The sequence below is a fragment of the Chiloscyllium punctatum genome, chromosome 7 (genome assembly GCF_047496795.1).
Source record: "Chiloscyllium punctatum isolate Juve2018m chromosome 7, sChiPun1.3, whole genome shotgun sequence".
In the NCBI taxonomy this organism is placed as follows: Eukaryota; Metazoa; Chordata; class Chondrichthyes; order Orectolobiformes; family Hemiscylliidae; genus Chiloscyllium; species Chiloscyllium punctatum.
The window spans coordinates 36450543-36594721 of NC_092745.1; the positions used below are offsets into that span (position 1 = coordinate 36450543).

General features: G+C 44.0%; 2 protein-coding genes across 6 annotated transcripts in view; both read right to left on the reverse strand.

Annotated features, from left to right (window-relative positions):
* Positions 1-284: 284 nt before the first annotated feature.
* LOC140479342 (regulator of G-protein signaling protein-like) lies at positions 285-81307 on the reverse strand. Its single transcript, XM_072573251.1, has 18 exons — positions 81284-81307; positions 76419-76492; positions 70583-70654; positions 69062-69191; positions 67258-67404; positions 60867-60974; positions 59815-59976; positions 55438-56408; positions 49159-49221; positions 44992-45226; positions 37013-37120; positions 24545-24650; positions 23554-23747; positions 20999-21128; positions 17484-17577; positions 13850-13979; positions 2811-2991; positions 285-447 (listed from the first exon to the last, which is right to left on the reverse strand). The coding sequence occupies exons 1-18, from the start codon at positions 81294-81296 to the stop codon at positions 285-287; spliced, it is 3081 nt and encodes a 1026-aa protein (XP_072429352.1). The 5' UTR covers positions 81297-81307.
* Positions 81308-93983: 12676 nt separating this feature from the next.
* cep350 (centrosomal protein 350) overlaps positions 93984-144179 on the reverse strand; it is a 166295-nt gene continuing 116099 nt past the window's right edge. For 4 of the 5 annotated variants that reach the window (XM_072573397.1, XM_072573394.1, XM_072573396.1 and 1 more), the window contains exons 27-39: positions 143359-143549; positions 130646-130768; positions 123747-123943; positions 122430-122638; positions 119262-119409; positions 117395-117555; positions 116502-116647; positions 111192-111271; positions 108001-110384; positions 106469-106855; positions 104539-104685; positions 99670-99792; positions 93984-97243 (exon numbers count right to left, since the gene is read on the reverse strand). In XM_072573397.1, the coding sequence (XP_072429498.1) occupies positions 97079-97243; positions 99670-99792; positions 104539-104685; positions 106469-106855; positions 108001-110384; positions 111192-111271; positions 116502-116647; positions 117395-117555; positions 119262-119409; positions 122430-122638; positions 123747-123943; positions 130646-130768; positions 143359-143549 (4461 nt within the window). In that variant the 3' untranslated portion in view covers positions 93984-97078. The remainder of the gene's footprint in view (positions 97244-99669; positions 99793-104538; positions 104686-106468; positions 106856-108000; positions 110385-111191; positions 111272-116501; positions 116648-117394; positions 117556-119261; positions 119410-122429; positions 122639-123746; positions 123944-130645; positions 130769-143358; positions 143550-144179) is intronic. The other variant, XM_072573399.1, reaches the window with a different exon arrangement.

Sequence of the window (144179 nt, forward strand, 5' to 3'; positions counted from 1 at the left end):
AGTCCACACCAACCCAACCCCATTATTCTATACCCGTGACCTAACCTACACATCCTTGAATACTTTGGGGCAATTTAGCATGGCCAATCAACCTGACCTGCACATCTTTGGACTGTGGGTGCACTCAGAGCAAACTCATGCAGACACGGGGAGAATGTGCCAACTCTACACAGTCGCCCGAGGCTGGAATCGAAGCCGGGTCCCTGGCGCTGTGAGACAGCTATGTTAACCACTGAGTCACCATGCCACCCTAAGTTAATAAGCTGAGACAGCAGCAAGGCCCTTCAGCCCAGGCTGACGGTGCTAACCCTGAGCCTCGGCAGCGTGTCCGCGTGCAGAAAGAGTCTGATGATCATTTCCACTTTTGCCCTGAGCAACGCTTCGTAAATCTCATCGTGCAGTCCCACTCGAGCCATGACGATTGCAGCTTCCGCCCGTTTCACATAGCTGGGAAAGCAGAGACACGGAACAGAGTAACCAGCACTGAAACAAATCATTTTCAAGCACAGCTTCATTCTGTGAGCTAACCCCATGCTGTCCCTATCCTGGGAGTGTTTGATGGGGACAGTGCAGAGGGAGCTTTACTCTGTGTTTAACCCCAGATTGTCCCTGTCCTACGAGTGTTTGATAGGTACCGTACAGAGAGAGCTTTACTCTGTGTCTAACTCCCTGTCTCCATCAAAAACCCCCATGACAATGTAGAGGAACTTTACCCTGTGGTGACCTGTAGAGGTCCATGTTGGGACTACACCTATTCATGTTGTACATTAACAGTCTAGACAAAGGAACTGAGGCACTTGTTCCTCAGTTTCCAGATGACACATGGAAGGACAGATGGTGTTGAAGAAGGCGGGGAAGGACTTGGATAGGTTCAGAGAATGGGCAAAGAAGTGGCAGATGAAATATAGTGCGGGAACGTGTGAGGTTATGCAATTTGGTAGGAAGAGTAGAGGCAGAGATTGGTTTATAAACTGGGAAAGGTTTTGGATATCTGACATACAAACGATTCAAGGTTAAATATAGGTTCGGTTGGTGTTTAGGAAGGTAAACTCAATGTTAGTATTCACTGCAATACAGCTAGAACACAGGGGCAGAGATGTACTGCTGAAGCTGTATATTGCTCTGGTTGGACCATATTTAGAATATGGTGAATGGTTTTGGGCCCTATATCTAAGGTAGGATGGGCTGTCATTGGAGGGACCCTAGAAAAGGTTTACAGGAATGATCCCAGGGATGAAAAGCTTGTCATATGAGGAGTGGTTGAGGACTCTGGGTCTGCACTCAATGGAGTTTAGAAGGAAGAGGGGGGATCTGATTGAAACTGACCGAATGCTGAGAGACCTGGATAGGGTGGGCGTAGAGAAAGTGTTTCCACTAGTAGGAGAGACTCAGACCCAAGGGCACAGCCTCAGAATGAAGGGACAACCTTTACAGCTGAGATGAGGAGAAATGCCTTCAATGGTTAATCTGTGGAGCTCATTGCTGGACAGGGCTGTGGAGGCCAAATCATTGAGTGTATTTAAGTCAGAACTAATTATGTTCTTGATTAGTAAGGGGATCAAAGTTACAGGGAGAACGGAGTTGAGAAACAAATTAGCCACAATCAAATGGCAGACCAGACTTAATGGGCTCATTCTGCTCCTGTAACTTATGGTCGTATGGGTAAGTGTAGAGAAAGCTTTACTGTGTATCTAATCTTGTGCTGTGCCTGTCCTGGAAGTATTTGAGGGAAGCAGTGTTAGAAGTCTGTCATCTCAGCTCCAGGACAACTCTGCAGGAGTTCCTCAGGGTAGTGTCCTAGGCCCAACCATCTTCAACTGCTTCATCAATGACCTTCCCTCCATCATGGTAGAAGTGAGGATGTTCACCAATGATTGTACAATGTTCAGCAATATTCACAACACCACAGACACTGAAGCCGTCCGCATTCTCATGCAACAAAATCTGAACAATATCCAGGTTCAGGCTGACAAGTGGCAAGTAACATTCGCACAACACAAGTGTTAGGCAATGAGCATGTCCAATAAAAGATAATCTAATCAACACCCCTTGATATTCAATGCTGTTACCATCACTAAATGACCCACTACTAACTTCCTGGGGATTACCATTGACCAGACACTCAATTGGGCTCACCACATAAATGCATTGGCTGCAAGAGAAAGTGAGTGGCTAGGAATACTGTGGCAAGTGACTCACCTCCTGACTCCCCAAAGCCTGTCCACAAAGCACAAGCCAGGAGTATGACGGAATCCTCCCCAGTTGCCTGAATGAGTGCAGCTCCAACAACACTCAAGAAGCTCAACACCATCCAGACAAATCAGCCACTTGATTGGCACCACATCCACAAACATCCACTCCCTCTACCATCAATGCTCAGTAGCAGCAGTACATACTATTTGCACGATACACTGCAGAAACTCACCAAAGATCTGTAGACAGCACTTTCCAAACTCACAATCACTTCCAAGGACAAGGGTAGCAGATACATGGGAACACCACCCCCCTTGCGAGTCTCCCTCCAAGCAACTCATCATCCTGAGATGGAAATTCATCACTATTTCTTCACTATTGCTGGGCCAAATTCTCTGTCTAAGGGAATTGTGGGTTTACCTACAGCACATGGACTGCAGAGATTCAAGATGGCAGCTCACCCCACCTTGTCAAGGGCAACGAGGGACAGGCAGTAAATTATTCAGCACCGTGCACAAACATGCACCAATATTAAGCATTCATCCCTCCACCTTCACCCAGTGGTCATCATCACCAGGCAAGAAGTTATCCAGATGCCCACTCTTGCGCCCACTTACTGCTCGATCTCCATGAAGAAGTGCAAATCATTGACCAGGTAGTTGACGATGAGCTGTCGATTGAACATCATTCGCCTTTTCAAGTGGGGGGTGTCAGAATCGTCCATATAATCGACTCCTCGGAGAACGAAGGAGCTGCCCTGGGATGGCACCCTGGTCACGGTACGAGATGTCAAGCTGTCTGGAAACAGCAGAGCGAGAAAGGTGTTAGCAGGATGGAGGGGATCAGCTCATTTAAGGTTACACTCACCTTCACATTCCCCATGCAAGGTCTCCATCCTTTCTCTCCTTGGGGAGTTTGCCCTCTTCCCTGAACTGACTTTGCTTGATAGTTGAGGGCAGTGTTCAGGAGGGGCACTAAGGAGACAGTGCCTAGGGACTTCAGAAATGTGGAGGGGCTGGAGAATCTAGGACAGGGCTCCTCAAAGTGGTGGGGGAATCAAAGGGAGCTTTGATAGACGTGGTCAAAATCTTGGGGGGGGTTTCAACAGAGTCAATGCCAGTAGGAGGATCAGTACACAGACAGGAACACAGATTTTAAATTACTGCCCAAAACCAGAGGGGAGAATTTCTTTGATGCAATGAAGCTGGCTGAAGTGGGCAGTGACAGTTGTGGAATCATACAAAGTTAAAAATCACACAACAGCAGGTATAAGCACTTGCTTTCAGAGTGCTGCTCCTTCATCAGGTGATTGTGGAGAATAAGACACAGAATTTACAGCAAAAGTTTACAGTGTGATGTAACTGAAATTATATATTGAAAAAGACCACGATTGTTTGTTAAGTCTTTCATCTTTTAGAATGACCATATTGGTTTCAGTTCTTTCATATGTAAATTGCAAAACTTTTTTTAAAAAGTTACATTCTCAAGTGCACTTTTAACAATTGGTATGTCAGCTCAGATAAGGTATTGAAGGTGTTAACTCCCTGTGACGCTGTCTGTGCCACAATGGTCAGACTGATTTTCATCTAAAAAATAGATTTACAGAATCTTACATGGATTCATGTAGTTTTTGAGCAAAGTAAAATGGAATTCTGCAAATACAAAGTCACCCCACAAACTTATATGTGTGTTTCTGTGTGTGTCTGTTTGTTTGTGAGTTGGGGGGGAGGGGGTGCGGTTATGAGTGTCTGTGAGAGGGTATGTCTATATATGTGAGTCTGACTGTGAAGGGATTTAAGTCTGTGAGAGGGTGTGTTTGGGTATGAGTGTGTGTGTGTGTCCGTCTGTCTGTGTGATCATCTGTGTGTGTGTGTGTGTGTGTGTGTGTGTGTGTGTGTGTGTGTGTGTAGTGCAATGGGGTCACCTGTAGGGTGACATGAACCCAAGGTCCCGGTTGAGACCATCCCCGTGGGCACCAAGCTTGGCTATCAGCCTCTGCTCGGCCACTTTTTATTGTTGCCTGTCCCGAAGCCTTGGAGGACGGTCACCCAAAGGTCCAAATGTCCCAGAGTGCTGAAGTGTTCTCCAAGTGGGAGGGGGCACTCCTGTTTGTTGATTGTTCTGTAGTGTCCATTCATCCAGACACATGGAACAGCCATGGGGAACAAATTTGCACCCCAGTATGCCAACATTTTCATGCACAGGTCCGAACGAGACTTCTTCTCTACACAAGACCTCCAACCAACGCGATACACCAGGTACATTGATGACATTTTCTTCCTCTGGACCCATGGCGAGGAGGCACTGAAGCAACTACACAGTGATATCAACAAATTTCATCCCACCGTCAAACTCACCATGGACTACTCCCTAGTATCTGTCTCATTCTTGGACACATACATCTCCATCAAGGATGGGCACCTCAGCACCACTCTCTACTGCAAACCCACAGACAACCTCACAATGTTACACTTCTCCAGCTTCCACCCAAAACATATTAAAACAGCCACCCCTTATGGAAAAGCCCTATGCATACACAGGATCTGTTCAGATGTGAAGGAACGTGATGGGCACCTGGAAGTACTCAGGGATGCCTTCATACGAACGGGGTGCAATGCTCAACTCATCGACCACCAGTTCCAGCCTGCCACAGCGAGGAACCATAATGACCTCCTCAGGAGACAGACACATGCTGCAACCGACAGGGTACCCTTCGTGGTCCATGACTTCCCAGGAGCTGAAATACTACGCCATGTTCTTCATGATCTGCAACACGTTATCAAGGAAGATGAGCATCTCGCCAAGACCATCCCCACACCTCCACTGCTCACCTTTAAACAACTGCCAAACCTCAAACAGATCATTGTTCGTAGCAAACTGCTCAGCTTTCAGGAGAACTCCATACAACCCTGTCACAGTAGGCGCTGCAAGACGTGTCAGAGTGTCAACACGGACACCATCACTACGCATGGGGACACCTCCCACCATGTACATGGCAGGTATTCATGCGGCCCAACTAACGTTATCTATCTCATATGCTGCAGGCAAGGAACCCCTGAGGCATGGTACATTGGTGAGACCAAACAGGGACTACAGCAACGGATGAATGGGCACCGCAGACAGGAGTGTTCCCTCCCAGTTGGGGAACACTTCAGCGGTCCGGGACATTCGACCTCAGACCTTCGGTTGACCATCCTCCAAGGCGGATTTCGGGACAGACAACAACAAAATGTGGCCAAGCAGAGGCTGATAGCCAAGTTCGGTACCCATGGAGACAGCCTCAACTAGAACCTTGGGTTCATGCCACACTACAGGTGACTCCATTGCACTAAATATACATACACACACACACACACACACATACACACACACACACAGGCGGATGGACACACACTCAGACAGACACACACACACACACACACACACACTCAGACCCTCTCTCATACACTCACACATACACACTCACACACACCCTCTCACAGACTTAAACCCCTTTACAATCACACACTCAAACACAAACACACACCCACATGCACAAATACAAATAAGTTTGTGAATTTGTACTTGCAGAATTCCATTTTACTTTGCTCAAAAACTACATGAATCCATGTAAGATTCTGTAAATCCATTTTTTAGATGAGAATCAGTCTGACCATTGTGGCACAGACACCCTCACAGGGAGTTACAACCTTCAATACCTTACCCGGGCCAACGTGACACCGATTGTTAAAGTGCACTTGAGAATGTAATTTTAAAAGAAGTTTTGCGATTTACATATGAAAGAACTGAAACCAACGTGGTCATTCTAAAAGATGAGAGATTTAACAAACAATCGTGGTCTTTTTCAAAATAAAAATCCAGTTACATCACACTGTAAACACATTCTGTGTTTTACAATCTTATTCTCCACAATCACCTGAAGGAGCAGTGCTCCGAAAGCTAGTGCTTCCAAATAAACAGATTCTGGGTAATCCAAGATGGAGGACGGGAAAAATTTCTGGCTGTAAGAGCTGCTCCTTTTTTGAGGTATTTTAGGTGCTGAAGGTGATTTCCTCGAATTCCAGGAGCAGCAATTACTGTTTTATATAGTGTTGCATTGTTTTGGAACTTTGGGGGGAAAAAAAAGTCAAAACAACAGCAGTTTTAAAAGGGAGAGGAACAGACAAAGGAAGCACATGGTGAGGTCAGTGCAGGAGAGAGAGAAAGAAAGAAACTGTCACTGCCTTTCTTGTTTAAATTGATATTATCGCTGGAAATCGGAGTGCATCTGGGAAAATTAACAAACAGTGAAATTCACAACTGATCTTGGAGGAACTGTTGGGTGAAGTTCACAGCACAGAATCAGATAAGTGTATTGTTATCTTAAGTGTGTCCAACAGAAAGTCTGCAGTAGTGAGTAGAGTGGAATTTTTCTTGATTATATGTTTTTGGAGATATGTCTCTTGATTAAACTTAAAATATAAGTCATAACTAGTAATTTAACCTGGGGCAGTGTTTGTAGAGGAATAAGACAGTATTAATTTCTGGGTCTGTAGATTGTGAAGAAGCAAAAATGATCTTTGCTAGAGTGATATGCACTTCTTGTCAGATGTGGGAGTTTAAAGAGAGTTTAAGGGTTATTGCTGATTATATCTGCCATAAATCTTATCAGATCGAATGGATCAGTTGGAGAGACAGTTAGAAGCAATCAGGAATTTGCAACAGCATGTGATGGGTGGCAGTTATAGGAAGGGGGAAAGTCCCAGATACAGTCACATAGATGGATTAACTCCAGGAAAGGTAAGAGAGGTAGGCAGGAGTCTTTTGAGGCTTCGTGCATGGGAAATCATGTCTCACAAACTTGAATGAGTTTTTTGAAGAAGTAACAAAGAGGATTGATGAGGACAGAGTGGAAGATGTGATCCATATGGACTTCAGAAAGGCGTTCAACAAGGTTCCCCATGGGAGACTGATTAGCAAGGTTAGATCTCATGGAATACAGGGAGAACTAGCCAATTGGATATGGAACTGGCTCAAAGGTAGAAGACAGAGGGTGGTGGACGGTTGTTTTTCAGACTGGAGGCCTGTGACTAGTGGAGTGCCATAAGGATCGGTGCTAGGTGCTACTTTTTGTCATTTACATAAATGATTTGGATGCAAGCATAACAGGTACAGTTAATAAGTTTGCAGATGACACCAAAATTGGAGGTGTAGTGGACAGCGAAGAGGGTTACCTCAGATTACAACAGGATCTGGACCAGATGGGCCAATGGGCTGAGAAGAGGCAGATGGAGTTTAATTCAGATAAATGCGAGGTGCTGCATTTTGGGAAAGCAAATCAAAGCAGGACTTCTACACTTAATGGTAAGGTCCTAGGGAGTGTTGCTGAACAAAGAGACCTTGGAGTGCAGGTTCATAGCTCCTTGAAAGTGAAGTCACAGGTAGATAGGATAGTGAAGGCGGCTTTTGGTATGCTTTCCTTTATTGGTCAGAGTATTGAGTACAGGAGTTGGGAGGTCATATTGCAGCTGTACAGGACATTGGTTAGGCCACTGCATGCAATTCTGGTCTGCTTCCTATCGGAAAGATGTTGTGAAACTTGAAAGAGTTCAGAAAATATTTACAAGGATGTTCCCAGGGTTGGAGGATTTGAGCTACAGGGAGAGGCTGAACAGGCTGGGGCTGTCTTCCCTGGAGTGTCGGAGGCTGAGGGGTGACCTTATAGAGGTTTACAAAATTATGAGGGGCATGGATAGGGTAAATAGACAAAGTCTTTTCCCTGGGGTCAGGGAGTCCAGAACTAGAGGGCATAGGTTTAGGGTGAGGGGGGGAAAGATATAAAAGAGACCTAAGGGACAACAGAGGGTAGTACATGTTTGGAGTTAGCTGCCACAGGAAGTGGTGGAGGCTGGTAAAATTGCAACATTTAAAGAGGCATTTGGATGGGTATATGAATACGAAGGGTTTAGAAGGATATGGGCCAGGAGCTGGCAGGTGGGACTAGATTGGATTGGGATATCTGGTCGACATGGACAGGTTGGACCGAAGGGTCTGTTTCCATGCTGTACACCTCTATGACTCTTTGACTCTGTTGGATTATAACCTGGTATTGTGTGATTTTTAACTTTGTACCCCCCAATCCAACACCGGCATCTCCAAATCGTGGAATCATACTGCATGGAGACAGACCCTTCAGCCCAACCTATTCACGCTGAACTGGTCCCATTTTCCTGTATTTGGCCTAAATCCCTTTAAACCTTGCCTCTTCATGTATATGTCCAAATGTCTCTTAAATGTTTAATTGTACTTGCCTCTACCACTTCCTCTGGCAGCTAATTCCACATATGCACCACCTTATGTGGGAAAATGTTGCCCCTCAGGTCCCTTTTAAATCTTTCCCTTCTCATCTTAAATCTAGGCCCTCCAGTTTTGGACTCTCCCACCCTGGGGCAAAGGATCTTGGCAACTCACTTTTTCCATTCCCCTCATTGACTTTATAAATCTCTAACAGGTCACCCTTCATCCTCCGTTGCTCCAGGGAAAAATGTCCCAGCTTATCCAGCCTCTCCTTATAACTCAAACCCTCCAGTCCCAGTACCATCCCTGTAAATCCTTCCAGTTTAATGACATCCTTCCGAAAGCAGGGTGACCAGAATTTGATGGTGACTACCTGAAGCTGCTTCAATAGTCACTGTCATTCCCAACAGCCTACATTAGGCGTAAACTAAGGATGTGTGGTTTTGTAACAACCCGTCCAGTGATCTCCAGGACAACAGTCCACTGCAACAGTGGGGCAGCCTTTCAAAATTCAGGTAAACCTGACAAAGCAAAGAGTGAAGTCTTGCTTCCAACAGTTGGTGACACAAATCCTGGGCATCAGAAGATGGGCATGCATTGAGGTGATGGGTCAAAGGGCTTCGTTCCATGTTATCAAGACATAAGGAATCTGCGAGGGGATATGGATAGGTTGAAGGAGGGGACGAAACGAAAACATGGCAGATGGACTTGTGGTGGGGCAGGCCGCTCAAAATAGTGAACTTGTGACGGAAAATGAGGACTTTATCATGGAGTTACAGAAGATGGACAATGATTAAAGCATGCTGGGAAATGGAATCCAGCCTTGACTAAAGTGACTGTGTGAATAAACATACTGCAGAATCCAGTCAGGCTGCAGCCACCAATAGACAGTTTGCTACTATCTTGGCAGCTGCAGACCCTACAAGGCAGCATGGCGGCTCAGTGGTTAGCACTGCTACCTCACAGTGCCAGGGACCCGGGTTCGATTCCCACTTTGGGTGACTGTCTGTGTGGAGTTTGCATATTCTGCCCGTGTCTGTGTGGGTTTACTCCGGGTGTTCCAGTTTCCTCCCACAATCCAAAGATGTGCGGGTCAGGTGAATTGGAAATGCTAAATCTCCCATAATATTAGGTGCATTAGTCAGGGATAAATATGGCGAATGGGTATGGGAGGGGTACTCTTCAGAGGGTCAGTGCGGACTTGTTGGGCTGAAGGGCCTATTTCCATACTGTAGGAAATCTTTAAAAAAAAAATCTAATCTACACACCCCAAATTTGGGCTTGAATGGAGGCAATGGACATCGTCCTCAGGGCAATCGGAAACATTGAGGTGTGCACCAGACATGGAGGCGCCTCACGTCCCTATTTGGAGGAGGCTATGTGCACCCAACACCTCCAGGAATGGAGGCCTAAGACAACCCTGCCATCAACATACCAATTCCTGTTTGGGTCCGATTGATCAGGGTGATCAAGCCTGTTTGATCCATTGGAGTACACTCAAGACCCTCCCAAAAGGGTGTGAAGACTTTGCAGTATAAGGATCATTACAACACCATCCTCAGGCGGGGTAACTCAATTGGTAACTGGAGAGCAGTAACTCAAGAATAACCACCTTGAAGAATGGACACCCTTGAAGCTGAAAATACTATTAGTTTGAATACTTTAGATGGGTCAGTTTTTGTCTAATGTGTGTAGGAGGGCTTCCTGACACAGTACGTAGACAGGCCAACAAGGGACAATGCCATATTGGATTTGGTACTGGGGAATGAACTCGGTCAGGGGCTAGATTTGGAGATAGGTGAGCACTTGATGACAGTGACCACAATCCAGTTATGTTGACTTTAATAATGGAAAGGGATAGGTATATACTGCAGAGCAAGAGTTATAACTGGGAGAAAGACAATTATGATGCAATGAGGCAAGATTTATGATGTATAGGGTGGGGAAGGAAACTGCAATTGAAATGTGGAGCTTATTCAAGGAATAGCTACTGCCTGTCCTTGATAAAAATGTACCTGTCAGGCAGGGGAGAAGTGGTTGAGTGAAGGAGCCGAGTTTACTAAAGAAGTTGAATCTCTTGTCAAGAGGAAGAAGGCGGCTTATGTCAGAGTGAGATGTGAAGGCTCAGTTAGGGCGCTTGAAAGTTAGAGTTAGCCAGGAAAGTCCTAAAGGAAAACTAAGACGGGCAAGGAGGGGACATGAGAATTCATTGGTGGATATGATCAAGGAAAACCCGAAAGCTTTCTATAGATATATCAGGAATAAAAGAATGACGCTTCTAAGATTAGGATCAGTCAAGGACAGTATTGGAAAGTTGTGCATGGAGTCCAATGAGATAGGAGAAGTGCTAAATGAATATTTTTTGTCGGTATTCACACTAGAAAAAGACAATGTGGTTGAGGAGAATACTATGATACAGGCTACTAGACTAGACTAGATGGGGTTGAGGTTCACAACGACGAGATGTCAGCAATTCTGGGAAGTGTGAAAAATAGATAAGTCCCCTGGGGTGGATGGGATTTATCCCAGGATTCTCTGGGAAGCCAGGGAGGAGATTGCAGAACCTTTTGGCTTTGATCTTTATGTCGTCATTGTCTATAGGAATAGTGCTATAAGATTGGAGGACAGCAAAAGTTGTCCTCTTGTTCAAGAATTGGAGGAGAGACAACCCTAGTAATTGGAGATCAGTGACCCTTACTTCAGATGTGGGTAAAGTGTTGGAAACCTTTACAAGAGATGGGATTTATAATCATCTAGAAAGGAATAAGTTGATTAGGGACAGTCAACACGGTAGGTCGAGCCTCAAAACCTTATTGAGTTCTTTGAGGTGACTAAACAGCTGGATGAGGGTAAAGTGGTTGATGTGGTGTATGTGGATTTCAGTAAAGTATTTGATAAGGTTTCCTGTGGTAGTCTATTGCATAAAATACATAGGCATAGGATTGAGGGTGATTTAGCGGTTTGGATCACAAGTTGGCTAGCTGAAAGAAGACTGAAAGGTGGTAGTTGATTGGAAATGTTCATCCTGGAATTCAGTTAGTAGCGGTGTGCCGCAAGGATCTGTTTTGGGTCCATTGCTGATTGTCATTTTTATAAATGATCTTGGATGAGGGCGTAGAAGAATGGGTTAATAAATTTGGAGTTGTGGATCGTTCTGAAGGATGCTGCAGGGACATAGATAAGCTGCAGAGCTGGGCTGAGAGGTGGAAAGCGGAGTTTAATGTGGAAACCTGTGGCGTGATTCACTTTGGAAGGAGGATCAGGAATATAAAGTACTGGGCTAATGGGAAGACTCTTGGTAGTGTAGATGAGCAGAGAGATCTCAGTGTCCATGTGCATAGATCTCTGAAAGTTGCCACCCAGGTTGATAGGATTGTTAAGGAGGAGTTACGATGTGTTAGCTTTTATTGGTAGAGGGATTAAGTTTCGGAGCTGCAAGGGCACGTGGCAGCTGTACAAAACTCTGGTGCGGCCGCACTTGGGGTACTGCATACAGTTCTGGTCACCGCATTATAGGAAGGATGTGGAAACTTTGGAAAGGGTTCCGAGACGATCTACTAGAATGTTGCCTGGTATGGAGAGAAGGTCTTGTGACTTGAGGCTGTTTTCGTTAGAAAGAAGAAGGTTGAGAGGTGACTTAATTGAGACATAGAAGGTAATCAGAGTGTTAGATCGGATGGTCAGTGAGAGTCTTTTTCCTCGGATGGTGACGGTGAGCATGAGGGGATATAGCTTTAAATTGAGGGGTGATAGATATAGGACAGATGTCAGAGGTAGTTTCTTTACTCAGAGAGTAGTAGGGGGGGTGGAATGCCCTGCCTATAACTGTAATAGACTCGCCAACTTTAGGGACATTTAAATGGCCATTGGATAAACATATGGATGAAAATGGAATAGTGTAAGATAAATAGGCTTCAGATTGGTTCCACAGGTCGGTGCAATATTGAGGGCCGAAGGGCCTGTACTGTGCTGTGATGTTCTATATTATTGGAAGACGACCAGATGACATCGTCAAGTGAAACAAGACCAAATTCTAGTGTGGTGGTATAGGATCATCCAGAATTAACTTAAAGCACAAGATAGCATTTGTAGTGTAAATTGTTAGTTTATAGTATATTTTGTGATGATTGTATTAATTGTGTTAAATAAATATCATTGCTTTACTATTATTAAAAGTCAACTCAGTTCTTTTGCTCGATATGAGAGTTGAAACACACTGTGTGGCAGGCGCAGCAGAGTTTAGTGGAGAAAAGTGAGAGGTCAAACTCACCCTCCCGTACCTCCAATGGCAGTACATCCTATTACTTAAATGGAGAGAGACTCCAAAAAAGAAGGTGCAGTGCAGAGGGATCTGGCTACTCTTATGCATCAAACACAAAGTTAGCGTACATGCAGCAAGTAGTTGGGAACACATAAAAATTTGGCCTTCATAACTAGGGGGTTGGAGTTTAAACACAAGGATCAAACCAAACAGGGTGTTGGGGAGGTTGTACCTGAAGTTTTAGTCCCAATATCTAAAGAAGGATGTACTGCCATTGGAGGTTGTTCAGAAGAGACTGACTGGCTGATTCCACACATGACTTATCAAGAATGGTGAGTCAGGTAAGGTCTTTATTCTTTGGAGTTTAGAAAAAGGAGGGGTGCTCCTCATGAAATATGTGAAATTCTGACACAGCTTGACAGGATAGGTGTTGGGAAGGTATTTCCACTGGTGCGTGAATCTAACTGAGATGTGATGGAATTCTCTACCTCAGAGAGTTGTGGAGGCTAGATCACTGATAGGTCATGGAGAGGAGATAGATGGATTTCTGAAATAGCCAAGGAGTTGAGGGCTGTAAGAGAATTTGAGGACAGATTACCCAAGCTGGCTCAGTGGTTAGCACTGCTCCCTCACAGGGCCAGGGACCCAGTTCAATTCCAGCCTCAGACGACTGTCTGTGTGGAATTTGACATTCTCCCCCTGTCTGCGTGGGTTTCCTCCAGGTGCTCCGATTTCCTCCCACAATCCAAAAGACATGAAGGTTATGTGGACTGGCCGTACTAAATTGACCAGGGTTTGTGTAGGTTAGGTGGATTAGCCATGGGAAATGCAGGGTTACAGGGATAAGGTACGGGAGGGAGAGTTTGGATGGGATGCTCTGTGGAGAATTGGTGTGGACCTGTTGGGCCAAATGGCCTGTAACTGCACTGTGGGGATCCTATGATAAATTCTATGGTTCTGTTAAATAGCGGGGTAGGCTTCTAATGGCCCACTCCTATTCCTCTTTTGTACGGTCTGCCAATGTTAGTGTGGCAAAGAGCAGCTTCTCCCACCCTCTTGGGTTCCGGTGTGAACCGCTGTCCCTGCTTGAAGGCCTAGGCCCTCTCTTTGTAGCCTTACTGTGCTCATTGTTGTAGACCTCATCGCGCAGGAAGTGGATGAAGCGAAGGCGGAGCTGGGGAATCCGCATCATCCGCCGGAAGGTGACAATTGACCCGATGAGAGCCTCCAGCTCCTTCCACGAACGGTTCTGAAAAGCACATAGGGTGAGAGAGAGAGAGAGACAGACAGAGAGAAAGCTCGGGGCAGGACTTTCAGTCACACGCCATAGCTGCGCGACTGCAAAAACATACTCCCCCACTGTCCCCTGAAGTGCCAGCTCACGATGTCACCAACTCCTGTGATCAACATCACCCCCACCCACCATTACCACCACCTTTCCCACAAGGAGAAACATCCTTTCCCTGACCACTAAAGGTATGTTGTTCCTTATATACAGAGTCATAGAGACGGACAGCACGGAAACAGAGCCTTCGGTCCAACTCTTCCATGCCGACCAGATATTCTAAATTAACCTAGTCCCATTTTCCAGCACTTGGCTCATACCACTCCGCACCCTTCCTATTCATACACCTATCCAGATGCCTTTTAAATGTTATAATCATACTAGCCTCCACCATTTCCTCTGGCAGCTCATTCCATGCATACACTATCCCCTGTCTGAAAAAAACTGTCCCTTTTAAATCTTTCCCCCTTCACCCTAAACCTGTGCCCTCTAGCTCTGAATTCCCACACCCCAGGGAAAAGACCTTGTCTATTTATCCTATCCATGCCCCTCATGATTTTATAAACCTCTAAAAGGTTATCCCTCAGCCTCTGTCTCTCCAGGGAAAACAGTCCCAGCCTATTCAACCTCTCCCTTTAGCTCAAACCCTCCAACCCCGGCAACATCCTTCTTCTCCTCCTGTTCCACTAGGGGGCAGCACATTCGCACATGAATACAGGAAATAAGGGCAGAAGTAAAACCATTTGGCCCATCGACCCTGTTCTGCTCTTCAGTTTGGTTACGACTCACCTTCTGTGTTCAGCACCACATTCCTGCCTGCTCTCCATGTCCTGTCATTCCTTTAAATTCCCAAAGTCTAACCACCAATATTGTTCTCCCCAGGATAGAATTCCATGGACTATCAACCCTCTGAATGAAAGCATTTCCCCTCATCTCCTTCGTGGAGGAAGGATGTTCCTGCCGTAGAGAGGAGTGCAGCGAAGGTTTTTGCCAAACTGATTCCTGGGATTTCAAGACTGAGGAGAGATTGAGTCAAGTGAGGATTGTATTTAGTGGAGTTTAGAAAAATGAAGGAGAAACCTATCAAAGTCTAACAGGAATAGACAAAGTAAAAATAGGAAGGATGTTGCCAATGGTGGGGGAGTCCAAACTAGGGTAAAGGATAAAGGGTAAACATTTTAGGACTGACATAAGGAGAACTGTCTTCTCCCAGAGAGTGGTGAGCCTGTGGAATTCTCTGTCACAGAAAGTGGTTGTGTTTTCAAGGAGGAGGTAGATATAGCTCTTGTGGCTGAAGGAAATGGGAGGGGGGTGGATGGGATTACAGTATTGAGCTCCATGATCAGCCACGATCATATTGAATGGCACAGCAGCTCAAGGGGCTGAATGGCCTACTCCTATCTTCTATATTTATGTTTCGAAATGTCAGTTTTCCTGCTTCTCAGATGCTGCCTGACCTGCTGTGCTTTTCCAGCAACACACTCTTGGCTCAAGGGTTGTCAGAGCAACCACCTTTCAGGCATGATGTCAAACCATGACCCCGTTCTCAGTCCCCAAACGTCTGACTCCATATCCTGAAAATGGTATCTCCATCCAGTGGACACTCCTGCCCAACAGTGGGGAGGGGTGGGGGGGCGCCCACTCTCTCAAACCCCTCCAGAATCCCATCGCAATGGGATCGCCTCTCCTTTAGTCCCAATCAGCTCAATCTCACTTCTTTGGGCAATGCCCACCACCCAACCCTAATCCCGGGAATTATCTCTGTATCACCATTCGCAACCTTCAAGGCCTTTATTGGTAACAAGGCTCATTCTTCCTGACACACCTAACACCACTATTGTGATAAGCAGCCTGGGCACAGCAAGGTCCCGCAAACAGCAATGACAGTCATGGCCAGGTAACCTATTTCAGCAGTGTTATTGTGGAGGTGAACGCTGGCTTGAACACTGGGGAGAACTCTTCGAGCTAATGCCTCCTTCTGATTCTACTGTACTTGACGTTCAAGTATCTTAGTCTTCATCATACTTAAGTCAGCTACCTTTTCCCAACTCCCCCCATCCCCCCACCCCACATTCAATTTCGAGGCTCCCAGCCTCTTTCTTGATGAAGGACTATTGCCCGAAATGTCAGTTTTCCTGCTTCTCAGATGCTGCCTGACCTGCTGTGCTTTTCCAGCAACACACTCTTGGCTCAAGGGTTGTCAGAGCAACCACCTTTCAGGTGGGACGTCAAACCATGACCCCGTTCTACTGTGAAATGGTCCCATTCTACGAATGTGAAAGAGGATATTACTGAGAAGAGAGGAGTTGTCAAAACCTTTTGTCTTGCCTTATTCTGGACCCCATGCAAGAATACCAAATTTCAAACAATTTATACTCCAACAGTACAAGAGGCAGATTGGTTCACAAATTGACTCTCATTGGACAAGTGTTGACAAAGAAAGCAACAGGCAGTTATAGGCTTCCCATGCTCCTGGGTTATTTGAATAAGGGGCAAGGCTTGAACATATTTATGGGTGGAGGAGTGGCTCAGTGGTTAGCACTGCTTCCTCACAGCACCAGAGCCCAGATTTGATTCCACCCTCGAGCAACTATCTGTGTGGAATGTGTGCATTCTCCTGGTGACTTCCCATTCTCCCCACCTCCGGGTCCTCCAGTTTCCTCCCACAGTCCAAAGATGTGCAGGTTAGAGGATTGGCCATGCTAAATTGCCATAGTGTCCAGGGACGTGCAGGCTAGGTGCATTAGCCATGGGAGATACAGGGTTACAGGAATGGGGCGAGTCTGGGTGGGATGCTCCTCAGAGTCTCGGTGTGAACTCAATGGTGCAAATGATGTGCTTCCACCCTGTAGGGAGTCTATGATATTCCTTTTGGTGGCAGAGGATGGGTCTCAGCATACAAAGGGACGTCACTTCTACTAAATGTCGATCAACCACTTTATGAGCGCGACTGATTCTCTTAAGTTGGATGTTGCTTAGTTCACAAACAGCCTGGAGTTCTCCCCAGTGCTTTGGCTCATACGTCTCTCCTCAACTGACATCATGAAGACAAATGAACCAGTCACCAACACATTGCTGAATAAAAACCAAAAAAGAAGCTGCGGATGCTGTAAATCTGAAACAAAAACAGAAATTTCTGGAAAAGCTCAGCAGGGCTGCGGAGAGAAATCAGCGTTAATGTTTCGGGTCTAGTGACCCTTCCTCGCCACGCCCTAAATGTTAATTCTGATTTCTCTTCACAGGTGCTGCCAGATTTGCTGAGCTCTTCCAGCAATTTCTGCTCTTGGCACCAACACCTGACTGTAGATGGGAGCTTCCTGTGCATAATCTAGCTGTTGCCTTTCTTGCAGTACAACATTCCAAAAAAGCATGTCACTGGCTTGAAAAGAGCTCTGGGATTTTCACCGGCAACGGAAGGCGCGACAGCAATGCAGGTCACAGGGAGGGGGTTTACTCTGGGCAACTCACCTTCCGGCTTATCGTCTGGATTGACCTCAGGATCGTCATAGAAGGTGAATACTCGAGAGGCTGCTTGGGGTATGTTTTCAGGTATAGGTCAAACCTGTACCAAGGAGGAGAGGATGTGAGAATAAGGTACTTTGTGCCAGGCCACCCAGAAATAACCTCACCCAAGGCTCTACCCTGAAGGGCAGGCACAGATAGATCCCTCACTGCTAGCCCTCTCCCTCATTGCATTGATTGACAGAGCCTGCAGGATATGTGGATGGTAGGATGCTGCCTTCAGTCCTGCTCTCTCTGGTCTCAAGGCCTATTTGACTTACTATTGAACGATCACTATGCTCACTGTCCCTGATATCGATTTCTGGCTTGAACATGCTCCACATCTTTCACAGCGTCTGGAGTAGAGAATTCCAAAGATTCACCCCTGCCTTTCTGCCTCTGAGTGAGGACACTCCTCCTCCCCTCAGTCCTAACTGGGTCACTCCTCAACCTGAGAAGTCATCCCCTGGTTCTAGATTCACTTGGCTTTGAAATATTGTAGCTACCCTGTCACACCCTAAGACTTTTGGAAGTTTCAGTAATGTCACCCTCAGTTCTCTAAACTACCTCTCCACCCAGACCCATTCTTAAGACACTTCCATGTCCGAACCCTCAATCTGCCCTCATGCCACTCTCCAACCTCATCTTGTCTCAGGAAATAGGCTAGAATTCTTCAGCTGCTGGAAAAGCGCAGCAGGTCAGGCAGCATCCAAGGAGCAGGAGAATCAACGTTTCGGGCATGAGCTCTTCTTTAGGAATTCCTGAAGAAGGGCTCATGCCCGAAACATCGATTCTCCTGCTCCTTGGATGCTGCCTGACCTGCTGCGCTTTTCCAGCAACACATTGTTAGCTCTGATCTCCAGGATCTGCAGTCTTCTTTCTCCTATAATTCTTCAGCTGTCAATTCAAATCAGGATAAGAACACTCAGCAGGTGATGGTGAGTGGATGATGGTGGCAAATTGATGATGGAGATTGGATGAAGGTGGCAAGTGGGTGAAGGAGATTGGATGATGATGTTGAGTAGATGATGGAGATTGGACGTTGGCAAGAAGATGGTGGAGCTTGGATGGTGGAGAGAGGATCGTGGAAATTTGATGATGATGAGAGGATGGTGGAGCTTGGATGACGGCGAGTGGTTGGTGGTGATTGGATGGTGGCGAGTGAATGGTGGTGATTGGATGGTGGCGAGTGAATGGTGGTGATTGGGGGAGGGACATAGAATGATGGCAAGTGGATGTTGGCAATTAGATGATGGCGCATGAGACAGTAAGTGGATGATGGTGAGCAGATGTTGGTCAGTGGAGGATCGTGACTGCATGATGGTGTATAGAGGGTGGTGAGAAGATGATGGTGATTGGATGATAGTCAGTTCAAGATAGTGAGTGGCTGTTAGAGCATGAGACAGTACTGTTGGTGAGTGGAGGATTTTATTTGGAGGGTGGTATTTGAAGAGTGGTGACTTGATGGATGGCGACTTGATGGATGGCGACTTGATGGATGGCGACTTGATGGATGGCGACTTGATGGATGGCGACTTGATGGATGGCGACTTGATTTCGGTAAGAGGATGTTGGTGAGTGAAGGATTGTGATTGGATTATGGTGAATGGAGGATGGTGATTGGATGATAGTGAGTTGATGTTGGTGAGTGAAAGATTGTGACTGGATTATGATGATTGGATGATGGCTCGTGGATGATAGTGAGTGGATGCATGTGATTGGAAGATGGCAATTGGATGAATCACCACAACGCTTGTGACAACAGCAACCACCTGCATTTTTAAAAAAATTCCGGGGCAGGATGAAGATGTTGCTGGCTAGGCAGGGTTTAATACCCATCCCTAATTGCCCAGAGAGCAGTTGAGAGTCAACCACTTAGTTATGGATCTGGAGTCACATGTAGGCCAGACCAGGTAACGATAGCAGTTTCCCTAAAGCACATTAGTAAACCAGATGGATTTTTCTGATGATTGGCAATTAATTTGTAGTAGTCATTAGACTCATAATTCCAGATATTTATTGAATTCAAATTCCATGATCTAACATGGTGGGATTCAAACCTGGGTCCTGGAACACTACCTGGGTCTCTGGATTAACAGTCTAGTGATAATACCACTATGCCATTTATAAAGCATGTTCCTGTAGTAAAATATCACAAGGCATCATGGAGGTGTTATCAATGAAAGGTTGACCCAAAGTGACAGTGGGAGATGTGAGTATAATTGACTAGAAGCTTGGTTCAGAAAGTCAGTTGTAAAAAGTGTCGTAAGGCCATGAGCCATGGAGACAATATGAAGGGTAACCCCAGATCTGAGCAGCTGAAGGCATAACTCCCATGTAATGATTAAATCTGGGATACATGGGTGGTTTGGTATTGCAGAGGCAGGGTATCAGTTGGCTTAGACTCAGAGTTGTACAGCATAGAAACAGACTCTTCAGTTCTGTTCCATCTTGTCCATGCTGACCAGTTATCCTAAATTAATCTAGTCCCATAAGCCAGCATTTGGCTCATATCTCTCTAAACCTTCCTATTCATAGACCAATCCAGATGTCTTTTAAATGTAATTGTACCAGCCTCCAGCACTTCCTCTATCAGCTCATTCCATACACACACCATCGTCTGCGTGAAAGAGTTGCCTATCTGGTCCATTTTACATCTTTCCGCTCCACTTTTCCCCTTTCCGTTCTGCTTCCCACCCCCCCCCCCCCCCCCCCCCCCCCGCCACCCCAAAAAACCTACATCTTCTAGCTCTGGACACCCCTACCCTGAACAAAAGACTTTGGCTATTCAGCTTGTCCATGCCCCTCATGGTTTTATAAACCTCTATAAGGTCACCCCTCAACCTCCGAAGCTCCAGACAAAACAGCCCCAGCCTATTCAGCCTCTCCCTATAGCTCAAACCCTCTAACCCCGGCAACACCCTTGTAAATCTTTTCTGTGTCTTTTCAAGTTTAACATCTTTCCTGTAGCAGGGAGACCAGAATTGAATGCAGTATTCCCGAAGTGGCCTTACCAATGTCCTGTACAGCAGCAACACGTCCTCCCAACTCCAATGCTCAATGCACTCATCAATAAAGGCAAATGTAATAAACGCCTTCTTTGTTGCCCTGTCTACCTGCGACTCCACTTTTAAGGTGCTATGAACATGCATTACAAGGTTTTTTTTTGTTTGGCAACATTTCCCCAGGACCTGAGCAGTGTAAATGTTGCAAATCAGGGCAGGGCTTTTATCTAAATTAAACTCCATCTGCTTCTCCTTGGCCCAAGGGCCAATCTGATCAAGGTTTCATTGTACTCTGAGGTAACCTTCATCACTGTCCGCTACACCTCCAATTTTGGGGTCATCTACAAACATTCTAACCATTCTTCCTACATTCATATCTAAATCATTTAATGCCTCTTTTTAGTACTGCAGTGACATATTCTGACTACAGAATGCCACAGCCTTTTTGCAAGCAAAGCTGAGAACAGCCATACTGACCAGTTCTGTTGCAAGCTGTTTTGAACATCGGACTGAGCTTGTAAAAGCATGTTCATGGTGACTTGCTCACCAGACTTAATCATAGCCATAATCTGCTTGATAATCGATGCTTCGCATTGGAGAAACTGTTCTGTGGACATAAGCAAGTAAGAGTTTTTTTTAAAATGCAAAATAACTGAGTGAACCGACACAATCACACCACATTTTTGCACTCTGCTCCCAGGACTGCCGCTGCTCAGTTCACCATCACAATTGGTTTCTCGCCCATTGGACACTCCCAAGCCAATGCCCTTAGAGAACCCAAACAGCACTGGCCGCAGCAAAGGGGATCAACTGTTTCCCATGGACTGAGTATGGAAACACAACACTAAAACCAACAGACAGACGGAAACATAGAAAAAGGATTAATACCAGGCCCCATCAGTAATAACACTGGAGAGGATGTGCATGTAACACAATATATAAGCTTCCCACCCCAAATCCCCTGATTAAATTATAGTCTATCACTCACTCCAGGAATCTGTTACCCTATATATACAAACCAACCCAAACCCCTCAATTAGATTCCAGTCTATAACTCCCTCACTATTATTTTATACGTAAACCATCCCAAACCTCTCAATTAGGGTCCAAATTGTAACCTACTCTTGGATCTGATATTTTATATATAAACTCCTCAATCCTTTGGATTAGATTCCAGCCTGTAGCTCACTCCCGGAAATCTGCTTTTCTATATATAAACCACCCTGAACACCTCAAATAGAATCCACTATGTAATTCACTCCCAGGTATATGTTATTCCATATAAATCCTTCCCCCAAACTCCTCGATTATATTCCAGTATGTAACATATTTTGGTATATCCCTTTCTCTATATATAAATTACTCCAAACCCCTCAATTAGATTCCAGCATGTAACTTACTCCCAAGATGTTAGCTTTTCTTTATATATACCACCCTGAACGCCTCACTCCCTGAAATATGTAATTCTATAGAAAACCTCCACTGAACCCTTCGATTAAATTCCAACCATCAAAGACGCCTATCACTCTATTTCCCACCCGGAAAGGTATCAGACCATAAGGCTGTGCCCCTTCTCCCATTTTACAAGCAGAAACTGAGGATCCAGTACAGTGCTGGTCTGAGGTAACGGTCAAGCTCCTACGGTATTGCTTGGAGTCAATGGACTGGTCCATGTTCAAGAACTCAGCAACCAACCAAAATGAGCATGCCACTGCCATCAGTAAGTGTGTACATGACTACATACCAAAGAAGTTAATCCGAGTGTTCCACAACTGGAAGCAGTGGATGAACCAGGGGATCCACTCCCGACTGAAGTTCAGGTGTGAAGTGTTCAAGTCAGGTGACCCTTACCTATTCAGAAAATCGAGGTACAATCTTTGTAAAGCCATCAGCAGCACCAAGAGGTGCGTTGATTGATGGAAAAGGAATGACTGGAAAATGGGAGGCTTTTAAAAGTGCAGTGTCAAGAGTCCAGGGACAGTATGTCCCTGTTAGGGTGAAGGGAAAAGTTGGCAGGTCTCTCTCTCGCTCTCTCTCCACTACCTCCCTCACCACCACCACTACCTCTCTCTCAGTTGTGGGCTTATCCTTTAAAAAAAATTCTAAGTCCATTAGTGCACAAATCCATTCACTCTACTGCTTGGCTTCAAATGCTGTTTTCAAAAGAAATGCCTTTGGTTACAGAAATATTTACAAGTAAAAGATTAACTTCAGACACACCAGATGCAAAGACTCACCATATAAACACTAAAGAACGCACATGTAAGTCCCACAGTTCACATCACAATATAAATATCGCTTGGCAGGTACTTCAGTTTCTGGACTAATATCGTGCTATTCAGCTACAAACAACAGCACACATTCTTCACCATGCCATGCCTCAAGTGACCCATTTAAGATGGAATCATACAGATGTACAGCACAGAACCAGACCCTTCAGTCCAATTCATCCATGCCAACTAGATATCCTAAATTAATCTAGTCCCATTTGCCAACACTTGGCCCATATCTCTCTAAACCCTTCCTGTTCATATGCCCATGCAGATGCCTTTTAAATGTTGCAATTGTACCATCCTCCACTACTTCCTCTGGCAGCTCATTCCATGCACGCACCATTGTGTGTGGAAAATCTTCCCTTTGGGTCCCTTTTATATATTTCCCCTCTCACCTTAAACCTCTGCCTTGTAAGTTTTCCCTACACTGGGGAAAAGACCTTGCCTATCCAGGCCCCTCATGATTTTATAAACCTCTACAAGGTCACCCATCAGCCTCTGATGCTCCAGGGTAAATAGCCCCAGCCTATTCAGCCTTCCCCTATAGCTCAAACCCTCTAAATTCAGCAACATCCTTGTAAATCTTTCAAAACAGGGAGACCTGAGCTCAAGCAACAATATAGTGACAATGTGACGACAATGTGTCTTAAATGGTTATTAGCATACTAGCTCAGACAGATAAGCAGCCCAGGGGGCAGTTGAGAATTGGAGAGCCTCACAACCAGGAATGAAAGGCCTGAGAGACAGTGAACCACTCACCTGCACCGAGATTAGGATTGAAAAAGTTGTTGAGGATCCATTTAATGCCACGCTGTCTCTGTTTCTCAGTGTGGAGGCTGTGGAGGTCTTCAACTGCCTGCCAGAACCGCAGCGGAGCATCTGCATCATAGGCTTCCAGAAACCGCTGGAAGAACAGGACAGCCATCGGGTTCATCAGCAGATCCATCAGGTTCCTGCAGAGAGACACAGCAGCTCAGAGGCATCTCCACACCAGCTCCCACACTCACCATTACCCATGATAACATCTCCATCACACACTTCCAGCGCAGACACAGCATGGGGTGGGGTAAAGAGTAAAGCATTCTCTACACTGTCCCCATCAAGCACTCCCAGCACAGGGACAGCATGGGGTTAGATACAGAGTAAAACTTCCTCTACACTGTCCCCATCAAACACTCTCAGCACAGCAACAGCACTGGGTGAGATACAGAGTACAAACCCTCTACACTGTTTCTAACAAACACTCTCAAGTCAAGGACAGTATTGGGTTAGATACAGAGTACAGCTCCCTCTACACTGTCCCCATCAAAGACTCCCACAACAGGGACAGCACCAGGTTAGATACAGAGTAAAGTTTCCTCTCCACTGTCCCCTATCAAAGTCAAAGTATACTATGATGTGTTGTTATATTTGGTTTTTGGTTACAGTCAGTCTGCGAAATGTGATTGGCAATTCAAAATCACCAAACACTGGGAACCAGTGACCCTCACTGATAGCTCAGAGAGCACAGTGCAAGCCCGGGCTATATCAGATTCCTGATTACACAGTGAGCTAACAGTCTTACAGCCTGGCCCTGGTCGCTGTGAACTGTGAGCTTCACAGGGCATTCTGAGCAAATATGGAGCACAGGACACCTAAAGGGACAGAGTTAGAGCTCAGACACATGTGGGACCCTCATACCCTGACATGAAGTGAACTGTGGGGACAGAGCTTGGGTTCCATGTTCTGTCCTGTTGTGATACAGCCTTACCTGGGGATCGTTTTGGGTCGGGTTAGGATTTGGTTTCCATCTTTTATGTACTTCAGGTTGAGCTTTGTCCACAGTTTGTCTCGTATGGCCTCTCTATTTATCAGACCTGGGAGTGAAAGATCAGAGATTGTTAACAGGAATAACAACAAAGAGACACCACACCCCCTTCCCCTTGCATTGACCCCTCAAACCTGCCCCACCATTCAATTCAATGACCAATGGGTCACAGTTCAAGATTCCCACCATACCCATGGATAATGTTTATAATGTGTCAAAAATACCTCCTGACCACTGTCCTGCCTGAACACAATGACTGAGCATCTGCAAGGTGGAGGTGGAGTCACAGGTAGAGAGGGTGGTAAAGGCGGCATTTGGCACACTTGCCTTTATTGGTCAGAGCATTGAGTAGAAGAGTTGGGAGGTCATGTTGCAGCTGTACAGGACATTGGTTAGACCACTTTTGGAATACTTTGTGCAATTCTGGTCTCCCTGCTATAGAAAAGATGGTGTTAAACTCCAAAGGGTTCAGAAAACATTTACAAGGGTGTTGCTGGGCATGGAGGGTTTGAGCCATCGGGAGAGGATGAATCGGCTGGGGCTATTTTCCCAGAAGCGTCGGAGGCAGAGGGGTAACTTTATTGGGGTTTACATCGACTCTGATCCCGTTTCCCAACCCCTGAGATAAAGAACAGGAAATGCCATCACCATAGGAAGTGACATCACCAACCCAAGAAAACCCAAACATATAAATAGAAAGTGGGCTACACCACCCTCAGAGGGGAAAACGCGATGTCTCCATGGGAGACAGCAAATTCTTAATCATCCAATTGGATGATCCCTATGAAGCAGCAAAGCCTTCTCCCAAAGTCTCCCATTCTTGCAGACAACAGGTTGGCCAAAACCTAAACTGGGCCTGGTTGTCTGTCCGGTTCAGGGTTGCTCTGCTGAATGACAATTGTTTGTTCGGTATTTTGATTTGATTTATTATTGTCACATGTAAAATGATGCAGTGAGAAAAGTATTATTTTACGCAGTTTCCAGGCAAATCGCACTTTCCCCAAGTTCATCAGGGTAATCGAACAGAATGCAAAATATAGTGTTACAGCGACAGAGAAGATGTAAAAGAAGGTCCATTTTAATATATATGAGAGATCCATTCATAAGTCTGATGGTGGGGAAGAAGCAGTTCTTGAATCTTTTGTTATATGTTTTCAAATTTTTTAATCTTCTGCCCGATGGAAGAGAGCATAACCAGGTTGGGAGGGGTCTTTGATGATGTTAGCTGCATCCCGGGGCTGGAAGAAGCACAGACAGAGTCAATGGACGGAAGACTGGTTTTTGCGATGGCATGGGCTATGTTCACAACTCTGTTGTTTCTTGCGATCTTAGGCAGAGCAATTGCCATACCAAGCTGGAAGGTAGGAAGATATGGTGCATCTACAAAAATGGTTAAAATCATTGTGGACATGCTGCATTTCCTTAGCCTCCTGAGGACGAAGAGGTGTTGGTGTGCTTTCTTGACCATAGTGTCAACGCTGATGAACCAGCTGATTGTTGGTGATATTTTTATGCTCGAAACTTGAAGCTCTTGCCCATTTCCAGCTTAGCACCATCGATAGAGACAGGGGTGTGACCCCCACTCCACATTCCTGAAGTTGATAACCAGCTCCTTCATTTTGGTGACATTGAGGGAAGAGATTGTTGCCTTTACACCATGCCACTAAGCTGTCTATCTCCTTCCTGTGCTCTGCCTCATTGTTGTTTGAGATCCAACCCACAATGGTGGTGTCATCAGCAAATTTGTAAATGGAGTTAGAGCTGAAATTAGCCACACAGGCGGGAGTGTATAAGGAGTATAATAAGGGGCTGAGTACGCAGCCTTGCAAGGCACTGGTGTTAAGGATTATTATAAAGGAGATGTTGTCGCCAATACTTACTGATAGCAGTCTGCGGGTCAGGAAATCAAGGATCCTGTTGCAGAGGGGGGAAGCAGAGTCCTAAGTCTGGAGATGAGTTTGTCTGGAATTATGGTTTTAAAGGTGCAGCTAAAGTCAGAAAATAGGAATCTGACGTAGGTGTCCTTGTTATCTAGATGTTCCAGTGTAGGGGTGTCGGGAGATGGTGTCTGCTGTTGTGACAGTTTGCGATTAGTAATGGATCAAGATAATCTGGAAGCTGGAGTTGATACGTGCCATGACTAGCTTCCCAAGGAACTTCATAATGACGGATGTCACAGCCACTGGGCGGTAGTCATTAAGGCACATTGCCTGATTTTTCTTCGGATGACAGTGACCTTCTTAAAGCAGGTGGGAACCTCAGATCTGAGAAAGGAGAGATTAAAGGTTCCAGCTGGTCCATGCAGGATCTGTGTGCACAGTCCAGGACTCCATCCTGGCCAATCACTTTCAGTGAGTTCATTCTCAAGAAGGCCAATCTAATGTCTGCGATGGTGATGGTTGTGGAGTACGGGACCTTATCTCACCGATCTTCAGTTCAAAACAAGCACAGAATGCATTGTCGTCAGTGATTCGATGACATCACTTTGTAGCCCGTTATATCATTGTTACAACACGGGGTAAACCCTCCTGCTTACTTTAAAACCAGCAACACAGAAACAATGTATCCCATGCAGAAATCTGTAAAAATTCAAGAACTATTTAAAGTAAAAATTAACAACTTTATTTCTTAAAGTATAGCACAGAATAATTAACTAACAACTATGTACAAGTCCTTACTCTAATCTATCTTTTGCCTTCCCTTCTATAATACTAGTCCGCTAATACAAATAAGATTTACAAAACAACACTTCAGATCTCAAAACCAAGCAGCTTTAGGTTCTTCTATTTGGATTTTCCTGTGTCTGCTTTTCTTCTATTTGGAAATTTCTGTGTCATGGGTTACTGATTGAAAGTTACCTTTTGAGAGATCTATTTTTCAAGGAATCTATTTACATGCTGGAGTTTGGCAGTTGTCCTCTCAACTGTTCAATTTCCCCAGTCTTATACCCTTAAAGAACTCTTAGCTGAGCAAAGGGAGGGAGAAGAAAGGGAGAGACAAAAAGAGAGAGAGAATTTGAACTTAAGTTGTGATTTAGTCAGTAAAGTCAAATTAAAAGGATGGAGATTAAAAGACAAGGTAGTGTTATATACATAAATATGTCACAACTCTGCCACATTTTGATGAGAAAGATGTTGAAAACTCTTTATTTCATTTGAAAAATTGGCTAGGCAGATTGAGTAGTCCAAGGATTTATGGGTAATGCTAGTTCAGACTAAACTGTAGGCAGAGCTAGTGAGGTATTTGCCATGCTGTCAGATGAGAGGTCAAGTGCTTATGAATTGGTACCAGAAGTGTATAGACAGCAGTTCAGAAACACAAAGGAGGAACCAGGTCAGACTTATGTTGAGTTCGAAAGAATTAAACAATCATTTTGATTGATGGGTGCTTGCTTTGAAAATAGATAGGACATCGGAGGCTCTGAGAGAGATTATTCTGCTAGAGGACTTTTTAAAAATCACTTCCAGAGATGCTAAGAATTCATGTGGAGGGACAGAGTTCAGGAAGGGAGTAGGGCAGCAGAACTAGCAGATGAGGCCAGAATTCTGTCCTGAGAGAGATAGAAGTTGGGAGAAGGGGAGATCCTACACTCCGAAACCAAGAGTAGAGAACACTGGTAAGAATTTACCACAGGATAAAAAAGCAGCCCAAGAGAGTGAAAAGGTGAAAGGTCTCAGGCGCTTCCACTGTGGTAAAGTGGGACACGTAAAGACACCGTGCTGGTGATTAAGGAAAGTGCTGTGGGAAAAGGTGTGGTAAAAGAAACTAAGCATTAGTGAAGGTAGTAAATGAGACCCCAAGAGGAGCTGAGGAGCTGCAGGAGAGTGTACAGCCGAGGCAGGGGCTGGGTATGGAGTTCGTACCTGATCTCTGCAAAGAACTTTCCTCTGTGGGTAAAGTTTACTCAGAAAGTACAGGGAAAAAGGACAATAAGTTATAATTTTGAAAGATACAGGAACTAACCAGTTGCTGATAGTGAGGGATAAGTGAATATGCACTCTTCCTGATCGGTTACCCGAGAGTGTGGTAACTTGTGGGATAGATGGACAGAAATTTAGTGTTCCCCTATGTAAGATCAGGTAGGAGTGCCATCTTAAGACTGGGGAAGTTACAGTGGGAGTGATTGTCAGAGTGTCAGTTCCAGGAATTCAGTTTGTTCGTGGGAATGATTTGGCAGGATCCAAGGGAGGAGTGACACCCCTTGCTATGGAGAAGCCCAAGGAAGACCCAGAAGCTGAGGAGTTTACACAGAAATATCCTGGTATTTTCCCAGAATGCATGGTAACCAGATCCCACTATCATTAGTCTCAACACAAAGTGAAAAATAAAGAGAAAGATGAAAGAGTTGAGGTTCATATACCCTCTTTGACGTAATGGTGCAGGAAAAACCTGAACAGGCAGAGGGTCAGACTGAAGTGTTTAGCTTAAGAGACTTGCAACAGCAAGACAAGACAATAAAAGATATATATGTGGATGCGTGCTCTAAAAAAAGAGGCAGAGAATATTCCAGAGAGTTGTTATCTTTAAGATAGAATCCTCAGACAGAAATGGAGACCACGGCAGCTTAATGCAGAGGAGAAATGGCCAAAGTGCACTAGATTGTGTTGGTGGTAGCAGGTGTTACGGGTAGCACATGAACTACCTGTAGGAGGTCACCTAGGGGTACGAAAGACTCAGGCGAAGGTACAAAAACATTTTTATTGGCCTGGAATGCAAAAGGATGTGGTTACCTTTTGCCGTACGTGTTATACATGCCAAATGGTAGGTAAGCCACAGGCGATAATAAAACCAGCATCTTTGTTGCCAATTCCCACATTTGAAGAACCTTCCACGCGGGTTATAATTGATTGTGTAGATCCCCTCCTGAGAACTAAAAGTGGGAACCAGTATATGTTAATCATAATGGATGTGTCTACCAGATTCCATTACGGACTATCAAAGCAAAGAGGGCAGTAGAGGGGTTGGTAGCTTTTTTTACACTGTTTGGGCTACCCAGAGAGATTCAGTTGGACCTAGGGTCAAATTTTACTGCCAGGCTATTCAAGGAGGTTATGGATATCTTAGGTATACAGCACTTTAAATCCAGTGCATATCATCCTGAATCCCAGGGAGCTTTAGAAAAGTAGCATTAGACCTTGAAGAGCGTGTTGAGAGCATACTGTCAGGATTACCCGAATGATTGGGATAAAGGTATCCCATTCGTATTGTTTGCCACTTGAGACGCCCCAAATGAATCTACTCAGTTTACTCCCTTTGAGTTAATATTCAGTCATGAAGTGAGAGGCCCTTTGAAATTAATTAAAGAAAAATTATTAGGACCAATGTCGGAGATCTCACAATTAGATTATCTATCAGAGGCGAGGGAGAGACTAAATTGAGGAGGTGAGTTAAACAGCACCGAAAGAGGGCACAGTGTAGCATGAAGCAGGTGGCAGATAAAAGCTCCGAGACTTGGATGTTTTCCCAAGGGGATGACGTGTTAGTACTGTTACCAGTGATAGGAGATTGCTTCAAGGCCAGGTTTAGTGGTCCCTACCAAATTGAGAAAAAGTTGAGTCAGGTGAACTATTTAGTAAAGATGCCAGGTATAGAAAAAAAGGTATTGCGTATGTTTTATGAACATGCTGAAACTGTATTATACTAAAGAGAACAGGTGTTTATACTGAGGAGAGATAGGTGTTAGTTGATATGGATTTTGAGTTGCATCAAAATAGATTAAAAAATGAAGTCCTGGAGGAGTGGGATAGGTTAGTAAGCTGTCTCAGGAGAAAGTGAGGACTGCAGATGCTGGAGATCAGAGCTGAAAATCTGCTGCGCTTATCTGTCTCAGGAGCATAGAACACGGTTGAAAGATTTGTTACTGCAGTACAAGGACATATGTGAGAATCAGATGGGGATGACTAATGCTATTGTACATGAAGCAGACGTAGGAAATACTGCTCTGATAAGACAACACCCCGATCGGCTTAATCCTTTCAAAGCCAGAGAGGTCCAGATGGAGGTGGAGACCGTGCTCGACGAGGATATCATCGAACCAAGCCAGGGTGAGTACAGCTCGCGGATCGTCTTAGTTCCCAAACCAGACCGATCTCAACGACTCTACGTGGATTATGGGAAGGTCAACGCCGTTACAAACTCAGACTCCTATCCAATTCCTAGATGGGAGGACTGTATCGAGAAAGTTGGACAAGCCAGTTACAGCACCAAGTTGGACTTAATGCGTGGTTACTGGCAGGTAAAGTTATAGAGACGATGAAAGAAATTTCTGCATTTCTAACCCCAAATGGGCTATATCAGTTTAAAGTGATGCCCTTTGGAATGAAGAACATGCCTACCACATTCCAAAGCCTCATGAACAGAGTTGTGGCTGGGTTAACAAATTGTACGGTCTATTTGGACGATGTAGTGATCTTTAGTAAGTCTTGGAAAGATCACATGGTACAGTTGGCAGAGCAGTTTGAATGACTAGGAGAAGCAAAACTGGTGATAAAACTTAAATAACATGAAATTCGCCAAAGCAGAGGTGACATTCTTGTGACATAACATGGGTCATGGAAGGTTGACCCCATGGAACACAAAGAGAAAGGCCGTCGAGAATTTCCACAACCAACCTCGAAGAAAGAGGTGCTTCGATTCTTTAGGACTCAGCAGATTCTATCGGAAGTTTATTCCAAACTTCAGCAGTGTAGTGGCACTATTAACCAACTTGCTGAAGAACAACACAAAGATTCAGTGGATGGAACCATGCCAGGAGGTATTCGACCATTTGAAATCAATATTAACTGCCAAAGCAGTTTTAGCTACACCAAACTTTTCAAGTCACCTTCGATGCTTGTGACATTGGAGTTGGAGCTGTACTCCTACAGGAAGATGAGGATGGGATTGAGCTGTCAGTGGTTACTTTTCAAAGAAACTTAACATCCACCAGAGGAAATATTCCACAATCAAAAAGACACTATTGAGTTTGGAACTACCTTACAACATTTTAATGTTTATGTCACAAGCAATGTGTCGGAGACTGTTGTGTACACTGACCACAATCCTCTTACATTCTTAGAACGTCTTAAAGGTAAGAATGAGACTATTTCATTGGAGTCTTATGTTACAGACTTTTCATTTAAAAGTCGTACATATTGCAGGTCGGAAGAATGTAATCACAGATGCATTATCGCGGATTTAACTGATAGAGTTCAGATGAGATTTGCTTTTATTTAATGTTACACAGGTACAGAGGAACCTCGATTATCCAAATATCAATTATCCAAATATTGGATTATCCAAAGGGGATCTCAATGTCCCCTTAGAAACATTATGTCAAAGAGCTGTTTCAACCCTGACTGTGTCTTTTGTTTGTAGGTATTATGATTAAAAACTAACTCAGCTCGCTGATCTGCTGCCGAGAACAGTCATCCTGGACGGCTCAGGCACTGTCTCTAAATGACTGATCTCGCTCTCGCTTTCTAGCTGCACTTTCCCTGCTGTTCTATACAGGGGTGTACCCTGAACCCCACTTCCCCAGATAATCTCTCCAACATTGTCCTGTACAGGACAAACCTGTCAAAACTTTGTGTGTGTGCACGTGCACATGCATTCTATTTGGAGACTTACCCCACAAAGGCAGCAGCAGTCTTACTGTTGGTGTACAGTGTCTGGCTGCCCTGATGTGTGGAGGGCAGCGGGTGGTGGGTGCGGGGATGGGGTGGGGTGCAGGGTGGGAACAGGGTTGAGTGGGATGCAGCGTGGGAGCGGACGGGGTTGGGACGGGCGGGGGGGGTGTGGTTTGGTGGGAGTAGACAGGAGAGGGGTGCAGGGTCTCACACGCAATGTGCTACTGCCTAGTCTCCTGAACGGGGAGCAGACATCACAGAAAACTCCGATCCCCAGAAGAAGTCAATTATCTGAACAAAGTGGTGCCCACCCATCTCGTTCAGATAATTGAGGTTCCTCTGTATATGGGAAGTAGTTAAGGTGATCTTATATTAAAGTTATCTGTATGTTAGGGCAAAGCATTTAAAAATATTTTAAAAAGTGAAGCCATCTTTTCATTATGATGCTTCATTTTTATCTTAAAAGGGGATGTGTTATGAAGATGTGGGTGTACTTTAAGTGATTTAAAAGCAGCAGAACTACCTGACACAGCATCAAGTGTTCTCAATAAGGTAACAATGTAACACTTGATCGAACAACTCGATTAGCTTGTTGCCTGGAGACAAAAACAAATTTGAATTCGGCCAATCGGTTCAAATTAGACCCCGAAAAATACCAAACTCCAATCCAATTTGAATTTAGTATATTCACAATCTTTAAAGCCAATGATAATTCAATGCTTTTGGAGGGGGGGGGGGGGGGGGGCGGGGGGGGAACTAGGGAAAAATTGAACAGCTGCGATGAGAACTGTCAAACCCAGCATGTAACAGACTGCTTGAAAAATAGCTCTCTTACAAGGGACCTTTTCGATCAGTAACCTGTGACGCAGAAATTCCTAAAAAGAAGAAAAGGCGACACAGGAAGATCCAAATAGATTGGAGTTTTAATGGACTAGTATAATAGAAGGGATGGTAAAAGATATGATAGAGGAAGGAATTGTAAATAGTTGTTTGTTAATTATTCTCTGTTATACTTTAAGAAATAAAGTTAATTTTTACTTTTAATAATTCTTGGCCACTCAGATTTTTACATGTTACTGCATGTGTGTAAGCGGCATTGTCTGATCATCATTTGTTTTCCTGCAGCAAGCCTCCACACAAAGTATTATCCACGTCAGATGCCATATCACTTGCTCTTCAATCCTCCCTAGAACATCTTGACACCAAGAACAGCTATGTAAGAGTCCTACTCATTGACTACAGTTCAGCCTTCAATACTATTATCCCGAGACTGAGAACTAAACTTAGTGATCTCGGACTGAGCTCCACTATCTGCAACTGGATCCTCAGTTTTCTGATCCACAGGCCACAATCAGTGAAGATTGGGGGACAATATTTCATCCTCACTAATACTCAACACTGGAGCCCCCCAGGGGTGCGTACTCAGCCCGCTACTGTACTCACTGTTATACACATGACTGCGTCGCCAAATACCAGGCTAATGCCATTTACAACTTCACTGATGACACCACCATAGTCATTCGAATCTCAAATGGCGACAAAACAGACTACAGACGGGAGGTGGAAGACCTGGAAAAATGGTGCACTGGGGACAACCTAGCTCTCAATGCTGGCAAAACCAAGGAACACATTATTGACTTTCGGCAGGATGTTACTCACATTATCCCCGATACATTAACAGCACAGAAGTGGAACGAGTGGAGAGTATCAAGTTCTTGGGAGCGATCATCCACAACAAGCTTTCTTGGACTCTTCATGTGGATGTACTGGTTACAAAGGACCAACAATGTCTCTTCTTCCTCAGGCAGCTGAGGAAATTTGGCATGACGGCGAATACCTTTGTCAACGTTTATAAGTGGGCCATCGGGAGGATCCTGTCTGAATGTATCATAGCCTGGTATGGCAACTGTACCATTCAAGATCGGAGACGGTTACAGAGAGGGGTGAACTCAGCCTGGACAATCACAAAGGCCAACCTCCCATTTATAGAATCCATCTACCAGGCCCACTGTCAAGGAAAGGCCGCCAGCATTCTCAAAGATCCATCCCACCCTGGCAATGTTTTTCTACAACCTCTTTCATCAGGGAGAAGGTACAGAAGCCTGAACACATGCACTAGCTGGTTTTCAAACAGTTTCTACACTACTGTTGTTAGAATACTGAACTGACTCAAACTCTTAACATTCACCTGTACCTGTGTTTTTGTTTTTGCCGCTGTTTACCTATTATTTACTTATCTATGCTACTTAACTCTGTGATCTGCCTGTATTGCTCGCAAGACAAAGCTTTTCACTGTGCCTCGGTACGCGTGACAATAAATTCAATTCAATACAGTACCAATCAATTCAGTTTTGTTTTGTTTTCAAAATCCTTTAAATATTTCTTTGAAATACTCCCTGTTTAATTTAACTCTGTAGACTGTTTGCTGCAGTGTGCTGTTTAACTAGAATCTCGGCTGTTTGCTGCAGGTTACTGTTCAAAAATGTTTTGTCAACTGGCTGTAGTGGTATACTGTTCAAGTAGACTCTAGGCTGTGGTCTGTCCTGTGAACTTAATTAGATGCTGTAGACGGATTGCTGTAATGTGTAGTTTATGTTGATTCTATCAATTGGTTGCTGTAGTGTGCTGTTTAATTAGACTATATACTCCTTACAGTTATGTGTACATTCACAGACTCTTGGCTGTTTGCTGTAATGTGATATTTAACTAGACTCTGTAGACCGGTTGCTATATTTTTTAGATTAGATTAGATTAGATTACTTACAGTATGGAAACAGGCCCTTCGGCCCAACAAGTCCACACCGCCCCGCCGAAGCGCAACCCACCCACACCCCTAACCTAACACTACGGGCAATTTAGCATGGCCAATTCACCTGACCTGCACATCTTTGGACTGTGGGAGGAAACCGGAGCACCTGGAGGAAACCCACGCATACACAGGGAGAACGTGCAAACTCCACACAGACAGTTGCCTGAGCCGGGAATTGAACCCAGTTCTCTGCCACCGTGCCGCCCCTGTGCTGTTGTGCTGTTGAACAAGACTCTGAAGCTGGTTACTATAGTGTGCAGTTGAAAGAGGCTCTGTAGACTAGTTGATATAGTGTGTATTTAATTAGATTCTAGGTTGTTTATTCCAGTGCTTTGTTTGACTAGGACCCGTAGACTATTGTATTAAGTTTAACTAGACACTTTACACTGTATGCTGTAGTGTGTATTTAAACAGGGTCTGCAGACTTCTTGTCATAGTGTTAGTTTGTGTTGTCTGTAGTTTTCCTTGACTTTGCAGACTTTGCAGAATGCTGTTTAAGTAGACTCTAGGCAGTTTGCTGTCATGTGCTGTTTAATTCGACCTTGGAGATTGGTTGCTGTATTGTGCTGTTTAATTAGACTCCAGCTTGTTGAGTGCAGTGCACTGTTTAAATATACTCAGTAAACTGTTTACAGTACAATGTAGTTTAACTAGACTCTGGTTGCTGTAGTGTCCTGTTTAACTAGGCACTGTAGCCAGGTTGCTGTTGTGGGCAGTTTAATCATACACTGCAAACTGGTTGCTGTAGTGTACTGCTCATATAAACTCTAGGCTGTTTACTGTAGTGCACTGTTCAATAGACTCTGTAAACTGTAATGAATAGTTTGACTAGACATTGTAGGCTTGCTGCTTTAGTGTATTGTTAATAGACTCTGCAGACTTGTTGCTTTTGTATGTAGTTTAGCTACACTCTGTAGTCTGGTTGCTGTAGTATGCTGTTTAAATAAACCCCCTAATGTGGTTGCTGTAATGTTTAGTTCAGCTAGACTGTGGACTGTTTGTTGTATTGTGCTGTTTAACTAGACTCTCTAGACTGGTTACTGTAGTATATATTTAAGTAGACTCTGTCGACTGGCTGCTGCAGTGTCCTGTTTAACGAGGCACTGTAGACTTTGCAGTACTGTGTAGTTTAACTAGACTCTATAGACTAGTTGCTCCAGTGTTGTGTTTAACTAGACCCCCTAACTTGGTTTCCCTACTGTTTAACTGGATTCTGTATTCTTGTTACTGCCGTGGGTAGACAGCGTGGTGCTGGAAAAGCACAGCAGGTCAGGCAGCATCCGAGGAGCAGAAGAATCGACGTTTCGGGCAAAATCCCTTCATCAGGAATGACTGATTGTTACTGCCGTGTCCTGTTTAACAAGACTCTATAGAACTCTTGCTGTAGTGTGCTGCTGACCAACAATCGGAGACTAGTTACCATAGTGTGCAACTGAAATAGGCTCGGTACGCTGGATGCTATCACATGTATTTTAAATTGACTCTGTAGAGTGGCTCCTGTAGTGCGCTGTTTAAATAGACTATGCAGACTGGTAGCTGTAGTGTGGGATGCAACTCGGCACTGTAGACTGCTTGCTGCAGTGTTCTGCTTAACTAGACTCTTGGCTGTTTGTTGCAGTGTACTGTTTAATTATACTCTGGCAGCAGTTTGCTGTTGTGTACTGTTAAACTAGACTTTGTACATTGGTTTCTGTAGTGGGCAGTTTAATTATACATTATAAACTGGTTGCTGCAGCATCCTGTTTAACTAGGAACTGTAGACTGTTTGCTGCAGACTGATCGCTGTAGTGTATTGTTAACTACACTTTGTAGACTGCTGTAAACTTTGTCTCTAACTTATTGGCCAACAGAATAGAGTTACTAGATACTCTAATCAAAATGTGTTGCCTTCTAGAAAGGAAAATTCTATTGTACCATACAATAAAATAGATTAACTTAGGAGGAGATCTATCCAGTAAACTGAAGGGGCTGGTGTTTTCACATGTACGTACATACCCAGAAGGACCAATTTCTTGTAGTATTGCATGAAGTACTTGCTCAGCTCCTCAATCGCCAATTTTGGAAACTTCCGCGCTAGCTCCTGAAAGGTCATATCCTTGATATCTGTTGTGAGGTTATAGGTCAGAGACAGAGAGACCAAACAGGAAACAACAAGTTAAATGATTCATTTCTAAACAGCATGTAAGTTTAGAAACAGGAGATGGTTATACACAGGATCTGGTGTCCATTCAGAGACTGTGAAGGCCTGGTCAATTCGTCCATACCACCTGATAATCGAACTCAGCACTTACAGTCTCAAAGTTCCAACTCTCCCTGGGAAAGGAGCATTTCAGCATAGACAGTTCCACATTTTTACTCATGGGCAAGCAGTGAAATGCTCACACAGAGCTCTGGATAAAAATTGGGAGCCACACCTGGGGATATAGGTTGGATGTAGGAACTCCAAACAATGGTAGGAGGCAGTGATTCCAGGCAGAGTATAGCAGTGGAAATCCTGGAGTAGAACTGGGAGCAGGAACTCAAGGTAACTATGGGGAGTTACTGCATAATAATCAAGAGCAGAAATTACAGGTGAAGGTCAAGGTCACACATTCTCGATAAGGAGTAGGAGCAGGAACTCTCAGAATTCGTTATATGGATTCGCTCTGGATAACAACTGGAAGCTTGGATACAGGGTAGCAACAAAACAGGATAACAACCGAGAGCAGGGACACAGGATAACAATCGGGAACGGGGAAACCGGATAATGTTCGGGTGCAGGGTCCCAGGATAAAAATCAAAAATTGGGAAACAGTATAATGACTGGGAGCAGGGAATAAGATAGTGGCTAGTAGCAGGAAAACAGGATAACAAAAGCATGGACATGAGATAACAAATTGGGAAACAGGATAATGATTGGGAGCAGGGACACGGGATAACAAATGGGGAGCAAGGAAGCAGTAGGAGCAAGGAAATGGAAAATGATCAGGAGCAGAGAAATGGGCTAACAATCGAAAGCCAGGATTTGAGGAGAGCAATCGGGAGCAGGGAAATAGGATAACGACTGGGAGCAGCGAAACTATGATGCAGAGATAATACCACTGCACTCAGAATCCAGCAGCCCAGGCTAATGTTGTCGCAACACGGGTTCAAATCATCAATTCTTGTAAAAACCTAGCTCATACACTAACATCCCTTCAGGGACAGAAATCTGCGGTCCTTACCTGGTCTGGCCTATGTGTTACTCCAGACCTAGAGCAATGTGACTGACTCTCTGCTGCCCTCAAATGGCCGGCCAAAGCCTCAGTTCACAGACAATAAGGGATGGGCAACAAATGCTGGCTGCCAATGGCACAAACATCCCACATTCAGATAAACACCAATTGTTAGTAATACAGATCTGAGCGAAGCCACTCCTTCAGCCATTTACCCCTCTCCCAGACCCCAGGTAAACACGGGGGTAGAGCAACTTCAGCAATACCATCAGGCTAGCTTCCTCACAAATCAAAGTTCAGCGTCGGGGCAACCCATGGTCAGAGATTTGAAAATGTCTCACTATGACAGAAGGGCCGAGACATTGTGCCACATCAAGCTTCCTCATTAATGATTCTGATCTTCAAACACTCAAGGTAACAGATGGAGTCTGGGCCTAAGAAGGAAGAAGTACTCGAGACAATGCCATGCTGGGGGAGGCTTGTATTTATTGAATTATGCAAGAGCAAGAGAGAGAAAAAAAAGGAGACCATTCGGGTGCATTATTGTACAGTCAGCCTGGATTCTGGTTCGTGTTTCCGTCACTCTCACTACTGCTGCCTGGTGATTCTGTGCTGTAGCCACCTACAAAAATAAACCAAGATGGCTTCAATCTCAAATGGCAATGGCGCTGTCTTTGCTAATTTTCTAATCCTGCACCTCAGCTAAAAACCCCGTCGGCCTCCAGCCTCCCATTCTCAGAGGTGGCACTTTGAAAAGAGCCAAGCTGGAGGACCAGAACCAGGACACTGCCTGCCTTTCCCATGATGCAATGTGAAGGGAGTGCAGCACTGTCAGAAATGCCAACCTTCCATGGCTTTATCTGTCACCTTACAGAGGTCCTGGAGTGCAATTGAGGAAAGAGCGGGTGGCTCTCCATAAGAATTATTTATTCATTTTTTAGTGGGATATGGGCATCGCTGGCTGGGCCAGCATTTATTGCCCGTCCCTAGTTTCCAGAGAGGAGATGGCAGTGAGCTGCCTTCTTGACCTGCTGTGGGTTGATCCTCAATGTCCTCAGGGAAGGAATTCCAGGATGTTGACCCAGCGACAATGAAGAAAAGGCGATATATTTCCAAGTCAGGGTGGCTTGTCCTTGTCCTTCTGAATGAAAGTGGTCAAGAGTTTAGAAGGTGATGTCTGATGTTCTTTGATGAATTTCTGCACCGCATCTTGGAGATGGTACACACTGCTGCCACTGAGCTTCGGTGACGGAGGGAGTGGATGCTTATGGATGTAGCGTGAATGAAACCAGCTGCTTTGTCCTGGATGGTGTCAAGAGTCTTGAGTGTTTTGGGGGGCTGCACTCATCCAGGCAAGTGGGGAGTATTCCATCACACTCCTGAATGGTGCCCTGTATATGGTGGACAGGCTTTGGGGAGTCTGGAGGTGAATTACTCACCGCAGTATTCCTAGCCTCTTACCTGCTCTTGCAGCCTATGCATTTATGTGGTGAGTCCAGTTAAGTTTCCGATCAATGATAACCCCACAATGATTTATCCAAAACCAATGTCATGGACAGAGCATCAGGTCATTAACTCATTGCTGTGTGCAAATTGGCTACCACTTTCTCTGTGTTACAACAATGACTACATTTCAAAGATACTTTATTGATTGAGAAATCACATTTTGGCCAATCCAGGTACGAAAAATAGAACACTAGCCTCTTCCTCGATAGCTGCTTGAAGAAAAGTTACAAAGACGGCATGTATTCGGCAACTTATTCCCACTCGGTACAGAGAGGTAACAATCCCCAGTCGCCTAATTTGAAAGTAAAGCTCTTAAAGGGCAAAGTCCTGCTAACATCAAATTCCTCGTCAGCTGTCAACTCATGGCCAAGTACAGAATGTCCAGACTGAGTTCCCTAATTCCATCATTGGGAAGACTCCTTCCTGTGTCAACTGGAGAGGCTGGTGGAGAGGAGAGGAAGACTTGCACAATGTTCGAGTAATCAACCACAAACAACAAAATGTTCTTCTCTGCTCCTTTATCAAATGTGTGCATCCTCACAATCAGTCTGACTGCTCCAACACAGGGATTTGCCAATCATTTTTCCAATACTCCAACACTGGGATATTCTGGTGATATTTCCGATAATCCAACACTGGGATATTCTAATCATATTTTCAATATTCCAGCATGGAGATATTCTGATCATTCTTGCAAATCTCAGAGACCAAGATAATCCAATCATGCTCCTGATATTTCAACTCTGGAATATTCCAATTATGTTCCTGATATTCCAATGGTGGAATATTCCCATTGTGTTCCTAATATTCCAATGGTGGAATATTCCCATTGTGTTCCTAATATTCCAATGCTGGGATATTACAATCATGTTTCCAATATTCTAACACTGGGATTTTCCTGATCATGTTCCCAATATTCCAGCACTGACTATTCTCATTGTGTTCCAATGTTCAAACATCAGGATTAACCCGACGCTCACCAGCGGCTGTGTGTACTGTCTACAAGATACACTGCAGAAATTCATCAAAGATCCTCAGACAGCACCTGCCAAACCCACGACCACTTCCATCCAGAAGGACTAGGACAGCAGATACAGGGGAACATCATCCCCTGCAAGTTCCCCTTCAACACAGGAATTGGGAGTGGGAAGAGGCAATTCACCCCTTCGAGCCCGCTCTGCCATTTAACATGACCGTGGCTGATCTTATCCTGGTCTCAACTCCCCTCTCCTGCCTGCTCCCCATCGCTCTTTATCTCGCTTTCCATCAGAAACACATCTTTCTTGAACCTGTTGATTGATTCTGCCTCCACTGCACTCTGGGGCATTGAGTTTCACAGATTCACAACCCTCTGGGAGATGTAGTTTCTCCTCAGCTCAGTTTTGAACCGACCTCCTCTCCCTCTATATCGATGACCTCTTGTTCCAGACTGTCCCACAAGGGGGAGCATCTATTCAACGTCCACCTTCTCAATCCCCTTTCCCATTTTCTATCCCTCACTCAGATCCCTCCTCATTCTTCTGAATTCCAGTGAGTACAAGTCAAAGCTCTACAACTGCCCCTGGTAGGCCAGCCCTTCTATCCCTGGAACCAATCTGATGAACCTCCTCTGAACCTCCAGTGCCACCACATTGCTGAACAAAGACACTTTGGAGTGTAGATTCATAGCTCCTTGAAAGTGGAGTTGCAGATAGTTAGGAGAGTGAAGGTGGTGTTTGGTATGCTTTCCATTATTGGTCAGAGCATTGAGTATTGAAGTTAGGAGGTCATGTTGCAGCTCTACAGGACATTGGATACACCACTTTTGGAATATTGTGTGCAATTTTGGTCTCCTTCCTATTGGAAGGATGTTGTGAAACTTGAAATGGTTCAGAAAAGATTTACAAGGATGTTGACAGGGTTAGAGCTATAGGGAGAGGTTGAATAGGCTGGGGCTGTTTTCCCTGGAGTGTTGGAGGCTGAGGAGTGAACTTATAGGGGTTTATAAAATCACGAGGGGCATGAATAGGGTAAATAGACAAAATCTTTTCCCGGCCGGGGGGGGAGGGAATCCAAAACTAGAGGGTGAGAGGGGGAAAATTTAAAAGGAGTCTAAGGGGCAACTTTTACATGCAGAGGGTGGTTGCGTGTATGGCATGAGTTGCCAGAGGAAGTGTGGAGGCTGGTACAATGACAGCATTTAAACGGCATCTGGGTGGCTATATGAATAGGAAGGGCTTAGAGGAATATGGACCAAGTACTGGCAAATGGGACTAGATTAGTTTAGGATGTGTGGTCGGCGTAGACAAGTTGGACCAAAGTGTCTGTTTCCGTGCTGTCTCTCTCTTTGACTCTATCCTAAACAAGGAGACCAAAACTGGACACAATATTCCAGATGTGGTCTCATCAATGCCTTATGTAATTGTAACAACATTTCTTTACTTTTATAATCCAGACCTTTTGCAAACATGCCAGCATTTCATTTGTCTTCGTTATTATATGCTGCACCTGCATATCCAATTTCTGCAACTCATGCACAGAGACGCCCAGATCCTTCTGCTTCCAATTTAAATAATAATTTGCACTTGTATTTTTCCAGCCAAAATGGACAATTGCACTTACCCACATTAAACTCCATCTGCCAGATTCTGATCCATTCTCCTAGCCTATCAATATCCATTTGTAAAATCTTTATTTCCTCATCACTGCCTGCTTTCCCACCTATTTCAGTATCATCTGCATACTTTGTTAGGTTAGACTATCTCTGCTTGCAGATAATTTATTCGTATTGCAAATAGTTGAGGACTGAGAACTGAACCCTGATAGACCCCATTAATTACAGTTCGCCATCCAGAGGAGGACACATTTATCCCAACACTCTGCTTTCTGTAAATCAGCCAATCCTCTCTCCAAGCAAAACCTCTACCCTTAGCCGCTTGGGATCGAACCTTCTGGATTAGTCTTTTAGGCAGCATCTAAGGGCGGCACGGTGGCACAGTGGTTAGCACTGCTGCCTCACAGCGCCAGAGACCTGGGTTCAATTCCCACCTCAGGCAACTGTCTGTGTGGAGTTTGCACGTTCTCCCTGTGTCTGCGTGGGTTTCCTCCGGGTGCTCCGGTTTCCTCCCACAGTCCAAAGATGTGCAGGTCAGGTGAATTGGCCATGCTAAATTGCCCGTAGTGTTAGGTAAGGGGTAAATGTAGGGGTATGGGTGGGTTGCGCTTTGGCGGGTCGGTGTGGACTTGTTGGGCCGAAGGGCCTGTTTCCACACTGTAAGTAATCTTGTCAAATGCCTTCTGGAAGTCTAGATATACCACATCCACCAGGTTCCCATTATCTATCTTGCTAGTTACATTCTCAAAGAACACATCAAGTTTGTCAAGCACGACTTGCCCTTCATGAAACCATGCTGACATTGGTGAATTGAACTTGGTTTTTCAAGACTTCATGTTTCTCCTCCTTTCTGATTGTAGTGTGGAGGTTGTCTGGAGTCAGAGGTCAAACTAACTAGGTCTACAGTTTCCCTACTTTTTGCCTATCCCATTTTTTGAATAAAGGTTGGTTTTAAAAACCGTGCACTATCCAGAATTGGAAATATATCGCCATTTCTTCCCTGTTGCTGGGTCAAAGTCCTGGAATTCCCTCTCAAAAGGCATTGTGGGTCAACCTAGGCACATGGAATACAGTGGTTTAAGAAGGCAGCTCACCACCACTTTCTCGAGGATGACCAGGTACAGGCAATAAATGCTTGGCCAGCCAGTGACACCCATATCCCATGAACCAATAAAAGTACCCCCCTCCCCATAAACATCTTCCTTGAATTCCTTGTTTCTGATATCTTCAGATAATTGAGCGCTAGCTATGAAGGAATCTATGTCAAGAAACCAAGTCTCAATGAGAGATTTTAAAGGATTGAAGAATTATTTTCTAGTCAATAAGAGTATCAAGAGTTCATTCTTGTAAAAGGGTGGTTAAACTGCCTCATGCCCGAACAAAGAACTCAACACAATAAGGGTTTGTCACAATAGTGAGATGCACATCCTGAAAACACATCTTTGCTACAATCAACACAATGTCTGATTTGCCGAGGTAGGTTTATACTGCTCATCCTCGGCCACACTGGAATTTTTACAACCGAGCACCGTTTTTAATACAGTCAGGCTCCTGACTAATGACAAAATGGACAAGCAATAGCTTTCCAGTGTCGAGGAAACCCTTATGTGGAATTGATTAAATAGATGGGCGGCACAGTGGTTAGCACTGCTGCCTCACAGCGCCAGAGACCCGGGTTCAATTCCCACCTCAGGCGACTGATTGTGTGGAGTTTGCACATTCTCCCCGTGTCTGCGTGGGTTTCCTCCGGGTGCTCTGGTTTCCTCCCACAATCCAAAAATGTGCAGGTCAGGTGAATTGGCCATGCTAAATTGCCCATAGTGTTAGGTGAAGGGGTAAATGTAGGGGAATGGTCTGGGTGGGTGCGCTTCGGCGGGTCGGTGTGGACTTGTTGGGCCGAAGGGCCTGTTTCCACACTAAGTAATCTAATCTAAAAAAAAGTTCCTCCTTCGAATTGAGGAGAATTGGGTCCACTTAGAAATGAATGAGTGACCACCAAAATCATATTTGCGAAAAGGCTATCCCGAATAAGAAATAATTAACCTGAGTATGAGTGAGCTCATTACAAGAGTAAAATCTCCAGACATAAGAAATTAGTTTTGTAGCTCAAGACACACTGCGCATTATGCATAGATTGGTATGCAGGCACAACACATGTAAGCAAGATGACTAATTGGATGCTATCCTTTACATGAAGGGAACCGAACGTAAAAGGGAGGACATTGTATTTCAGTTCTACAGGATATTGGAGAAATCACACCTTAAATACTGTGTACAGTGTTTTTTTTTAAATAAAGTCATTCACAGGATGATGGCTTCAGTGGCTGGTCCAGTATTTATAGCCCATCCCTAATTGCCCAGAAAGCTGTTAAGAGTCAACCATATTGCTGTGGGTCTGGATTCACATGCTGGCCAGATCAGATAGGAATGGCAACTTTCTTGCCTAAAGGACATTAGTGAACCGGATGGGTTTTTCACCAACAATTGACAATGGTTATCATTACACTCTTAATTTCAGATTTTTTTTTGTGTTGAATTGAAATTCCACCAACTGCCATGACAGGATTTGGAACCCAGGATAATTCCTGGATCTCTGGATGAACAGCCTAGCAATAATATCGCTCAGCCACTGCCTCCCTGTAACTAAAATAGGCCGCGGTTTGAGCTTAGTTTCCTCTCACCAGTTTCTTTCACCTCCAGTCCTCTGAATATCTGCATGGAGCCCAGGTTGGTAACGTCCTCCCGAGCCACCAGCTTCCAGTCTTCATCCGTCAGAGTCTCGGTGTCGCCCAGGGCAGAGCATGCCTGTGCCAGGAGCAAGGACTGGGCCATCCTCCTGATGTAGGTGTCGTCAGGTGGCAGGGGGCTTTTCTCACACTGTGTCCAAGCGTTTGGGTCACTTGGTTTGGTTCCAGCCTTAAAAAGCAGAGTTGCAAAACTATTACGGTGCATCACGCCTGCAATGATTCGATGACCTATCTCCTGCTTCTTCCCCATCTCCCTGCAAACCACTGCTACCCAGATAATCCTTTTGAAAGCCTTAATTGAACCTGCATCCACATTTCTGGACCCATTCCACAATCTATCCTCACAGCTGAAGTTTCGGATCCCTGAAGCCATTCTAAGAATTCCCTGCTGCACTCTCTCCAATGCATTTGTACCTTTCCCATAATGTGGTGCCCTCAGCTTGTACACAAGACACCAACTAAGCTCAAAAAACGTCGTGCACAAGTTCAACATTACCTCTCTTCTCTTGTACTCCATGCCCCTAATAATAAAGCTGAGAACACCCTATGCTCTCTCTACTTGCCCTGCCATTTACAATGATCTGTACACTCAAGACCCTCTGCTCCTGCACCCCCTTTAGAATCGTACCCCCAATTTTGTGTTGTCTTTCAATGTTTTTCTACCAAGTGCATCACCTCATCTTCTCTGCATTGAGCCTCATCTGCCATCTATCCTCCCATTCCACCATCACGCTAATATCTTCTCGTAGGTCCATACTACCATCCTCATAGTTGACAATTCTTCCGAGTTTTGTTGTGGAGGAGCCGATGTTGGACCGGGGTGGACAAAGTTAAAAATCACACAACACCCCAGGCTACAGTCCAATAGGTTTATTTGGAAGTGCTAGCTTTCGGAGCACTGCTCCTTCATTAGCATGGCCAATTCACCTGACCTGCACATCTTTGGACCGTGGGAGGAAACCGGAGCATCCGGAGGAAACCCATGCAGACATGAGGAGGATGTACAACTCCACACAGACAGTCACCCGAGGCAGGAATCAAACCTGGGACCCTGGTGCTGTGAGGCAGCAGTGCTAACCACTGAGCCGCCTTTAACCTGGTGTTGCGCAATTTTTAACTTTGTCCAAGTTTTGTGTCATCTGCAAATTCAGAACAGTAAGATCCAGATTATTAATCAGAAACATTAGGGTTTGACTTTAATTGTAACTTGAATACACACACAGCCCACAGAGAAACAAACCATAGTCAGCTTACATTTCACATTTGAACTGTCACCTGGTCATAGGCCTGAGATGCTTGATACGGCCTGCACAGTGCAGTGGAGGTGTGAAGGCCATGGGAAACACAAGTTGAACAAAATAAGTTTAGGCCTCAGTGAAACCTCTCCCCAAGTGAGAATGAGAGAGCTCCACTCAGTTATCACAAAGGAACTGGTCACAGAGAACAGGAATTCATAAAGCGTAACTGAGCTGAATATTTCTTGAGGAATCATTAACACAGTCAAAACAGGCGCATCTTTGGATATTACTAAAGTGGATTTACAGGAAGGATTGTGACAGAGAGCTGTGGAGGCTGGGTCTTTCAGGGTATTCAAGGCTCAGATTGGTAATTGAATGAAAGGTTATGGGGAAAAGGTAAAAAAAAAAAGTGGAGTTGAGGGTTATTAGATCAGCCCTGACCTCCTACTGCTCCTATGACCTATGGTCACATTACAACAATGAGAGATCATAGAAATGGAGGTAACCTACTGACCTAGGTAGGGAATTAATTAAAGGTAAAGTTGTCATCATCCTATTGGACCATAGGGCTGCTCTCTCAATAGGGAGAGACGACGGGTGGTGGTTTAACCTGAGGGTCACTACTTCTCAGGCGAAGGGAGAAGTTGAGAAGGAGAGTCTTCATGACGACCTCAGGTGGTGTGGGAGCTGAACCCTTGTTCGTGGCATCACAAACTGGCCATCCAGGCTGACTGATGCTCAGTTAGTCTGGAATACCCCAGTGTTGGAGTATGGGAAACATCATTGGAATATCCTAGTGTTAGTATTTTGGAAATGTGTCTGGAATATCCGGATGTTGAAATGTTAGAAACATAATCGGAATATCCCAATGTTGTGGTATTGAAAACACAACTGGAATACCCCAGCATTGGAGTATTGGAAACAAGATTGGAATATCCTTGTGTTGGAATATTCAAAACATAATTGAAATATCCCAGTGTTAGAATATTGGAAACATGATTGGAATATCCAAGCGTTAGAATATCGGAAATGTAGTTAGAATATCCCAGTGCTGGAATATCGGAAACATGATAAAAATTGATCAAATTTCCTCTCAGCCTTCTTTTCTCCTAGGAGGACAGTCCCAATTCTCCAATCTACCTACAACAGGAGTTTCTCATCTCTGCAACCATACTCAGCAACCTCTTCTGCACCCTCTCCAATCCCTTCCCATCCTTCCTAAAATGCGTCCCTGTAAAAAGCTAGATACAATTCTCCAGATGAGGCTAAACGAGTGTCTTTTACTAGTTTAACATCACCTCCTTGCTCTTGTACTCTGTGCCCGCTCTATGTTCTTTGTACGAAAACTACATTGCTCCATGTAGAACTTCATTTGTTATCTGTCTGCCCATTCATCGACCTTTGATGTTTTGAAGTTCTACACTGTCCACCTCCACAGTTTACAACTCTTCTAGCTTTGTACCTTCCGCAAACTGTGCACCAAGATCTGGATCGCGAATATTTCTCAGGAAAAGCAAGGCTCCCAACACCAACTCCTGGCGAACTCAAAACTCAAAACTCTTCCTCCAGTCTGCCAAATATCTTTTGATCATTCCTGTTCCCTGTCATTCAGTTCTGGTTTCCGCACCTCAGGATGATGATATTGGAGGGGGTGCAGCCCAGATTCCCCAAGATGACCCTGGGATTAAGACGGTTGATTGAGAGCAAGGGGGAGCACACAATTGATTGTAATCTCTGAAGCTTAGCATGATGTTGGGATAATCTAATTGTAGTTTTTCATATGATTAAATGATTTGAGAGGGTAGAGAGAGAGAGAGGGAGAGAGAGAGAGAGAGAGAGAGAGAGAGAGAAGCAGCGCCCTCTGCTGGAGGGGTGGAGAGCAAGGGGCCAAATTGTCAAATTCGAGTCGATTGGAAAGCGTGCAATTAGAGAAAAGCAGCTTAAACCTGGAACTTTGTACTAATGGCCTCTCCAATGACACCCCCTCCCCCCGCCACCAACCCCATTGAGGCTGGACATCCATTGATAATATTAAAACTGAGCTGAATTGCTTCTTAAGAGGGAAAGTTGTTTTGAGTTACAGACCCAGTGTGAATTTAATATACAGACAGAGCATGGGCTAACTAAATGTTGGAACAGGGGCTGAATGGTCTCCTCAGGTCTGGTCATGATGAAGTGAGGCAGTCTGCTTGGACAACGATCAATAATGACTAACACAATGGACTGGAAAGGTACTGGACTCAAACAGCTACAACACGAGCTTGTTATTGGGGGCTAACATCTGAGGACCCAGAACATAGGTCAGTGCAGGGGATCCTATAGGGAGTGTCCATAGCCCAACCATCTTCAGTTACAGATCACATGCTACAGGACACAGTACCTTATAATGTTTGTATGTACAAGTTCATAGTATGTAGTGTAAGGTATGGTACAGTACAGCGTACGTGGGGATTGGTTCATAGATTCACACAGTGCAGAAAAGGCCCTTCGGTCCATCGGGTTTGCACCCATGTAACTACCACTAGCAGTGCGCTAATCCCAGTTTCTTGCACTTGTCCCACATCCTTGAATGTTATAATATTTGAAGTGCTCATCCAAATTTTTTTTAAAGGTTGTAAGGTTTCCAGCCTCCATGACTTTCCAAGGCAGTGTATTCCAAATTCCCAACACCCACTGAGGGAGGTAGATTTTTCCCCAAACCCCATATGAATCTCCTATCCTTTACCCTAAAACTATGCCCTTTTGTGACTGACCTCTCAACCAAGGGGGTGGGGGGGGGGGGGCAATTGCTCTCTATTCACTCTGTCCATACTCCTCTTAATCTTATCCACAGATTTGTTCAAAACATCTCTCTCAATCTTACCACAAGATGTAGAAATCTCTGATCGTCCTCATCCAGAAAAGCATCGTATGTGTCTCGGAGTATCTAGGGGAAGATGAGATGTTCGTATTGGCAATTAGGTACTTTGACAATATATCCAACCTATGCAGACAGACCCCTGAGATAGGCTCAGTTTTGTGGCTGTCCTCACATTGGACAGGGGGCTTGAAAACTTTCTCAGTCTTTCCTGGGATATGGGTATCACCCCCTTGAACTGAGGGGCTCACTCTGCCATTTCAGAGGGCAGTTAAGAGTCAACTGCCTCACTGTGGGTCTGGAGTTACACATAGGCCAGACCAGGTGAGGATGATAGATTTCCCTCCCTAAAAGATGTTAGTGAACCTGATGGAACTTACAACAATTCATGGTATTTACTTGGTTACCATTACTCTAGCTTCTTTAATTCCAGATATATTACCTGAATTCAAATTTTGCTCTCTACCAAGGCTGGGATTTGAACCCTGTTCTTTGATCTGTGTCCCTGGACTGCCAGTCCCATGATAGCAACGTAGAATCATAGAATTATCCACAGCAGTTGTTTACGATTGACATCAATGATTTGGAGTGGGGGCCCCAAGTGTGGTGCGTCAAAGTCTGCAGATGACACTAAGGTGTCAAAGTGTGCAGAGGACACAAAGTCTGCAGAGGGATATAGATAGATTAAAGGATTGGATAGGGGTCTGACAGATGGAGTACGATGTTGGTAAATGTGAGGTCATCCACTTTGGAAGGAATAACAGCAAAATAGACAATTATTTGAATGGGGAAAAATTGCAACATGCTGTGGTGCAGAGGGACCTAAGGAGTCCTAATGCATGAATCACAGAAGTTGGTTTGCAAGTGCAACAGGTAATCAAGAAGGCAAATAGAATATTGACCTTCATTGTGAGACAGATCGAGTTTAAAAACATGGGGGCTATATGTTGTAGCTGTATAGGGTGCTAGTGAGGCCACACCTGGAGTACTGTGTACAGTTTTGATCTCCTTACTTGAGAAAGGATGTACTGGCACTGGAGGGGGTGCAGAGGAGGTTCACTGGGTTGGTTCTGGAGTTGAGGGGACTGGCTTATGAGGAGAGACTGAGGAGACTGGGATTATATTCGTTGGAATTTAAAAGAATTGGGGGGGGGAATCTTATAGCAATGTATAAAATTATGAAGGGAGTAGATAAGATAGAAATAGGGAAGCTGTTTCCCTGGGGGTTTCGCCTCAAAAATAAAGGGGAGCAGACTTAGGACTGAGCTGAGGAGGAATGAACAATGAAGCATTTGATGCTGCCTCGTTGAATGTTTTTAAGGCAAAGATAGATAGATTTTTGAACAGTAAAGGGATTAAGGGTCATGGTGAGCGGGTGGGTCAGTGGAGCTGATGATCTTATTGAATAGCAGAGCAGGTTGGATGGGTCAGATGACCCATTCCTGCTCCTATTTCTTACGTTCTCATCTTCAGTCATGTCAGACCAGCTTTCAATGTCACAAGGGTAATGGTCTCTGTGTCCTGTGCGAACCTTGGGTCGTCTAGCCTGTATCACTCAGTAGCCACCTCCCTTTTGTGTTTGTTCACTCACCCATCAGACCTGGTAGAGGGACATTTCTTCCCAGCTCCCAAATACCTGAGTGCAGGAAGTGTGGTCAGTGACAGCAGTTGGAGCTCCGGGTTTCGGAGCTTGAGCAGCAGCTGGTGTCAGTGCGGAGAGTCCGTGAGGCTGAGAGCTCCGTGGAGAGCATGTTTCTTGATGTGGTCACTCTGCAGCTTCAGAGTATGCAGGGAGAGAGGGCATGGGAGAGCAGCAGACAGTCCAACAGGACCAGGCAGCTAGTACAGGAATCCCCGAGTGCATCCCACTGTCCAACCGGGATTCAGTTCAGAATCCTGATGAGAATGATGGTTCATCTGGCACCAAGGGGGGCTCAGCTGTTCAGGGGGGCACAAGGAAGACTGGAAGAGCGATAGTGAGAAGAGATTTGAGAGTGAGGACAATTGATAGGTGTTTCTGCAGCTGCAGATGGGAATCCAGGATGGAGTGTTGTCTCCCTGGTGCCAGGGTCAAGGATGTCACTGAGCAGCTGCAGAGCACCCTGAGGGGAGAGGGGGAACAGGCAGCAGTCGTAGTCCACATCGGTCCCAGTGACAGAGGGAGAAAAGGAATGTAGTCCTGCAATCAGAATTTAGGGAGCTCAGGAGGGAATTAGCAGCAGGAGCTCAAAAAGTAGGAATTTCTGGATTACTCCCACTGCCCCATGCAAGTGAGAATAGGAACAGGAGGATAAGACAGGTGTTAAGTGGGACTGCAAAGAGGGCTCAGGAGGGAGGGCTTCAGATTCTTGGGAATATTGGGACTGGGTCTGGGGTAGATTGGACCTGGACAGACTGAACTTAATAAGAGATTTTCATAAGCATCACCACGTCAGGTAACCCACCCAGACTGGCTCACATTAAAGGATGTCCCAGTGTGAACAAGGCCAGAATCAATTTAGCTGGAGAGGAACAAATCTGCAAGGAATTTCCAGAGAGGTGCAAACATTATGGAGTTGTTATAATGGGGGACTTTAAATATCGGAATATAGACTGGGATAGTAGTAGTGTGACGGGCAGAGAGGGGCCAGAGTTGTGACAGCGTGTTCAAGTGAATTTTTTCCAATCCAATGAGAGCTGTTTCTTGTGGGAGGGTGAAGTGACAGAGGTCACCACTTATATAAGTAGAAAGAGGAATGGAGTTCTGAAAGTAGTAATTAGGGAGGCAGACAGGAGACTGAGAAGCAGGACCTCTTCTCAGGATTACCATGTGCCAGCGAGAATAGAAAGTGGGAAATTGAGTGAATGAACACGTGGCCCGGAAAAAAGTGGTGCAGGAGAGAGGTCTTCAGATTTCCGGGTTATTGGGAGCAGCTTTGGGGCAGGAGAGACTTATATGAGGAGGACAGGGTGCACCTTAATTGGTCTGGGATTAATATCCTCACAGGGAGTGTTGCTAGTGCTGCTGGGGAGGACGTAAACGAATTCATCTGGGGGCTTGGTAACCTGTAAGTGAGAGTGACAGTGAGAATGAGAGAATGCTTATTTTATCTTTTACTATAAGATCAAAGAACAAAGAACAATACAGTACAGGAACAGGCCCTTTAGCCCTCCAAGCCTACAGTGACACATTTTGCTCTTCCAAACTGTCTTTGCTTACAGAATCAATATTCCTCTATTTCCTTCCTATACATTTATTCATCCAGGTGCTTCTCCAATACTCTAAGTGCGACCACACCAGAGTTTTGTACAGCTGCAACATGATCTTGTGGCTCCGAAACTTAATCCCTCCACCGTATGCTTTCTTAACAACTCTATCAACTGGGTGACAAATTGCATGGATCTATGTTCACAGACATCAAGATCTCTCTGCTTGTGTACACTACCAAAAATCTTACCATTAGCCCTGTACTCTTTATTCTTGTTGTTTCTTCCAAAGTGAATTACTTCATACCTTTCTGCATTAAACTCCATTTGCCATCTCTCAGCTCAGCTCTGCACCTTAGCTATGTCCCTCTGGAACCTGCAACATCCTTCACCACTATCCACAACTCCATCGACCTTAGTGACATCTGCAAATTTACTAACCCATCCTTCTATGCCCTCTTCCAGGTCTTTTATAAAAATTACAAACAGCAGTGGCCCCAAACAGATCATTGCGGTACACTGCTCATTACTGAGCTCCAGGAATGAACATTTCCCATCAGCCACCACCCTGTCTTCTTTCAGCTAGCCAACTTCTGATCCAAACCACTAAATCACCCTCAATCCAATGCTACCATATTTTCTGCAGTAGCCTACCACGGGAAACCTTATCAAACACCTTACTGAAATCCATATACACCACATCAACCACTTCACTTCTTCAAAAAACTTAATCATGTTTATGAAACATGATTTCCCATGTACAAAGCCATGTTGACTATCCCTAATCAGTCCTTGCCTTTCCAAATACGTGTAAATCCTGTCCCTCAGGATTCCCTCCAACTATGGTTGAAAACTGAATAGTGTAGGTTAGATGGGCTTGAGATTGGTTTCACAGGTCGGTGCAACATCGAGGGCCGAAGGGCCTGTGCTGTATTGTGCGATGTTTTATATTCTATGTTTTTGAATGCTGCTGCTGTATCTGCTTCCAACACCTCTTCTGATAGTGTATTCCAGGCACTCATCAGCCTTTGTGCTGAAAACATGCCTCGTACATCTCTTTTAAACTTCCCCCGAGTAATGACCCCTCTACCCTGGGAAAAAGCCTCACATTTTTCTATCCATGCCATTCACAATCTTATAAACTATCAGGCTGCTCCTTAACCCCCTGCGTTCCAATGAAAACAAAGCCAGTCTATCCAACCAATCTATCCAATTTTTCAATGAGAAAGAATTAATTAATAGTCTCATTGTAACAAAACCTAGAGAGAATAGTGACCATTTGTATAATTAAGTTTATAGAGTTGTACAGTACAGAAACAGACCCTACAGTCTGACTTGGCAACTCCAAGTTTCCAAATTAGTCCTACTTGCCTGCATTTGGCCCATGCCCCTCTAAATCCTTTATATTCATTTACTGTCCAAATATCTTTTAAATGTTGTAACTGTACCTCCATCTAGGACTTCTCTAGCAGTCCATTCCACACCAAACCTACACATCCCTGAATACTATGAGCAATTTAGAATGGCCAATCACCTAACCTGCACATCTTCGGACTGAGGGAGGAAGCCGGAGTACCTGAAGGAAACCCACACAGACACAGAGAGAACGTGCAAACTCCACACAGACAGCCACCAGAGGTCAGAATCAAACCCAGGTCCCTGGTGCTGTGAGGCAGCAGTGCTAACCACTGAACCACCGTGCTACCTGATCTGAAGCCCAATCTGAAACTAGGACCTTAAATCTAAAAAGGACAATTATGAAGGTATGATAATTGGGTCGATTGGAAAACTACTGTAAAGGTTTGATGATGGCTTGTACTTAAAGGATTTGTGTTTGGTTTTCAAAGAATTGTGCATCTTGGAATGTGAATATATCCAAAAGGAAAAGCAAGAGAAACGTTAAATCAAAGGACAAGGCTTATAAAGTTTCCAAAGAAAATTGCAAACCTAGGGACTAAGAGAATTTTAGAATGGAGCAAATGAGAACACAATATTAAGTAATACACAAAAAAAAAGGATACTTGCAAGGATGAGGAACTTAGTTACAAAGATAGGTGGGAGAAGGCAGGACTTTTCTTTGGAGAGTAGAAGATAGACAGGAGATTTGATGGAGGAATTCAAAATTAAGAGGGGTTTGTACAGAGTAAATGGAGAGAAAATGTTCCCACTTACGGAAGGATTGAGAGAGAGTCAGCACAGATTGAAAGTAAAAGAAGCACTATTAAGCATTAAAATAATTAATTTTTTATTCATTCATGGGATGAGGGTGTTGCTGGCCATTATTGCCCATCCCTAAGTTAAGAGTCAACCACATTGCTGTGGGTCTGGAGGCCAGGTCAGCTGAGATGAGGAAAAACATTTTCAGCCAGTGAGTGCTGAAGGTGAGAGGATGAGGGGTGACCTTATTGAGGTTTATAAAATCATGAGGGGCATAGATGATGTGAGTAATTCACCATGAATATGATTGTAGAGATGGCAGAAAATATTCCTAAAGGTGCTTTCAGGGGTAAGGAATGTCAGGTGATGAAGGTGGATCAGAGAGGTCAGGACTGTCTTCCTTGGAGTAGAGGAAAGAAGGAGGTTTGTTCAAGGAATTCAAAATCAGGAGGGGTCTGGACACGGTAAACAGGGAGAAAATGTTCCCAATCGGGAAAGGATTGAGAGGGAGAGGCCACGACTGAAAGCAATCAGTAAAAGGAGTAAATGTGAAAGCAGGAAAAACATTTTCAGCCAGTGAGTGGTTAAGGTGTGGAATGCACTGCCTGAGAGTGTGGTGGAGGCAGCTTCAATTGAAACATTCCAAAGGGAATGAGACTGTTATTCGAAAAGGAACAATGTGCAGGGTGACAGGGAGAAAGCAGGAGAATGACACTCAGTGAATTGCTCATTCGGAGAGCTGGCACATATATGATTCTTGAGGGCTAGTTTGAACAGATTAACCCTTTCTCTATTCTACAATAGTGCGACTCTGTCACAGTGCTGCTTTCCCTTCCCCCACCCCACCCCCTGCCTTGCACAGGCAAGTCAGCTTTGCATTGATGCCAGACCCGACCTGTTTGCGTGCACCACCCCTTCCCTGGAGAACAAGAGTTCACTCACCTCGCAAATCTCCTGCTGAGCAGTCAATATCCATGGCAGGACCCAACCAGAGGGGAGTGCCAACTTCAGATTGTGAGCTGTTTCCGGCTGGAGCTGGGTGTATTGCACGCTGTCCTCCTTCAGGTAGACCTCCACAATCTTCTCGGCTAGGATGGCTCTGAGCATGAAGCTTGCCCTGTCCTTTGTGCTCAGGACCACGTTGAAGAAGCAGCTCAGGTCATGCCAGAGGTGCAGGTAGTGGAGCTTGGGGCGGTTGTGGCTGAGCTTCAGGAAGGCCGTGAAAGGACCCCCAGCTGCCTGGTCGGCGTTGAAGGCCCAGTGGAGGTACCGGGCCTGAGGGGGCACCTCAGAGAATCTCCAGAATGTCAGCATGGACGGCGCCTTGATGAGGGGGAGGGAGGAATCCAACTGCGGGAAGATGTATTCCTGGGAGACGTGGGCCGGGTCCGCTCCCTTATGGGGCTTAACTGCCAAGAGGCAGGAGGCCCAATCCGGAGCCTGGCACCAGCAGCCTGGTGTGACCGACTGGGGGATCCTGGGTGCAGAGGGCTTCAGGGCTCTCGGCTTGCGCTGCGGGCACTGCCGCTTCACCTCAGCTTTGAGCTCCACTAGATGCTCCGGCCCGGTCACGGTGATCGGTGGCTGTGTGCCAAGACAGTAGGGGATGCCCCACAGGAAGCGCTTGTTGGCCTTGGTGAAGTAGGGCAGCGTGGCCCCTTCTGTCCGTTTGATGCCCATGCTGAGCTCAGCAGGGGCAGACGGCTCTCTCGTTACCTTCCCTTGCGACACCATAGCTTGGTACCGCCGGAGAATGGGGGCACACTCCTTCAACTTCTTCAGGCTCTGTTTGCAGTGGGCGAGGAAGCGGGGCAGCCAGTACGTCCTCAGTTTCTGCAGCACTCGCTTGTGCAGCGTCTCCAAGAGGTGCCTCCTGGTTCGATGGGATCCCTCCAACTTCAGCGATGGGACGTCTTCCCGGTGAACAGAAAAAGGGAAACACAATGTCAAGCAGAGAATCCTACCAGCTCAAAATGGACCGAGTGCTTTTTCATACAACGTAGGAGGCCTTTCGGCCCGTTGTGTTTGTACTCAGCCTTTGAAAGAGCACGCCTACACATTTTCAACCTCAAGTTCCTCATTCCCAACTACTCATCATATCCCCTTTTAAATTATTCGCAGCAACAGTTCCCACACCTTTTCCAGTCATAGAGTATTGAAGAAAGAGGCCCTTCAGCCCATCATGTCTACTATCTACTCTTGGCCCATTTCCCAATTCTTGGTCTGTTACCTTGTGGACTGTTGTGTTCCAAGTGCCCATCTAAATACTTCTTCAATGTTATGAGGGTTTTGTAGTGATTGGAGCGAGGTCAGCCAGGTGGACCTCATAGAATATGAGCTCGCTGATTGGTCCAGCTCAACAGTCCCATCAAGGGAGCCATGACTGACAACTATAAAAAGGTGTGTCAGAGATTCTGTTCACTCGGTGCTAGCTGGATCAGTGTCATGTACTGTGCATGTGTAATTAAAAGGCGACTCAGTGCTGGGATACTGGACTTTGTAGTGTTATTTCAGGTTTCTGCCTCAACCACCCCTTACAGGCAGCGATTTCCAGATTGTCACCACCCTCTGGGTGTAGACATTAATCTGTAAATACCCTCTGGACCTCCTGCCCCTTACCTTAATCTGCATATCCCAGATCCCCACAACTCTCTCTTCTCTTAGGGATTTTAATTGTAACCTTGAAATGTGATGGACCCACTGGCTAAAGGTGATGATTTTCATCTAAACCCTCTCAAGCAAAGACTAGCATCTCACAAATCTTCACTGGGTCAACGCTGAACCTTCTCTGTTTCAGAAACAGTGCACACCTTTCCTCATATCTAAAGACTCTCATCCCTCAGGATAAATGTCCTCTGATCGCACCCCACCACCTCCTCTCTACCCACCCCCCACCCCATCCCCCAGAAAAGACTTAAAAGGATGTTGCCAGGGTTAGAGCTATAGGGAGAAGCTGAATAGACTGGGGGTATTTTCCCTGGAGCATCAGAGGCTGTGGGGTGACCTTGTAGAGGTTTATAAAATCATGAGGGGTATGGATAGGATAAATAGACAAGATCTTTTTTTCCTGGGGTGGGTGGAACTAGAGGACATAGGTTTAAGGTGAGATGGGAAAGATTTAAAAGGGACCTATGGGGCAACTTTTTCACACAGAGGGTGGTGCGGGTATGGAATGATCTGTCAGAGGAAGCGGCAGAGGCTGGTATAATTACAACATTTAAAAGGCATCTGGATGGGTAAATGAATAGGAGGGGTTTATAGGGATAAGGGCCAAGTACTGGCAAATGGGTCTAGATTAAGTTAGGATGTCTGGTCAGCATGGACAAATTGGACTGAAGGATCTGTTTCCATATTGTATATCTCCATAACTCTAAGTTTGTCAATCTCAATTGCTTTTTCTATCTGACTTGCATGTTGACTTGCTCTAATCATGGCCAACAATAAATTTCAAAGTTAAAACTCCCTTAATAATAGATTCTACATTTGCTGATAACTAATGTCAGGCTGACTGCACTGTAGTTCCTCATTTACTCTCTCCTTTCCTTCTCTGAATACAGTTACATTTGCTAATTTGCAAAATGCTAGGACTGTTCCAGAACCTAGGAAATTTTGGAAAATCATATGTAACACATGCCCTATATCTGTAGCCATCTGCGTTGGAACCCAAAGACATAGACCATTGTGTCCTGAGGATTTGTCCGATTTTTGTCGGGTGAGGAGATTATTGGTGCGTATCTTTGGAAAGCCAGGTTGAACCCACTGCACTGTAAACGTGACATGAGCGGTTCGGATGAAATGGGTGAGACTCTCTTCTTATTGGTGCAGGGGATGTTGGGTATTGCTGGCAGGACCAGTATTTATTACCCGTTCCTAGTTGCCCCTTGAGAAGGTGGTGGTGACCTGACTTCATGAATCATTGCAGTCCATGTGCTACAGGTAGACCCACAATGCTCTTACGGAGGGAGTTTGATCCAGCGACAGTGAAGGATCAGCAATATATTTCCAAGTCAGGATGGTTAGTGGTTTGGAGGGGAACTTGCAAGGGGTGGTATTTCCATGTATCTGCTGCCAAAGAGTCATAGACTCATCCAGCACGGAAACAGACCCTTCAGTTCCAGCAGTCCATGCCGACCATAATCCTAAACTAAATTAGTCGCACCGACCTGCCAATATCCTTCCAAACATTTCTTATTCATGTACTTACCTAAATGTCTTTTAACCATTGTAACTGTACTTGCATCCACCACTTCCTCGGGAAGTTCATTCCATACATGAACCACTCACTGTGTAAAAAAAGTTGCCTCTCATGTCTTTCTAAATCTTTTTCCACTCACCGTAAAAATGCCCCCTTAAGTCTTGAAATGAGGGAAAAGACATCTGCCATTCACCTTATTTACATCCCTCATGATTTTATAAGCCTCCATAATGTCACGCCTCAACGTCCTATGCTCAGCCTATCCTTACAACTCAAACTCTCCATTCCCAGCAACATCCTGGTAAATCTCTTCTGAACCCTCTCTAGCTTACTAATATCCTTCCTATAACAAGGAGAGCAGAACAGACGCAGTGTTCTAGAGGAAGCCTTACCAATGTCCTGTACAATCTCACCAAGTCCTCTACTCAAAGTCTGAGCAATGAAGGCGATGCAAACTTCAAAGAATTACGTACCTAAACACCAACAACACTGCCCAAGGCCCTATTTTTAATTGTCCTCTGTATGTTTTACCGAAATGCAATATGTCACATTTATCCACATTAAAGTCCATCTGCTACTTCTTCACTGTGCACTATACGAGCAATCTCGGTGTCATCCACAAACTTACTTATCATGCCTTCTATATTCTCGATTAAATCATTATATAAATGAAAACAAAAGTGGACTGAGCACTGATCCCTATGGAACACTGCTGGTAACAGGCCTCAAGCCTGAAACACAACCCTCCACTGTCACTCTGTCTCCTGTCATTAAGCCAATTTTGTCTTCAACTGGCAGGTTCACACCGAATCCCATGTGATCTAACTTTAGTAATTAGTTTAGTATGAGGAACCTTGTCAAAAGCTTTACTAAGGTCCAAGTAAACAATGTCGATCCCACTGTCCTCATCAATTATTTTGCCTTTGTCCTTCTAGATGGAAGTGGTCATGAGTTTGGAAGGTAACCTCACTAGAGAAGCAGCTGCCAAGAAGCAGTGTGTAAGACTGAGTGAGTGTCCCCATATGAGCACAGAGAGGCAAAACAGAATATTGATCTTGAGGGAACGATCGGGTGCTGTGATTTAAAATGGGAGCTGGATTGGATTGCATTGCGTGAGGCCTTACCAATGAGGCCTCTACAGGTCGCCATGACGACAGAACCATCTTGCAGGTGAGTGGCCTGGATCATTCGGAGCTGAGCAAAGTACAGATCTCTCTCCTCAACACTGCTGCTATCCAGCTTTAACATCCTCTCCGTCCTCAGCCAGAACTCCAACAGTTCCTCACCTAGGCGATGCGCACAGAAGAGAGTTATCAGGGTAATTGTTACTATCTGGGCACAAAGCTTGTTGTCTTAGTTGGGGGATGTAACAGACTAGCGTGCACGGGGAAATCAATTAATGGTCACAAGGCTAGGATAGGTTGGCAGGTCGTGCTGAGTGCAGTGTCAATAAGATCAGTGCTGGGGCCTTCAGCTATTGAAGTGCAAGTGATTGGGTTAGGCTTTGATGATACAAAGCTGTGGGGAGGACACAAAGAGGCTGCAGAGAGTTACAGACAGGCGAAGGGGCTGAGCGACAAGATCACCGTGGATAATCACCTGAGAGACAATGAGGTCATTCACTTCAGAAGAGAATGGCAGGAAGATAAAAAATGTTGATGTTCAGAAAGGCTTGAGTTTGCTAATACAAGGGCAGCACCCAAGCAATTAGACAGGCAAATGGTACATTGGTCTTTACTGCAATACTCTATCCCTAAATATAACTGAGGCTGAGATGGTAAGAATCTGGATCTCTCAGGGAATCAAGAGTAAGGAGAGTGGGTGGGAAGATGGAATCGATGACTAAAATCAACTGGTTTGAATGGTGGAACAGGCTGGACAGGCTGAAGGGTCGATTCCAGCTTTATGTCTTTTCATGGCCTCACTTGCGAGTGTCTAGCAAATGAGGTGTTTGTATGTCTGTGTCTACGTCAGTGTGCGTCTGTGTATCTCTGTGCATGTCAGTGTGTGTCTGTTTGCATGCGTGTCCGTGTGTGTCTGTGTCTATTTATATATGTGTTTGCGTGTGTCTGTGTGTGCGTGTGTGTGAAGTCAATGCAGTCTGGACTGAAGAGTGGCGTTGAGGCTTCTGTCTCACTGAGGGAGCCAGCCTCCCTGCCCTCGGGTTTTTACCCACCTTTTGTCCCATTGAGAAATGACCGGAAGCGTTTCATTCCCTGCACACTCCCAATGCACCTCCTCAGCAGCCACTGGTCAGGTGTCATCGCTGGCTCCTTGGTCACTTCTAGGGGGAATAAAACAGAATAAAACAGGGATTAGGCTGCTGGAGCCCAGCTAACCTGCCTGATTTCAGATTCTCGATTCTCTGGTCTTGATTCTCAATCAGCAGCTCTTTGTGGACTTTGCTACAGGGTAGTGGGATCCAAATCTAGAACTTGCTTAGCTGATGCTCTGCTTCATCGTTAAGGATACAAGAGCAGGTCAGAGGTTAATAACTTAACAGTGAGTAACTCACCTCCTGCCTCCCCAAAGCCTGTCCACCATCTACAAGGCACAAGTCAGGAGTGTGATGGGATACTCCCCACTTGCCTGGATGGGTGCAGCTCCAACAACACTCAAGAAGCTCAACACCATCTGGGACAAAGCAGCCCGCTTCTTTGGCACTACATCCACAAACATCCACTCCCTCCACCACCAACGCTCAGCAGCAGCAATGTGTACTCTCTACAAGATGCACTGCAGAAATTCACCAAAATCCTTTAGACTGCACCTTCCAAACCCAAGACCACTTCCATCTGGAAGGACAAGGGGAAGGGGAAGCAATAGCCTCACGATGTTATCACCAGACTATCAATCAAGAAGCTCACTAATGTTCAGGGAACCTGGGTTCAAATCCCAAAACTTGAATTCAATAAGAAAAGCCTGCAATTAAGAGTCCAATGATAACCATTAAACCATTGTCAATTGTCAGAACAACCCATCAGATTCACTAATGTCCTTTAGGGAAGGAAATCTGCCTTTACCTGGTCTAGCCTACAGGTGTCTCCACAGCAATGTGGCTCTCAATTGCCCAGGTGGAAGTGGTCATGGGTTTGGAAGGGGCTGACTAAGGATCTTTGGTGAATTTCTGCAGTGCATCTTGCAGAAAGTACACACAGCTGCTAATGAGCATTGGTGGTGGAGGGAGTGGATGCTTGTGGCTATGATGCCAATCAAGCGGGCTGCTTTGTCCTGGATGGTGTCAAGCTTCTTGAGTGTTGTTGGAGGTGCACCCATCCAGGCAAGATATTGGTAAGGCCATACTTAAGAGTACAATTCTGATCACCTTGCTATTGAGAGGACATTATTAAACTGGAAAGGGTGCAAAAAAGATTTACCAGGATATTACCAGGTGTGGGAAAAGATCTGCCACCATGCCCACCCATAGTAGGTCCACACAGAACACAGAAAAGCAAACTTGGCCAAACTATACTAGAAACACCCAGAATGCCTCAGCAGAGACCAAACAGGCTGACAAGTGAAACCAGACAGCACACGCAGACAAGGGAATACACTTCCACAACACACTAACAATACCCGGTCAACACAGCTGTCCCAAAGTCCTGAGGGCAATCTGATAACACAGCAATACCAAAGCCACACAAAGAGCTAGGGCAGTGATGGAGAGGCACCACCAAGGACCTTGCTCCTAGTACAGGAACAATGGAAGCACTTTACTGTTTCAAAAGAGACATTCTCACCGACCTGCAAAGAGAGCTGGAATCTCCTGATCCCATCAAAGCTCATTGATACTGTCCGGATGTTATATTGTATTGACAATCAGGAAATTCTTCCAATAACCGTTTTTTTCAATTCTCATCATTGTAACTGGATTACTTAATTTCCAAACACATTGTATCTTTCCCCATTTTAATTAACCTTATTGTACAAGGTCCTTCCAAAACCTGGCTTCGTCCTCAGCTTGAGGAAGAGAACCCTTGATCTACCTGTACAGACCGTCAGTTCTGCGTCAGCTGAGTCAATTGCTCTTCCAGCAATATCGCTTGTAATAGACTGCACGTCAATGTTACCCGATCTGGCTGTGTGGTCTCTGCTTTACTGGGCTAATTTCTCCGACACCAGCACTGGAAGGTTTGAGAAAGCGAGGACTGCAGATGCTGGAGATCAGAGTCAAAAAGTGTGGCACTGGTAAAGCACAGCAGGTCAGGCAGCATCTGAGGAGCAGGAGAGTCGACGTTTCGGGCATAAGCCCTTCATCCATAATGCTGCCTGACCTGCTATGCTTTTCCAGTGCCACACTTTGTGACTCTGGAAGGTTTAAATTATCAGGAGAGGGCTGATAAGCTGGGACTTGTTTCCCTACAGCTGTAAGGTGATCATACAGAGGTTTATAAAATCATGAGGGTATAGATAAGGTGAATAGCGAAAGTCTTTTTGCTCGGATAGGGAAGTCCAAAAGAGTCCAAGACTATGGGTGGTACAGTGGCTCAGTCGTGAGTATTGTTGCCTCACAGCACCAGGGACCTAGGTCTGATTCCAACCTCTGGTGATAGGGAGGTGAGAGAGGAGGGAGAGTGGCGGATTTGATAAGGGATAGCATTGCAGCTGTACTAAGGGAAGATATTCCCGGAAATGCAACCAGGGAAGTTATTTGGGTGGAACTGAGAAATAAGAGAGGGATGATCACATAATTGGGATTGTATTATAGACCCTCTAATAGTCAGTGGGAAATTAAGAAACAAACTTGTAAGGAGATTTCAGTTATCAACAAGAATAATAGGGGAGCTATGGTAGGAGATTTTAAATTTACAAACATCGACTGGGACTGACATAGTGTTAAGGGTTTAGATGGAGAGGAATTTGTTAAGAGTAGACAAGAAAATTTTCTGAGTCAGTATGTGGATGTACCTACTAGAGAAGGTACAAAATTTGACCTACTCTTGGGAAATAAGGCAAGGCAGGTGACTGAAGTGTCATGGGGGAGCACTTTGGGGCCAGCGACTATAATTCTATGAGTTTTAAAATAGTGATGGAAGAGGAGAGACCATATCTAAAAGTTGAAGTTCTAAATTGGAGGAAGACTAATTTTGATGGTATTAGGCAAGAACTTTCAAAAGCTGATTGGGGGCAGATGTTCGCTGGTAAAGGGATGGCTGGAAAATGGGAAGTCTTCAAAAATGAGATTATGAGATTCCAGAGACAGTATTAGATTACTTACAGTGTGGAAAACAGGCCCTTCGGCCCAACAAGTCCATACTGCCCCGCCAAAGCGTAAGCCAACCATACCCCTACATCTACATCTACCCCTTACCTAACACTACAGGCAATTTAGCATGGCCAATTCACCTGACCTGCACATCTTTGGATTGTGGGAGGAAACCGGAGCACCCGGAGGAAACCCACGCAGACACGGGGAGAAGGTGCAAACTCCAGTCAGTCGCCTGATGTGGGAATTGAACCCGGGTCTCTGGCTAACCACTGTGCCACCGTGCCGCCCTGTTAGGGTGAAAGGAAAGACTAGTTGGTGTAGGGAATGCTGGATGATGAGAGAAATTGAGGGTGTGGTTAAGAAAAAGAAGGAAGCATATGTCAGGTATAGACAGGTGAGATTGAATGAATCCTTAGAAGAGTATAAAGGCAGTAGAAGTATACTTAAGAGGGAAATCAGGAGGGCAAAAAGGGGACACGAGATAGCCTTGGCAAATAGGGTTAAGGAGAATCCAAAGGGTTTTTACAAATACATTAGGGACAAAATGGTAACTAGGGACCCAATAGGGCCCCTCAAAGATCAGTAAGGTGGCCTTTGTGTAGAGCCGCAGGAGGTGGGGGAGATAGCAAATAAGTATTTTACATCAGTGTTTACTGTGGAGAATGACATGGAAGATATAGAATATGGGGAAATAGATGGTGACATCTTGAAAAATGTCCATATTACAGAGGAGGAAGTGCTGGAAATCTTGAAATGCATAAAGGTGGATAAATACCCAGGACCTAATCAGGTGTACCCTCGAACACTGTGGGAAGCTAGGGAAGTGATTGCTGGGCCTCTTACCGAGATATTTGGATCATTGGTAGTCACAGGTGAGGTGCCAGAAGACTGGAGGGTGACTAACATGGTGCCACTGTTTAAGAACGGTGGTAAGGACAAGCCAGGGAACTATAAACTGGTGAGCCTGACCTCAGTGGTGGGCTAGTTGTTGGAGGGAATCCTGAGGGACAGAATGTACATGTATTTGGAAAGGAAAGGACTGATTAGGGATAGTCAACATGGCTTTGTGCGTGGGAAATCATGTCTCACAAACTTGATTGAGTTATTGAAAAAGTAACAAAGAAGATTAATGAGGGCTGAGCAGTGGACGTGATCTATATGGACTTCAGTAAGGTGTACGAAAAGGTTCCTCATGGGAGACTGTTTAGCAAAGTTAGGTATAGAACTGGCTCAAAGGTAGAAGACAGAAGGTTGTGGTGGAGAGTTGTTTTTCAGACTGAAGGCCTGTGACCAGTGGAGTGCCACAAGGATCTGTACTGAGTCCACTACTTTTTGTCATTTATTTAAATGATTTGGATATGAACATAGGAGGTATAGTTAGTAAATTTGCAGATGACACCAGATGAGGTGTCGTGGACTGTGAAGGAGGTTACCTCAGATTACAATGGGATCTTGATCAGGTGGGCCAGTGGGCTGAGGAGTGGCAGATGGAGTTTAATTTAGATGAATACAAGGTACTGCATTTTGGGAAAGCAAATCTGAGCAGGACTTATACATTTAATGGTATGGTCCTGGAGAGTGTTGCTGAACAAAGAGACCTCGGAGTGCAGGTTCATAGCTCCTTGCAAGTGGAGTCGCAGATAGATAGGATAGTGAAGGCGGCGTTTGGTATGCTTTCTGTTATTGGTCAGAGTATTGAGTACAGGAGTTGGGAGGTCATGTTATGGCTGTACAGGACATTGGTTAGGCCACTCTTGGAATATTGCGTGCAATTCTGGTCACCTTCCTATCAGAAGAATGTTGTGAAACTTGAAAGGGTTCAGAAAAGATTTACAAGGACGTTGCCAGGGATGGAGAATTTGAGCTACAGGGAGAGGCTGAAACAGACTGGGGCTGTTTTCCCTGGAGCGTCAGAGGCTGAGGGGTGACCTCATAGAGTTTATAAAATCATGAGGGGCATGGATAGGATAAATAGACAAGGTTTTTTCCCTCGGGTGGGGGAATCCAGAATTTTCACACAGAGGATGGTGCATATATGGAATGAGCTGCCAGAGGATGTGGTGGAGGCTGGTTCAATTGCAACATTTTAAAGGCATCTGGATGGTTATATGAACAGGAAGGGTTGAGAGAGATATGGGCCAAGCGCTGGCAAATGGGACTAGATTAGGTTGGGATATCTGATTGACATGGATGAGTTAGGCCGAAGGGTCTGATTCTATCCTTTACATCTCTATGATGCTATGACTCTATGGCTGGATGCATGGAGTTTAAACATTCTCCCTGTGTCTCTGTGGGTTCCCTCCGGGTGCTCCATTTTCCTCCCATAGTCCAGCTCGACTCGATGGGCTGAATGGCTTGCTTCCACACTGTAGGAGTTCTATAATTCTAAAATTAGAGGACATAGACTTAAGGTGAGAGGGGAAGGATTTAAAGGGACTGGAAGGGCAACATATTCACACAGACGGAGATGCGTGTATGGATCAAACTGCCAGAAACTGTGGTAGAGATGGGCACAATTACAATATTTAAAAGATATTTGGACAGCTACAGAGATTTGAAAGGTTTAGAGGGTTACGGGCCAAAAGCAGATAAATGGGTGTACTTCAGTTTGGAAAACCTGGATGAGGTGGGCCGAAGGGCCCGTTTCTGTGCTGTATGATTCTGACTGAAATGAGTAATGCTGAACGTTGCTCAAATCATCAGTGAACAGCCTTGGCCTGTGCTGTAGTCCATTATCCCCTTATGTCTTTTGCAGACTCTCAGCCATCGCTCTGATAATAATCTTCTCTCACCCCCCCCACCCCCACCCCATCTAGAACCATCGATTGACCACGGCACTGAAGGGAACTCCCTCCCCATTGGCTGTGGAATCTCCCCCATTCCCAAGAGGACAGAAGCGGTTTGATCAGAGAGAGGGGAGGGCCACTGGTCGTGGGGCATTCCTTCCACACTGTGCCAGGCTACACTGTCTGCTCACATCTGCAGAATGGGCCCTGAGCCCCACAGCTCCCTCACTCCCATCCAGCAGCCAAGGGTTTAAAAGGAGAAAGGAAAACTGTGGTGACAACTTCAAAAAAAGACGAGTTGGAGTCAGTCGCTTTTGGTATACAAGTTTTTCCAAAATGCAAAGTCTGAGGCGCAAGAAGGTTTTTGACATTAAAGCTCTTGATCAATCTTGACATTGTTTCTGTGGGGTGGGGGTTGGGTGTGAGACGGATTATTATTTATCCTCCTGTTGCACCATCGATGTCTGGAACAAATATCTGGGTTGAGCTGAATCATAGCTCCGTTTCCCAGTCTAGGAGTTGCAGTTTGTCATTGGGAGCTCCCCCACCACCCCCCATTGTCCAGTACTCACCCTTCACCGCACTCTTAGCTGGGTCTTTGACCGACTCGGATTTGGTCACATCCACATTGCTGCCAGCACTTTCCGAGCTGAGAGTCTCATCAGAGAACTGCAAGTTCAGGCTCATGTTGGCAGAGTCTTGAGGCAAGGCTGTGGACTCTGTAAGACAGCAACGACATTCATCACAAACTACAAGGGGAAGCAATGGCTGAATGGCATTATCACTGAACTATTGGCTCAGGAAACTAAGCTTACGTGCTGGGGACCCGGGTTTGAATCCTGCTTCGGCAGACAGTGGGATTTGAATCCGATAAAGAACTTGGAATTAAGGGCGCAGTGATGACAAGGAATCCATTGGTGATCATCCGGTTCACTCATGCCCTTTAGGGAAGGAAACTGTCATCCTTACTTGGTCTGGCCTACATATGACTCCAAACCCATCAGTAACATCCTCTGTACAATTAGGATTGGGCAATAAATGCTGGCCTAGCCACAGACGCCATTGTCCTGTGTTATAGACCAGGCCAGACCCCCTCAAAATGTTTAAGGTGGTAGCCTAGACACTAACTTTTCCTTGTTTGAAAGGCAGGTGTGAAGTGTCTGTTCCAGATGCAATGTGACTGGTCAAACCACTCGACATTAAGCAAATGTATCTAAAAGCTGCGATTAAAATACAACCACAGAAAGAGGAATTTAGAATAACAACTCCATTGGCAAACTGAACAGAACAACAGATACAGTAACTATTACTCATTAACTGTTCCAATAGAGTAACATCTCATAAACACCCACTTGGGGACAAAAGGGGAAAATTCAGACACGGATCCTCACATGCAGTTCTCCAATCCAGGAGGAAAGGAAAAAAACTGGAGAAAATTCAGAGACAGTAACAGTCAGGAGATAGTCACTGAAGCTTCTAACTCTTTAGAGACCCCTAAAGGCTTCTGATGGTACTCAGGAAATCCAGATGTGAGAGAGCTGGCCACACAGACACAGGCTGCATTATAAGAAAATCCTAAAGTCTTCCAAGCTGTTTACCCAAATGGTTTCAGTAGCCACCTCTGCGCCTCTCGTTCAATCTCTCTCTTAAAAGAAACCGGGACAAAATAACCTCTTAAAGCTACCGCATTGTCACACTGTGAGTGAATCAAAACACAAAGGGGATCGACCAAAGATATAAACTTGGCTGTGAGGGACTCTTGAATCATAGAATCCCTACAGTGTGGAAACAGGCCCTTCGGCCCAACAAGTCCACACCGACCCCCGAAGAGAGCCCACCCAAACCCTATCCTATTACTCTACATTTATCCCTGACCAATGCACCTAACCCCCTACAAATCCCTGAATACTATGGGCAATTTAGCATGACCAGTTCACCTAACCTGCACATCTTTGGACTGTGGGAGGAAACCGGAGCAAACACGTAGAAATAGGGAGAATGTGCAAACTCTATACAGACAGTCGCCCAAGGCCGGAGTCGAACCCGGGTTCTTGGTGCAGAGGCAGCAGTGCTAACCACTGAGGCATCATGTCACCCGACTCTCGCAGTGCAGTGGTAATACCCCTACCGCTGCACCAAGAGGCCTGGGTTCAAGTCCCACATATTCCAGGGGTGTGAGATAGCATCTCAGAACAGTACCTAAATATGGCTTGACACCTCACGCATCTCTAAAACACGCATGACGAAAGAACAGAAGTGACTTTCAGGTCCAACCTGCAACAGTGTAATATTCTCTAGATGCTATAGGAGACAGCTCAGACTGCCAGAAGTCTATGGAAACAGTCAGAGCGTCGACAGGCTCTGGGCTGCACTCACCCATAATTTCTTGCACCGTGACGTCCAGCAGTGACTCACAGAGGACAAAGTGAAGGTACAGGTCTGTCTGTAGGAAGTAAGGCAGGCGATAGTCTTCCAACCAATTCATCAGCCCATCCACACTCCTGTTCTGAAACCAATGACAGCAGTGAATCAGTCTTTAACAGGACTGACCGGTTACCAGGCACTGCAAAATGAACCCATACAACTGAACTGAAACCTTCCCCCAAACCCATCTCAGCTCCTGTTCTTGGTACCAAGCCTCTGGGTAATGTATGAGCTGGGGCAGCGATATCAGAGAGAGAAATCTTCCACAAAGCATTTAAGACTACAACAGATCAGAGCTGACTTTCCAAATCCCTGCTTTCCCAATCGCAGTCCCACCATAGATGACACTGAAAAGCTGAAGGGAAACCGAAGGCGGGAGTTCGGGAGGGCTCGTTTCAAGTATACGGGGCAGTAGGTGGGATTGCATCTGGAGTGCTGTGCCCAGGATTGATCACTATCATTGTACTTACAGAAGGATGTTAATGCATTGGAAGCAATTCAGAGAAGGTTTACTGGACTAATGGCTGTCACAGGGATCTAAGTTACACAGTCAGACACAAGATGACAGCAGAATCTGATTAACTGATGCCCCTTGAGGGATATATACCAACCAGAGCAGCAAGACAGCATGAGTAATAAGAGGGGAATACCACAGGCCCATCAAATATCACCAAATTTACTCCACTGTGCTTCAAAATACAGAATACCCACGCGTGGTGTTTACAGCTCAGCCTCTGGCAGTTTGCTTTGACTCTGAGTCCACACCCAGGCTTAACTAATTGAGCACAGTGAGGGCTTGTTTTCAATTACCAGCCTCCCAATCAAATACTGTTCAATTAAACCATCACACAGTACACCCAGCAGGGGGTTCAGCCCCCCACGTGGAAGCATCAGAAAGTCCTTCGGTCTCTTTCCTGATCGGGTTGCTGCAGAGGTCCAGTGATGGCGCTTAACGAATCCTCTGCTTCTCAATCCACTTCCCTCCCTCCCCTCCCCCACCTTCAGGATTCCTGAAGAAGGGCTGATGCCCGAAACGTCGATTCTCCTGCTCCTTGGATGTTGCCTGACCTGCTGTGCTTTTCCAGCAACACATTTTCAGCTCTGATCTCCAGCATCTGCAGTCCTCACTTTCTCCTCACATTGTCAAGTGCCGAACAATTTGACCCAACAATAAAACAAAACAACTAACTACGGATGCTGAAGATTCTGAAGAAGGGTCACTGGACTTGATCGCATCTCTGTTTCTCTCTTCACAGAAACTACCAGACCTGCTGAGTCTCTCCAGCAATTTCTATTTGTGTGAATTGAACTGTGCAACCCAGCTCTGTGCTTATCCCCTGACCAGGCATCCCTTGGGTTAGGACAGGGTGGTTATCTGGGCAGAGCGGCTGGGTGTTGTGCTGGGGAACACATAGGGTGGGCATGTCCAAATAGATATGTGTCCTCTGATAAAATCACTTTGGGACTCATTACCTTGGATGGAAGATCAGGCTGGAGTTCCCATTGTTTGTCTTTAAAGACATAGAGCGGAATCTGTCCAAACACCTAAGAAACAGACAGAGTTCATCACTCATCTTCATTTTCACCCACACTCCCAACATCATCTCCCAGTGTCCATCCCTCCATCATCATTCCCACCGTCATCTCCCAGCGTCCGTCACTCCATCGTCATTCCCAACACCTCCCAGTGTCCATCACTCCATCATCATTCCCACCGTCACCTCCCAGTGTCCATCACTCCATCGTCATTCCCACCGTCACCTCCCAGTGTCCATCACCCCATCGTCATTCCCACCGTCACCTCCCAGTGTCCATCACCCCATCGTCATTCCCACCGTCACCTCCCAGTGTCCATCACCCCATCGTCATTCCCACCGTCACCTCCCAGTGTCCATCCCCCCATCGTCATTCCCACCGTCACCTCCCAGTGTCCATCCCTCCATCATCATTCCCAACACCTCCCAGTGTCCATCACTCCATCATCATTCCCAACACCTCCCAGTGTCCATCACTCCATCATCATTCCCAACACCTCCCAGTGTCCATCACTCCATCATCATTCCCAACACCTCCCAGTGTCCATCACTCCATCATCATTCCCAACACCTCCCAGTGTCCATCCCCCATCATCATTCCCAACACCTCCCAGTGTCCATCACTCCATCATCATTCCCAACACCTCCCAGTGTCCATCACTCCATCATCATTCCCAACACCTCCCAGTGTCCATCACTCCATCATCATTCCCAACACCTCCCAGCGTCCATCACTCCATCATCATTCCCACCGTCATCTCCCAGTGTCCATCACTCCATCATCATTCCCACCGTCATCTCCCAGTGTCCGTCACTCCATCATCATTCCCACCGTCACCTCCCAGTGTCCATCACTCCATCATCATTCCCACCGTCATCTCCCAGTGTCCGTCACTCCATCATCATTCCCACCGTCATCTCCCAGTGTCCGTCACTCCATCATCATTCCCACCGTCACCTCCCAGTATCCGTCACTCCATCATCATTCCCACCGTCATCTCCCAGTGTCCATCCCCCCATCGTCATTCCCACCGTCACCTCCCAGTGTCCATCCCCCCATCGTCATTCCCACCGTCACCTCCCAGTGTCCATCACCCCATCGTCATTCCCACCGTCACCTCCCAGTGTCCATCACCCCATCGTCATTCCCACCGTCACCTCCCAGTGTCCATCACCCCATCGTCATTCCCAACACCTCCCAGTGTCCATCCCCCATCATCATTCCCACCGTCACCTCCCAGTGTCCATCACTCCATCATCATTCCCAACACCTCCCAGCGTCCGTCACTCCATCATCATTCCCAACACCTCCCAGCGTCCGTCACTCCATCATCATTCCCAACACCTCCCAGTGTCCATCACTCCATCATCATTCCCAACACCTCCCAGTGTCCATCACTCCATCATCATTCCCAACACCTCCCAGTGTCCATCACTCCATCATCATTCCCAACACCTCCCAGCGTCCGTCACTCCATCATCATTCCCAACACCTCCCAGCGTCCATCACTCCATCATCATTCCCAACACCTCCCAGTGTCCATCACTCCATCATCATTCCCAACACCTCCCAGTGTCCATCACTCCATCATCATTCCCAACACCTCCCAGCGTCCATCACCCCATCATCATTCCCACCGTCATCTCCCAGTGTCCGTCACTCCATCATCATTCCCACCGTCATCTCCCAGTGTCCGTCACTCCATCATCATTCCCACCGTCACCTCCCAGTGTCCGTCACTCCATCATCATTCCCACCGTCATCTCCCAGTGTCCGTCACTCCATCATCATTCCCACCGTCACCTCCCAGTGTCCGTCACTCCATCATCATTCCCACCGTCACCTCCCAGTGTCCGTCACTCCATCATCATTCCCACCGTCATCTCCCAGTGTCCGTCACTCCATCATCATTCCCAACACCTCCCAGTGTCCATCCCCCCATCATCATTCCCACCGTCACCTCCCAGCGTCCAACACCCCAGAATAATTTCTAACGTCACTCCCACTGTCCAACACCCCCATCCTTCACACTGTTGCACCCATTGTCTATCACTCCCACCATCATAAGACCATAACTCCCACCATCATAGCAGAGGCAACAGCCTGATGGCATTATCGCAGAGACCCAGGTAATGTTCTGAGAATCCAGGTTCGAATCTTGCCACAGCAGATGGTAGAATTGGAGTTCAATAAAAATCTGGAATTAAGAGTCTAAGAATGTCCATGAATCTATTGCCAATTGTCGGAAGAACCCATCTAGTTCACTGATCTGGAGGCCATGGATAGGGTAAATAGACAAAGTCTTTTCCCTGGGGTGGGGAAGTCCAGAACTAGAGGGCCTAGGTTTAGCATGAGGGGGGAAAAGTTTAAAAGTGACCCAATGTCCTTTAGGGAAGGAAACTGCCATCTTTAGCTGATCTGGCAGACATGAGACCCCAGACCCACAGCAACGGAGTTGACTCTTAACTGCCCTCTGCGCAATTAGGAATGGGCAATAAATGCAGGCCTAGACAGGGATGTCCTGATCCCGTGAATGAATTTTTAAAAATTCTCATCATTCACTCCCAGCACACTTACAGCACAGGGTTAGTCGGACAACCCCTATAAGGTGCAATAACAACATTTAAGAGGATCTGGATGGATACATGAATAGGAAAGGTTTGGAGGGATATGGGCCTAGTGCTGGCAAATGGGACTAGGTGAGGTTAGGCTCTCTGGTTGGCATGGACGATTTGGACCAAATGGTCTGTTTCCATGCTGTACATCTCTATAACTCTGTAAGTGATAGATTTCACGGACCACGATGACCCCAAACCATTTGTGGCGCTACAAGATTAACCACAGGATTAAGGCAAATTGACTTCCTGAGGATTCAGACCCTAAATTCTAGACAAGATTGTGGAAATTGGTCCAACACTGCATACTGGTCAGCCCTTCAGATAATGTTAAAGAATTACTTGGCTGGTGGAATTAATTATAGTGAACTAAAGGAAGCTTCTAACAGAACCAGATCTGGACCTTATGAAAGCCATAGAATTGGCCCTTTCACACAAAAATGCAAAAGAACTGGCTCAGAAACTTCAGGCATCCAAAGATGGTACTATCCTCAAGCTGGGATGACGCGCCCCCCCCCCCCCCCACACCTCAGAGACGGATCATCTAGTGGATAGTAATCACGGCTCGTTTTTGTTACCAAGGAAGGGTGATTGAAGTCAGAGGCCATGAGGTTCCAGAACTGGGTGGGAGGTTTCTCCATAGACACCAAGGCTAGATTGGCCACATGCACTGGGGAGCCCTTACATAGGACTGTAACCCCAATTGTACAGGGGAGCTTACTGGTGCTATAAGCGCCAAGTCCCAACCTTTCAGGAAGGGACTGGCTACGGAAATTAAAATCCTTACAGTGCAGAAAGAGGCCATTAGCCCATCGAATCCACATCAACCCTCTGAAGAGCATGCTGGCAGAACCAGCTCCCCACCCTATCCCTGTATTTCCCATGGCTAATCCAGCTCGCCTGCACATCCCTGGACACTCTGGGGCAATTTGGCATGGCTAATCCAAATAACCTGCATGTCTTTGGACTGTGGAAGGAAACCAGAGCACCAGAGGAAACCACACGGACCCGTGTGGGGGAAGAGAATGTACAAACTCCACACAAACAGTTGCAGGAGACTGGAATTGCACTGGGGTCCCTGGTGCTGTGAGGCAGCAGTGCTATCCACTGAGTCACCGTGCTGGATTGCCAACAGATTTTTTAAATGGGTACTGGAAATCTATATGAAGTCACTGGGAAGCATCCCAAATTGAGCCACAATAGCCTCAGGAAGTTGAAAGGCACTAGGCCAAGATCTGGGAGGACTCAGAGCCCCAACCTAAATCCTTCAAGGCACAACCAGTCCTCTACATGCAAAGGAGATGCTGAATTGGAACATGTGAAGGAACCCATCATCATTTGCCCAGTACAGTACAATTTGCTGAATGGTATAACTCTATAAGTGATAGATTTGACCATGATAAATTTGACCATGCTGAATGCTGAATTCGACCATGATAACTTGGTCCAGCTTAGTGTGGAGTCTAGGTTGACAATCAACTGAGATTCCCACTTAGACAGGTACTGAATCACACACGCGAAGGACTTGTCTGAAAAGCCGGCTGGGAGTCACTTATTTTCTAAATCGAATATCAGCCACTCCAACTGGAGTTTGAGGGGTCACCCGGGAAGTACGTCACTGTAAATATTGAAATAGGACATTATGGAGTACATTTGCTTGGTCTCTGGGATATCTTTGGCTGGTGCCATCTTTCAATGGGCAATGGAGACCATTCTCCAAGGGGATACCCAGAGTGGCATTCCAATCTCATGAGCTACTAAAGGAACATGTGGAGGAGCCCTTTAGAATCCTCTGCAGCTGGCATTCGGCTAAAAAGGGAAATGAGGTAACATACCTTGGGTACAGAGTCAACAAGGAGGGATTATACCCTATCAGAGAGAAGGGGAAAGCAGATAAAGGGAATCCAACTCCCAGGAAAACAACAGAGTAGAAGGTTTCCCCAGGTCCCAAAAATTACCCTGAACCACGTAAGGAATTCCAGTGATGGCTGTTCAGGATTCCCAGGAGTTATCCTAAAAAAGGAACAATGGACCGGTGTCGTACGTGGTCAAAACTGGTGAGAAGATCACAGAAATCAATAGGAAAAGATGTCAAGCATCTCCAGAGAGAACGCCTCACAGAGACGGCTGTTTTGAAGGACATGCCACTGACGATGGTAGCCCCTGCACAGTCTCTTCAACGGTCTCCAGGGGAGAAGCATTTGTTTATTTATTCAAAGCCCCTCAACCCGGAAAGTAACAGGAGCAAGGCTGGGGGCAGAGCAACACAAGAGGCCCTATGATCACAGAAACGAGGGGGACCAAAAAAAAGTAGTTATGATGGTTGGAAAAAACAACTTGGTTGTGTATGATATTAAAAATAGTAAAGCAGACTCAGGGATGGGTCTGCAGATCTGTCCATCCCAGACTATGAAGAGCCTATGTACTCCACAAAGAGTTGTTTTATTTTGCTGTTCAACAATAATAAATGATGATCGTTTCCAGTTGGGCTTCCTGAGTCATTATAGTAGGATACAGAGTAAAGCTTCCTCAACACTGTCCCCATCAGACACTCCCCGGAGAGGAGCAGCACAGGGCTAGAGATAGAGTAAAGCTCCCTCTACACTGTCACCATCAAACACTCCCAGGACAGGGGCAGCATGGGGTTAGATACAGAGTAAAGTTCCCTTTACACAGTCCCCATCAAATACTCCCAGGACAGGGACAGCACGGGGTTAGATACAGAGTGAAGCTCTCTCTGCACTGTTCCCATCAAACACACCCAGGACAGGTATAGCACAGTGTTAGATACAGAGTAAAGTTCCTTCAACACTGTCCCCATCAAACATTCCTGGGACAGGGACTGTACGGGTTTAGATACAGAGTAAAGCTCCCTTTACACAGTCCCCATCAAACACTCCCAGGACAGGGACAGCACGGGGTTAGATACAGTGTATCCTCTCACATGGGAAGACAGTCATATCAGAAGTGTTGGAAATGGAGAGGAGCAACAAAACATTAAAAACCAGGCGAGACGGGCACATAGGGTATCATCCACCTGAAAATGTACCCAGTGTTTCTGTCCCCAGCCAGAAGCACTGACCGAGTTGTGCCTGTACACAGCTACAGCTGCTCCCCACTGCAAACCAGAGCCATCTAATATAGCGTCCAGCACTTACCGGCAGGTTCAGGAATGTATTGAGGAAATCCACAAAAATGGAGTTTTTCAGCTGATTCAGAAAACTGGATTGACCTGAAACACAAGGAGAGAATGAAAGTACTGCCACCACAGAGTGACACAATCACCGCAGACAGAGGGAATCTGCAGTGAGTTTAAGTGAATCCAATTGAAGTTTTCAGGGTGGTTTATGTCTAGAATAATAGATACCCAAGATTGAGTTGCAGACTGGATGAGTTTGAAGAGTTTGGGGTAATTTGTATAAAGAAGAACAGATATCTGGAAGTGAGTTACAGAGCAGAATTTAATCGACAGGTGGGAGATTGGATTGCATACAGAACTATAGGTACCTGGGAGTGAATCCACTTAGCACCCATCACCTTTACCACAAGGTTTCAGACACAGGGAACTAGGAGTCAAGAAAAAAACCAAAGGTTGTCAAACCTTAGATTCCAGTCTGTAACTCGCTCCCGTGTCTCTGGTATTCTGTACATAAATCCCCTTGAACACTTTGATTAAATGCAGCATGTTGCTCACTCTGTGGTATCTGTTATCCTGTATACAATCTACCCCTGAACCCCTCAATTAGTTTCTGTCTGTAACTCAGTCCTGAGTACTTGATATTCTCCATGTGAACCATGTTGAACCTCTCGATAGCATCCAGTCTGTAACTCACTCCCGGGAATCTGTTATTCTACATATAAACAACCCTGAACCCATCAATTAGTTGAGTCTATAAATCACTCTCGGGTATCTGTTATCTTATCTATAAACCATCCCAAACCCTCCTATTAAATTCCAGACTGAACTCTCTCCGATATCTGTTATTCCACATGCAAACTATCCTGAACCCCTCAACCAGATTCTGGTTTGAACGTCACCTTCGTGTATCTGTTATTCTAAATATCATTCTCTTAATTAGATTATAGTCTGTCACTCACTCGAGAGTATCTGCTATTCTATATTAAAACCACCCCAACCCCTCGATTAATTAGTGGCCCGAACTCACTCCCAGGTCTCTGCTATTTTATATATGAACCACTTGATGAGGTTCCAGTCTAGGGTCTCTATTATTCTGCACATAATCCCTAATTACCCTTCAATTAGATTCTAGTCTGTCGCTCACTCTAGGCTATGTTATTCTATATAAAAATGGCCCTGAACCCTGCTACTAGATTCCACTTAAACTCACTGCCAACTATGTTATTCCATACATAAACCACTTGTATGCATCGATTAGTACCAGCCTGTAATTCATTCCCAGATGTCTGTTATGCTACATATCAACCTGAACCTCTCAACTCCATTCCAGTTCACTCTCAGATACCTCTTATTCAGTATGTAAACCTGCCTGAACGCCTCAATTAGATTCCAGTTTGTAGTTTACTTAGGGGTATGTTATTTGGTATATAAACTCCCAAATCACCCACGTAGATTCCCATCTGTCATTCAAGCATGGATATCTGTTATCCTAGACATAAACTATCTCAAATCTCTTGATTAAGTTCTACTCTGTAACTCATTCCCAGTTATCTGTTATTCTACATTTAAACCCTCCATCCACCCCATTAGAATCCAGTATGCAATTCACTCCCAGGTACCTATAGTTCTGTATGCAATCCAATCTCCCACCTGTCGATTAAATTCTGCTCTGTAACTCACTTCCAGATATCTGTTCTTCTTTATACAAATTACCCCAAACTCTTCAAACTCATCCAGTCTGCAACTCAATCTTGGGTATCTATTATTCTAGACATAAACCACCCTGAAAACTTCAATTGGATTCGACCTCACTCCGTGCATTCGCAATTCTGTATATAAACCACTCTCAACTTCTTGAATAGATTCCAGTCTGTAACTCACTCCCATGTCTGTTATTCTATATGTCCTATACATAAAAAGTAGGGCAAATCCAACCCAGCCAATTACCACTGTATTAGTCCACTCTCGATCATCAATAATTGATGGAAGGTGTCATCAACACTACTATCAAGCAACAACTGCTCAGCAATATCCTGCTCAGTGATGCCCAGTTTGGGTTCTGCCAGGACCACTCAGCTCCTGACCTCATTTCAGCCTTGGTTCAAACATGGACAAAGGAGCTGAATTCTAGAGGTGAGGAGATAGAGCACCAGCCCTTGACATCAAGGCTGCATTCGACCGAGTGTGGCAACAAGGAGCTGTAGCAAAACTGGAATCAATGGGTATTGGGGGAAAACTCTCTGATGGATGGAGTCATACTTGACATATAGTAAGATGGTCATGGTTGTTGGAATTCAGTCATCTCAGCTCCAGGAAATCTCTGCAGGAGTCCCTCAGGGTAGTGCCCAAGGCCCAAACATTTTCAGCTGCTTCACCAATGACCTTCCCTCCAACATAAGATCGGAAATGGGGATGTTTGTTGATAATTGCACAATGTTCAGCATTATGTGCAGCTCCTCAGATACCGAAGCAGTTCATGTTCAAAAGCAACAAGATCTGGACAATATCCAGGCTTGGGCTGACAAGTGGCAAGTAACCTTCATGCAACACAAATGCCAGGCCAATACCATCACCAATCTAAACCACTGCCCACATCCCACAAATGAATATAAAACAATATGCATTTCTCTTTGAACCCCTCAGATAGATTCCAGACTGGGTCTCATCCCCAGTTATTTTTCTTTATCTAAAGCCCCCCAAAACACCTCAATTAGATTTCAGCCTCTAACTCACTCCTGGGTATTTTTTATTCTATATATAATCCACCCCCTGAAACCCTCGATTAGATTCCAGTCAGTAACTAAGTCCCAGTGCCCAATCACCCCGATTAGATTCCAATCTGTAATTCACTCCTGCATACCTACGATTCTACATGTACACCACCCCAAACCCTTTGATTAGATTTCATAGACTGTATGACCATAGGATAAAGGAGCCTAAAGGAACTCTGTAACCCTTGATCCCTACTGACCAAGAACCTGATCTATCTCTGTCTTCAATACACTCAATGACTTGGCCCCCAGAGTCTTCTGGCAATGAGTCCAACAGATTAATCACCTTCTTGCTGAAGAAATTCCTCATGTCTGTTTTAAAAGTTTGTGCCCTCAGATCCTCATCTCCCCTACCAGTCGAAACATCTTCTCCACGTCCACTCTATCCAGGTCTCTCAGTATTCTGTAAGTTTCAATCAGATTGCATCCCCACATCCCCCCCCCCCCCCCCGCCGCCCCCCGACTCATCCTTCTAAACTCAGAGTACATACCCAGGGTTTTCAAATGACAAACCTTTCATTCCCAGGATCATTCTTGTAAACATCCTCTAAACTCCCTCCAAACTAGCACGTCCTTCCATAGGTACGGCCCAAAACTGTTCACAATATTCCAAATGTGGTCTGACCAGAGATCTTGACAGCCTCAGCAGTACATCTCTGCTCTTGTATTCTAGCCCTCTTAGAATGAATGCTAACATTGTGTTTACCTCTCTAACTGGATAAAGTGGAACTGTCCCCCCTTTGCAACAGGACTGGTGCCTGTGCCCCATGAGTTTGAACCCATTTCTCCCATGCCGATCTGGGACATGCATTGACATATTTAATCTTGTTAACCCTCTGCTAACATGCTCATGGCTCAGGTCGTGATCCAGAGCTAATTACCTTTTTGGTTCTGCTTTTTAAATTAAGCCCCAAACTGCTCATATTCCTTCAACTGAACCTCTTTCTCTTCCTACTGATATTCTTGTGTCCTATGTGGACCACAAGAATTGGATCTTTGCCTTCCTCCACAGCCCAGATGAGATATCCTGAACCTAGTCTGTAATTTACTCATGGGAAACTTTCAACCTATATATAAACTGCACTGAACCTTCAATTAGATTCAAGTCTGGAATTCAATCCTAGGTAGCAGATATTCTATATACAAACCACCCTGAGCCCCTCCATTAGATTCTGGCCTATAACTCACTCCTGGGTAGCTGTTACTCTATATGTAAACTATCCCGGATCCCTTGATTAGATTCCAGTCTGTAAGTAAGAACATAAGAACTAGGTGCAGGAGTAGGCCGTCTGGCCCCTTGAGCCTGCTCTACCATGCAATAAGACCATGTCTGATCTTTTCGTGGATTCAGCTCCCCTTACCCACCCGCTCACCATAACCCTTAATCCCTTTATTGCTCAAAAATCTATCTTTCCACCTCGTTCTTCTAAATTGCAACCAGTGCAGTCCCAGTCTACTCATTTTCTCCTCATTGGCCAATCCTCTCAACACTCGATCTGCAATGCTGGACTTTTTATTTCTTTATTATTTCCTTTAGAACTTGCATTGAAGAATCTATCCCTAGGTAACTTGTAACTCACTCCTGGGTAGCTGCTCTCTCAATCACCTCAATTAGATTCCAGTCTGTAATTCACTCCCGGGCTAGCTGTTATTCTGTCTTATAAACCCAATGTATCACCCTGGGAGCAAGTTACAATCCATACGGGTTATCCGAGTCCTTTTCATTTTTATATCTAAAACTCCTCGGATTCACTCCATTTATAAACACACACACCCCTTGTTGGTGAATCATCTGCTCTCCTTCATTTCACAAGTAGGATTTATTTTCCAAATCGTAACTCAGCACTTTTTTTTCCCAAACAAGTAAGTTCTCACCTTAGTTAATGGGGACTGCAATGAGAGATACCCGCCCCTTCAATCAGATACGCCCTTTGCAGATCTGCCGCTTCCAAATCCTCAATAGAAATCAGCAAACAGCTCTATCATGCATTTCAAACCGAACCTTAGCTGCAAGATTCAATAAAGATTGTTGAGGATTTTTTTTAATATAAAAGAGAGCCACTCCGGCAGCTCAGGGAATTGAACTCACAACGTCTATCCCCACTCATCTTACCTGGTTCTCCCATTTTCGCACTGACCAATTAGATGAGTTGCACATGCTCGCTCCCCGCCCCCCCTTTCACCACCCTCCCACAGAGAGAGGTACCTCTATAGGAGGGGAGAGGGAGGTGGCGTTAAGGCCTGGGTTAGGATGGGGGTGGAGTAAGGGATTGTTAGTTTATTTCCTTCGTCAGTTTCCGGATTGTGACGATGGGAAACTCAACACCTCACCCCCGGGTTAGGAAATTGCAAACAGGCCTCTTTACCCCCCCCCCCCCCCCCATCAGAAAGCCCACACTCTGTACCTCGCTGACCCTTGAGACGTGCTGGATTATGAATCCAGCAAGGCTGCAGTTTCAATCCAACATGGGTGAAGAGTAGTGGATCAGAGAGGGAGAACTTCAGCCAGACAAAATTCTGGGATTTGAATCATTTAAATCCTACAGTGTGGAAAGAGGCCATTCAGCCCATCGAGTCCCTTCCATTAGCATCCAATCCAGAGTTACCCCCCTACCCCATCCCTGTAATCCTGCATTTCCCATGGCTAACCCACCGAGCCTTCATATCCCTGAACACTATGGGCATTTTAGCATAGCCAGTCTAGCTAACCTGCACACCTTTGGACTGTGGGAGGAAACCGGAGCACCCGGATGAAACCCACACAGACACAAGGAGAATGTACAAACTTCACACAGTCAGCCAAGGGCAGAAAAACCCAGGTCTTTAGCATTGGAAGGCAGCAGTCCTAACCACTGAGACACTGTGCCACAAAGGATCTGCTTTTTCACAGAGCAAACTGACTTCAGCTGAAGCAGCGAATTCTTCACTGCACACCCAGCTGTTATAATTCGGACCAGATAGTGAAGAAGGTTATCTCAGATCACAAAGAGATCTTGATCAATTGGGTCAACGTGCTGAGGAGTAGAAGATGGAGTTTAACTTGGATAAATGTGAGGTATTGCATAGATAAGGTGAATGACCGAGGTCTTTGCCCTTGAGTGGAGGAGATCAAAACTAGGGGCCATATTTTTAAGGTGAGAAGAGAAAGATTTAAAAAGAACATGAGGAGTAACCTTTTTACACAGAGCAAGGTTTATGTGTGGAATGAACTTCCAGAGGAAGTGGTGGATGCAGGTACAATTACAATGTTTAAAAGACATTTGGATAAGTTCTTGAATGGAAAGGACTGGAGTGATATGGGCCAAGTGTAAGCAGGTGGGAATAGTTTAGTTTGGAATTATGATCAGCATGGACTGGTTAGACAGAAGGGTCTGTTTTCATACTGTATTGCTCTGACTATGATTATAAACCAGACTTCCAAGTGAAATCTGGCTTGAGAGAACACAGAGGGAAAACCTCGGAACCCATTCCGCCATTAGCCATGCGGCTGATGCAGCTACCACCCCCACGCTGATTGATGATGTCACTTCCGCCCTCATCATGGCCACTCCCACAACCACTTCCACCCCTCACAATTCCTCATGCATCACATCTGACATCACTTCTGCCCTTCACATCATCGCTGATGCCACATGCTCAGTGACTTCCGCCACCCCTACTGCCGTGGTCACTACCACTTCCACCCCCACCAGCACCACTCACCTGCATTCTGCTGACATGCCCCCCCCCCACAGACCGCACTGTCACTATCCCCACCCCCCAGAACCCCAAGGGGAACACTACCCCTGCTCATGACTCCACCCCCATTCCCCCCACCATCACACTCACTCCAGTTACAGGTTCCGCCCCCACTCCCAGCTCTACACCCACACCAGATCCCAGCTCCCAGCCCTGCCGAGTTTTCACCATCCCCCCAGACCTCCCACTCACTGAGGACGAACGATCAGTCCTCAGCAAAGGACTCACCTTCATCCCCCTCCGTTCACGCATCAATGAATTTAATACACGCCGTGATGTCGAACAATTCTTCCGTCGCCTCTGCCTCCGAGCTTACTTTCACAATCAGGACTCCCGCCCACCTTCCGAGGACCCCTTCGCCAACCTCCAACACACTGCATCCACCTGGACACCCCGCGCTGGCCTATTACCTGTCTTCGATTTCTTCATTTCCAACTGCCGCCGGGACATTAACTGCCTCAACCTGTCTACCCCCCTCCCCCACTCCAACCTCTCACCCTCACAACGCGCAGCCCTCCAATCCCTCTGCTCCAATCCCAACCTCACCATCAAGCCAGCGGATAAAGGGGGGGCAGTGGTAGTCTGGCACACTGACCTCTACACCGCTGAAGTCAAACATCAACTCGAGGACACCTCTTCCTACCACCCCCTTGACCATGACCCCACCCCCCATCACCAAACCATCATCTCCCAGACCATACAGAACCTCATCACCTCAGGAGATCTCCCACCCACAGCTTCCAACCTCATAGTCCAGGAACCCCGCACTGCCTGGTTCTACCTCCTTCCCAAGATCCACAAGCCTGACCACCCTGGCCGACCCATTGTCTCAGCGTGCTCCTGCCCCACTGAACTCATCTCTACCTACCTCGACACCGTCCTATCCCCCCTAGTACAGAAACTCCCCACATACATTCGAGACACCACCCACGCCCTCCACCTCCTCCAAGACCTCCGTTTCCCCGGCCCCCAACGCCTCATCTTCACCATGGATATCCAATCCCTCTACACCTCCATCTGCCATGACCAGAGCCTCCAAGCCCTCCGTTTTTTCCTCTCCAGATGTCCCCAACAGTACCCTTCCACTGACACTCTCATTCATTTGGCCGAACTGGTCCTCACCCTTAACAATTTTTCCTTTGAATCCTCCCACTTCCTCTAGACCAAAGGGGTAGCCATGGGCACACGTATGGGCCCCAGCTAAGCCTGTCTCTTTGTTGGCTACGTAGAACAGTTGATCTTCCGTAATTACACCGGCACCACTCCCCACCTCTTCCTCCGCTACATTGATGACTGCATTGGCGCCACCTCGTGCTCCCGCGAGGAGGCTGAGCAATTCATCAACTTCACCAACACATTCCACCCTGACCTTAAATTTACCTGGACCATCTCTGACACCTCCCTCCCCTTCCTGGACCTCTCCATCTCCATTAGTGACGACCGACTTGACACTGACATTTTTTACAAACCCACCGACTCCCACAGCTACCTGGATTACACCTCTTCCCACCCTACCTCTTGCAAAAATGCCATCCCGTATTCCCAATTCCTCCGCCTCCGCTGGATCTGCTCCAAAGAGGACCAGTTCCACCACAGAACACACCAGATGGCCTCCTTCTTTAGAGACCGCAATTTCCCTTCCTACGTGGTTAAAGATGCCCTCCAACGCATCTCATCCACATCCCGCACTTCCACCCTCAGACCCCACCCCTCCAACCGTAACAAGGACAGAACGCCCCTAGTACTCACCTTCCACCCTACCAACCTTCGCATAAACCAAATCATCCGCCGACATTTCCGCCACCTCCAAACAGACCCCACCACCAGGGATATATTTCCCTCTCCACCCCTTTCCGCCTTCTGCAAAGACCGTTCCCTCCGCGACTACCTGGTCAGGTCCACGCCCCCAAACAACCCACCCTCCAATCCTGGCACTTTCCCCTGCCACCGCAGGAACTGTAAAACCTGCGCCCACACCTCCTCCCTCACCTCAATCCAAGGCCCTAAAGGAGCCTTCCACATCCATCAAAGTTTTACCTGCACATCCACCAATATCATTTATTGTATCCGTTGCTCCCGATGCGGTCTCCTCTACATTGGGGAGACTGGGCGCCTCCTAGCAGAGCGCTTTAGGGAACATCTCCGGGACACCCGCGCCAATCAACCACACCGCCCCGTGGCCCAACATTTCAACTCCCCCTCCCACTCTGCCGAGGACATGGAGGTCCTGGGCCTCCTTCACCGCCGCTCCCTCACCACCAGACGCCTGGAGGAAGAAGCCTCATCTTCCGCCTCGGAACACTTCAACCCCAGGGCATCAATGTGGAATTCAACAGTTTCCTCATTTCCCCTTCCCCCACCTCACCCTAGTTCTAAACTTCCAGCTCAGTAACTATCCCCATAACTTGTCCGGACTTGTCCTATCTGCCTATCTCCTTTTCCACCTATCCACTCCACCCTCTCCTCCTTGACCTATCACCTTCATCCCCTCCCCCACTTACCCATTGTACTCTATGCTACTTTCTCCCCACCCCTACCCTCCTCTAGCTTATCTCTCCACGCTTCAGGCTCACTGCCTTTATTCCTGATGAAGGGCTTTTGCCCGAAACGTCGATTTCGAAGCTACTTGGATGCTGCCTGAACTGCTGTGCTCTTCCAGCACCACTAATCCAGAATCTTGAGAGAACACAGCCTTACCTTATTATTGTTTAGTTTGTTGATGTGGTGGTTAGTTAGGGAAACATATCCACGAGGCTGCAGATTTCCTTTAACAACAGAACAAAAGTTTATTATACAAAATAATTTTTTTCTTAAAACAAACTATTTAATTGTAGGAGACAGCTATACTGATGTTAAAACATCCAACAAGCAGTTTCAACCTATTTCCCAACACTATCCATTGCAGAGACTTAAGTCCAAAGAAATTACACCCTATCTCAACTCTTAAGTTTCCAATAACCGACTTCTCCTTCCATTTTCTTTGTTATAGATTGTGGACACAATTTGATGAATCCTTTCCAGGTCCGTCAACATGATCTTTGCAATAGATCTGAGGGCCTACATTTACACAGCTCTAATAACCAGCGATTTCTAACTAAACCCTTGCAAGATTCCAGAACTAGAGGGCATTGGTATAAGCTGAGAGGGGAAACATATAAAAGAGACCTCAGGGGCAACATTTTCATGCAGAGGGTGGTGTGTGTATGGAATGAGCTGCCAGAGGAAATAGTGGAGGCTAGTGCAATTGAAACATTTAAAAGGCATCTGGATGGGTATATGAAGGGTGTGGCGGGATATGGGCCGGGTGCTGGCAGGTGGGACTAGATTGCCTTGGGATATCTGGTCGGCATGGATGGGTTGGACTGAAGGGTCTGTTTCCCTGCTGTGACTCTAAGTTGCAATTTTGATCAGGGAATCTATTAGAACAGTAAGGAGGGATGGCATCTTAGGTCTAGCATATGAGGAACGGCTGAGGATACTGGGATTGTATTCTTTGGAGTTTAGAAGATTAAGGGGAGACTTAATAGAGACGTACAAAATAATACATGGCTTGGAAAAGGTGGATGCTAGGAAATTGTTTCCGTTAGACGAGGAGACTAGGACCCGTGGACACAGCCTTAGAATTAGAGGGGGGTCATTTCAGAACAGAAATGCGGAGACATTTCTTCAGCCAGAGAGTGGTGGGCCTGTGGAATTCATTGCCACGGAGTGCAGTGGAAGCCGGGACGCTAAATGTCTTCAAGGGCGAGATTGATAGATTCTTGTTGTCTAGAGGAATTAAGGGCTACGGGGAGAACGCTGGTAAGTGGAGCTGAAATGCGCATCAGCCATGATTGAATGGCGGAGTGGACTCGATGGGCCGAATGGCCTTACTTCCACTCCTATGTCTTATGGTCTTATGGTCTTAAAATGCTCCTCCCAATGAAGTCAGATGGTTAGAACTTCAAAAACCAAAAAAAGGAGCAATCACATTGCTGGGAGTATACTCTAGGACCACCAACAGTCTGAGAAATAGAAGAGCAGATGTGGAGGTACGTTTCAGGAAAGTGTAAAAGTAATGGGGGAGCAGCAATAGACGATTTCAACTTCTTCAGCATTAACACTATGCAAAGGGTTTAGAGGGAGCTTGATCCTTAAGATGCATCCAGGAGAGCTTTCTAAGCTAGCACAAATAAGGTGCTACAAGAGAGGGTATGGTCCCAGACTTCACTTTAGGTCACGAAGATGGGCAAGTGATCAAAGTATCAGTGAGGGAGCATTTCATAAATAGTGATCAGAACTTTATTAGATTCAAGATTGTTCTGGAAAAGGACAAGGATGGGCCCGAAATCAAAGTTCTCAACTGGGGGAAGCCTGATTTTAATAAGGTCAGATATAATTTGGCCAGAGTGGATAGGGAGCAGAATACTTTCAGATAAATCTATCTTAGAACAGTGGGATACATTCAAAAAGGAGATATGGAGAGTACAGGGCCAACACATTCCAATAAAGAGAAAGTGTGGGATCATCAAATCCAGTGAACTCCAGATATCACGGGATATACAGCATTAGGTTAAGAGAAAAAGGGAGGCACATGGCAGATATCTGGAGCGGTATAGATTGTCCAAGAGGCATCTTAAAAAGGTGAGGATATAAAAGGGGATATAAAAGGATACTGGCAAGTAAAGTCAAGGAAAATCTTGAATTGTTGTACAGGTACATTAACCAGTGAAGGGATAACGAGGGAAAAAGAGTAAGGCCCATTAAGGACTAATAATGGAAATTTGTGCATGGAACAAGAGGTGCAGTTAGGGTTCTAATAGAATACACTGTGTTGGTGTTCACTAGTGGGAGGGGCAATACAGGGATAGAAGTCAGGGAAAAGGCCTGTGTACCATTAAAGAAATGAGCATACACAGAGAGAAGGTTCTGAGTGGTTCTGGCAATCTGAAGAACAGATACATCTCCAGGGTTGGATAAAATGCATTCCAGGTTGTTGAACAAAGCAAGTGAAGGAATAGTAGGGGCACCTGCCAGAATTTTAATACACCTCTAGCCGCAGATGAGGTACTGGAGGATAGCCAACGTGGTATCATTATTGAAGAAGGGATGCAAGGGTTAAACCAGGAAACTACAGGTCAGTGAGTCTAACCTTGGTGGTAGGGCAACTATTGGAAACGATTCTGAGGGACAGAATTAATCTGCATTTGGAGAGGCAGGGATTCATCAAGAAAAGTCAACATATTAAGAGGAGGTCACATCTGAGTATTTTGATTGAATTTTTCGAAGGAGTGATCAGGCAATGCTTTTGATCTTCACTCCCCACATACGTTCGAGACACCACCCACGCCTTCCACCTCCTCCAAGACTCCGGTTTCCCCGGCCCCCAACGCCTTATCTTCACCATGGATATCCAATCCCTCTACACCTCCATTCGCCATGACCAGGCCCTACAAGCCCTCCGTTTTTCCTCTCCAGACATCCCCAACAGTACCCTTCCACTGACACTCTCATTCGTTTGGCCGAACTGGTCCTCACCCTGAACAATTTCTCCTTTGAATCCTCCCACTTCCTCCAGACCAAAGGGGTAGCCATGGGCACACATATGGGCCTGAGCTATGCCTGTCTCTTTGTTGGCTACGTAGAGCAGTTGATCTTCTGTAATTACACCGGCACCACTCCCCACCCCTTTCTGCCTTCCGCAAAGACCATTCCCTCCGTGAGTACCTGGTCAGGTCCACACCCCCAAACAACACACCCTCCCATTCTGGCACGTTCCCCTGCCACCGCAGGAACTGTAAAACCTGCGCCCACACCTCCTCCCTCACCTCTATCCAAGGCCCTAAAGGAGCCTTTCACCTGCACATCCACTAATATCATTTATTGTATCCGTTGCTCCCGATGTGGTCTCCTTTACATTGGCGAGACTGGGCGCCTCCTAGCAGAGCGCTTTAGGGAACATCTCCGAGACACCCGCACCAATCAACCACACCGCCCCGTGGCCCAACATTTCAACTCCCCCTCCCACTCTGCCGAGGACATGGAGGTCCTGGGCCTCCTTCACCGCCGCTCCCTCACCACCAGACGCCTGGAGGAAGAACGCCTCATCTTCCGCCTCGGAACACTTCAACCCCAGGGCATCAATGTGGACTTCAACAGCTTCCTCATTTCCCCTTCCCTCACCTCATCCTAGTTTCAAACTTCCAGCTCAGTAACTGTCTCCTTGACTTGTCCGGACTTGTCCGACCTGCCTATCTTCTTTTCCACCTATCCACTCCACCCTCTCCTCCTTGACCTATCACCTTCATCTCCTCCCCCACTCACCCATTGTACTCTACGCTACTCTCTCCCCACCCCCACTCCCACCCTCCTCTAGCTTATCCACGCTTCAGGCTCACTGCCTTTATTCCTGATGAAGGGCTTTTGCCCGAAATGTCGATTTCGCTGCTTGTTGGATGCTGCCTGAACTGCTGTGCTCTTCCAGCACCACTAATCCAGTATTTGGTTTTCAGCATCTGCAGTCATTGTTTTTACAATGCTTTTGATCTTGTCTACTTTAACATCAATAAGACTTTTGATAAAATCCCACATGGGAAACTGATAGCAGCAGAAAGAGCCCATGGGATCCAAAGAAGTTTGGCAAATTGGCTCAGCAGAAGGAAGCAGAGGGTGATGTTTGAGGAGTGTCTATGTTATAGGAAGGGTGTGATAGCACTGGAGAGGGTGCAGAGGAGATTACCAGGATGCTGCCTGGGCTGGAGAGTTTCAGTGAGGAGGAGAGATTGGACAGACTGGAGTTGTTTAACTTAGAGCAGAGTAGACAGAGTGGGCATGATTGAGACGTGTAAAATTATGAAGGGCATAGACAGGGTAGATGGGAAGGAATGTTTCCCCTTGATGGAAGGAATCAATGAGTGGGATCATATTTAAGGGACAGGAGGTTTAGAATAGGTAAGAGGAAAATTGTTTTCATTCAGAGGGTGCTGGGCATCGGGAACTCACTGCCTGTGAGGATGGGAGAGGCAGAAACTCTCAGAACATTGAAGAGGGGAAAGATATGAGAGACCTAAGGGGCAACTTTTTCACACAGAGGGTGGCGCGTGTATGGAATGAACTGCCAGAGAAAGTGGTACAATTGGAGGCTGGTACAATTACAACATTTATGAGGCATTTGGATGGGTATATGAACAGGGAAGGGTTTGGAAGGATATGAGCCGGATGCTGGCAGGTGGGACAAGATTGGGTTGGGATATCTGGTCAGCATGGACAGGTTGGACCGAAGGGTCTGTTTCCATGCTGTACATCTCTATGATTCTACGTATTTAGATGTGCACTTGCAAGGTATACAAAGCTATGGGCCAAGTGCTGGTAAATGGGATGAGAATAGTGAGGTGGTCGTTTTTGACCGGAGTGGAAATGATGAGCCAAAGGGCCTTTTTCTGTGCTGTAGATTGCTATGACTCTCCTGGTTTGGAAGCATCACAATCAAACATTCCTGCTGAGGTGACTGCTCCCTGAACTGTCCCAAACTGCATGGAGTGCAACTAAACTTGCTTCTGAGCTCAACTTCAGCGTCTTTTGAACTGAATCGAAGAACTAGCTCAATTCTAAATTCTTCTGAACTAAAAGTGAAGCTTTTGTCTGCCCTGTCATAAACACAACAGTATAAACATCCAGCAGGACAGTGGTCAGCTGTCACTGATTTTTGACAAGGGCTGGATTTAGTCATCTTTCTGGAAAGACTCTATTTGCTTTTTCCCAATGAAAACCCTTCACAGAAATAACTAACACTCGTCTGCCTCGATTTTGAAATTTAAAATCCAAAATTGATTACCTATATATAAATTAGATCCCATTCTACCTCCCTTGCTGTATTCTTTCATATTCCCAGCCTTTGATCAAGGATGTGCCACTGATGGCTTTCCCAAGCTGATTTGTGTAGATCCATGTCTTTGAATCCCCTTACCATTCTTAATCTTAATTATTCTTGTTCATTAAGGATTCCACACAGAACTGCTTCCTCCAGGATCACTTTTTAGTTGCAATACAACAGATTCTTCCTCAGACATCTCAGAAGAAAAAGTGAAAGGAATGTGAAACGTGTTCCGCAAAATGCAATGAACACTCCCTCAGCACGTTCAAATCAGAGATCAATGAATTGTATTCTGGGATTATGGTCTTCTGATTCAGAACCGACATGGCTGCATTGAATAGAGTAACAGGGTTAAAGGGATTGAATAGTCTTCTCTTTTGCTTCCTTCTTTCCCAATATTGAGACTTCCAAGGCACCAGAATAGGCAGGTAGGAACTGCACATGAATAGCACCAGAGTCTCCAAAGCTGTTTAAAGAAAAGTAGATACTTTGAGTACAGCAGCCAATTGGCACACCACAGATTTATGGTCGTGATCAATTGAAGTCTGTTAAGAGGAGGAGGAGAAGTGTTGGATAGTGCACTGGGAAGAACACTCATGCACTTTCTTAGTGCCAGGAAATTTTAGCATCCACCTCTAGCATATAGAGAAGTATGGGATAATAAATGTGTTCAAAATTGTAAGGGGTATGAGCAGATAGAAAATGAGGAGAACAGCTTCCACTGGCACGAGTGTTAGTTGGCAGGGTGCACAGATTCGGGGTAACTAACATAAACCAGAGGTGTGAAGTCCTTTTTTTGTTTTATGCAGGAAGTTCTGGTGATCGGGGACACACTACCCTAAAGGATTGAAGAGGTTATGATAATCTGCGGCACACTGCCCCAGTGGGTTGCAGACGTTCTGGTGATCTGGGTCACACGACCCAGCAGGTTGTGGTTGTTGTTGTTACTACTCACTGGGGTCGAAAGTAGGAAATCAAGCCCTGCTATTGTCTGAGATGCCACAAAAGGTAAAGATTGTAAAGAGTACACAAGGAATTCCCAATTTCCCCATCTTGTAGTCGTAGATTGACGGAGTATGGACCAGGTTTCTGTATCAATCAAAAATTGTTTTAACAAGTGGACTCCTTGATTTATTATTGTCACATACACCTAGGTACAGTGAAAAGTTTTGTTTTGCATGCAGTACAGGCAGATCATACTGTACAAAGATCATAGGGTGAATGAACAGAGGGAAGAATACAAAATCATGGCTACAGAGAAGGTGCACAAGCAACAAGATCAGCATTCGATTTGAAATTTGAGAGGTCCATTCAGATATACCAACAGCAGGGAAGCGGTTCTTGAACCTGTTGGTACATTTGTTTAAGCTTTTGAATCTTCTGCCTCATGGATCTGGTTGGAAGAGATTATAACCAGGTATAGGAGGAGTCTTTGATGACACTGGCTGCCTTTCCACAGCAGTGCAAAGTATAGATAGAGTCAATGGATTGAAGGTTGACTTGCATGATGGTTTGGACTGTGTGCATAACTTTCTATAGTTTATTATGGTCCTGGGCAGAGAAGTTGCTGTTCCAAGCCATGATGCATCCAGATGGAATGCTTTCTATGTTGAACCTATAAAAGTTGGTGTGACTCAGAATCACAGAGGTGTACAGCATGGAAACAGACCCTTCGGTCCAACCCGTCCAGATATCCCAACCCAATCTAGTCCCACCTGCCATATCCCTCCAAACCCTTCCTATTCATATACCCATCCAAATGCCTCTTAAATGTTGCAATTGTACCAGCCTCCACCAATTCCTCTGGCAGCTCATTCCATAGTGAATTTCTTTAGCCCCCTGACTCCCCCACCCCAGGGAAAAGACTTGTCTATTTATCTAATCCATGCCCCTCTATAGGGTCACCTCTCTGCCTCCGACACTCTAAGGAAAACAGCCCAGCCTATTCAGCCTCTTCCTATAGGCTCAAATCCTCCAACCCTGGCAATATCTTAAAAGGTCTCAGAAAAGATTTACAAGTTTCACATCCTTCCAATAGGAAGGAGACCAGAATTGCAAGCAATATTCCAGAAATGGCCTAACCAATGTACACTAAATTTATCCCTTCTAATTAATATTTTCTCCATTCTTCACTGTTCTTTATATTTTGTCCAATCCACGAGCTGGCACTCATCTTTGTGGAATGTCATGCTTTCTCTTTCAATGGGATATGGTCTCGAACTTCCTTCATTTACCATTAAAAAACCAAATCTGTAGAGCCTTTCATTCTCGCTTGAATACACCTTTGCTGAGTATAATGAAATGTCTGCACTGCCTCTATTGCTTCCTTAACCTAATTTCCCAATTCAGTTTAGCCAGCTGTGTCCCCATTGTAGCTCATTTCTAAGTTTAAAACACTAGTCTTCCATCAACATTTTTCCCCTCATGTGAATTTTAATCATAGTGTAGTCATTGCTTCCAAGGGGCACCTTCATTATGAATTAATTAATCAGATCTTATTGCACATTAGCCTCCTCTGTGAATGCGCTGTGTTTAGACTTTCAAGGAGCTTTTGATATGGGCCCACACAAGAGGTTCGTAACCAAGTTAAAGCGGATGTCATTGAATAATACATGGGCATGGATTGAGAACTAGTTAATGGACAGAGAACAGTGAAGAAAATAAATGGGTAAAGTTACAGGAAGAATGGGTCTAAATCAGGAAAGAGTGTCTCAAAATAGAGGGCAGGCCATTTAGAGGACGAGGACGTTTTTCACTCAGAGGCTGGTGAATCTTTGGAATTCTCAACCCCAGAGGACAGTAGAGGTCAATCCCTGAGTGCATTCAAAAACAGATAAATAAATGACGACATATTAAAGTCATCCAGTGCAGGAAAATCGAAAGGTAGAGCTGGCTCAAGGGCCAAAGTTTCCCAATGTTCCTAACTTAAGGAATACAATTCATTAACTTGTTTGCACACATAGCATTGACAACACAGAAAACCTGCTTAATATGTGAAAGGCTTTGGAATGTTGTCTGATAGGAGAACACTAACAGGATTAATGCTTTTCACAGGACTCTATTCAATGGGAATAGCCAAATCTGATTAGACAGAAACCTAGCACCATTGTAATGAAAATTCAGCTCAGAAAAGCTGAATTGAAATGGTAGAAGTTATAAGGCAAAGCCAATCAAAATCATTCCAATGCCTCAAGTCAACATAAAAAAGAAAGTCAATCACATATAAATCAGTAAATGTTTATTTACAAAATTCTTAAGTATTAATCTGTTATCAAATATATATACAGATATGTATACAGAGGGGAAAACCCATTATTTTACATTTCCATACTCACATCATTCCATCCCACAAAATTATAACAGGGATGCAAACTGCCTCAGATAGGGATGCTCAGCCAGTATTTACACACACACACACACACACACACACACTATACATTGTACAGTCAAGTATTCCTCGGTGTAGCACTGCACTGTACAGTACACAGAGGCAAGTCTCCCTGTATTAATTTACCCAATATGAGAGATTGGGTACAATGTAATGAGGAGACCAGTCCACTACAGCACTGAGCACTTCAGCATTTGAACTTCAAGTTCTTAATAAATAGGTTTCATATTCTTTTAAGAAACAGCTGAACACTGGTGTCGAACAACACGCAGTACTGGCTTTCTCAAGTATATAAGTAACTAAGGCAACCATTTTAAACATGAGCCCTATGGACAGACTGACGATTAAATACCAACAACTGAACACGTTGGGGTCGTCAGTGCATGGTGCAGATGCTGTGGTTTGCCCCTATATCTGAAGGACCAAGTGCATCAGAACCAGCATTCTGTGCTGCTCCATTGGCAAATGAAGTTGGGACTCCCAACTGATTTGGTGGGAAAGATGTTTGCAGTGCTGCCCTAGCTCCTTTGGTACACTGCTAAGTAAAGATGAGGGAGAGATGTGGTCTTACCTGGGATCAGAATGAAATAACCTTTCCTCCAGTAGAGTTCAGTTGTTAACCCAGCTATTACTGACAAACTATTAGTACTGTAGCCAAAGTGGGTTAAGTTAAGGAAATGGTCTGAGGTTGACCACCATCCATCAAGTTGGTGCCTGCCTAATGCTTTGCAAAAGACAGAGTGAGGACCAACAAACACGGACAAAAATGTGGCCTGGTTGCCAAGCAGCAGCAGCATGGCTAAAGGTGTTTATGCATGTCTACTGACCAGAGTAATCCTTCACAACTATTTAATGAACATCTCACATGCATGTGGAGGCTTCCCTCTGTTCAGCTATTTTTCATCAAGATTGCACTCCTCCAGAGTTAAAGCCATATTAATCATTGTAGTGCTAAAGACAGTCTCTGAGAAACTTGCTCTTACAAGTTTATTACTAGTTGCTCAAGGGAAAACGCTGCTCCTTTTGACTGTATTTTCCCACTTGTAAAGAAGCCCTGCTCACAGCTGGAAACATTGACTTGTCTGGTCAATTCATGTGCTTTGATTTAAACAGCATGTTGATTCTAGTAAACATATTGTATCAATGTGGGGTCAAAGTGGAGGCAGAAGGGTAAGCATAGAAGAGGTCTGCTTGCCTGAAATCAACAAGGTCACAAACAATAAACTTAATTTGCATAAAAACTATAAGCAAACATAATCAGCATCATAGAGCAACTAGTTAAATCATTAATATTTTTACATGAACATGGTGCCCGCAAGCAATCCACTGACGAAAAGGTTTGGATTTGATTCCCCACATGGTGCTAAGCTGCAGGATCAGAGCTGTTCAAGGGAAGCCTCAGATCTTATGAAATAAGAAAATTAAGTCAGGTACAATTTCTGCATGCAAATGAGTTTTATGCAGCAACTGGCCACGAAACACCATGATCCCCTCGATATGAAAGAGAAAGCTACAAGTTACAACTGGTATTCTCTACACCTTGTGGCCACTATCAAGCAGAGAGAGAGAACCCTCACTTACTAGGATGGCAAAACTCAGACACAAATAAGCCAGATCAACATGATATCTCTGAAATATCCACCACTTACTACCCATCAACTGCAAAGTGGTCAAGTGAGTATATTAAAGAACAATAAAATGAAAAACATTTTATATTCACTTTTCACTAATACCCAGTTATTATTGGTCACAGGCAGAGTGGTCAGGTGCAAAGGCTAATTTTATGCAGCGACATCAGGTGTCTTTAGTCATGTGGTGAATGGAGCAAGTGGCTCAGGGAAGATAATTAGATATCTAACTACAGAAATTCTTAATGGCTGGAAACCTCTGATCACAATCAGCACTGTCTTAAGTAAGGGAGATAACTCAAAAATTAAGGAACATTAGGAAAAATTAATAGTCAGAAGCACCATGCAATAGAAATGATCAGGGGCGGCAAGAAAGGAGGGAGAAAAAGAGAGATCCCCGTAACAGAGAAAGAGAGACAGTCCTATCCATGTGGGTAGGTTCGTACTTCATGGCTTCTAGTAAAAACCTTTTAAACAGTCAGATATTCCAGGGATTTTCCTTCAAACGTATACATTTTACCGTTGGTATGGAGAGTATCAATTAATACAAAGAACACAAGCCCTGCACTCATTAACTTCAAGAAACCAGGGTATTGTGACCTGAATTATCACCTTTTTCTTTTGCAAAAAAGTTCTGAATTAATGCAAGTGATCTCAAAAGCTGCTCAAAGTTTGCAACTTTTTCCTGAAAATGAATATCGATAACATTTAAATGAATAAAATCAATTTTCCTTTCTGAAATAATTTGAAACCAATAAATAAAATAAACAGTTATAGTAATGAAGTAAGAGCAACTTTTTACAATCCTCAATACTTTTGCCCTCCACTTCAGTCATGCAGATATAGTACTCCTCACTCAGAGGAGTCTGATTCAGTGTCTGATATCAGCCATTGTTTCAACTCTCAGAGCTAACATACACCAAACACATATCATAGCACCACAAGATAGATATACTTTTTAAAAAGGTAAACGTAGGTGTAAATGCAAAACAAAAAAAATTGGATGTGCAAACTTCTCTGAATTCAAGTCTATGCTACAGTTTGGATAAATAAATGGGATTGGGTTGTATATAAATAGGTCGGGAAAAAGATTGGCACTTCTGGTATCCACATCCTGCCAGTCGTCTGACTCCAGTAAGGATCGATATCTCAAACCAGCTACTTATTGAGGAGATTCTATGCCAGATGTCAAAACTCAATCAGAGAGAGGAGTTTAGAGGCAGAGGTGGATTCTCTTCCGCTCGGGCCATGAGGTTTGGCTTTCTTCTGGAGTCCACAGGTTGGCCGATGGCATGGCCAGTGTTAGGATAACATGAGTTTTAACTGTTTCCCCTGAATCTGATTCAGTACATTTACTGTGTCTTTTATCAGAGCTTCAAAAATCCCATCTGCCAATTGCATCTTCACACAAAGCTCATCCTCATCATAATTCACCCATTGGGCTTCCTCCTCATGAAGCTCTTGAACCTGCCGGAAAAAAACAGAGGGGGTGTTATTGTTTTTATATCAAGATTTATTTGCTACAGCTCTTTCCTCTCGTATCGGGCAGCATTTGCCCTGAAATCACTCAGACTTCAGGCCTCCCACTTGCCCTGTGTCCATTATCACACAGCAGTGGAACTTGGACAGGAGTTCTGGAGGGCTCGCTATGAGATCAATGGAGAGTCACTAGTTATTCTTGTACAAACCAATACCAAGGCTGAGAAGGTTAAGGAGTGGCTACATAAATTAGGTCTGACCTGAATATTTCCAGCATTTTTTACTTTTATTTGATAAACGAGGCCTGCATTCTCTTGAGTAAAGATGACTAGGGGATGGATCTAAAGAAGTGACTGAGATGATTAAATGATTTGACAGCGAAGGAAGTGAGAAACTAGTTCCTTTGGCAGGGGATGCTAGGAATAGGACATGCCTGAAAAGACTTGGGCTGATTAGGAGTGATGTGAAGAAGCTTTCTGTCACACAAACAGTACTAAAATAATCTGGTTTCCGCCAGCCTAAAAAACTATTGCGACTATTACAGCATTTTAAAACCAGGGTTGAGAGATATATGGTAGGTCAAGTAACAGATAGTATATTGATTCCTTAATTATTCCTAAATTAAGATACAAATCAGCTATGATTAGGAGTACGAGAACAGACTGAAGGGTGCTGCTGGCTTAATCCTGTTCCTACCTGGTTTTGAATTTGATTCCAATGCCACATCTCCTCAGGCCAGTGAGGTCAAGCACTAATATTGCCAGTAACATAGTAAATGAGTGGAGATATTTTACACAGTACGCACAACCAGAAAGGAATACCCACCACAAAGAAAGAGCTAGTGTGTGTAACTGAATTACACTTTTTGACTTTAGGCTGACCCTCTGCCCTTGTGTAGCTGCGGCCTGACGGTATCACTACTTGAGCTGGTGCACAGCAGAGACTTTCAACCCTTGCCTAATACATGACCAGCCAGAAGTGCTTGATCCAAAGGGGAAAGAAAAGCAATGATTTGATTTTTTGGCATATCAAGCACCCAATTTAAAAAAAAATTGAGCTTGGGCGCATGCCTGCCCCCAGTTCTCCATGGAAAGATAATTCTCATGAACTGCTGCAGCCTGCGTGTTGAAGGTACTCCCACAGCACTGCAAGCTCAGGGATTCCAGGAGATTAAACATGGAAAAGGAAAGGTGATATCTGACCAAGTCAAGGTGGTGGTGTGGCCTGAAGATAACAGTGTTCTAACAGACCTGTTAAACTCATCAATCTGCTGACACATGTTGTGCTGTGACACACCAACACATGGGAAGGACCGGAGAGGTCTGCAAAAACCGTCTTCAAATTTTTCTATACTTTTGATTTTGGACTCAAATGGGAATAAAGCAATTTTAAAAACCCAAGGATGGTTCAGGGATTGCTGGCACTTCTCGGAAGCAAGTTCCCTGACACTCACTAAGTGCTACTCTCACAGTTCAAGCAGTATTAGATGGCTTTCAGACAAGCTGCAGCCAAGGGCTATGTTCAATGGGAGCTTCAGTCAACAATAAGTAGCTAACTAGTAACTGGGCCACAAATACCCTTCAGACAAAAACGGAGATTGGCTCCCAGGTAACTGATCAGCTGGGGCTGTATACAAGTGAACTGAGAAATTACCAGATCTCCACAAGGTAAGGATCTGTCTCTGCAGTAAAAAGCCTGAAGAAAACCAGCTTCTTTTCCCTTCAGCACTTGCTGTAAGCTGTGGCTTTTAATTAATAAGTTACAGACTTGTACACATGTGAACTAGTCACCCTGTGCCTCCTGAAAACCAATGGAGGCATCTGGAGAAGGAAGATCAGCATTCTGATCAGCACAAGGATTATCTCAGGAAAAGCCACCAATAGGTACCATGGAAGTACGTTCCCAGTCTTTCTCTTCATGCAAAACACCCCGTGCACTTTGTCCCTGTCTTCCTTCTATGTGTAATGAGGAATGTGTGGGAGAGGGGATGTTAAAGAGTTTTAGTTAGTAGTTATATGCCAGTTGTTCATAATTATTTGCATTTATTTGTAACAAATTCTAACGCTTGTTAAGCAAAGAAACCTGATCTGTACTTTCTATATACCTGGGTCCAAAAGGCAGGTATATGAGGAATTCAATGTACTTCTAAATTTAAAAAAAAAAATTGTGTGGCAACTAAGGAAGAGTAGGACTAGATTTTCAGAAAACTACTCCAGTGAGGACCCAAGTTTTAAATTCAATCAAAAAATTGAAGCATTTTCTGGATTATGAAGGATAGCCAGACAGGTAAGCCAAAGACAGATAAAGCCTTTGTCATTTAAAAGAATAGAAATTCAGTTGTATGATGATGTGTTCATAATCATGATGCAATGTTACAATATAAAGCTGAACAGTTCCTAAACTGAAGCACTTACCAAAATATGGTCTACCCGATCACGTTTCTTCCTGCCAAATTTCTTCATCTTCTGCCAGTCTGTTTTCTGATATTGCTCTTGGTTGAATCCAAACAACTTCATAACTTCATTAGAAATGAAGATCTATGAATAGAAGCACAGGAGAAATGACAACTAATGCACACACCCTAAATACAAAGACAAAACCAGCCCCAATCCATTATCTATCCCTAAAACTGCTCAATGAAGACTTTGATTCTTGGATCTTCTGATTCTTGGCCCATTCTGAATGATGGAAAATTGGATGGAACTCAAAGCATGTTCTATTAAACAAAAATCGCTAAATGCTTGAAAAATTTAATTAAAATTGAAGTGAATACCAGTGAGATCCAAAAGCATACACAATACAACTTTAAGGTAGCATGCAATCCTCCCAGATTGAGAGAAGGTTTGACATTTCACCTTGCCTAAGGCCTAGACTGAGAATTGATTAATTATTCACTTATCAACTCACTGCATTATGTGGTTCAGCACTTTGCCAACAGCTTCTTCTAAGAGGCATCTGCTCTGTCAAATTCCAAAAATGTTCTGCCTATAATAGACTATAGGCCATAAGGATCAGTGCAGGGCCCTTTACTTTTTGTCATTTACATAAGTGATTTGGATGTGAGCAGAAGAGCTCCAGTTAGTAAGTTTGCAGATGACACCAAAATTGGAGGTGTAGTGGACAGCGAAGAGGGTTACCTCAGATTACAACAGGATCTTGACCAGATGGGCCAATGGGCTGAGAAGTGGCAGATGGAGTTTAATTCAGATAAATGCGAGGTGCTGCATTTTGGGAAAGCAAATCAAAGCAGGACATCTACACTTAATGGTAAGGTCCTAGGCAGTGTTGCTGAACAAAGAGACCTTGGAGTGCAGGTTCATAACTCCTTGAAAGTAGAGTCACAGGTAGATAGGATAATGAAGGCGTTTGGTATGCTTTCCTTTATTGGTCAGAGTATTGAGTACAGGAGTTGGGAGGTCATATTGCGGCTGTACAGGACATTGGTTAGGCCACTGCTTGAATATTGCGTGCAATTCTGGTCTCCGTCCTATCTGAAAGATGTTGCGAAACTTGAAAGGGTTCAGAAAATATTTACAAGGATGTTCCCAGGAGGATTTGAGTTATAGGGAGATGCTGAACAGGCTGGGGCTGTTTTCCCTGGAGCATCGGAGGTTGAGGGGTGACCTTATAGAGGTTTATAAAATCATGGATAGGATAAATGGACAAAGACCCTGGGGTCTAAGAGACAAGAACTAGAGGGCATAGGTTTAGGGTGAGAGGGGAATGATGTAAGAGAGGCCTAAGGGGCAACGTTTTCATACAGAGGGTGGTACATATATGGAATGAGCTGTCAGAGGAAATGGTGGAGGCTGGTACAATTGCAACATTTAAAAGGCATTTGGATGGGCATATGAATAGGAAGGGTTTGGAGGGATATGGGCTGGGTGCTGGCAGATGGGACTAGATTGGGTTGGGCTATCTGGTCGGCATGGACGGGTTGGACTGAAGGGTCTGTTTCCATGCTGTACATCTCTATGGCTATGACTCTATAACTCAAGATCAGTGCTGAGGGAAGTCTTGCAATAAATATTGGGGCTGACATGAATGCATACAGCAGACCCAGCATTTCAGGAAGGTCAAATCATTCTCAGTTTAACAGAGGAGTTCATCAAAGCTATATGACCTAGCCACTGACCACTGCCTCACATGGCTCCAGGCAGAAAGTGTTTGATAGATGTCTCAGCTAACATCGTCAAACTCAAGTCACACGCCCAGAAATGTTGGTGTGGGAAATAGTACAGTTCAGACTGAAGACACATCAGAGTCGAGTTATAAAGACAAAGCAAAGAAAATGATTAGTTCCAAATTTGCTCTGTGAATGAAAAGCTGATTTACACATGCCCATTCTCAGCCCCTGGCAAAGTGCAACACTTCACAAACTGTGCTCAAAGGGAAGTCAGGCTAGACAATGAACTGCTTGATGTTGACTTTAGACTGTGGTAAAAAGTTCACATTACAGTGTTGCAAGTCTGAGTTACTGGAAGGAGTCATCCAGTGAACACTTCAATGTCAGTGCCACAGTAAAATAGAAGTTGCATTGTAGTAATAGTAAAGAACTTGGTCTTCATGCTGGACCTTTTAAACCAATGCTCAAGTCATCCACCTTAACCTCAAAAGGGCCAAAAAACTTGCAAACATATATCACTTTTCACACTTGTAACATGTTCTTTGTAACAAGTAACGCCACTATTATAATATCGTCAAAAGCTGCAACAAACGTTTACACAGCATGTTCCCACAAATTAGAGAAATGATTCAGTAAATGTTGAGCCATACTGACTCATGTAGATTGACCAGGACCACGAGGGAGAACTCCACTCCTCTTCGAAGTAGCACCAAAAATCTTTTTTAAAAAACTCACCCAAGGGGGAAAATGGGGCCTCACTTTGAAAACAATATTTCGTACTGCACTAGGACCGTCATCCAGAATTTCACTGAAGCTTTTGCTTAATCCCCTCTGCTGACTGAGGAAGAGTGCCACTGAGCCACGGCTAACACTCAGAGCTATTACATTGTCTCTCCAGTTGGGAGTAAAATGAGTTTCCACGAGGATCACTGGGGAGATCAGAGTAAAACGGGGCTCCTCAGTTCCTGACCTAACTTATACCATAAGGTCAGAAGTGCGGATGGTTTCACAATATTCAGTACCACTCATAGCCTGCTTCAGTATCTGAGGAGTTATGTCCAAAGGCAACAAGATCTGGACAATATGCAGGTTTGAACTGGCAGGAGGCAAGTAATATTCACACCAAAACTACCAGTCGATGACATCTCCAGTAGAAGACCTGTGATCAGTGGTGGGCCATAAGGATCGGTGCTGGATACACTGCTTTTCATCATATACATAAATTATTTGGATGTAATCACGGAACAGTGTGGTTAGTAAGTTTGCAGATGACACCAAAATTGGAGGTATAGTGGACTGTGAAGAAAGTTCAGATTACAACAGGATCTTGCTCACATGGGATGAGAAGTGGCAGATGAAGTTTAATTTAGATAAATGTGAGGTGCTTCATTTTGGAAAGGCAAATCAGGGCAGGACCTTTACACTCAATGGTAAAGTCTGGGAAGCATTGCTGAACAAAGAGACCTCAGGGTGCAGGTTCACAGTTCCTTAAAAGTGGAATGAAAAGTAAACAGGATAGTGAAGGTGGCATTTGGAATGTTTGCCTTTATTGGTCAGAGCATTGAATACAGGAGTCTGGAGGTCGTGGTGTGGCTGAACAGGATACTGATTAGGCCTCTTTTAGAATACCGTGTGCAATTCTGGATTCCCTGCTCTTGGAAGGATGTTGTGAATCATGAAAGGGTTATGCAAAGGCTTACAAGGATGTTGTCAGGTTTGGGGGGTGGGGTTTCTGCAATAGGAAGAGGATGTATTGGTTGGGGCTATTTTCTCTGGAGCATCATAGGCTGAGGGGCAAATGTGTAAAATCATGAAGGGCAAGATAGGGTGAATAGAGAAGCCTTTTCTCTGGTGTCGACAAATCCAAAACTACAGGACATAAGTGAGGGGGGAGACATTTCAAAGGAACCTAAAGGGTAACTTTTTCATGCAGAGGGTGGTGTGTATATGGAAGGAGCTGCCAGAGGAAGTGGATGGGACTGGCATAATCAGATATTTAAAAGGCATCTGGATGCATATATGAATAGGAAGGGTTTAAGAGGGAAATGGGCCAAATGCTGGCAAGTGGAACGCGATTTTCTCTCAGATAACTGGTCAGCATGGACAAGTTGAACCAAAGGGTCTGTTTCTGAGCTGTACATCTCTACGACTAAAGGCACAATTTAATCAATGGCCCTTGACATTCAATGGCGTTACCATTACTGAATCTTCCACAACGAACATCATGGGGATTACCATGGACCAGAAACTCATCTGGACTACAACAGCAGGTCAGAGGCTTGGAATACTGTGGTGCATAACTCACCTCCTGATTCCCCATAGCAAATCCACAGAGTACAAAGCACAAGAGTGTGATGAAATACACCCCACTTGTCTGGATGAGTGCAGCTCCAGTAACACACAAAATGTGTGACACCATCCAGGACAAAGCAGCCCACTTGATTGGCACTACATCCACAAGTAGCCATGCCCTCCACCACCCTCCACTCAGTAGCAGTAGTGTGTACAATCCACAAGATGGATTGCAGAAATTCAAAAGATCTTTAGCCAGATCCATCCAAATCTATACCATTTAGAGCTAGAAGGACAAGAGCAGCAGATACATAGGGCCGCCACCTGCAAAAGCCCCTTTAAACCACTCACCATCCTAACTTTGAAAAATATCACTGGTTCTTCAGGACTGCGGAATCAGATTCCTGGATTTCCCTCCATGAGGGCATTGTGGGTCTATGTACAGCGCATGGACTGCAGTGGTTACAAAAGATAGCGCACTGGGTTCACAAAAGCAACTAGGATTGGCCAGCCAGCGATGCCCAGACCCTGTGAGTCATTTTTAAAAAAAGTCAATTGAGGAGTTTAGAGTTAAAATCGGGTTCCTTGGTGCTCAATGAGTTCATTCATGGAATGTGGGCATCACTGGCGAGCCAGCATTTATTACCCCTTCCTAGCTGTCCTTGACAAGACAGGGCTGAGCTAGACCCACAATCTCATTAGGGAGGGACTTCCAAGAAACAGTGACAGATTTCGAAGTCAGGATAGTGGCCACTGTTTACGAGTTGAGTCACTCACTTAATCTACATATTTTAGCTCCAACCAGCATCACACTTGCAACATTATTACTGACAAGTAGGACAAAGGGATTACATGGAGTTATTACCTTCACTTCATTTAAATTCTGTGGGTTCCTCGCTCGTTTGAAGAAAGCAGAGCTAATTCGGCTTGGCTTCATCCATGGAGGTTGGCTGGCACTGGGGTCTTCAGAAAACATCTCAGCGAAAATTTCTCTAGTCAAGTTAAATACAAGCTGGAAGAAGAGTAACAGAGAAAAGATTATATTAGATATGCCCTCTCACCTCCCCCCCAAAAAAACTTGTTAGATCGTTACAACGAAAGAAAAAGGGAATACTGCTCAAAATATATAAAATAGCAAGTGTTTGCTCCATGATCTGAACCAAGGATAAATTTAGGATTTCATGGATTTGCAGGGGAGAAGGCAAAAGACAGATTAGAGAAAGGGTTTAATCTGATTGCAGAACTACCAAGGTTAGGTACAGATGTATTAGACAAGATTACCTGCATAATACTAAGGAAAGTACCACAACATAAAATGAGGCAAACCGTTGAAACAAAATGAGTGACATCTGTGGGACATGCTGTAAATAGAAAGCAAACTATCATGGTTCCAATTATTACCTCCTAAAATTCGACCAGAGGATTGGAGGGCAGCTAACTCCTCGTTCAATACAAGAAAAACAGGAATTTCTCAATCAATTCGTTTTGCTTCATTTGTTGGTAAATTAAGAGTTAAAAATATGGTGTAAAGTACGAGCACTTGAAGCGACAGTAGCTAATCAGGAGCAATTAGCATGAATTTCTAATGAGCTAGTTGTGAACTATCAAACAATTTGACAAGGTTATATTAATAAAAGAACTGCTTAGTGGGGGAGAACGTGTACATGGTTTATGTGGATTTTCAAATTATTTCAAGAAGTTGCCTCTGAGACGACATATGACGAAAGTTAAGGGGAACATAGTCAAATGGATAGAGGTGGTTGGGAAAATGCAAGGTGCGGGGTAAAATAAAGATTTCACACTAGAAAGGTGTGGAGAATGGAAGGGACCCACAGGAGCCCATGCTCAGATTGCCCTTAATTGTCATAGTAATAAACACAATCTTGACTTGGGAAGGAAACTAAATGATTCCAACTTGGGTTGGAGGGACAGAGATGGAATTGTACTGCAGTGACAGATACAGAAGAATATTTACCGGAAGATGGAATTGAAGTTGAGAATGAGACGAAGTAATGCATTGAGTGGATAAGAAAAGGAATTACACCTGAAATGTTAAGATCCTAAACAGATTAGAGAAAAAGGCCATATAGTATTCAAGATACAGGCCATTTAAGGTGATAGATAAGGCCATTAAGAAAAAAAAAACAAACAGGCTCTTCCAACTGCACACAAACAATTTAAGCCACATTAAGTTATGTAAGATCTTAGAATATTTTGGTCAATTTTGGGAACCTCAACATAGTGCAAATTCTCAAGATGTTATCAGGAAAAGAGGTAAAGATATGATCACAGATTGAGAAGTTCAACCTTTAAGGCTTTCTTCATCTGAAAATTATAGTGTGACCCATGGAAGATCAAGATTCTACAGAGTTTTAAGAAGGTGATTAATAATTATATATTGTATCAACCACCAATGGAAAGACAGAAATGATAGAGAAGAATTCGAAAAAATACTGAGTGACTGGAAGAGACACCATATATTAGGTAAATAGAAACAAACTATAGATTCTCAGAGTAGGCAAAGTTATAGCAGATGGGATTTAATGGATAACAGGATGATAATGATAAATTAATAATGGGTGAGTATAAACAGTGGAGAAAAAAGGGTCTTTTTAGGGAAGGGGTAAAATCGTAAATTGAATTCAAAGCAGTCACCAGGATCGAGATAATGTTTTTAACATGCTCTGTTATACATATCATCAATCAGAGCTGCTGTGGAGCACTATTAACCCACACCTTTCTTGCTGAACTGAGAAAAAGTAATTGCGTGTTCAAACACAAAATCTGGATCTCACCTCACAATAAGCTCTTTTGCTCACACTCTCTACATCTTTCCATTTATTATTCCCAAGATAGTCTGGTGGTACTTGTAGATCTCCTAGATCATGACCAAGTTCCTGCAACTTCCACAGCTCCTCAGCCGCTGCATGAACCATCTTCTCAACCTCTAAAACATCATGAGGTACAGCAAAGTAAGGTTCCTCCTGGATTTTCAGAGGCACATCCTTTGGAGACTGGGCCTCCTGCACTGGCTGCTGCACTTTGCTACAGCTCAGCCCAAAGTCCTCATCAAACCAATCTTGGTCATCTACCAGGTCATCGAGCAGCTCGCGACTCAATTCCAACTCTGCCAGGCGTTTGGCCAATTCTTCCTGCCCACTTGTGCCAAACACCGGGCTGCCCTGTTGCAAAGTACACAAACTGTTGGTCAATCTAGAAACTGAAGGTCAGGAACAAAAATGATGGAATTCGTTTCAAAACATTAAATGAACAATAAATGGTTTTAATAAACTGTGAAATCAAAACATGACACCGGGAGACAAACAAACGAGAATCATCTTTTTATATCTCAGAGTATGTTGGATGAGTTGGACACAGGCTGGAATTCATTTTCAATTTATTCTCAGCTATGTAATGAAAGTCAAGGTTTCCACATGGAGTGAGATCCTGAACATTAAACAATATATTTTATTAGACTGAGTACTCAAACTCAATACACAATTCAATTAATGGAGTCAGGATAAATGCTTTATACTCCTTTTTAAGTCTTAAAAGTTTTTGGCCGTAATCAAGGTGGAGGAAAAAAAATTATCTTTACAAAGTTGCAAAATATCACAAGTCGTCTTCCTGAGCTTCAAAAATAAACTTATGAAAAGAACATGTCACACTTATCCATTAGGTGCGATGAATATTTCATGAGGCTCACAAAGGGAGAGATCCCACTGCTGACTATCATGGAGTGTGGAGGATGAGAAGAATACAGCTTTTGAACAGTTTCGGGTCAGATACATTGTGATGAAACCAGTGAATATCCTTCAAACTAGGCAACCACAAGAAATATGGCTAGTTACAATTAACCATTGAGAAAGTAATGTCCATTTTAGGAAACTGATACAGGTTGTTCAAATCTTGGGAGTGGAAGTGGTCACGAAATCCTTGAGAAATAATCAGTTGCACTAATACATGTTTTGAGAATTGATGGGCAAGGTAGAAAACATCAGAAATTCTAAGAATATTCCCCACAGCTTGATTTGATCACCCACAAACATATTTAACAATATATCAAGATATTCCTCCTTGGTAAAGGGGAACATTAAGGGTAATGTCTGAAAACGATGACCTGCAAAATGTGCCTGAAAAAAGTAGAGTTGTATTTTGACATATTGTTAGGGAAACAATGACAATCCTAGAAGTATGTTAAAACGTGGGAATTTAACAAGCTCTGGAAGTATTCATAAAACAATTGCATCAATGCTTTGATACAGATAACACTTCCAATTCTTGAAATTCAAACCCATCCCAAAACAGGTTCAAAATTAATACTTACAGGTCGGGGACAAAGATCTGGAGATAATACCTCCTCCTTATCATCATCACTGTCATCTCTTTCAGTTGTCTCCAATTGGATAACAGTCTTGTGTTCCTCCTCTCGATCCTTGGAAGGTGACCTAGGCAAGGATTCAACATCCAATTTGCACCGTAATCCTTGATTAGTGAGCTGGATCTTCTTAGCTCGAGACTTCTTGATTTCTTGCAATTGTTCAACAGTGTCCTTGACAAAGGAAGATAGTATTATATCAACCAAAGAATTGGCCTTTGAATCACTACTCTTCAGAACATCTCCTTTAAAGTCTTTGCTATCCTCATGATTGTCCTTGGGTTCCTCTCTTTTAATGTCCACGTGCTCCTCATGGATTTCCTCAGATTCAGGCTCGAGGAATGGTACTTTAAACTGAGCCTCAAGTTGCTCCTTTTCCCTGTTCAGTAAATCCAACAGAGGAGTTGAAGAGTTCTCATGGATATTTAGTGAAAACTCCTCCTTTTGTGCACTGGAAGAACACACAGACACATCGATGTTGATATTTGTTTCTGTCTCCAGTACTGCCTTGGATGCCTTCTCTGTGAACACATCATTCTGATCTTTACTCAAGTTTGCCAATCGTTCCTCCTCACCAGACTTGGACAAGCTCTCACTTAAAGTTTGGTCATCTCCAAAAGTTTCCACTGCCTTGCTCGATTCATTAATAATGTGCAGCAAGTCAAACTTACTTGGCTCAGGAAACTGATCATTTGCATTTTGATCATTCAAATTGTCTTTAAATGAACTGAGCTTGAAGTCTACTTGCTCTCCAGGAGAATTACTTAGCTCAAACTCATCCACCTGCAGTTCTGCTACTTCTTTTGAAAGCTCTGGCTTTTCTCCTCCATCACAACTTGTTTTGTAGTCTTGACCTAATTTATGCGCCACAAGTAGGTCCTCTTCATCTTCTGTTGTATCGATGGCATCCTCATAATGTTCAGGTAGAAGGGAAATCTTATGAGGAGGAGCAAAGATGCCACATTTGTCCTTACAGGTGAAGTACTCAACACCATCATATGTCCCATTATTACTGCCTTCTGGCTTATCCAGCTCCACTCCAGCCCAAAAGCCATTGGCGAAGCTAGTTCTGCCCTTGAAGCGAAGTGTCCCTGGTTGGATGCCACTAACTAAAATTCTTGCACCAATTTGAAATTCAGGCAGCTCATCGGTTTCGGGCAACATGGCTATTGGGGTGTGACACGGAGAGGGAGAGTGTGATGGTATGGGAGTCTGTTCCTCATTGCTAGCATCACTTTGCTCTTCATTTCTGCTCTTCTCAGTTGGTGATTTCAAGTCTACAAGTTGTTCTGAATGTACGCTACCACAGCTGGGAGAGTATTTCTCACCCAGCCGCTCACTGATTTCATCGTCCACACTGATACTTGGTGAAACACTTCGAGAAAGCTTCTCCCCTTCATTCATTCCCTCCTGCTTGAAATGCTCAGGACAGGAGAGCACTTGGGCCTCAGTGAGATTTTTGTCACTGGTGATTTTGATCCTTAGCAAAAGGGCTTCTGCAGACTCCAGGCCAGCTTTGCAACTCCCACCGTGTAAACTTTCATCGAGGTCTTCATTCCTCTTTCGCAATGACTCAAAATTTTCTGAGTAAGTTGCTTCCTTTCCTTGGGAAAGGTACTCAAAATCTTGAGAATAAGAATCATTCTCTGATGGAGTTCTTTTCAATTCTCCAGAGTCAGATAGCACAGATGCAATGGAGGTGCCCGACTTGACTGATCTGACAATCTTCACAGAACTGGCTGAATGATCACTTGCACCGTCCTCCTCATCAGGATAGCCATCCTTGTGCAAGTAATATTCCTCATCCTTCAGGTCCTCAAACGTCTTTTCAACAAGCTCAGCTACTAAAGGCTGTTCTGTGTCATCAGATAGGACTCTGTTTAGTGGAGTCAATTCCTTAATATGCTCAGGGATGTTAATGTGCTGCAGTTTCTCAATGTCTAATTTCAGCAAGGGTTCAGATTGATCAGATTGCCGAGACAGGCCTAGTACATCCTCGACATCAGAGTCTTCTGATTTTAGATGATCAAGTTCCTCCTGGATATCATCTTGCCCAGATTGATGACTGGACACAACACTTTCATCACCAGAACCATCCTCTGGCCTAAATGCCAACTGATCTGGCATACGACTATATTCAAGAGCTCCTGCCACATTATCCAGCCCTTCAACAAAGTCAGGTCGAGATTTCAAATGACATTTGAAAACTGGAGAAGGACTCCTAGAGGAGTCATCAGGTCGACTATCGAAGACCGCAGACTTGCTTTGATCTGATGCATACAGTTCGCTGAGCAAGTTGGATTTCTGCCCATCTGGACTCGACGATCTTTGATCTGTAAAAATAAGCATTGTATTTATAACTCTGTTTCTATAAAGTAAGTGCCTGCATATAATGTCTTTCACAAAGATTGATCCACAAAATCACCTTGGCATGCATTTTAAGTATGTGGATGAAATACAAGCTCCAAAACCAACTTTGAACAGCATGGTTGTAGCAATAACAAAAGATGAAATAATCTGTTTTAGGTGTTGGTTGAAGGCTGAATATTAGCCAAGATACCCACAGGAACTCCCTCTGCTTGTTTTCCAAAAGCAGAAAAAGATTCTTTGCATTTATCCGATGAGCAGTCAGGGCCTAAGTTCAGCATCTTTGGCAAAAGATAGCACTTGAACAGCAAAGCACACCCATGGCACTGCGCTGGTGCATCAGTCTGATTCACAAAGCACAGGTCTCTGACGTGGGGCATGAACTTCCTTTCTGTAACCTTGCAATGAAAGCACTTCAGAATGCAATTTTTATACCTTTCTAAAAAACATGCATTCTCAGTGAAAGAAGAAGTCTTTTTGAAATAAATGTTATTTAGATTCTTAAATAAAAAGGTTTAATTCATGGTGGTCTGAATTAAATAAATCCAGCTACAAGAGAGAACAGGTTGAGCTGAAGCAGTTAGTGAGGAATTGCAGAATTATAAAAAAGTCTATTTATGTTACCTTCCGGTTTGAATGCTGATAGTTTGCTGCTGAACAAAGTCAATTTATTAAACTACGTGTAAACATGGAATTCTGCAATTCTGAAGTAATGTAACATCATAGGTGTTTAAAAGAAACAAGCCCTATTGTTTGGGGTGTTAAATACATACCTTGCTTTGTAATGGGGCCCAGTGATGCTTTGGATATTTCACTCTCAGTAAGAGATTTCCAGCTCTTTGCAGATTCAGTCCTGGAAAATGGAAAATGATTTATAAAGTTGGAACTTTGCAGCATAAAACACGCAGCACACGCAGAATAATCAGCGCTGTAATTTCATAACGAATACATCCCGACACCAACTTCCTGGACAGTGGTGAGAGATGTAGCATCCATAATTATAGAATAACAGAACTTTACAATAACAGAATGAGGCCATTCAACCCGGCTGCCGAAAGAGCTACCCAACTAGTGCCACTTTCCAGACCCTTCTCTGTAGAAGTCTAACTTAATCAGTTTCAATGAGCAATATTCCCCCATCTCTGTCTAACCTTCAGTACAGTCTGCAATAGGTAAACCTGGCAACTGAAGAGTGATAACCCCAGGCAGAATTGCAAAATTTGTTGCACAATTTAATTTCCACAATCTTCATAAATTGATTTTCATATTATAATACAATTTATTTGCAGGTATTAGTTATATTTTAAATTACAAAACCAGCTTTCTGTATTTGTCTTATAGGAATTACAACAACAAAAGGCAGCCAGCTATCAAAAAAGTCTTCGAGAAGCAAAAAAATTCTTACTCTAACCCATGATAAAATTAAAAAATATAAGTTACTGTACTGACCTGATGATACCACACAAATGCAAAAATGCTAAAAACTTTACCATTCGTCAGTTATAAAAAGTGTAGCAATTTTTATTTTCCACATATGCATGTATTGATTTTAGAGCACTAGTGTCAAGAAGTTACATTGTTCAGACTGCCCAAAGCAGGAGCTTATAAATTTTAAATGAATCACTGACTAACATCTGAAGAAGAATATAACTGTAGCACTTAGCACAAACTGATGGAAGGTGATTAAAAAAGGTACTGGGCTTAGTACAGACTGTATAAAAGGAATGGAGTCAACATCAAGTTGCTTGAATGGCTCTCACTCCTACATTCCAAGGTGAGACTACCAATTGACAACATGGCATGCAGGTTCTTTGACACTGAAGGTGACCACAGAACAGTACTCAATGTATATGTAACTGGGTTGCCAAGCTGGAGCAAGAAGTTCTTCAGACAACACTGGTAGATAGAGATAAGAAAGTGGGAGGCAAAACAAAGGTCACATTTCATGCATAAAAGGGGATTGAATATGAATGGGCAGTGATTTTCTCAGTTTCATTGTTTGAACAATTACAGCATGGGGGTAGGATCACAATATATATGGCCTCCATTCCAACAATACTCAATACTTTGTAGAAATCTTTCACCCACTAGACTGCTTTAAGGCAGATCTCAAAAACCCACCCGACTGAACTGATTATAATATATAATATTCTGCAGCAGCAAGTGTACAGGTTTTATATCAAACGCAACCTTCAGCCATCATTTTCTCTTCAAAAATAACAATCCATTCTCTTTCTTTTTCATATAAAGAATAAACAGATCGACTTCATTACAAATGCATTTTTAAAAAGAAAAGACAGTCTGGCCATGACATATTTTTATCTCATGGGGGTCAAAAGGTATGGGGTCATAGAGTCAGTTATACAACAGAACCAACTCATCCGCACCAAACAGATATCCCAATGTGACCTAGTCCCAGTTTGCCAGCATTTGGCCCATATCCTTCGCAACCCTTCCTATTCATGTACTCACCCCAATGCCTTTTAAAAGTTAAAAAAATTGTAAATGTACCCTTCTCCATCATCATTCCATGTATGCTGCACCCTCTGCCTGAAAAGGTTACACCTCAGGCTCTTTTTAAAATCTTCCCCTCTCACCTTAAACCTATGCCTTCTAGTTTTGGACTCATCTGTTTTGGGAAAAAGATCTTGGCTATTCACCCTATCAATGCCCCTCATGATTTTATAAACCTCTACGAAAACCCTTTAACCTCCGATGCTCCACGGGAAAAATGCTGCAACCTATTCAGCCTCTCCCTACAACTCTGCCCCGGCAACATCCTTGTAAATCTTTTCTGCAATCTCTCAAGTTTAACATTCTTCCTATAGAAAAGTGACCAGAACTGTATGCAGTATTCTACAAGGCAGGGCAGGTGACTGAGGTGTTAGTGGGGGAGCACTTTGGGGCCAGTGATCATAATTCTGTCAGCTTTAAAATAGTGATGGAAAAGGATAGACCAGATCTAAAAGGTGAAGTTCTAAATTGAAGGCCAATTTTGACGGTATTAGACAAGAACTTTCAAAAGCTGATTGGGGGCAGATGCTCACAAGTAAAGGGACGGCTGGAAAATGGGAAGCCTTCAGAAATGAGAAAACGAGAGTCCAGTAAAGTATATTCCTGTTAGGGTGAAAGGATGGTAAGTATGGAGAATGCTGCAGGACGAGAGAAATTGAGGGTTTGGTTAAGAAAAAGGAGGAAGCATATGTCAGGTATAAATAGGATAGATCGAGTGAATCTTTAGAAGAGTGTAAAGGCTATAGGAATATACTTGAGAAAAATCAGGAGGGCAAAAAGGGGACATGAGATAGCTTTGGCAAAGACAGTTAAGGAGAATCCAAAAGGGTAACTAGGGAGAAAATAGGGTCCCTCAAAGATCAGCAAGATGGCCTTTGTATGGAGCCTCAGGAGATGGGGGAAGATACTAAATGAATATTTTGCATCAGTGTTTACTGTGGGAAAGGACATGGAAGATGTAGGATGTAGGAAAATAGATGCTGACATCTTAAAATATGCCCATATTACAGAGGAAGTAGTGCTGAATGTCTTGAAATGCATAAATATGGATAGTTCCCTAGGACCTGATCAGGTGTACCTTAGAACTCTGTGGGAAGCTAGAGAAGCGATTGCTAGGCCTCTTACTGAGATACTTGTATCATCGAGAGTAACAGGTGAGGTGCCGGAAGACTGGAGGTTGACTAACGTGGTGCCAATGTTTAAGAAAGGGGGTAAGGACAAGCCAGAGAACTATAGACCAGTGAGCCTGATCTTGGTGGTGGGCAAGGTGTTGGAAAGGATCCTCAGGGACAGGAGGTACATGTATTTGGAAAGGCAAGGACTGATTCGGGATAGTCACCATGGCTTTGTGCGTAAGAAATCATGTCTCACAAACTTGATTGACTTTTTAAAAGAAGTAACAAAGAAGATTGAAGAAGGCAGAGCAGTAGATGTGATCTATGGATTTCAGTAAGGTGTTCAACAAGGTTCCCCATTGGGAGACTGGTTAGCAAGGTTAGATCTCATGGAATACAGGGAGAGCTAGCCATTTGGATATAGAACTGGCTCAAAGACAGAAGACAGAGGGTGGTGGTGGAGGGCTGTTTTTCAGACTGGAGGCCTGTGACCTGTGGAGTGCCACAAGAATCGGTGCTGGGTCCACTACTTTTCATCATTTTATATAAATGATTTGGATGTGAGCATAAGCTGTATAGTTAGTAAGTTTGCAGATGACACCAGAATTGGAGATGTAATGGACTGCGAAGTAGGTTACCTCAGATTACAATGGGATTTTGATCAGATAGGCCAACGGGCTGAGAAATGGCAGATGGAGTTTAATTCAGATAAATGCGGGGTGCTGCATTTTGGGAAAGCAAATCTTAGCAGGATTTATACACTTAATGGTAAGGTCCTAGGGAGTGTTGCTGAACAAAGAGACCTTGGAGTGCAGGTTCATAGCTCCTTGAAAGTAGAGTCGCAGGTAGATAGGATAGTGAAGGCGGCGTTAGGTATGCTTTCTGTTATTGGTCAGAGTATTGAGTACAGGAAGGTAAAAACAATGACTGCAGATGCTGAAAACCAAATACTGGATTAGTGGTGCTGGAAGAGCACAGTAGTTCAGGCAGCATCCAAAGAGCAGCGAAATCGACGTTTTGGGCAAAAGCCCATCCTGATCAAGGGCTTTTGCCCGAAACGTCGATTTCGCTGCTCTTTGGATGCTGCCTGAACTGCTGTGCTCTTCCAGCACCACTAATCCAGTATTGAGTACAGGGTGGTGGTGGAGGGCTGTTTTTCAGACTGGAGGCCTGTGACCTGTGGCTGTACAGAGCACTGGTTAGGCCACTGTGGGAATATTGCATGCAATTCTGGTCTCCTTCCTATCAGAAAGATGTTGTGAAACTCGAAAGGGTTCAGAAAAGATTTACAAGGATGTTGCCAGGGTTGGAGGATTTGAGCTATAGGGAGAGGTTGAATAGGCTAGGGCTGTTTTCCCTGGAGCATTGGAAGCAGAGGGGCGACCTCAAAGAGGTTTATAAGATCATGGGGGCGCGGGGGGAGTCCAGAACTAGAAGGCATAGTTTAGGGCGAGAGGGGAAAAATATAAAAGAGACCTAAGAGGCAACGTTTTGATGCAGAGGGTAGTACGTGCATGGAATGAGCTGCCAGAGGGAGTGGTTGACGTTAGTACAATTGCAACATTTAAAAGGCGTCTGGATGTATATATGAATAGGAAGGGTTTGGAGGGATATGGGCCGGTTGCTGGCAGGTGGGACTAGATTGGGTTGAGATATCTGGTTGGCCTGGATGAGTTGCACTGAAGGGTCTGTTTCTGTGCTGTACATTAAGTAGCCTCACCAATGTCAGAGATATACAGCATGGAAACAGACCCCTCTACAGCCGCAATGTAACACCTCAACCCCTACAGTCAATGTCTGACCAATGAAGGCAAGCATGCCAAATGCCTTCTTCACCACCTTTCTACATGCAACTCCACTTTCAGGAACTATGCACCTGCATCCAGGTCTCTTTGTTCAATAGGGCCCTACCATTAATTGTATAAGCTAGCGATTGGTTAGACAACTTTAAAAACTAGATTTAATAAAGAACTTTAAAAATGAAGGTGCTTGAACTGCATGGAGGGAGAAATGTTTTCACTTGTGAGGCTGACTTGAATAGGAAGTTAACATTAATGAATCAATTCAGAAATTCAAAACAAACCATTCTTCCCTGAGAAAGATGACAACATGGAACTTGCTAGTACCAGGCATGCTTAAGTTGAATAGCATGAATATGTTTAAGGGGAAATTGGATAAGTACCTCTGGGAGAAACATACAGAAGGATGCACTGATGGGATGAGACAAAGTGGGAGTAGACTCGCATAAAGACTAAATAACTGCATTAGTCTGTTCGGCCAAAAGGCTCGTTTCTCTGCTGTAAAGGCTCTGCAAATGTACTGGTCTCCTTAACTAATGAACCATTTAATCAGCAAGTAATTTGGACAAAAGGGGTCCCAGTAGGGTATAAAAGAGAAATACAAGAGGCATCCCTTCATAAACGTTGCACAATTAATATCCATTACTGAAAGTACCTCTGCAGAGAGAGCGGTTTAATCTTCGGCTTCTCAGTAGCAGTGGAATACAGTGTTTTAATCTGCGGTTTGGTTGAACTTGAGCTGGCACTATCAAGATCTTTACTGAGTTCAGCTTCGGTCTTCTTAATAAACTCATCATAGGACTGAAAGAAACATGGAGAAGGTGAAATCAAACATTGGGATTTAAAGAAGTACACATGACACTTTTGCCAACTGCACAAGACAAACCACAAATTCTTTTCTGAATGAACAAATCTAATTTTAGCGATTTGCAAAGCCAAATTAACCACAAGAAAGATAAATGGGGATAACAAAAAGCCCAGTTGGTTGAACATGATCAAAACAAGTTTGTTTGTTTCAGATTTCCCCCTCAAACACTTGGACACACCATTCAACATTATACCAACCTATATATGCAACATTTAACAAGCAAGAGGCCCCAAAACTGTTTTAATGAAGAATACTGGGACGTTGGTCAGGAAGAAGAAAGTATAAGGACAGAATACCCAAGACACCATTGGAAAAAGGAAGCTCTTGAAAGTCAGATTAGATGAGGATATGATGGGGAATTTGGGGGAAAAAAGTTTGAATGAACATTTGGAAGAATAAAGGAACTCTTATTAATGGCAGAGAAACAAACAAACAAACAAACAAACAAACAAACAAACAAACAATCAGAAAAAGCAATCCTGCTCGACCATTTTCCTTAAGATGGCAAGAATAAAAGTCAACAGCCCCCAACAATTTTTCGTTAAAGGAGATGGATCCTGATTTGGTTTTGAGAACACAGTATGAAACATGTGAAATGCTCTGAACTCAACCTCTGCAAGGTCTCATGTTCCAACCATCCCCAGCTGAAACCTGCAGGGCAGTGGAGGGTTCAATCTCACCTCGAGCTGTTTGATGAGGCTGGCCTCCTGGGCTTTCAACCGCTCCTGTTGACGTTTCTTCTGCTCTCTCTTCAGCTTGTCCACAATGGACTTGCGCTTCTTAAGTTCGTCCTTCAGTGCACGGATCCTGATCTCAATATCGCTCTGGTCTGACGTATTTTCTGTAGAAGATCCATCCAGTGGATGTTAATAGGTCTCATTGCAATCAAACTCAATTTGGACACTAACATTAGCGGATAAGAGACATATGCAAACCTGCATAACTCTTGGTGACACTTCTCACAACCTGTTCAACAACTTTAATCAAACCTGCTGTACCACTGACAAAGCCTCGCGCAATGGACACGCTGACCACTTGGGGGCCACAGTGTCACCAAACACATCGACTCCTCAGACCTGCAGTATCACCGTACACACCGGCCGATCACACAGCAGAACTATCTGGGCAGTCAGTGACAGTGAGCATGATGCAATTATTATGGTTTGAACCATATTGAGGAAAAGGCCAAATGAGAAGCTAGAGACTAAAAGTTTGCAAAAGATGTGCATTTCAAGGACAGAAGAGGAATGGGATTTGGAAGGAAATCCTGGAATCTGGCTACTATAACTCTGGAAGGGATGCAACAATCCGAGAAATTAAGATCACAAGAGGTTGGAGGACCATGTTAGACTAAAAGTCACAAAGAGAGACAAGGATTCATAATGAAGGGCTTTCAAAAATGCGAAAATTAGATTGGAGATGTTGAAAGATTTGGAGGCAAAAGTCAAGTAAGGAGAGTCTGATAATTTTCACAATAATAGCTCATTCCAGAATACAGGCAGCAGACCTTTATGGAGTATAACGATAAAAATCTGACCAGAAGAGGATGGAATGGTCAAGCCTCTGGCTGAGATTTGTGGATGATGAGGCAGGAGACATGTAACTTTACAGAGACAGGTTTCAGTAAATGCTGGGTTCACTCGAGGCTGGAACAGGCTACTGAGATGTGGGAAATGGGAGGCTGGTGTGGCAAAGGATACAGCTGGAGAGTCAGAAACAGGGAAACCTGTTGGAGTTGACTTTTCTTTCTTGAATACTTAAGTGGTGTGCAATTTTTTTCTGAAAAGCTGGTGGCATTCTTTCTCCAATTGAGACAGGTGTAACATGACCGAAATTACAGACCAATGAAATCAAACTTGCACAGGCATTTAGCTCTTACTGTTTCAACTTCAGAGATTCCAAAGGAAACTGAGAGAACGAGATGTTAACAGACAATCTATCACACCGATGCTGACTTAACTCTGGGCTGTCAGCCTCAATTACAGTGACAATACAGTAATAATCAAAACTAGAGGGAAAATCTCCTGTGACAGAACTCATGTCATCATCCCACCACGCAAGATGGTGGAATACAATAAAATAAAAAAAAACCTGGAATTAAAAGTCTAATGATAACCATGAATCCATTGTCGAATGTCAGAAAAACCCATCTGGTTCACTCACGTTCTTTAGGGAAGTAAAGTGCCATCCTTACCTGGTCTGGTCTCCATGTGATTCCAGACCCCCAGCAATGTGGTTGACTCTTAACTGCTCTCTGGATGGGCAATTATGGATGGGCAATTATGGATGGGCAATAAATACTAGCCACCCAGCAATGCCCACATCCCACAAGTGAATTAAACAAAATTCCCTTACTGAATCCTACAGCATATCAGGTGTTATTTTCACTTTCACACAAGACAAAGGCTCAAGAATCACCATCCCTCGGTGTTGTGCTATACTCTCGGCCATGCAACATTTTTAAAAAATGCACATCATGTTGAGTTTTGAAGCACATCAAATAACTTGAAGAACCTCTGAATCTTGGTAATGATCGAAATTTCCTACCTGACTGTGTCACAGAAACAGATTCATCAGACCAGCTGCCAGATGCTTGTCGGGATTTTAGAGTAGGTCTGTCATGCACACGGATGCTGGTGCTGATTTTCTGGCCATCTTGCTTCGATGTACCCTCAGTCACTTTTGACGAAGGAGACTGAAAAACCAGAGAAGAAAGCAAACATTAGTTTCAGTCGGACATTATTTTCCAAGTTTATGAAAAAGGAAGAAGGTGGGATAAGCCAGGAGATTGATTGTCAGCCCCCATGGTGTCACGGTGGCTCAGTGGTTAGCACTGCCACTTCAGCACCAGGGATCTGGGTTCAATTCCACTCTCAGGAACTGTGTGTGGAGTTTGCACATTTTCCCTGTGTCTGCATGGGCTTCCCCTCGGGGCTCCAGCCTCCTCCCACAGCCCACAGATGTGCGATTAGGTGGATTAATGACACCACTACTAGGCCATCTAGAATTATGGGAAGGTTGAACAATCTCTCTTCCTAAGTTCTAGAACTCTATTCGCTCCATCATTAAAATCACAGCTTTTAAGGTAAAGCCTTTATTGCACTATGAACCTGCTTTTACAAATCATCGTCCTTCATAGCACCAGGCCTGCTCCCACTCAAATTACAATTGCTGCTGGTACGTTTAATCTAAAATTAAAAAATACACTGCCACACACACACCCACCAACACAATTCCACCTGTCATCTTCAAACCATTTCTGCTTCTTCTCAAAACCCCTCACAGCTTCCTTAACTTTTTCAAAACATTAACCATTCTTATTTTACAATATTTTGGTTTTCAACACCACATGCTCTTGGCACATAATCAAATTATTAAACGAATATCAGAAAAAAACTGCACCCAGAAGCAAACCCAGAAACCACGACTTACTTGAACCACTCTGGAACTTCCCCAAGTCCTTTTCTATATTTCCACCCTTCTATCTGTTTAAATCCCGTTTGCTATCCCTGCCTTAATTCCATGCCAATTAATCTCATGCATGATACCTTGTCATTTTTTTTTTAAAAAGTGCATGTACACACCCATCATATCTCCACATCTGAAAGTTGAGCTTTTTTTAAGCATAGTCATCACTTTTGAAATCTGCTCTGACGCTTTATTTCACATTTACCTGTTTTCTTCCTGTTTTATCTTTAAAAACTTGCATTTACAACAAATCTTTCATATGATAAAACAAACCAAGTAGCTTCACAGAAATAGGATAAAACATGATACTGAGCCTCAAAGAGATCCAAGGGCAGATGTGAAATCTATCATACAGTTCGAGTGTCTTGAAGGAGGAAAGTGACATAGACAGAAGTAAAGTTCAGGGAGGGAATTAAAGAGGTCACTGTCTTAGTAACTGAAGGCTTTTCCATTAATGGAGCAATTAAAATTGAAGTTCTCCAAGACTGTAATTAATGGAATACAAATAGCTTGCCTGCAATATATAATCATGTAAATTAATTTAAATGGTGCAAAGACTGGTTCTGGTATTATCCTTCACCAACCGGCTTTCTGGAATAGAACAAGTAGTATAATACAATCGTCAAGTCTGGAAGTAAGAGGTTTCTGCAGTGGAAGAATGGAGGTGGGGCAAAGACAGATAATCGGAGATTCTGTAAAGTGTCAAAGCAGGTCATTTGGCCTTTTGAGTCCACATCAACCCTCCGAGGACCAGCTCACTCAGAGCCCCCTCCCCCAACTATGTACCTGCATTTCCCATTGCTAATCCACTGAGTCCGCGCACACACTTCCCATGCTTTCACAAAAATCCTATTCTTTCCCATTCCCTACGACTCCTGTTTCCAATTCCCTCTCAGAATTTCCATTTCATCCCAACCCCCATGTTTTCCATTCCCACGCAAATTCCCATCTCCTCCCACACCTATATTTTCCATTCATTCTCAGATCTCCCAATCCCCTCCCCACACTCTATCCCATTCTCTCCCCATCTTGTTTCCTATTTCCTCTCAGAACATCCATTCTCGGCCACTCCAGTTTCAAATTCCCTCTCAGAAGTCTCATTCCTTCCGATTCCCATGTTTCCCATTCCCTCTAAAGAAATTTTATTCCCAAACAATGCCCAATTTTTCCCCCAGATCTCTTTCACTCTTATTGCCCATTCCCTCCTACCCACATTTCCCAATCCCCCTCAGAATTCCATTCCCTGCCAAGCCCATGTTGAGGATTTGGAAATAGATGATCCAATAATTATGTTTGAAGAGCGTAAGATTTCCCTATGCAGATCAAATCTGGTCAGTAATAATCACATCAGTATTGTCTTTGCTTAAAATGCATTCTCTTGGCACAAGCCCACTCAAGCTCCATACTATTTCATAGAGTCAGAGATGTACAGCATGGAAACAGACCCTTCGGTCCAACTCGTCCATGCTGACCAGATATCTCAACACAATCTAGTCCCACCTGCCAGCTCCAGCCCATATCACTCCAAACCCTTCCTATTCATATACCCATTCAGATGTCTTTTAATGTTGTAGTTGTACCAGCCTCCACCACTCCCTCTGGCAGCTCTTGTACCACCCTCTGTGAAAAACTTACCCCTTAGGTCTCTTTTATATCTTTCCCCTCTCACCATCTATGCCCTTTAGTTCTGGATGGCCCCAGCCCAGGGAAAAGACTTTGTCTATTTATCCTGTCCATGTCCCCCATGATTTTATAAATCTCTATAAAGTCACCCCTCAGCCTCCAATCTTTCAACTCTTTTAAGATCCAAGGATGAATGGAGTCAAGAGTTGTCAAGAAAATACAATTTACATTTTCCTTCCCACATATACAGAGGTGTTCAATTTTGTCAAGTCAGAGCTCCATGAGCATTTGGAGTACACAGTGGCACCTTGCCCACACAGCCTTTGTGAAGCCTGAATAGTAGGCCTCAGATCTATGATACAGATACAAAGATATTCCTCAGGAGGAGCATCAAGATAGTTATCAGGAGCAGGATCAACACTGAATACCTGTAATTGTCCACCCTGTTCTAACGTTGAGATACGGAGGTTAACTGCAAAACCCCTGCTACTACTATGACCAGCTAACCTGGGATTGATTTTAAATGAAGCCAAGAACTTTCTATTCTCTGCAGCCTTGTATATGACATTCCTTACTAATTAGAAACAGTTTTTGTAGGAAAAAATCCTGCAAAGTATCTCTTACCTGTTTACTGTGTGTTGCGACAGATTCAAAATCCTGGGAATAAGCATCATCTGTGAAAATACTATGGTCAGGACTGGTGGCCATCTGAAGGGCTACTGATGGTGATTCCAGAGTCTGAGCAGGTGAACATCTAACTTCCTCAGGAATTGAACTGTCACTGTGGGGCTGGGAGCAAGATGGCGCAGGACATTCTTCCTCACTGCCTGTGTCTAGAGAAAATACCAATACTTAGAACATTTATTCTGCAATGGGTTAACAGTGCTTAAAGTGAGGTGCACAATTCAGTATGTCTGTCTTACAAGACCGCTCTCCTTTCAATATGTTCTTTATTTCAGATGCATGTAACAATATCATAATGGGAGTAGGTTAGAAACAGTTAACCAGAGAAAGTTAAGTCTGCACAGGTCACAGGTCACCTTGTGCTAATTCAGATACTAGCAGACATATCTGCTGATAGTCAAAGTGCGCCAGAGACCCGGGTTCAAATCCCGCCTCGGGCAACTAACTGTGTGGAGTTTACACATTCTCCCCATGCCTGCGTGGGTTTCCTCCGGGTGCTCCGATTTCCTCCCACAGTCTAAAGATGTGCAGGTTAGGTGAATTGGCCATGCCATAGTGTTAGGTGAAGAGGTAAATGTAGGGGAATGGGTGAGTTGGTCTTCGGAGGGTCAGTGTGGACTTGTTGGGCCCAAGGGCCTGTTTCCACATTAAGTAATCTAATCTAGTTCGATACAACATTCTGTGCAGTACTGGAGTTACAGTTTCATGCTACTACTAATGGTGAGGATTGAAATTAATTATCAATATTGCAAAGAAAATTTGATTTTTCCGTGTTAACAAACTGACCACATAGCCTTGTGTAAACAACGTCCAAGCTCTCACACTGATTACAACTTTTGTTGCTTCTCAACTCTGCAAGTGATACGCAACCACCAGCAGTGAAAGGAATTAAAATCTGGAACTTTAGCCTCACCCAAGAGGGTGAGTGGGAAACTACACTGGGCTATCATGTCAAGGTACCATTGAGAAAGATGATAATTCCAACATCTGAGCTATGCTGATTAAATGGATGACAGCAGATGCTTGGGAAATGTGATTTCCTTGAATGAATGAGACAGGCAAAGTAAAAGGCCAGGTTTACACCTTGCTTCTTCTGCATTAATCCAGACTGATGACATTTACATATCAATACATCACCTCACACGTCCCATGACAATCAGTGATACCAAAGTGCACTTGAAAGTGGTCAGAACCACAATAAATGCATTCCTGTCTCGAAGAGAAAACAAACAAACAGGAAACAGAGGCTAACATTACCTTTCGATTCGGGAATCTTCTCACTTGCCTCTCTCTTTGCCATTTTTGGTTTGAGTTCCCTGTCCCAAGCAGCCAGAGCCTGTTTTTCCATTCGCCGGATCGCAGCTTCCTCAGCATCGAGCCGCCGCTTCCACTCCAGCAGCTCCTCTGCATGCCGTCGTCGATGCATCAGTTTCTGCTCCCGTTTAGTGAGGAACCTGATGGACATGCAAGCAGGATGGGGGAAGAGAGAAAGAAAGTGTCAGCTAGCGCCCCAATATTCATTTCTAAAATCAGACATTAACCTGCAGCTCAAAATGTATAATTCTTACTTTTTAAATTCAACACTATTTGGGTTATAGTTGCACAACACAAACAAAATTCAGGGCAAGGTCTCCTTGTACACCTCACACATCCTAGAACATTGCAGCATTACTGCATGTAAATAGGCTCAGTGCAGTTAATCAATACATTCAGAAGGATTTCCTCCAAATTTGCTGATGCAATATTAGTCAAAACCATCAACTTCAATCTGCAATGCTGCTCTTAAAAAACAAACTTCAGTTTGACACAGAGCTCCCCACCCCACTGCAATTGGTAACCTGGCCCGGCCCAGGGATTGGAACTGGGACATTTGTGGGCTGTGATCTCAAAGGAAGCGAGCAAACAAAATTCTGATAGCCTGGTCCTCAAAGTTTAGAAAGAAATTTGAGATGACAAGGCAGATGGTATGCCTTCTTGCATTTAGCTCAATTGCATTTCCTATTTACAGTGCATTGTTTTGCAAAGTATAATGAATTATGTGTTTCTTTTGCCATGGTGGCAGATTTTTATCCTAGTTTATCACAGTTGCTGCCTCTCGCTCCCGAAGCTAAATTATTAGGATCTGTAACAAAACAAAGAATATAGGATGCTGGACATCTGAACCAAAGTAAGTGCTGGAGAAACTCAGCAGTTCTGACAGCATCTGTGGAGAGAAAGAAAAGTTATGTTTCAAGTTCACCAACTCTTCATCTGAATGGACAAAAGGTCACTGGACTTGAAACTTAGAATGTTTTTTCTCTTCACACTGTTTTCTATGTTGAATTTTAATTTACAAAACATCAATACTAATCTGTAAAAGTGAAAGATGCATTGTAAACACGAGCATATTTTTTACACTAGTTACACAAGGACACCTCCATTTAAAAACAAAATTTAATTTAAAGTATCATTCCATCTCAAAATTAACCAAGTTACACTGGTAATAAAGCTCACCCACACAATTAGACACTTCAGCACAACATCCTGCAGTTTTGGACACAGCCACCTTCATCAAAGAATGATCACATGTCACAAAATTGAAGGCCTACAGCATATCTCTTTAAAGGAGCTGAAAATAAACTCTCAATTTTTGGGTTTTTCCTTAAAATCTTACCTAACTGAACACTTAAATCTCAAAGCATAAGCTTTGCTTTTTCAAAAACGTTTGTGGGACACATCCCACATCTTGCTAAAGGTTCAGTTAGGTCTGATACATTCACAGGTTGTGCAAATGCCACACTTTCCATTCACTTCTACAAAGGGCTGGCATCACATTTCTTCAGGATTTAAAGAATTTTGTAAAATGTTTGTAAAATCATTTATCACATTAAAGAATAAGACAATAAATGTATGCAATAAGAGTGAAGCTTGCGACAGCAGATGTTTTTTTGAAGGGCAGTGTGCACGCTTTCCAAATTCTAGCAGTAGTATGGGAGATTGTCCCAGATGGTGATAGTGAACATCTCTCAAATGCACTGTTAAGGTTTGGGAAACCTCAAGAGACAATCTGGTATTTCAATAATACTTGGCTTGCTATGCTGGTGAACAGCAAGTAATTCATAAAGTTATTCATATATTGTTTTTGACTAGAATGATATTCAAACCTGCCAGGTTGTCTTCAGTAGTGTAAATACACCTATTGTAAATATTTGGGATATTCCAGAACTGTCCAGTGCTTGGTAAATTCAGGGGAGAAAAAAAATCACATTGAGTAATTTAAAATCAAGAATCCAGGAGGACTTGAATACTCCAGTGATTAACTCAAATAGTTAAATGGAGTGCTCACATTTAAAAAACCTTATATCCACAGGAATGGATATACTGACAATACTGGGACCAAGTTCCTAGCTGGTGTGTGAGAAACGTGCTTTGATAATGTTACCTACATTTAGCATCAATAATTTGGCAAGCTCCGAAATTCAAAAACAATACTAGCTTCATTGCTGCTCCAGTCAGGCCCACACTCTTATGAAGAAATAACAATGTTCAGTTTTCTTGCACACACTCTGAAACACTCTCTTCCTGCACAGATCCTGCAAGCTTCCCCATGAGCACATTCAATCCAAATTATGTTTCTAACTTTGACCTAGCCTTTACAGCCTCAAGAGTGACCAGAAGCAGTTATGCCTCATACGTGGTAACATTACCAATGAAGATTTTTTCCTTCAGAACTGACTTTAGTATCTTCAATGTCCAGAACAGATAAAAAGCTTGTTTATGGAACAATGATTTGGTGGGACTAAAGCCCTAAACTCTTCTCGCTTAACAATCAAGCTTCCTAAAATTTAAAATGAACACTTATTAATAGTTCATTAGATACTAATATTTTGTGCAAAACTAGTCACATGATATATATAGTTATTCCGATAACAAAAAAGTTTGGTCATTGAAGACCCCAGAGGAAAAGGTAATGAAATAATGTGAGTTTGATATACCCCAATCATCATCTCAGGTGCATTCTATGCATCAATCCTACTTTTCCTCCTCGAAGTATTCAGCTTCTTGAGTAATTGAGAGAATAAAGTCACAGTTGTACAACACACAAACAGACCCTTCGGTCCAACTTGCCCATGCTGACCAGATATTCTAAATTAATCTTATCCTATTTGCCAGCATTTGGTCCATACCCCTCTAAACACTTTCCACTGATTGTCAGTTTATTTTACTTTACCAGCACTTGAAACGCTGACTTTTTTCTCCCAACATTGATAAAGGAAATCATAAATTCATTCGACCAAGTAAATTTTGTAATCTTTCACAAAGAAACAAGTGAAAACAACAAATAGCTGAGTGCAAAACAAATACTGCAGCTGGAAACACTCAAAAGATCAGGCAGTATTAATCTTTCTGATCAATGATTTTTCTCTCGCAAAATATAATATTCAGGCAAAGCAGAAGTAAAGTAGAATTTGGAAGGATGTATAATGACCCAATTGGTCCCACCTCATGGCACAGTTTGATGTAATCTAACAATGGTTGAGAGGACATTACGTGCATTTTGAAAAGAACAGCAAATTACGAGAGGAGATGGGGAAGACAGGTGCAAAAATGCCTCCTTCAGTAATCTACGTAATTCAGGGTTACTAAATCACTGATACTGCATGAGTTTGTCAGTATAGCTTCAATTACTTACAATAATTTGATAACTTGCTAGCCTTCATATAGTTAAGGTGAACATGAGATATCTGAATTTCATGGATTGGTTCCTATTGCACTTTGATCAACAAAAATTATTCTTGATTTAATCTGCTCAAAAGGAGAAAGTGAGGACAGCAAATGCTGGAGGTCAGAGTTGAAAAATGTGGTGCTGGAAAAGCACAGCAAGTCAGGCAGCATCCAAGGAGCAGGACAGTCAACATTTCAGGTGTAAGCCCTTGAACAGGAATCTCAAGCACAGGCTTCAGAAATGAAGCTGGCATAGACTTATGCCAATACACACACATGTATGTCACTATCAGACTAGAGTCTATTCTCAGATTTGGTACCCCTCAATGAAACAATTGCAAGCTCAAGAATGATTATAGGAATGAACTTCAAAATAAAGCTGGCGACCAAGAACAGCAAAGTGAAGTCCTGTCAGTATAGATGTGGTCAGTGTCAAGCTCAGAGTTTGAGAGCAGAGTTGCTATTTTGGTGCAATCTTCAGTCTGGCCAATTTGCAGCAAATTTTATCTGCACATTATCGAATGCAAAATCCTCCTTTCACAATAATTAAGCAGCATTTTGAGATGTCATTTTAAAAATATATTATTTTCAAAGTTACTCACACTTAAGAGTGATCATTTGGCACAGTCTGCTGAACACAGCAGGAAAAGGAATTAACAGAAAACAACACAATTCAAATTCAGGGTCATTAATTCATTGATATTGCATGGGTCTACCACTTACAAGTAATCGAATTTCTAAAAAAATACAGATACATTTAAAAGCTATATTGGAGTACAGTCAAGTTTCTTACTGAACAGTGACACGATTGGACAGAATCCGATTGGATTAAAAGAGGGGAACCATACTTGGCAAATCTATTGAAATTCTGAGGATCTGACTAGTAGAATTGATAAGGGGTAACCAGTGGGTGGACTTCAGAAGGCTTTTTATAAGGTTCCACAAAAGAAATTAGCATATAACGAGAGAGATCAGGAGTAGTGTATTTACATAGACATAGACAGAGAGCTAGTTGACAGACAGGAAACAAAGAGCTACAATGAACAGGCCATTTTCTGAGTGGCAGCCAGTGACCAGTGAGATACTTCAGTGGTTCGAAAGGATATAGGTTAGGCTATTCAGAACTGAGGAGGAGAAGAAATTTCTTCATCCATATAGTGTTGAACTAACAAAATTCTCTGTCAAAAACTGTATTTCAGGACAAAACATTGAATATTTTCAAGGATTAGATATAGTTCTTAGGGCTAAAGAGATCAAATAGTATGGGGAGAAAGTGGGACCAGGATATGGAGTTGGATAATCAGCCATGATCATACTGAATGACAGAGCTGGCTCAAGGGGTTTACTATTACTCTTGCTTTTTATGTTTCTAAAAAAAAACTTCTAAAACATGTTAATTGCTTATTCTTTTTTACAGCCTCTTTCAAGGTTTACACAAGCATAATTATTACAAAGTTTCAGTGGTATTTAATTCACCCTGGGAGAAGGTGCTAGTTTCTATTAGCTTTCCAATATTACAACATTCACACAACAAACATAATTCATACTTTAAATTCTACAATATTGTTCAATAGTTTCACTAATTCTGGGTGAATTTCATTCAGAAATGTAGTGCAGCCTCATGTAATCAAAGCCATAATATCTAAACATTCACAATATTTTGCATAAGACAGAGGTCTTCAATTAAACTGGATCATGAAATACCAGTACAGTGCTGCAAAATGGTAAAGCTTTTTCCTCTCAGGATTAATGAATAAATGTTCAGTTAGATGCAGCGTTCTAATGAAAATACTATTTAAAACAGGTGAAGTTTATAGCGTGTCTGGCAGATTGTGTACACTGCTGCACTGTAACCACAGGGCATATTTGTGTTACTTGTTTTTATTGAAGAGGGTTTCATGGAATAAAAGTGTTGCCAATGAAACCAGCATTTGTTGCTCATTCCCAATTGCCCTTAAGAGGTGGCATACTGCCCTCTTTAAGGTACACCCACAGTGCTGTCAGGACATGTCCCAGATTTAGTGAGATAATTCCAATTTAAAAGATTATGCAGCTTGGAGGAGAACTGGGAGGTGTTAGCATTAGTAAGAGAGCGGTAGCTACCACTGTCTTAAGATAGCACAGACCATGGGTTTTGGAGATGCTGTCAAAACAGCCTTGGTTAGTTGCTGTAGTGCATCTTATATATGGTACACACTGCTGCAAATGTGCCGTTGAGGTAGAAGCCAATAGATAGGGTGTCAACCAAGTGGGCTGCTTTGCTCAGGACAATGTCAAGCTTTTTCCTTGCTGTTGGAGCAGTACTCATGCAAGCACAGAGTGTATTCCATCACACTCCCAAAAAGTGCCTCTCAGACTTTGGTCAGTTATTCTTTGCAGAATATCCAGCTGCTGGGCTGCTCTTGCAACCAGAGTATTTATGTGGCTGATCCAGTTAAAATCCCAGGTCAGTTATCCTGCCATCAATGCCAAGTCCTTTCCGCTTGAAAACTGAACAGGAAGAAAATGGTAGATTAACAATCCAACAACAGATCCTGTGTAGTAGAAATACTAACAGTCAACTTGCAAAAATACTGATCCATAGCAAAAAGAAGGAGATGTGATTGTCTTTTCTGTGGGAGTCTATGAAGGAGCTGCAGAAAAGCATTAAAGTAACAAACTTAATTCTGAATGCAGTTTAAAACAAAATAAAAAAAGGAATCAAATAGCTCTGAAGCAAGATTAAATTGAAATTAGAAATCAATACAGAACTCCTGCCACTGCGAAAGTCATCCAAAATGTTCATGAGTTTGTCCAGTTGCTACGAAATGCAGCACTGAGCCCTGAATATTATTTCTTATTGGTACTTTCAATTTTAAACAAAGGTTTGAGATCTGACAGCACTATTAAACTGATAGGCATTTTAACAAAAGTAGCTGCATGTAGTTGGAGATACTCATGTCTACTGTGACGGTTACATACCAATTACGTTTTCACATCCATAAGAATACCTCAATGTTCACCAAAGACACACTTGCACTCTTAAAGGGGCACTGCTATCTGAAAATTCAAGCTTGCAACTCCAATTTTAGATTTCTTAAAGCTACATTTATCAAGATTAGTGGGCTGCTAACTCTGCCACACTGTTGGCCAAAAGTCGAACTCAACGTTAAACAAGTCAATCTTTATTGTACCAGTTAGCATGAGCAGCTCAACATTGATTGTGTAACTTCGACTTCTTGCTTGAACAGTAATGCCCCTTTAAAAGCACGTTCCAGATTAATTATAAAGTCTGCAGTATACAGCCAACTAGCAGCTTGCTGCATCTACGTAAAGCCACAACTAAGCTAAAGGAATGCACATTTCTCCACACAATTCCTTTCCCTTGACCCTCCACCGACCCCCACATCATCCACATGCAGGTGATGAAACAGAGCATGCTCGATCAGTGAGAAGCAGAGGTTGCACAGTACCTGACCAGCTGGTTGTAGATGTACAGCTGGAATTTGGGATGTAGGTTGGGAAAACAGACACTGAGAGAAGCCCAGTGATGAGACGTAAAGACAGAGAAGAAGTAGTGGACAGGAGAGCAGTGTCTACAAAAAAAGGAGCAAAACAAGAAAAACAAAACAGCTGAGTATTACCCCAAAATTGCTTTATCTTTTAGATACTCAAGAAAACCTCACATTTTAAACAGAAATTCCAAGTATTCCATAAAACCATTTGTAGCCAACCTCCCGAAACCTTCCGCCTCAACACAACTCCTGCCAGGATTCATGAACTTCAAAATGGCAACAGAGCTCATCAAAGCCAACACCAGCTCCATTTCTCTTTCTGACTTGGAGAATGGGAGAATCTCAACCACTGCCTTCCTAACAGTCCAACGACAGCTTACAAACCCATTTGAGAAAGGATGAGCATGACAGCAGCATTGGGATACAGTTGTTGTGAAATGTTCCTCGATAGTACCATCGCAAGTGAAGTAAAATTCTGTTTGTCTGTTGACAAATCTTTTCTTGGAACTAGGCAAAGGAAATAGAACAGGGTGAATTAAATCAATGTTCCAAATTCGTACCACCGTGACGTACTATCCCATTTCACACCCAACCTCAAAAACATACTAGTTAGTCGTGTGAATAAGGGCAGAGAACATCACCTCCAACCAACCAGCATTGTTGGCAAAGAGAGAAAGTTCAGTAATACAGATGAAAGACTAAGCTTTCCAAAAATGTTCCAGGGATCCTGATCTTTGCTGATCTAGCTGCAGAGACTTGACAAGGCATCCGTAAGACTGCCATTCACTGACCATTAAGAGGATTGCCATCTTTCACTCTTTCAATGTTGGAACTGTGACATTCAGCTCACATAGTAAGGTTTGCATAAACACGTCTCTCATTTACAAAACTAAAACAGGGCCTGAAACAAGTGGGAGTTCATGGAATTAAAGGATACCACAACACCTCCAAGTCAAACAGATTAAGAATAATTCAGAATTTGAGATAAACCCCAACACAACTCAATGTCAATTACTTAAAAGATGCAGTAGATCAGGGTTTCCCAAACCTGTTCCCAGCGTGACACCATTTTCAGGCTTGTACATTGTCAAAACACGGAGTGTCTGACGGGGTGGGGGGGTGGAGGGTTTGACCATTGCTACCTTGGAGCTCATTACACCAAAATTTCAGGGTCTGACCCCAATTAGGGACTCAACCCTCATTTTGTAAAGACGTGCAGAAAATCATAACTGAAACCTTATGACCCACTTGACACAATGTACTTCCCCACCCCTTCATGTCATAAATTAATCTCAGATTTAAGAGGAAGGTTGAAAGCAGGATACCTCAAGCAGGTTTTCAGTTGAAGTTAACAAATCTGATTTAAGCCTTCGATTCTTCATCTTTCTAAGTGAAGTACATATCTTCAAATATCACTTGGCTCTCACAAATTACCAGTTATCAGGTGAGGAATTATAGGTCTGGTTTCAACACTCCATGGCACTATATAGCAGTGGGGTGTGAAACAAATCATTTCAAAGCCCATCACTGAATATCTTGGAAAGTGATATTTAGGATTTCTAGTCAAGATTTTATAATACCATTGCACATAAATCATCTGTTAACATCCACTGTGCCAGATACAAGATGAAAACAAATGTTTTAGGGTTAGATAAGGCAAGTTCCAGTTATATGCATGCTATTTCAACAAGGGCACAACACTATAGAAATATCACAATGGTCCACTCGTTATCTGAAAGTACTTTATTCGAATTAGTAACACTGAATTGTGCAAAAATTTAGTTAATTATATACCGCCTTAAATGCAACTAATTCCAGTTATGGGATTACCAGATGAGAAAAATTGCTATGGAGCTGCTGGTCTTGTCCTTCTAGATCTAAGTGGTTGTAGGTTTATAATTTGCTGCCTAAGGATCTTTGGTGAAAAGCTGCAGTGTATCTTTAGATAGTACAGACTGCTGTTACTGAGCAGTGGGTGGAGTGGGTGAGTGCTTGTGGATGTGGTGCCAAGCAAACTGCTGGCTTGTCCTGGAAGGTGTCAAGCTTCTTATGTTGTTGGAACTGCACCATTCCATCCACTGTTTGACTTGTGTCTTGTAGATGGTGAACAACCTTTGGGGAGTCAGGAGGTGAGCTGCTTTCCATAGTATTCCTAGCCTCTGACCTGCTATTGTAGCCACACTGTCTTTGTGTGGTAGGTCCAGTTGAGTTTCTGGTCAACGGGAACCCTCAGGATGTTAATAGAGGGGAATTCAGAGATGGAAATTTATGTCAAGGAATAGCTGTTAGATTGCCTCTTATTGGAGATGGTCTTTAACTGGGATTGTATGAATATTACTTAGCACAAGCCTGTATACTGATCAGACCTTGTTGCATTTCAACATGGACTGCTTCAGTATCTGGAGAGTTACAAACAGTGCTGACCACTGGGGATGTTCAGCAATGAGTACACATTCTGATCTTATTATGGAGGGAAGGTCATTGATGAAATGGCTGAAGATGAGTGGAACCAGGACAGTACCCTGAGGAACTCCTGCAGAGATGTCCTGGATCCGAGATGACTGACCTCCTACAACCACATCCTACTTCCCAGGTATGACATCAAAGGGGAATTTGCTCCCAATACCCATCGATTCCAATTTTGCTCAGGTTCTTTGATGCCATGAATGCGGCTCTGAAGTCAGGGCCTGTCACCTCACCTCACGCCTGGAATTCAGCTCTTTTGTCCATGTTTGAACCAAGGCTGTGAGGAGGTAGAGAGCTGAGTGACCCTGGCAGAACGCAAACTCGGCATCACTGAGCAGGTTATTACTGAGCAGGTGCTGCTAATTAGCAATGTTGATGACACCTTTCATCACTTCACTGGTGATCGACAGTAATAGAGTGGTAACTGGCAAGTTTGGATTTGTTCTGCTTGTGTACAGGGAATATCTGGGCAACTTTCCATATTATCGGGTAGATGCTAGAATGTTGCTTAAAAATGTGTTGCTGGAAAAGCGCAGGTCAGGCAGCATCAAAGGAGCAGGAGAATCGACGTTTCGGGCATAAGCCCTTCTTCAGGAAGGGCGTCCTGAAGAAGGGTTTATGCCTGAAACGTCAATTCTCCTGCTCCTTTGATGCTGCCTGACCTGCTGCACTTTTCCAGCAACACATTTTTAAGCTCTGATCTCCAGCATCTGCAGTCCTCACTTTCTCCTAGATGCTAGAATATTGTCAGGCCCATAGCTTTTGCATATCCAGTGCTTCTAAACATTCCTTGGTATCATGTGGAATTAATCAAATTGGCTGAAGACTGACACTTACAATGCTGGGGACTGCTGGAAAGTGCAGAGATGGATCATCTACGTCTGATTGAAGATTGCTGCAATTGGTTCAGCCTTAACGTTTGCACTAATGTGTTGGGCTCTTCCATTATCATTGATAGGAATACTTGAGTATCTTCTCCTCCAGCAGTCACTTTTAAAAAAAAGATTTTCCACCAATCACAACTGGATGCGAAAGGACTCTTTACTCAGAGTAATAAGGGTTTGGAATGCTTTGCCTGCAACGGTAGTAGATTCGCCAAGTTTAAGTGCATTTAAGTTGTCATTGGACAGGCATATGGACGTACATGGAATAGTGTAGGTGGGATGGGGTTCAAATTAGTATGACAGGGCAGCGCAGCATGAGGGCCGAAGGGCCTGTACTGCGCTGTAATGTTCTATGGCTACAGAATTTAGTTATGATTCGCTGGTTGCGGGACTGCTTAGCTCTGCCTATCGCTTTCTGTTTATGTTGTTTGGCACACAAGTAGTCCCATTTAGTAGCTTCACCAGCTGGCACTTCATTTTTAGCCATGCCTGATGCTGTTTCAGGGATGCCCTCCTGCATTCTCTCTTGAACCAGGGCTGGTCTCCTGGTTTGATGCTAATGGTCGAGTGTGGGATATGCCAAGCCATGAGACTATATAGATTGAGGAGTTCAATTCTGCTGCTGATGGTGGCCCACAGTGCCTCATGGATGCCCTGAATCAAGTTTCTAAATTTGACAGGCTCAAAAGTCTGCAGCGTGACAATGCCACACAATTTGGAGGACATTCACATGAAGCCATGCTGATTCTGCTTGATCATAAGTATTTCTGAATGCTTTGCTTTAGTTACGCTAAATGGCCTACAATTACCTTTTTTAGCGACTTTTGAGAAGATGTGTAGCTCAGGTTGAGGTTCTAGATATAGGTTTGCTTGCTGAGCTGGAAGGTTCACATTCAGACGTTGAGTCACCATACTAGGTAACATCTTCATCCAGAGGCTCACTGAAGTGGTTACCTAGTATGGTGAGGAAATGTCTGAAAATGAACTTTCCAGCTCAGCGAGCAGACAGACATCCAAATGACCTTTTTTGTATCCTTCCTCTTTTAAATAAAGATGCTATATCAGCAGTTTATAACTAATAAATTGACTGCCTCTGTAGTTACCTCTTAATATCTGAGGACACATCCTATCAGGTCCAAGGGACTTATAGGTCTTGAGTCTCATTAGTTTCCTGAGTACATCTGCCCTAATGACAGCTATTATATTTATTTTGTCCTCCTTTTGCCCTGATTGTTTTGTCATTTTGGAATGCTATTATTATGGTCGACAGTGATGACTGATCCAAAATATTCATTAACATTTTCTGCCATTTCCTGCCTCCCCATTATTTGTCCAACATCAGTCTCTGAAGAGAATAGGTTCCCTTTCGCTTTAATATGTTAAGAGACACTTTTGCTGTCCAGGTGGAGTTGCAGGGACCATGAAGGAGAGAATTGGGTGTACAAAAGGATGTGAGGTTTAAAAGAAGAGAAGGCATTTGAGAGATGGGGAATTATACCTACTGGTGTGTTTTGGTGGTAAACATCATGCCCCCAGTAAAGTGGTTAAGAAAATATAGCCAGATGGAAAGGTTTCAATTAGTGGGTATAAGATATCTTAAAGTTTCAGTCACGGGCAATATAAATTGTCAAAACAAGGTGAGAATAGAAAGGGCCTGGGTCCTGATTCAAAGGCATTCTGGAAGGAACAGCGGAGAGCGAGAGAGCAAGCAAGAGCGAGAGAGAGCGAACGAGAGCGAAAGAGAGAGAGATTGATCTGCTGGTGAAAGTCCAACAAAGGTAGCATAGGTTGGACAGGAAATAAGCAGGCAGCACTTCTCAAAAGGGAAGAAAAGTGAGCGACATTAGAGTCAAGGCAAATTGCATTCAGCTCCCAACTGGAAAGAGAAAGATGTCTTAATGAACCTGTCAGAAAAACTCTAGGAAGGCAAATAAGGGAGCTGTGACCCTCATTTAAGATGGTACAAACCTGGAATGACAGGAGAATAGAAAGGTGGAGGAGGAGGAGGAGAAGAATAATCATCATTTTGGGCAAGGTACATAGCAGCAACCACATACAAGCCTGAAATGGTCAGAAAGGGGCTTTGGCATACACAAGCACGACAGGGTCAAGGAAAATCTATTTTACTAACAATGCGTATGCTTTTCCAAAAAATACATTTCTATAACCACCATGACTTCCTTCCTCTCAACAAACAATTCTTTTTAAGTGAGTGTCATTCATTCTCACATAATCCTTGTATATTTTCACATCAAAAATTCACTCTAAAAATGGAAACTGGAAGACTATCAGAGGAAGGCTCACAAATTAGTTTTCAGGTTGGATTGTCAACTTTAGTAACACCTCTACTCTATGAAAGATGCAACTTCATTTTGCTACCAATATCAGAAACGTGAAGCAATAGCAAAAGCTGACAAATTTAACACATGTTCTCAGCACTTTGGCTCTGATGCCTTTGGCCATTTTTAAACTGGAGCACTGAAAGTATATAGAAATCTTGCGAACAGGATGAAGATGTTCAAAAGTACAACACTCTCTCTACTCAATAACTACCATTAGTTTGGACAGGCGTATACATGGAAGTGAGCACCACACAAGCAAACAGCAAAATCATGCAAGATTCATACCAAGGCGTTAAAACTGGAGACTCATTCCAACGATTACATACCTGATCCATGGGCTGATATATTTGACCACTCATTTGGCAGCAGATATCAACAGGCATCATAAAGAAACAGTTGCTGATATTATTTTCTGGATGACTTGTACATCACTGGAGCAGGTAAGATTGAATTCAGGCCTCCTGGCTCAGAGATAGGGATACTACCCGTGCCACAAGAACCTGCCCAACAAATGCTGATTTTACTTTTCTAATCAATATGTTCAGAAGTGTTTTTACACACCTTTGGAGCAAGCAGGATTTGAACCCAGGTTTCTTGGTCCACGTGTAGGGACACTATCTCTGCATCACAAGAGAACCCGCAACAATGGATGAAGTGCATTTCACCCAACAAGTTAATTAAGCCAGTTAATAAATGAAAGTTTAAATGACGTTCATGTTCCATGACCAAATGCTCACCCAAATGAGGAAGTTTTTTTATTTTACTTAAAATTTATCTTAAAGATCAAGCAAAATTCTTGTTCAAACTCTAAATGCTATCTTTAAGATCTCATTTCAGAAGGGGTATCCCTTCAACATTTCTTTTAAAAGTTAATGAATATTTTAGCTACTACTTTTGGTTCACTTGGATTCACTGTGAATTACTCAACTACCAACCTTCACGTGGAAGTCTTGCACCCTTTTCTATCATTCCCACAGTCACAGCGTCTTGCTTCTCAACTGGTCTCATTGGCTATGAATAAAGCGAACCAACTTTTCTTTTTAAAATGTGGGGACAGTGTGCCTATATTTTGCCATTTTGCTGAGAAAGGGCATTATCTTAGTACAGCCCAAACAGGCAGGAGGCCCAACTTCATGAAGGTACTGTCTCAAGTTTTCATTAGATATTCAACCATGATGATGATCAGGACAAGACAATCAAAGTTGCAGGGAAGGTGAAATAAAGACAGACTACTCTCACTGGATCTTACAAAGCCATGGCTATCATCCCTGCTGGGTATAACCTTGAAGGCAAGGATGGATCTTCAATGCACACCTAACTCATGTTACTGTCACCATCAGGTTTTACTGGCGACTTATCCTGGGGAACTACATGTTTGTGCTGCTTAGTTTTTTTTACAACTTTGGTAGCACCCAATGTTGCCATGTGAAAAGTACCTTGTCCTGACACCACTCATCAAAACAATTCTCACAGTATGAAATTTTAATTCCACAAGTTCCAAAAGTGCTGCATCTGTGTGATAACAACCCAAGTATAAAATGCGACCTTTCAACTTCAAAGGACACTGCTGGCAGTCTATTCAAAGATGCACAATCCAAAATGGACATATTTCTCACTGTACCAGTTAGTGCTCTGAAGGATATTTTTATTATATCTCCCCAATGACCTCCCTTTCCTATTTTAGGCCAGCCTCAGTCAGGTAAGTGCTTTGTTGTGGTTCTGTTCACTGAGCTGGGAATTTGTGTTGCAGACGTTTCGTCCCCTGTCTAGGTGACATCCTCAGTGCTTGGGAGCCTCCTGTGAAGTGCTTCTGTGATGTTTCCTCCGGCATTTATGCCTTGGTCTTGATGCCTTGATGTCTTGATGCAACTTCTTTTGTGTGTGTTGGCGTGGTTGCTTTTGAAGTTCAGGACTTGGTCTGTGTGTGTGGCTTTCCTCTATACCTTTGTGGTGAATTTCTCAGTTAGGTGTTCTCTGTACCATCACGTCTAGGAATGTCCTTTTCTTCCTCTCTAGTGAATCGGATTCCTATGAGGGTGGCGTTGATGATCCAGTGTGTGTTCCCTATTTCTGTGTTTTAATGATTACAAAGGTGTCATCCACATATCTGACCCAGAGTTTGGGTTGAATTTGCAGTAAGACTGTTTGTTCTAATCTTTGCATTACCGCTTCTGCTATGAGGTCAGAGATGGGTGAGCCCATGGGTGTGTCGTTGATTTGTTCATAGATTTGGTTGTTGAATGTGAAGTGTGTTGTGAGGCACAGGTCCAGTAGTTTGAATATGCCGTCTTTGTTGATAGGTTCAACGTCCTGTTGTATGTTCTGTATGTCCAGCAGGTTGGCTATTGTTTCTCTGGCTAGGGTGAACAGTGCCGTTAGATCGAATGAGACCATGGTTTCTTGCTTGTCTTCCTTGTTGCATCAAGACACAATTCAAAAGGGCCACAACACACTGCAGTACACCAGAACTGCAAAACGAGGAAGAACACCTATACAGTGTATTCGCCAAAAATGGATACCTGCGCAATTTCATCAACAGAAGCCTAAGGGAAAGACAACGGAACGAGGACATGCCGCAACCCAAAGGACTAGCCATACTACCATTCATCAAGAGCATTTCCGAACTGACAGCCAGACTACTGCGACCACTAGGACTCATAACAGCACACAAACCAACAGCCGCTCTCAGACAACAACTCACCAGAACGAAGGACCCGATACCCAGCATGAGCAAAACCAATGTCGTGTACAAAATCCCATGCAAGGACTGCACAAAACACTACATAGGACAAACAGGAAGACAGCTAACGATCCGCATCCATGAACACCAACTAGCCACGAAACGACACGACCAGCTATCCTTAGTAGCCACACATGCAGATGACAAGCAACATGAATTCGACTGGGACAACACTACTATTATAGGACAAGCCAAACAGAACAGCCAGGGAATTCCTAGAGGCATGGCACTCATCCACAGATTCTATCAACAAACACATCGACCTGGGCCCAATTTACCAGCCACTGCAGCGGACAGCTGGAACTGACAACCAGAAGCGGCAGAGACAGGCCACTATAAATGCCGGAGGAAACATCACAGAAGCGCTTCACAGGAGGCTCCCAAGCACTGAGGATGTCACCTAGGCAGGGGACGAAACATCTGCAACACAAATTCCCAGCTCGGCGAACAGAACCACAACAACAAGCACCTGAGCTACAAATCTTCTCCCAAACTTGGTTAAGTGCTTTCCAATGACTGCCTCTCCCACATTCTTCCTCATTGCTCTTTAAGTGGTATTTTTCCTGTAGTAACTACTCACCTTAAAGGTTGTTATCACTGACGGTGAAGTAGCTCAGCCCAAGCTTCTCAACTAACAAAATCAATTCCATGATAATTTGCCATCAAATAAAGCATTGGTAGTATGACAAGCTTATCCACACAATTTACATTTTGACTGCTTTCCACTATACACAGACACACACACACACAGACACACACACACACACACAGAAACAGTAGTTACAAGATGTGCATAGAAACCTAGTGGTCTCAGCTGACTCCACATCATAAGCAAAGATTAACGTTCGGTTATCGATGAAACTGACAGTTAACTAGTAGCATTTTGCTGTGAAGGCAAGCCTACTTTATCACTACTTTAAATGATCAGATATTTTCCTTCTCTGCCCCAAGATCTCATTACATAACCCATGTCTCAGGCACAATTGAGGCCTATTCTATTGTAAAATGGCAACTAGTCGGCCAAAATAAAGTGTGATTGATTATTTCTCATATCCAACAGGTTTCTATCAGTAGGCAGTGGGGAGTGGAGAGGATGACAGACAGTGAGAGGGACAAGGTTTAGCTATTATCGTACATTGACAAAACTCTTTTTAAACAGCCATCATGTACCTTAACTCTTTTTTTTCCCCAATCCACAATAAGATTTATCAGTTTAAGTTACTGACTACTTTGGTTACTGCAGATAATTCAATCACTCCCTTACTTTTTATCCCCCCAAAGTAGCAGCCTGTTTTTTTTCCTCAAGCTTTGAAAAATTTGGCAGCCCAAACTCATTTGAAACACTGAGGCACAAAAAGAAAATACATCAAATGATAAAGAATATAAAATTTCTAATCACTTATCATTGAGTAAAAGTGAAGTCACCATAGCCCTGGATGACAGTAGGGCTGCTCACTCATTGCAGAGAAGATGGTGATTTAACCTGGGAGTCACCGCGCCTCAGCTGAGGGACAAGTTTGAGAAGGTGGGACCTTCACGGTAACCTCAGCTGATGCAGGAATCAAGCCTGCACTGTTGGCATTACAACACTGCAAATCAGCAACCCAGCCAACCAATTTTTATTACAGCATGTACAACAACATGGGAGAAAGAAACTGTTTCACTAAGCAAGGGTTTGTAGAATCAACCAAGCTGAATGAAAATCATGATTCTCAAAAAAAAAAGATGGTCATTTAGACTCAGATGTACAAATTGGAAACAGGTCCTTTGGTCCAATTTATCCATGCTGACCAAATATTGGTGGGCGGCACGGTGGCACAGTGGTTAGCACTGCTGCCTCACAGCGCCAGAGATCCGGGTTCAATTCCCGCCTCAGGCGACTCTCTGTGTGGAGTTTGCATGTTCTCCCCATGTCTGCGTGGGTTGCCTCCGGGTGCTCCGGTTTCCTCCCACACTCCAAAGATGTGCAGGTCAGGTGAATTGGCCATGATAAATTGCCCGTAGTGTTAGGTAAGGGGTAGATGTAGGGGTATGGGTGGGTTGCGCTTCGGCGGGTGCGGTGTGGACTTGTTCGGCCGAAGGGCCTGTTTCCACACTGTAAAGTAATCTAATCTAAATTAACCTAGACCCATTTTCCAGCATTTGGCCCAAACCCCTTTAAACCCTTCCTATTGATATACTCATCCAAATGCTTGTTTAATGTTGTAATTATAGCTGTCTCCATCACCACCACCACCACCTCTGGCAGCTCATTTCAAACATGAAAAAGTTGCCCCTTAGGTCACTTTTAAATCTTTCCTCTCTCACCTATGCTCTCTAGTATTCAACTCTCCTAACCTGGGGAAAAGACACTGACTATTCACCCTATCCATGCCCCTCATGATTTTATAAACTTTGAAGGTTACTCTTCAGCCTCCCACTGTAGCTCAAAACCTTCAACCCCAGCAACATCCTTGTAAATCTTTTCTGAACCCTTTCAGGTTTCACAACACACCAGCACTGAATACATTATGCCAAAATGCCCTCACCAATGTCCTGTACAGCCATAACATGACATCCCAACTCTTATACTCAATGCATTGACCAATAAAGGCAAGTATTCTGAACGACTTCTTCATTACCCTGTCTAACTGAAACTCCATTTTCAAGGAACTATGCACCTGCACCCCAAGGTCTCTTTGTTCAGCAACACTGCCCAGGACCTCAGGACCTTAAGTCCTGCCCTGATTTGCCTTATCAAAATGCAGGACCTCACATTTATCGAAATTAATTAGATCAGAACAAGAACACCTGTAGTTTAGAACATCATCCCCATCTATTTATTTATCAAACATGCTAAGCCTGAATTAAACCTTGCTTAAACCACACTTGGATACTTACTGTGTGCAGGCTGATCACCATACGAGAAATAGAAAAAGAGAAACTGGAATACACAGACAAGATTGACAAGGTTGATCAGAAATGTGTGGGGTCACATGTCAGGGAAGGGTTGGCAGGTTACATCTCTTTTCTGAAAGGCAGCCAAAAAGGGATGCAAAGAGGTCTTTAAAATGATGAGAGGGTTTAACAGACTGGATAAAGACAGAATGCTTCCTTTCAGAGGGAAGAGCATACCTTGAGGCCACAAGGTAGTCATCAAGAAATCCAACAGGGAGATATGGAAGTTTTGCAGAATTGGATTACAAAAATGAAGACTGCAAAGGGAGTGGTTAAATCAAATATCATATAGGTGTTTATGGGGAAGATAGACAAGATTAGAGGGAGAAAGGAATAGAAGGGTCAGTGTAATAGATGAGCAAAGGTAACAGAGACTCGAGTGGAGCAGTAACACTGATGTGAACTAATTGGAACAAATCACAGAATCCCTACAGTGTGGAAACAGACCATTTAGCCCATTGAGTCCATAATGACCCTATGAACAGCATCCCACCCAAACTCTCTCCCCAACACTATCAGTGTAACCCTGCATTTCCCACAGCTAATTCACCTAGCCTGCACATCCCGAGGCACTATGGATAATTTAGCATGGCCAATCCACCTAACCTGCACATTTGTGGAGTGCAGGAGGAAACCCACACAGACACGGGGAGAATGTGCAAACTCCACACAAACAAACAGTCGCCCGATGGAGGAATCGAACCCGGGTTCCTGGCACTGTGAGGCAGCAGTGCTAGCCACTGAGCCATGGTGCTGCCCTAATAAGGCATGTTTGCACCTTCTATATAGTGCATACAATTGTCTTCATAGGATAAAAAGCTTACGCAATGATATAAAGTTGGTAATTCCACCAGGAAGGAAAATTACTGCAATATTTGCATGTACCTCCAGTTTCCTAACACACTCCACTGAAAGGCAAAGCTAGCTTTGCACTAGTGAAAATTTTCACATTGCAATCCAATTCTGAGACTGTTACACCAGGGCAATGGTGTAAATAAAGATGATGAGGGTAAGAAAAAAGCTGCACTACTTGGCAAGCAGTAACAGTGAGGGCATATTTACGTTTTGCTGTCCCACTCGCAGGGTCAAACATGACAACAACTTCAGGTGGGATAATTAGAAACACCATATTCAGCAAACACACTGCCTTTGAAAACAGTCAAATGGATTTCATATATTTATCTCTGCTCAGCGCCACTCTCTCTCATCCTCTCTATAACATCACCAGCTGACAAATGAGATGGTTAGGCTTGCCAACCTTTCACAGCAATATGCCTTATAAGAAGCCACAAGAGATATTACTTTTCATCCATATGACTGCGCATCTTCTTCAGTTTTTGCATGATGCTGCTGGTCTCACTGCCTGAAATCGAAACAGGGGAGGGACTTCGCGTCTCCATATCTGTTTGCAGGGGACTGGAAGTGGGGCTCACTTTAGAAACATTCTCCACTTCTGGTTGTTCTCCATTCTGGTGGTCCTGTCGAGTTGGAACCTGAGAATATAACAAGATGGACGCATGGAAAGTTAAGTTTGTTCCTAAAAGGTAACAACTCCAGAATTAGTTGCAGTGAAACACAGATGAGATTCAAAGACTGGTTTTTGCAAATAAGCAACATCATTTCCTTTCAGGCAGGCAGAGCGTTTCATTTTCTGGGGTCAGCAATTTTAATACACAAGTAAACAATGGTATGCGCATCATACCTGGAGTGCTCCTCAAGAGGTAAAGATTGCAAATTGAGAAGGTGCAATGCAGCTTCTAGAATGATAATTTGGTTAAAAGTAAATTATGACTAGACCTGCAATCCTGCCAACTCCAGCACTCTTGAGTATGGAAGATTAGGGAATACCTAATTTAGTTTCAGGCATTTATGATGATGAAAGGAACTAATATGATAGCTGGAGAGAATCTTTTTGTGGTGTGGGAGACCAGAACAAGGGGTCATAATTTTAAAACCAATGTTAAGCCTTTCAGGAAAGTCTTTCATATATAGGGTGGTGCGAATCCCAATATTTACCCTTTCCTACCTCTCCCTGCTTTGCCCCATTCAAAAAAAACGTTTTAAGCTTTCAAATAATTGCAATTTCAAAACTGAGACACTGATTTTTTTTTGTTTGTTGGGAA

Bases quoted from the DNA above. Each gene is read 5' to 3' on its own strand.
- LOC140479342 (XM_072573251.1), bottom strand. The intron at 24,651-37,012 runs GTATGTACGTAC...TTTCACTCCCAG, and splicing joins CAAGAAATTGGTCCTTCTGG to GTCTGATAAATAGAGAGGCC. The intron at 2,992-13,849 runs GTAAGGCTACAA...TGCTGTTTCCAG, and splicing joins GGTCTACAACAATGAGCACA to ACAGCTTGACATCTCGTACC.